Here is a 144,179-nt window from a genome sequence, read left to right on the forward strand (position 1 = left end):
CGAGAGTTCCAGCAATTCAAAGTGGATATGTCCTCCTCCCCACCTGTACAGGCCCGCATCGCAGCTATTGGGAGTAAGCATTCCTCTGCCCAAGAGAGAGGAGATAGAAAGTACAAGATCTTGGGAGGGGACATAACCAGGACAGCTGACCTAAACTAACCAAACAGATATTCCATACCATATGACGTCAGCCCAGATATAAAAGCTAAGTAAAGGGAGGCGGAAGGGAAGGCATTTTTTTGTCTTCCCGAGCAACCACCACGCGTACTGAAGCCCTGCTTCCCAGGAAGTGGCCAGACATCGCCTGCTGATGGGAAGTAGAGAATAATATCATTTGTTTTTCTTTGCTTTCGCGCACGACCTTTGCTTTCATTTTATTAAACTGTCCTTATCTTGACCCACGAGCCTTTTGTTATATTTTCTCCCCCGTGTCCAGCTAAGAAGGGGGAGTGATAGAGCGGCTTTGGTGGGCACCTGGCACCCAGCCAGGGTCAACCCACCACAACATGACGGGCTAACCTGTGGTTTTACCTGCGTGACCATGGAGAGGACATGAGGAAGTGGGATGGAAAACCTACCTCAGTCCTGGATGCACGGGTACGGGAGTTGCGAGAAAAAGCAATCAGAAAAGAGGATTCTTCTTGGAAAACTGCTGCTCCAGTTTCCTGTGAGCAGTCCCCCAGATGCAGTAGATGCGCTGATCTCATTTCTGATCCTCTTGAAGGGACTTCTGATTCACGTGTGCGAAAAGTGAGTAACGAATATTCTAACCAGGATTAGAGGGGCCCTGCCCCCAGCCAGGTGGAGGAGAGGGACAACCGAGTCTACTGGACAGTGTGGATTCGATGGCCTGGCACATCAGACCCACAGGAATATAAGGCTCTAGTGGACACTGGTGCACAATGCACCCTAATGCCATCAAGTTATAAAGGGGCAGAACCCATCTGTATCTCTGGTGTGACAGGGGGATCCCAAGAGCTAACCGTATTAGAAGCTGAAATGAGTCTAACCGGGAATGAGTGGCATAAACACCCCATTGCAACTGGCCCAGAGGCCCCGTGCATCCTTGGTATAGATTATCTCAGGAGGGGATATTTCAAGGACCCAAAAGGGTACCGTTGGGCCTTTGGTATAGCTGCCTTGGAGACGGAGGAGATTGAACAGCTGTCTACCCTGCCTGGTCTCTCTCAAGACCCTTCGGTTGTGGGGTTGCTGAAGGTTGAAGAACAACAGGTGCCAATTGCTACCACGACGGTGCACCGGCGGCAATATCGCACCAACCGAGACTCCCTGATCCCCATCCATAAGCTGATTTGCCAATTGGAGAGTCAAGGAGTGATCAGCAAGACTCACTCACCCTTTAATAGTCCCATATGGCCCGTGCGGAAATCTAATGGGGAATGGAGACTAACAGTAGATTATCGTGGGCTGAATGAAGTCACACCACCGCTGAGCGCTGCTGTGCCAGATATGTTAGAGCTTCAATATGAACTGGAATCAAAGGCAGCCAAGTGGTATGCCACAATTGACATTGCTAATGCATTTTTTTCCATTCCTTTGGCAGCGGAGTGCAGGCCACAGTTTGCTTTCACTTGGAGGGGCGTCCAGTACACCTGGAATCGACTGCCCCAGGGGTGGAAACACAGCCCCACTATTTGCCATGGACTGAACCAGGCTGCACTGGAAAAAGGTGAAGCTCCACAGCACCTGCAATACATTGATGACATCATCGTATGGCGCAACACGGCAGAAGAAGTCTTTGAGAAAGGGAAGAAAATAATCCAAATCCTTTTGAAGGCTGGTTTTGCCATAAAAGAAAGTAAGGTCAAGGGACCTGCACAGGAGATCCAGTTTTTAGGAATAAAATGGCAAGATGGGCGTCGTCAGATCCCTATGGATGCGATAAACAAAATAGCAGCTATGTCCCCACCGACTAATAAAAAGGAAACACAGGCTTTCTTAGGTGTTGTGGGCTTTTGGAGAATGCATATTCCAAATTACAGTCTGATTGTAAGCCCTCTCTACCAAGTGACCCGGAAGAAGAACGATTTTAAATGGGGCCCTGAGCAACGACAGACTTTTGAACAAATTAAGCGGGAGATTGTTCATGCAGTAGCTCTTGGACCAGTCCGGGCAGGACAAGATGTTAAAAATGTGCTCTATACTGCAGCCAGGGAGAATGGCCCTACCTGGAGCCTCTGGCAGAAAGCACCTGGGGAGACCTGAGGTCGACCCCTGGGGTTTTGGAGTCGGGGATACAGAGGATCCGAGGCTCGCTAGACTCCAACTGAAAAAGAGATATTGGCAGCATATGAAGGAGTTCGAGCTGCCTCAGAAGTGGTTGGTACTGAAACACAGCTCCTCTTAGCACCCCGACTGCCAGTGCTGGGGTGGATGTTCAAAGGGAGAGTCTCCTCTACACATCATGCAACTGATGCCACGTGGAGTAAGTGGGTCGCACTGATCACACAATGGGCTCGCATAGGAAACCCCAGTTACCCAGGAATTTTGGAAGTGATCATGGACTGGCCAGAAGGCAAAGATTTTGGAATGTCGCCAGAGGAGGAGGTGACACGGGCTGAGGAGGCCCCGCTGTATAATAAACTGCCAGAAAATGAGAGGCAATATGCTCTGTTCACTGATGGGTCCTGTCGCATTGTGGGAAAGCATCGGAGGTGGAAGGCTGCTGTATGGAGTCCTACACGACAAGTCGCAGAAACTGCTGAAGGAGAAGGTGAATCGAGCCAGTTTGCAGAGGTGAAAGCCATCCAGTTAGCGTTAGACATTGCTGAAAGAGAAAAGTGGCCAGTGCTCGCTCTCTATACTGACTCATGGATGGTGGCAAATGCCCTATGGGGGTGGCTACAGCAATGGAAGAAGAGCAATTGGCAGCGCAGAGGTAAACTCATGTGGGCTGCCGCACTGTGGCAAGATATTGCTGTTCGGATAGAGAAGCTAGTGGTAAAAGTACGCCACGTAGATGCTCATGTACCCAAGAGTCGGGCCACTGAAGAACATCAAAACAACCAGCAGGCAGATCAGGCCGCCAAGATTGAAGTGTCTCAGGTGGACCTGGACTGGCAACGTAGGGGTGAGCTATTTATGGCTCAGTGGGCCCATGATACCTCGGGCCATCAGGGAAGAGATGCAACATATAGATGGGCTCGTGATCGAGGGGTGGACTTGCACATGGATAGTATTGCACAGGTTATCCATGAATGTGAAACATGTGCTGCAATTAAGCAAGCCAAGCGGCTAAAACTGCTGTCGTATGGAGGGCGATGGCTGAAATATAAACAGTGGGAGGCCTGGCAGATTGACTATATCACACTCCCACGAACCCGCCAAGGCAAGTGCCATGTGCTTACAATGGTGGAAGCAACCACTGGGTGGCTGGAAACATATCCTGTGCCCTATGCCACCGCCTGGAAACACTATCCTGGGCCTTGAAGAGAAAGTTTTATGGCGACACGGCACCCCAGAAAGAATCGAGTCGGACAACGGGAGTCCCTTCCGAAACAACCTCATAGACACCTGGGCCAAAGAGCATGGCATTGAGTGGGTATATCACATCCCCTATCATGCACCAGCCTCCGGAAAAATCAAATGATACAATGGACTGCTGAAAACTACATTGAGAGCAATGGGGGGTGGAACTTTCAAACATTGGGATACACATTTAACAAAAGCCACCTGGTTAGTTAATACTAGAGGATCCGCCAATTGGGCTGGCCCCGCCCAACCAAGACTTCCACATACTGTAGAAGGGGATAAAGTCCCTGTAGTGCGCATGAGGAGTATGTTAGGAAAGACAGTCTGGGTTAGTCCTGCCTCAAGCAGAGACAAACCCATCCAAGGGGTTGTTTTCGCTCAGGGACCTGGGTACACCTGGTGGGTGATGCAGAAGTATGGGGAAGTTCGATGTGTACCTCAGGGAGATTTGATTTTGGGAGAGAATAGCCAGTGAATTAGGCTGTATGATATTTAACTGCTAAATAACCTGCCAATGTATGTCATTGTATCTATAGTGTCTATATGCCATATCAAGGGTATTACAGTAAGAATTACCCAAATGACTGAAGGATGGGCTTTTGAAACTGAGCCAAGTACAACAGTGATAGAACTTGAACTGGCGCCCAGCAATTTCCTCAAGATCAACATCTTTGACCTGCAGACCAAGGGTGTGGGTTGCACCAAATGTACCAGCCAGAAGTTCCAGAGACAGCATACAACAACCCAACACCTCACACCATCTCTCTTATCCTGAAGAAGTGTTACAACAGATGGAGCCCCAAAGTCATGGACTAAATAAAATTGATGGACACATTGGAGGGATAACCCATCGACTAAGGGAATACTATTTGTGTGTGTGTGGGGGGGGGTGTCCATATACATATATATATATATATATATAAGACAAGGAAAGTGGTAGTGGTTGATTGGAAAATGTAAGATCTGGGCATGATGTAGATGGTATAGAATAAGGGGTGGATAATGTCCTGGGTTCAGCTGGGATAGAGTTAATTTTTACAGGAACCTGGGAGGTGGGGGGGGGCATAGCCGGGGCAGCTGACCTGAACTAGCCAAGGAGCTATTCCATACCATGTGACATCATGCCCAGTATATATATGGGGAGTGGGCCGGGGGGAGGGGGCTCTCTCTCTCTCTCTCGACTTTCGGTGGGGGAAGTGGCGGAGCGTCGGGTCCCGGGTGGTGAGCAGTTGCACTGTGCATCACTCTTTTCTGTATACTCTTTCATTAGTACCGTCGTTGTTGTTGTAACTTTTTTTGTGTTGTCCCAGTAAACTGCCCTTATCCCAACCCTCGAGGTTCCAGTTTTTTTCTTTTCTCTCCTCCGTCTCCCCCCTATCCCACCGGAGGGGGGCGGGAGGAGTGAGCGAGCGGCTGCGTGGTCCTTTGTTACCGGCTGGGCTGAAACCACGACAGTAGCATATTTTCTTTACATTGTTGGGGCGGGCAAAGGACATACTACATTTTTTTTCTGGGATTAGTGAGTGAAAAGACATCAGTCCGGTATCTGAGATTCACTGTGCTTCATTAGAAAATGGCAGTCCCAAAATTTAGTCCAAGAAAGCTCCCATATAGTTAAACATGAGGTTCAAATATTTTGAGTGGGTAGTCATAACTATAAATCATAATCTGATCGGTCCAAAACTAATTAATTTTTCATATTCCATTTCTTGCCCATAATGCAATGGGAAACATAACTTTTTTTGCATGTGTTTGTTATTTGCAGTTGCACTGAAATTGTTTCAATGAGCTTTTTCTCAAAACACCATTAGTAATCATACATTGACTGTCTGCAGCAGAAAATGTGTGTGTTATGTGTTGTACTTTTCTTTCTCCAATTTAATAGGAAATTAGGAGGATGAATTCTGCCCCACAGTCTAATTTAGGAGAGTAAATAATGATACTTGATGCTTCAAAAGGGGAGCTGTCTTCCTGCATTAGTTTCAAGATCACTCCTTAAAGCAGTTACAACTGACTGTGTGAACAGAGACAATCAGTTTCAGCAGGGGCATGAATTACAAATTTGTGCTCATACACTGGTATTATTGTATTACTAAAACTTACTAAATTTTAGTGAACTTTATAACCTGAAATGTCTTGAATGAAGCCTTATATAAAATTTAACTATTTTCCATATCTAAAGTTTACTTGTGAATGTGAATACATGTTCTTTTTCCTAAACACCTTCATTCTTTCATCAAATATGCTTGCTTTTAAATTCATTGCTTTTTCCACTGCATAAACTAGGTGGATCTGAATACTTACGAGAAGAATCTAAAGCATTTGGTTGTTATTAGCGTGGAGATAGCTGACTCACACATGCAAAAAATTAAAGAAAGAAACTTACAAATGTTCAAGTGATTTTTTTTGTTTGTTTGTTTTTGTTTTGGGGCTATACAGCACCAAACCACATCCTGTAGTACAACAGATCTTTTCCCTTTTTATTTTTATTGTGCAGTACCATTTCAAGTTAATAAAACAAACAAGAGACAATACTCTTATTCTCCATTCCCCATGTTTTATTATTTTTATTTAAATATAACATACTATACATTATTGCTCAGTGATTTTTGTTTACTTTTTCTTTTTTAAATCCCTCCCCATGTTTTCCTTTTGCTCAGGAGTCTGTTATGCTGAGGGTGACAGAAAAAAGAGGATCTGTGATACTCTAGATAGAGTGTCTGCAGTTTGCTCCCACCACAGTGGGTATTACAGTATGCCAATCATGCAGGAATCATTGATTCCTTCAAGGATTTTTTTGTTTCACCGCTATTCATGTCACAAATGGCTTCTGACTCTCTTTGGAAAAGTGATATTTCCTGGTTTTTGGCCTCTGAGCAGCATGGTGTTTTGAATACGATGATAATGATAGAGAGAACTTTATTTGTACCCTAAATGTTCTTTAAGTGGTCATCCAATACTGCATTTGTCCAATCTCACATTGAATGTTCACTGCAGGTGGTCCATTATGTCTTGTCAGTTTTAATTATCGATTACAAATTTTAAAGAACAGAAACTCACTTTTATCACGGTAGTTAAGTTTTGCTGTGACCTCCAATTACATTTAAAATGAAATTCTTATTTCCCTTTCTAGAAAAATCTCATTTGTGAAGAAGCAAGCTGGAGATAAAGTACCATGAAATATAATGTTAGCTATCAGCTAAAATGTCTCTCAAATGACTTCCTGGTTTTAAAACAGCTTACTTCATTTAAGGACAGGAAATACAATCTGACCATTTTGTATTTTATGGGAAAGCTATTGTTTTTGCTTTTTTTAAAAAAACAGCTAATATTTAAATAATAGATTAAGATTGAAGTGCTGGTTAAGCATTGACTTAAATAAGTTATAGAAGATTCCAACACCACCTGCCTTTATAGAGGTTAAATATTCTCAAACAGACACATTAAGCAAGGCTCTCCTTTGTACCAAAATACAGTTTCCAAACAATAAAAATAAAGCCTTTTTCACAACAAGAAATATTGAAGATAAAACTGCAGCATCAATATAATCTCATACTTAAAGTATTTAGAACAAAATAATATTATACTACTTTTTTTTCTTACTACAGACACTGCAAAGGCTTATTTATTTATTTAGTGGAATACAATGTGAAGAAAGTGGTACAAATTGTTTGATGTACTGTTTTCTATTTATCTGCTCTAACAAAATGAATTTCAATATGGTTACATTGGTGAGCTATCCAGAGCTCTCTAATTTTAGAGTAAAGCAAAGCATAAAACAAACCTTATGTACCTTTAATTGAACAGACTTCATATTATGCTTAACTTTGTTATACTGCAGTTGCTCAAGTTAAGCCATGGGACTAGTAACACTTCATAAAAATGTGCTGGATATTATGTATTTTGAACCTTCGGTTACTATGATGGATATGAAAGGCATGCTAAAACTGGATACCAGTATGGCTTTTTGGTTAGCGCTCATATAATATACATGTGAGTAATAATCTCTGATAAATGCACGAGCATGATTTTGGATCTCCTATCCCTCAGTCCTTACTTAGGTATTGCTCCCACTATATGCCTGTGATTCTATGAGCTGGTAACAAGGGCAAATATGCTGAGTGGGCATATTAACTGAATAAGGAGTGCAGAACTGTGTTGCCTTCTTACTTACCTTTTAGAGGCCAAATTTTACACTTGGGAATTACATGCTGTTTAATTTTAATGTTTGCAATCTCAGTGGCTGTCCACATCTAGGTTCCAGCCCAATGCTTGCTGCAGAATATCACATTGATTGCAATGCATTAGATCTTGGTTCCAAATTGAAATCAGATGAATATACACACAGATGCATTGACACCCAAGTACAGATGTGGCCCCTTCTCTCAATTTCAAAATAGCAGAAAGACCCCTTGAACAAAGTATTCCTTGAAGTTTGTTCTTGAGTGCTGATAAGTAAAAAAAAAAATCCCAAACCTCTCCAACATAAAGACACCCAATACCATAAATCCAAGCACTGCTTGTTTGGTCTTTTTGCTTAAGTGCAAGACAGTTTAGTTAAAAAATGGATTATACACATTAAATTCTGCCTTTAAAGCCTTGTCTAATACCTCTTCTCAGAGTACTTATGAGGTTTTGACATTTTAACCTATCAACCTCTGTGTGAAGTACTGAGAAAAAGGGAAAATAAAGAAGCAAATGAGGAAAACATTTCAAATCAAAAAGATATTTAACATCCTATTAAATAAATAACTTAGAAATAAAAAGGAATGAAGTTAGAACATACAAGCAAACCACACTGTTCATTTTGTTAGAACAGTTTTACACTACTTTGCTTATACTCCTTAATCCTATCCATTCTTCCACAAGGCTTCTCCAGAAATGTCATTATTTGTGCATGTGATCCAAGTGCTTCCAGTAAATGCTAGCATGTCTAACTGTTCATTGGATCATTAGGCTTGAATGAGCAATTAAGGTCTTTGATATGAGTTAGTAATCTATAAATAACTTTCCCCACGAAGATCATTCAACAGATTGTCTCAAGTCCCTTAAGTTCTGTCTCAGAGATTAAAAAAAATTGTTCACATTGGCAATAACTTCCATCCCATTTGATCCAGCTTGTATCTTGATTATAAGATATGATACCAAACTAAATAAAAGTATTTCATGTGCCAGCAATGAGTACAAAACCTTCAAAGGCTTCCCCTGCTCTCTTTACAAACAAGCAGATGTCTGCACTATTTCCTTGCATTTACTCTTCAAGAGGATTACCAAATATTCTTGACATAAGAGCCTTTGATTCAACTGCATCAATAAAATATTTCCTTCATCTATGGCATTACTACCATTGGAAGAAAGTGAGCTGAAGTGTTTTTCCTTCTTGTTTTCTGTCCTCTCTTTGTGGCTCCCCTTCCATTCAGGGCCACGAACATTTGCCTTCCATTGTGCTTCCAATTTAAGGAAGCATATGTGTTATATCCATTTTCTTCTATTCTTTCCTTCAATTTGCAATCACTGTTAAACTCCTTCTGTTAAAAGAAGAAAATAAATGCACAAATTCAGAATAAACATAATCTTTCAGAGTTGCAGCATACTGAAGGTAAATAATTTCTAAAAATGTTTTGGAAGATTTGAGTGTTCTGTATGTGATGCCCTTTTAGGATTCTACAGTGTATTTTAAATAAAAATTTAACTGTGTCCATAGCATTTAAAGCAACATCAGTTAGACTGCAAAAAGTGAAACCAACAAAAGACATAATCAATTATTCAGTGCATAATTATAGCAGTAAAATGATATAATTCACTCACAGCCAAAATGAAACTTCCCTGTATTGGAATATGGCAACAATATTAAATCAAATTCTCAGTCATAAACTCAAAGTATGAGGTAGCAATCTTGGAATGATTCTTCATATTTCAGTTCTAACAAATATAACCCTTAAAATATCTTGAACCAGATTACTGATACCATATGTTAAACAAATATGCATGGCATAGGCCTACTTCTTATTTAAAGTAAGATCCTTTACACCACATTGACCATGAAAAAGGGCTTTTTTGGATGGGTACAAATCACTGTTATGCTGCTGTTACAATGGATGTGAGGCCTGTTTACTTTGCTGAACTGAAGAGGGGCTTAGCCTAAAAAAGAATCATATATGATCCTGTATCTTATTGACTAAGTAAACTTGAAAGCAATTTTGTGTAGGGTACCAGGGATGAAGGTTTTCCATTTTAAAAGGATAAACTGTTGTCACTTTGTTAGAAAGGATAAAAAAATACAAGCATGTGGAAGCATGCAGGGGAAGACTATTTTTTTTTCTATAATGTTAAATGCACTTTTATGCCAAGAATGCTTTTTTTTCACAAACAAGTAATTCCTACATATAAAAAACCAGTTTGATCAAGTTACTTATATTCCATTTAGAAAGCTTTTGAAAGTAGGACATTTACAACATACTTAAATAACAGCCAAAAATTAGCATTTTGTTGTTTCTGCTTTTCAGAAAACAGGATGTTATTTCACAGCTCAGGCAGAAGCATGTCAGAATCTCAGAGTATGATATACTAACTACATGTGGTATTTTTAATGTGTCTGTGAACAAGATGAGAAATATGTCTGAATAATAAAAGAATTTTCATGGTACAAATGAGAATTTCAGGGTTGTTTTATCTTTTATTATAATCAAAATCCTTAGATATTCAGCTAATAAAGTTATAAAGTATCCACATTGATAAAATGGACATAAGAATATTTAAAAAATATATTTTCCATTCCTATTAATTTAAATTAGAATTTTTAAACTAGTTAATGTTCAGTACTTTGATACAGTAAGAATTTTCAGGTCTATAATTAATGTTTTACTTAGTTGCTGCTAAGACTACAGAACACATGCTTGTTTTCCTAACAGAATTGTGCATATTCAAACTCAGTTTGGCTCCCAAAATGCACTTCAATTTTGGGATTAGTAGTTAGTTGAACAATGACTGTTGGGGAAGACACTATCAAGCGAAGACTCTCTGCAAAATGACCCTTGATACTGCCTGTAGTCACAAAGCTACATACAGATCATTTAACTTTTACTTGCTTTAATATGCCACCTCCTGCTTCAAGGTATTAAGGCGGCAGGTGACCGTCACTCACAGTTCTAAATTGCAGTAATTTCTCCTACCTGCCAGCACCTTATTTTGTTAAAGTAACCAAATAGTGAGTCTTCCTTTGCTCTCTCATTCTAACCAAAGTCAGTCAAATGGCAACCTATTTGATAAACACAGAAACAGTCTTACTTGACTTGTTTTCCCAAATGCAGAATTGTACTCGAATACAAACTTTTATCTCTATTCTTAAATAATACAGAGAACAGATGATGTGATGTGGTTAAGAAGTATTATTGGCAGGGGTCTGAGTGTTAGCCCAGGACTGCTTTGCTCATTTCAAACAAATTTCAGTATAACCCTGCACCAATGTCTATTGTGCACATGCTTAAGAGTGTTTTTACAACTTTTATTGGTTCTGTTTTTCATATCCATCTGCAAGCTGCCACACTGTAATAATACGAATCTAACTGCAGGTCTTGGGAGGATGGGAAAAAATAACAACAGAAGCATTCTTGAAATCTCTGAAGTATTATGGAATAGGTTTTGATAAGTAATTATGTTGTGATTTTATGATGTGAATATCACATCAGCTGGAATTAAAAAAAAGGCTTTCCACATTCATATCCTCCTGTCAACACTATTTCTAATACACTGCGAATTACTGAATCTTATGGCAGCAGTTTCCACTTATGGTACATGAAAGCTGCTCTGCCTTCTTTTGTGTGTGTATAGGGTTGGAATGAACTCTCACCACACTAGCTGTGGCTAACAACTTGGGTAGGAAAACTTATCTCAGGCTTTGGGATGGATCATCACAAACAACTAAGTTAAACACTGTTCACTGAGACATGTGAATTGACTATGGTGATTTATGCTAACACCTTCACATATGTCCAGAAGCATACCCATGATCAATGAATGGAGCTTAACTGACAAATGGTAACTTTGTCAGCAACTCAGTATACCCTTATACCTCTCAGTGGTGCAGGACTGAGCACTGATCATCCTGTATTTCTGACCAGTGTAATTTTAGAAATTAAAATTCACATTTATGGGAGCTTAAGAAACATTTTTCTGTCCTGGTCTTTCCTCAGTGTGATTCTTTGACACTGCCCAGGAGTTTAGAAGCTCAGAAGTAACCTTATGAACCAGGAGTGACTAGCCACAGTACAGATGAGGGAGGACAGTTTATATAGTTTGTATGAACTAAATTCACCCTGTAGAAATGCTTCCTTAAAAAAAAGAGGGCCAAATGACTTCAACCCCCTCGAGTCTCAGTTGATTCTGCTGGTAGTCTCAGACTGGCATTACTTCATCATTTTCAGCAGAGGTAGGCTTAGCTATGTTGCCTGAGGATAAACCCAGCCCCAGTACCTATCTGTGAAATGCTCTCTTTAAAGCCTATGGATGTTCTGAATACTGAGCAATCTGAAGATTGGCTCATAACCTTTGCAGATGACTTGAATAAGTTTACATTTATGTGGGCTCAAACTCACTGGAACTGGCAAAAAGCTGCAAAATTACAAACCAAACCAGATGTAATACCAGAACAATATTTGGATAGTTACTGGTTTTTGTTTGGGTTTTTTTGTTGTTTGTTTGTTTGTGTTTTTTTTTTTTTACTGAAAGTATCAGTAACCCTAAACTTACGCAAATACAAATAGAGTATATATGGACAATTTTCAAATGATATCCAAATTCTGCTCAGTTAAAGCTTATCTGTCTTCTGGTATATAAGTATCTGTCTCTCTGTGCTGCCCATAATCTTGTGTATTAAATAATACAGTCAATATAAAGCTGGCTACTCTAGAAATCTTTTTGGCAGTCATAATTTGATAATTTGGTGTGTCTCCTCCATCAGCTGAAGTTTACAAGATTTTAGGTACACTTTATCCCCCTGGAATTACTGATAAATGTGGCTGTACTGCAGAAACAACAGGGAAAACTAGTCTTAAAGATTACATTTTGTAGGACCCTCTCCATCGGCCACTACTTAATAAGAAACCTGACTCAAGCAGTAAGCATGATAAATCCCCCAGCAGCTGCTTTGGTATGATATGAGCCTTACAAACACCAGGGAGCTTGTGGAGAGGGGGGCTGCTGGTTTACCACAGGATGAAATTTTGATGAACAGCTCATTTCAGCTCTAAGTAGTAGTAATACACAGTCAAGTAGGGTTTTCAGTAGGTAAGAGAGGGAACTGTGCTGACTACTGCAATCCATTTGGAAGATAAAAAATACTTACAGAGCCGTAGACTTTTCCTTTCTTGTTCATGGCTAAATAATAGTTGCTCTTAATGGACTTAACTGCTACAACTCCGATTTCTACAGATGTTATCTCCAATATGCCTAAAAAATAAAAATTGAGCTATTTAATCACTTCATTAGAGGATTTTCTCACTATAGAAAAGACCAATAAACCTGAAAATACTAAACTTCTAATATTCAGAACCAACGACCAACAAACTTTAGCAACATTCTCCAAATCATTTAAAGAATATACACAAACATTGTTTCAATTAACATTTCCTTTTCTAACTCTGCATTTTAAACCCCATAAATACTGAAACAGCTCCATTCTCCTTAGGATAGATTTTTACTAAAATTTATCAGAAGATACATCTGAACCACAGCATTAAATTAAATCTATAGCATATGTCAATAGAATGTTAGATTTACCCCAATCTTCAAAAACAGTGGTAAACTATTTATTCCTTGTAGGACAGTTAGATAAACTAAATCCCTTGGCTGCACTGAGCTGATAAAATTCATTTTTGGCAAGTGTGTTGACATTTTGGGATATAGTAAGACTAACCCTAACGGCCACATTATCTTTGTCTTTCAGATATCGGAAACATTTTGCTGTGTTTGTAATATGATTAAGGTTTTTCCTTTAAAAGAAACTCTTTCTAGGATATTGGATGGCTCAAGGGGCCAGTAATGGGAGACAGAGCTTTTAATCTCTATATTTTCTGCCTAAGAGCATACTGATTTGGGAGTAGTAGAAGTTACTGCAACTTACATAGTGACTTTAGAGATCCCTTTTCAGCTATTACTAGAGCAACTGGATGGCTATGTTGTTTGGGCATTGTGTCTTAATATAGGAGAAATATAGCTCCAACCACATATCTTCTAAATGGTTTATCCAGGTAGTATGCCTGGCTCCAACATTTCTTCTGCTTTCTAAAGTAGTAGTAGTCAGAACAATAGTCCATCTAACTCAATGGTCACGACAGGGGAAATTACAGGAGGGGCAAAAGTGTTGAGATTTTAAAGAAAATCATCCTAGACTAAGCCAACAAATAATGTGATGAATAGATCAGATGAAAAAAACATTGATGAGTTGCCAAGCACTTAAAAAGAAAGGAATCTGCAATAACTTCCTCCTAAATCTGTTCTATGCTTTTTGTCTGAGCAGAGAAGTACTGGAAAATACATATGTTTTTTCATTTACTTAAAAATTCCTTATGGTAACCACACACCAACTGAAGCCAAGAGTGTAACTTAGTATTCAGTGCTTTTTCTGGAAATGCTGATTTTCTGTCCCTGAAAACTGAATGCAATCTGTTCAGACTGTGGAACCATGTGGACTTCAGTGTGCAGTGAGGTGAGGAGGAAGTTTTTTCACTGAATTTTTTTTTTTAAATGGCTGCTTTATATACAATGCAAAAGCCATTCTGTATGGCCATTGTACTGGTCTATGCAATTCAGGATTAACAGAGGAGTTGAGGCTTTGATGGTAGCTGGGCAGCGGCTGTGAATCAAGCATGACAAGGTAATAGCTGATTTTTATTGGGAAGCAAACTGTTTATGTGCATGAAAAAGAGAGAGAATATCAGACTAAACAATTTAACATGAAAGACCTCCTTTTATTGTCAAGAAAGGAGAGGTGGCCTTTCCTGGATGCATTTTTTTAATATATAAATTACATACATTTTGATATGAAGATATATAAATTCTAGTGCAATTATCAGAGGCTTTGTATTTACTTAGCAAGAAGCATTAGGTTGGCCACAGCTACAATGTCTAGAGTCTTTGCATATGAGAGAGACTTCAGTGAGAACTGCAAGATAAACAATAGGTCTAAGATCTAGTAAAGCCCTTCAGAAAATGGGTCATATTAAACCAGAAATAATAATAAAAAACATGTTTCTTATCCAAACCTACAAAGAGCTGAAAGAGGAGGATTATTTTGTTTTAATTTCTTTGTGAGTGCCTCAGAATAGAAATATTGATATCAAAATGCAAATATAAATGTTGATAGCCACAATTGATCATGTATTATTAAAAAACAATTATAAAGCCTTCTGCTGTAAGGTTTTTATGGTAAGATTCTTAATTGCAGCATGAAAAATCAGCATTGCTAAGGATGGAGTTGCACATATAAACTAAAAAAACTTCACATGTGCTGTGACAGATCTGAATATCCACTGAGTTTCTTACAGCTGTGTGAGAACAATTCTGCGCTAATAGCCACTCAGGCTTGAAACCCAATGGACTTGAACAAACAGAGTGAAGACACAAGTTACATATGACACTGGAAGTCTGCTACCTGTAAGGGGGTAAGAACAACAGTTCCCAAAATCAGCTCACTCCATCATCAGTGGTATCCAACTCAGTAGCAGCAAAGGCCCCTCTGATATCTGGAGCTGCCTAACTACTGCCAAGCAGAAAAAGATATAGCCAGTTAGATAAATGAAAACTCTAAACATAACTTCCATTAGTTACTTATATGTAATGTTAGCTTGAGAATTAGCACAAGGTGCTTAGGTGGAAATAAGAGGAGCTATAACTTAGGGGAACTCTGTAATCTAGGAAGACCCAGAAAATGTGAGGGAAGAGTCAGTTAAGACCTACGACCTACTTTTAAGGCTAACTTGTCTGCTGTTGCAAAGGATCCATATATCATTTTCCATATGTAAGATGAAGAGAATTATACTGTCTAATCTCAAAAAAAGTTGTGAGGGCTCATTAATTAGGTCTTGATAGCCAGCTCATATATACCAGTGTCATGGCATTGATGCAAGCAGATCAGTGAGTCCATACCAGCGAAGGCCTATTATGTTTGTATTACTCTTAAAATGTTGCTTATTTTCACAGCAAAGAAAAGCCAAAGTTGCTTTCTTGATTTTCTGCAAGAGCATTAATATAGAGCAGTGGTCTTTAATATTTCCCTCCCATGGGTCATCCCCTAAAGTATTTGTGCTCAAAATTAAACACAGTTGAGTGCCTTAAGTTATATGGGTGACAAGCTATTAGAGGGTAAGAACGTGGTGTGAATACTGCTACAATGCCCACTTCTTTTTACGAGTGACATGGGTTTTTTGGTATTTTCCATGCCAAAAAGTGATGAGAAGAATTTAGTTAAGTCTTTCTACAGAAATCAATTGCTGTAACCAAACTGTGAAACCAGTAAAACTAGGCTGGGTGCATTTCTAACAGCAGCAGTAACAAAAAAAAAACAAAACAAAAAAAAGGAGATACTGGCATAACTTGTGCCATTATTAATTTTTTTATGTTGAAATGTATTAAACTGAGTTATATTTTGTCATATAATCCTTGTAACAATAACACCATATTAGACCATTTCAATTGACTCTTACACTTGTGAAATTTTTGAGTGCAGCTGAAGGAGAACAGTGCTTAAATAAGAAACTTGCACTGAATTAACCTATTTTAACTGTTTTTCACTTGAATGTTGGAGATAGATACACTGCTCTTCAGTACAATACCCAATGGGGCAGCTGAAAGGAGGTCATGAGGACAAATGTTAGTACATTTACATTATATACCAGAGTAACTAGCTAGATTATACCTAGTTATGCTATTTAACTGGAGCCAAATGTAGCTGAATTCTTTGGAACTATGATCAGTTTGATCACCAATGATCCTGGATTTATTCTCACTGAGTGTGTTTTGTGTATTTGGAAGTTGAAAAATGTTATATAATTTTCAGTGATAATTTTGCATATTCTAACCTCTGCAGTATTTTGGGGGGAGAAGGGGGAATTTTAATAGCTGTTTTTCTTTCAAATAAATATAATACTCTTGAGCTATTACCCCTTGGATAACAGGGGTCTAATTTGGTACTTCACTGGAGTTACATGCTAGTTACAAGCACAGAACTAGCTTTTGTCTAGATTGCAAATTATTCAGCATTATTTACAGATTTTCTCAGGATGAGATTCTCTCATGAGTTTGATAGGAATCTTTTCATAGGTGTCAGTGATGTAGACAGAAATTTCAGAGGTCAGCATGAGAGCACCAACTCATATGACATGGATCTACAAGCAGAAGTCATAAGGACTTTCCAGAACTTTGAAATAGACTGGATTTAAATCAAATTACTTTGATGTAAGGGTGAAAATATGTATTTGATTATTCTTGAGTCATTATTAAATTCAGCAGGAACGTATAAGAAAAAGAAATTGAGACATACAGCATGAAGCTTAAAACTATAGTGTTTTCACCATCTAATGAAACTGACTTCTTTGAGGGCACACAAAATTTTGTATTTTCCTCAAGGTTTATATAGTAGAGTCATGGGCCGCAATTGGACTTCTATACTACTGCAATGAAAAACATCATTTCCATGGGCTCTCAAGATTAACTCTGTAAAGTTTCATATTCTTCAAGTGCTGCAGGCTTGGAGGTAAGAGCCGATGTGTAGTCATAGACAATATGGCTGAAAGGATGCCAGACCACTGAGGGTACTCCACTGGCCTTAGTTACAAAAACCATTCTTGACAGATGATTGTTCTCAGACACCTTCAAAAATGAGATTCTATGACCTCCTGGGTAACCTATTCCACTATCTACATTAGAAAGTTTTTCTAGTATCTAATTTAAATGGCCTTGTTGCAATTTGGGCCCATTAATTCTTGTTTAAACTGTAAACTAACATGAAAAAGAGATTATTTTTTTTTTCCTTGCAGAAACCTTTTACATATTCAGGAACTATTATCACATCTACCTATCTTACCTACCAACTTTTGCTCTCTAAACAAGCCCAGTTTTTCAATACTTTCCTTAAAGCTTTCAGATTTTCTAGACCTTTGAATGCTCCTGTTCCTTGTCCCCACAGCATGGCCATAATACTCTTATTGAAGTCTTATCATTGTTGATACATGAAGGAACATTTCATATTTCCTTCAAAGGATTTATGCATACTCATACATTTATGCATACTTCCCCTTTTTCACAGTAATATGATTATACTGATTCATGTTCAATTTGTGATCCACCACCCTTGGATATGTGGAATAAATGTAAGCAATCATTCCTCATTCTATAGTTGTGAATTTAATTACTCCTAATTAAATTTCATACTTTGCACATGTCCCTGTTAAGTGGCCTCTCATTTATTTTATCATTTCTCTAATTTGTCAATGTTGTTTTGAGTTCTTATTCAATCCTCCAAAATCCTTGCAACTAAGTTTCATATTGCCTTCAACTTTTGTAACCATATTTTCAATTCTTTCATTCAAGTTATTAATGATTTTTTTATTAGGAGATACCTTGAAGAGACTCTTGTGGAACTTGATGCCTCTGTTCAGATTGGCAGTGAAAAACTGCTAATTCCCGAGTATGGCTTTCCATACTGTAAGACTTTCACTTAGATTTTGCTTGCTGATCTTGGTTAAGAGAGTATCATTAGAGACATTAGTTTCAAAAATCTTTCCCAAATTTATGGTATCTACTGCTTCTCTCCTATACATGAAGATTTTTATCTCATCACAGATGAAAGTTAGGTTGGTTTGGTATTAATTCTCTGATTAATTCTCTTTGGTTAATTTCTTAGGTGCTTATAACATATATTTAAAAATTACTTTTCCCATATTTTTTCTCAGGATATGCTGACTTGTCTCTAGGTCTTTGGTTTTTTTTCCCTTTTTTAAGAGAGGTATTATATTTACTACTTCCTCAGTCATCTGGGGAGTCATTTTTCTCCTCAAGTTTTCAGAATGAATCTCTAGAGGCTTGGCTGACCTACTCAGTAGAGCAAGTAAATTTTATCAAGTAAAAACCAGATAAATCACCCAACTCATTTTCATCTTGTTCTTTTTCTATTCCAACCTATGTCAGCTTCTCCTTGGAGCTCATGTTTCTTTTCTGTGAAGATTGAAACAAAAAAAAGGCATTTCAAATACTACTTTGTATGTTTCTTGTATCTGATTTTATACCATTGCTTGGGCTCAGGCATTTTCATGGCTTAAAACTTTTCACTCCAAGAAAATGTGTAAAGTAAATAATTTCCATGGTATAATTTGACTTGTAATTAGGCTTGATAATAAGCACTACAAAAACTTAATATTTTTTGGGGGAAAATTCTCATCATAGTTAATTGTTTCTGGTTCCATGCTCTTTAGGAACGTGGAAAGGAAAACATAATAATAATAATAAAAAAAATAAAATAATTCTGTGGCCTCCATTATGGTTTTAAAACAGATAGCACACTATTATTTTACAGCTGTAACTCTGTAAACTTCAACAATTACAACTAATCCACTTTGACCACATCCACTTTAAAAGCACGGTTTTCAATACCCAAACCATTTCCAACTCATTATAATTATAAACATTTTAAATATCAACTTGAGATGTGCCCTGTAGCTATGCACGTGCTCTCTTTACAGGTCCCAAAGGCTAGAAACATATTTCCAATAGAAACCAAATATATTTAACTTAAATAAACTGTATTTTTATAGTTTGTAAGTGATCATTATATAAATGACAAGGCAACAGAAAGCTGACTGGCTGTCTTGCTCCGCACAGAGGGACTGTAAAAAATAAGTGAAAAATTTCATTTACGTAATTCTGTGCACTAATTCCAAATGTCCTATGTTCTTATAAAAATGCTGGTAATATGAAGCAAAAAAATTAAAAAATATCCTAGAACTTGTGTGAAATTATGTCAAGCAATTTGTTAGGAAACAGACAACTTGACAGAGTATCAGATATATTATCAAGGCAGTACTGCAATGGATCCAAACAATGAGAACCACTGGATTCTGGGACCAAATTCAACTTTGCAGTGTGAGGCAGTGACAATTTTTCTGTAGCTGCGTCATTTGTGTAATAAGTTCTTAAAATGCACTTCAAACATTTGCAACCCTAGTTGCAGTCCTCTTAATGTAGAGGAACAGGACCACCTTGCATCTTCCTCCCCCATTCTGAGCCTTCCCCTTTCAGAGATGATTCCATATATGTGGCAATCCACAGGCAGTCCCTCCCTCCCTTGCCTTTTCTTCTGTCTGCAGAAATACCGCAGATGAAGAGTGAGTTCAGATGGATGGAATGTGATGATGACTGAGAGCTTCTGAAACTTTCCAGTTTCCCAAATTGTGACAAGAAGCTGCTGGGCCTGTAACTGGAGAGGGGGGAACTTGGTAATGTTCCTCTAAACTGACTTTTCAGAACTTTGGTTTGGTCACCCTCCAGGGAGCTTCTCTGAAGGGGTTCCTTTGACTGGCATTGGCTTGGGTCAAACAAAGTTGATGATAAGGCATAACATTAAAGATCTGCTAGTTCAAAAAGCTGCTCCTAGTAGGTGGCTTGAAAAAAGGTGGTTTGAGGCAATGAGAAGATTGGTTGGATGTGGTTTTGAAAGAGAAGAGTGAAGTGCCACTGACTCTATTTCCATTCTGTTTCACCATTTACACCTGTGCAAAGCAAGTTGAAAACATCCCCAAATCAGAAGTTATACTGTTATTCCTATCTTTTATTTGTTTTGCATAAGAATTACTGACAACAGAAAGATGATGGTGGAGTAGAAGATGAAACAAACCTAGGAAACTGAAGATGGGCTAAGTAAGACTTGCCTTTGGAAGCTTTTCCAATGAAGCAAAGTAGTTCCACTAAAATGTAATCTTATGGACTTTGTGGTTGTCTTTGGAAGGCAGCTTAAGATACAAATCTCACAACCCACGATGGCACACTTATGGGCAGAAATCACAAATAAGAACCAACCTGAACCATAACCCGAGCTTTGACTTAAAACTAAAAATATTATTTGAAGTTAAAATCAGTTCAGTGCTTTTTATTATTATTTAATATTTGCTGAGACCTCCTCTAAATCAGAAGTAAAAGTACTGAAAGACCACAAAGCAAGCTGCTACTGTGTCATATTTAGATCAACTATAGCCAAAATGTGAATGTCCCATGAGCTTTCCAGTCCAATTCCCACATCTGATGCATTTGGATAAGCCTCAGATAAGTATCCAAATTTGTGGAAGGCTGTGGAAACAAGACCTCTGAGCCTTCCTGCATTAGCACAATATCACCACAAGATGTGAAATCTCCATGGTGTGTAAAGACCATATAAAAGACTAATTATTAGAGCCCTTTCTCAGACCCACAAGGGGATTAAAGGAAAATAAGCTGCTTCTCCTTTCCTTATCTACTGCTTTTATGACTTTAATTTCAGAGCAGAGCAAGGACCACTCAACCAATGTTCCTCTGTAGACCAGATGATAAATGAAAGGGTGGCAGCAATAGGGTACATTGGAAGAGAACCTCGTTAGTGATGCAATAGCGAGAGCAAAGAGGAGTATAAAGTCCTCCAAAGGAGGAGTTTAAGTTTAGCTACAAGAATGGCAGGAATCAATTTACGCTAGTATACATCTTGACATGCAAAAGAAATTAATTCAGGAGCACAGTTAGTCTGCATTTTCCCCTCTAGTCGGTGAAGAGAGCTAGGCAACTCCAAAGAACACCACCACTCCCTCTATTAAATGTCCAAAGTTAGATGGGTTAAACTTAAGCAAAGGAAATGCAAGAAGTGACTTTGAGGACACATCTATACTATCAGTTAAGATGAGTTCAGATCTGCCCTCACCTTGTCCATTACTTTCATCACTTACATGCAAGAACGTCAACAGATTTAGCCAAAGTGCTGGAACTATCTTGCGGGAAGGAAGTTAAATGCATTTGCTTCCTTCACGTGGATTTAATTCATGCTGTGGAGATGGGATGGCTACAGGTAGAGCCAACTGTACCTAGCTCTGTTAATCAGAGCTCAGATTTCTTGAGCTCCATGCTTTGAGCCAAGACAGGAAAAGGTACAGCCAGCTATGTGAATGTTGATGGAAAATATAAGGGTCTGAAGATCTCAGCGTGCTTGACCCCAACATCGCAAAATTTGATAACTTGTAGATTAGACACAGACAGTGTCAGAATTCATTATCTGAACTGTTTCTGGGATGGAGGAGTTAAAACTGATGACTCATACTGACCAAGGAATGATAGCAATTAACATGCCAAGAGAAAAAAAGGAAAACAAAAAAAACCCACCCCCACCTAGTATACATGGTTAGATGCAGGGTTCTAGTTGTCTGATTTGTTAGCTTTCTTGACAAAGATGGCTTAAGGAGTTTCAGCCCTCCATTCCCCTAGATACTTTTTCCTGCCTCTGTGCTAAAGTTCACTAATTCTTCAAATATAACTGTTTGTGGAGCAGCACTATAAACAAAATCATTGGAATGATCTGGCTTGGAAATAACTCTCAACAGAAAACAAATCAACCTAAAACCCTAAGGACTAAACAATCCAAGTTTTTGCAGTCATTCCTAGTAGTATATGTTTTCTAGACCTATTGCTCTCTTTACAGTCTCTTTCCAATTGGCTAAATTTTTTGAAGTGAGGTGCCCAAGAATGGACCTATGGTCTTCTAAGGCCTGATGGGTACTGAATTGAGCAGAAAGATTACTTCATGTGTTTATAAGGAAACTTGGATCCCAATCCAAATCCTAATCGAAACTTGGCAGTCCATATATGTTTCCATTTAGTAGACAGAACCAGGCACTCAGGATTTCTGCCAAATCTTAAATTTCTAGGTCTTCACAGAAACACACAGGACAGTCAAAAGCTTATAAGACTAGTATAGCTCAGTAAATTTTCTCAGGGGTGTATGGAGCTGCCTATTTCAACCTGGGTGGAATCCTGTATTATCTTTCACATTCATAATCATTGTGTTCACCTCCTGTATTTTACCATTTGTATAAGTTTCAATGTGAATAACAGCAAAGTGAAAGAAACTGGATGGAGTTAAGTCTGTTCCATTTATTGCCCATCCTAACACACAAGGAATAATACATAGGCAGTGGCACTGCAGAAGAAACAGTCAAACACATGGTGACTGCCAGGAGAAGTAGCTGTCCATCACCTGCAATCTCTGGAAAGATAGGTCTTCACTACTCAGGCAGTCAGCTGCTGCTCAGTCAGAAGCTCCTAGCAGATACAGTACATATATTCACAAATGGGGCACAAATTATAATTAAATGGAGCCAATCACTACTTAGACGCTGACAGGTATGAGCAGACAGAAGTGAGCCGGGGTGCTAAAGCAGTCAGAGTATGTACAAACAGATGAAAAAAGGTATCCCTATGAGAGATTGTATGAAAGTTGTGACACATTGTATTAGGTTTGCGTGGCAAGGTTTTGGTAGCAGGGGGGCTACAGGGGTGGCTTCTGTGAAAAGATGCTAGAAGCTTCCCCTGTATCCCATGGAGCCAGCGCCAGCAGGCTCCAAGATGGACTTGCCCCTGGCCAAAGCTGGGCAACAGCAGCTGGAAGAGAGGAGTGAGAATATGTGAGAGAAAAAACTCTGCAGACACCAAGGTCAGTGAAGGAGGGAGAGGAGGTGTTCCAGGCGCTGGAGCAGAGATTCCCCTGCAGCCCGTGGTGAAGACCATGGTGAGGCAGGCTGTCCCCCTGCAGCCCAGGGAGGTCCATGGTGGAGCAGATATCCACCTGCAGCCCGTGGAAGACCCCACGCTGGAGCAGGTGGATGCACCCAAAGGAGGCTGTGACCCTGTGGAAAGCCTGCACTGGAGCAGGCTCCTGGCCGGACCTGTGACCCCATGGAGAGAGGAGCCTATGCTGGAGCAGGTTTTCTGGCAGGACTTGTGACCCCGTGGAGGACCCGCGCTGGAGCAGTCTGTTCCTGAAGGACTGCACCCCATGGAAAGGACATGCGGAAAGGACCCATGCTGGAGCAGTTAATGAAGAACTGCAGCCCGTGGGAAGGACTCATGTTGGAGAAGTTCATGGAGGACTGTCTCCCGTGGGAGGGACCCCATGTTGGAGCAGGGGGAAGAGTGTGAGGAGGAATGAGCGGCAGAGACAATGTGTGATGAACTGACCATAACCCTCATTCCCCGTCCCCCTGCATTGCTTGGCGGGGAGGAGGTAGAGAAGTCGTGAGTGAAGTTGAGCCCAGGAAGAAGGGAGGGGTGGGGGGAAGGTGTTTTAAGATTTGGTTTTATTTCTAATTACCCTACTCTGGTTGATTGGTAATAAATTAAATTAATTGCCTGTGATAGTAATTGCTGAGTGATCTCCCTGTCCTTATCTTGACCCACGAGGCTTTCATCATATTTTTCTCCCCCTGTCCAGCTGAGGAGGGGGAGTGATAGAGTGGCTTGGTGGGCACCTGGCATCCAGCCAAGATCAACCCACCACACTTATAAAACTCAGTGTGCTGCAGATGGCCTCTGCTACTTGTCTCTCAACAATCTTTATCCAAATGACAGGTTTGTTGCCTCCTACTGAGACTGTCTGACACATACTGTAGCTGTTGTTCTAGCTAAGGCTACTCAGCTGCACATCAAAATGAGACAACAGTTTCAGTTTCATTCAACAGTTATGTTTAATTTTGGGCCTCATTTGTTCTTATGATGGATGTTGTGGTTTGACCCCAGCCAGCAACTAAGCACCACGCAGCCGCTCACTCACTCCCCCCCACCCAGTGGGATGGGGGAGAGAATCGGAAAAAAAAAAAAAAGTAAAACTCGTGGGTTGAGATAAGAATGATTTAATAACTTAAGTAAAATAAAATGTAATACCAACAATAATAATAATAAAATATAACAAAAATAATAATTGTAATAAAAGGAATATAATAAAATTTTTTAAAAAAGAAAAATAAAACCCAAGAAAAAAAACCAAACAAACAAGTGATGCACAATGCAATTGCTCACCACCCACTGACCAATGCCCGAGCAGCGATCCACCCCTCCCAATCAACTCCCCCCAGTTTATATACTGGGCATGATGTTCTATGGTATGGAAGATCCCTTTGGCTAGTTCAGGTCAGCTGTCCTGGCTATGCTCCCTCCCAGCTTCTTGTGCACCTGCTTGCTGGCAGAGCATGGGAAACTGAACAATCCTTAACTTACTTAGGATAAGCGCTAATTAGCAACAACTAAAACATCAGTGTGTTATCAACATTATTCCCACACTAAATTCAAACACACTGTACTGTAAGAAGAAAATTAACTCTATCCCAGCTGAAACCAGGACACAGGAAAAAGGAATCCATGGTATTTTAAAATATGGGTTCCACATGTTTATAATGCAAACTACCCCTGGACAGCTATAATGATAGCTCTTTTTCACATAATTAGCTTAGGTGGCAGTTACTCATCAACACTTTCAGCAGGGTTTTTTCTACAATGCCACAAATATTCCTAATATTGCTTGGTCACAATAACAACTTTTTTTTAAGGAAACTTCATAATGACTGTGGGGACAGAATGAATATATGAAAAGTGTAGATTAGGGCAGCTGCATGGTATGGGTGATCAGTATTAAGAAAATGACTGCAAACAGTATTTCAGTATATCTTAAAATTCTTAACTGTTGTTTGTCCCGTGTTGCTTTTTTTCTCCCCAAATTCTTTTCTTGACTGACCTGGATGTGGTCAAATAAAAGGCAGGTCACTGACTGTAATGCTCTTATTTATGTAGTTTGGGTCAATGTTGTGTATGATTTAAGATTACCAGTCATGGATTATGAGTAGCTCATAACCCTGGTGGGTGCTTTGCAAACAAACTACTGTCTAAACTTTTTCAGACAAAATATTTATTATTGTATATTGACAATTAATATTGGCACTTGTCATTGGACAATCTTGGAGTACATAAAGAGACAAAGTGAACGGACTAAGAAATTAATTGCAAGTTGTTACTGTTAAAGCCAATAGTTTAGCAGCTGAAAAGAACTAGATGACCTCTGATCACCAGTTCATTGCTTTGCCCATTCATTTTTTATTTTTCCTGACATAAATAATTCTGTGTACTTAATTCATCCTAAATTACAACCAATCAAAAAGACACCATTCAATAACTGCATTTATTATTGTTGTTATAATGCTATGTGATCAGCTTCTCGTTTTTTAATGCTAGATTTGTACTTTGTCTTACATATTCTGTATGCTTCCTTCACCATTGTCATGGTTTAACCCCAGCCAGCAACTAAGCACCACGCAGCCACTCACTCACTCCCCCCACCCAGTGGGATGGGGGAGAAAATCGGGAAAAAGAAGTAAAACTCGTGGGTTGAGATAAGAACGGTTTAATAGAATATAAAAAGAAGAAACTAATAATGATAACACTAATAAAATGACAACAGTAATAATAAAAGGATTGGAATGTACAAATGATGCGCAGTGCAATTGCTCACCACCCTCCGATCGACACCCAGCTAGTCCCCGAGCGGCGATCCCCCCAGCCCCACTCCCCCCAGTTCCTAAACTAGATGGGACATCACATGGTATGGAATACCCTGTTGGCCACTTTGGGTCAGCTGCCCTGGCTGTGTCCCCTCCCAACTTCTTGTGCCCCTCCAGCTTTCTTGCTGGCTGGGCATGAGAAGCTGAAAAATCCTTGACTTGAGACTAAACACTACTTAGCAACAACTGAAAACATCAGTGTTATCAACATTCTTCTCATACTGAACTCAAAACATAGCACTGTACCAGCTACTAGGAAGACAACTCTATCCCAGCTGAAACCAGGACAACCATCAAAGGTATGCTGAAACATTAAAGCAAGTAACAAGGTCTGTACTCTAGCACACAGATGTAAACTATTGCCCACTATAGTGCAAGCACCTGATATATGTCTTTCACAGTGTTTTCATCTTTAATACTTGACTGTCTCCTAACCTGGCTGGACCTGGTATCTTCAGTCTTCTAGTACAAACAGGTTTTTTTAATCTCTGATGAGCAGTGATAACTGCTGTCATCTTAAACATTCATTCAACACCTCATCAAAAAGCAGGATGACAAAATCATCAATCATGCACAGAAACTTAAAAGGCTAATCTGCAGAGCACAATCACTTCGCATCCTTCTGCTTTCATTATTTTCAAGTCTCCTTCTATATTGTGTCCCATCTTGTCTGCTGACATCCTCAGATAGCAGCTAACAAGCATGTTTTGCACACAGGATTATGTGATCTAATTGCACATGCTTGCACCTCATGCCTTGTCCTTTTATACAAACTCTTATTCCCTAGCCTGAGTTGCTGAAGTCTTTTTGTTTTTCCCTTTCCTTGAAATATGTAAGTCTTTTGAACAAATACTCACAAAACTATGCTTAGGATGGTTAGTGGACAGTACAATTCAGAAGGTTTGATACATTCTTTCCACCTTTTCTACTCAACCTTCTGTATTTAAATCGGGGTTTCTGCTTACTGGAGTCAAACAGCACAACATCCCAATCAACTTCAATCAATCACTCAACTGACAGTGACTCTGATTTCTGCTGTGATCCCAGCAGAATCCTTGTCAGGGGACATGTAGAGGGCAGGCAAAGAACCTCCCATTTTCTCTATGTACTTTTATGTCAGGCTCAGAGATACCTTCGCTTATACTACTGTCTAACATTGCAAAGAGCACCTGACCCCTAGGCCAGTTGGTGAAAACTGACTAACAATCATATTCACACCTTCTAGAGTTGTCTGGTGTATCCATGAGAGTGCTTGGTTCAATTTTCCTCAGATTATTACCTCTAGAGACTTTACCCATAGCCCTCAGATATATCTGTGTTTTTTCTGTTCTGAGTGTCTGACATTGCAAAGACAGTGTGGCAGCCCACCAGTGTGCTGTTTGTATAGTCTGATGCCAAGGTCATGTAGACATCCTCTTGCAGGGCCTGGCATGAGAGTGTATAAAACCAAAGGAACCAAGCCTGGCTTGGTTTTGTCCATATTCCCTCTCAGGAGTGGTCCCTGCAGTGAACTATGCTGAGAATTTTGTGGAGGTTCATTTTAGGAGGAATTAGTTCATGCCAAAAACAAACAAACAAACAAACAAAAAAGCTAAGAGTGAACTAACATATGTGCAGTGCGAAGGGTCAGGAGTGCTGGATCCAAAAGCCACCTGGGGAGCTAAGTTATTTGACAGTGTAGACCTAGCCTTAGACAGCTATGGAGATGAGCAGTTGAAGAACAGAGCTGCCATATTTTTGTCTGGGATTTTGCATGTGGAGTCAAATACTTCTGAGAAATGTCAGAGCTATGGTGCATGTGCTGCTTGTACAGCCTGGACACAGACAATAAATATAAAACTTTCTATGTACAGTGTCTTATTGCTTGTGCATGAACCAACTCCACAGTTATATTCCAGGAAGCATCAACTTCTCTATACACATGCTGTGTAGCTGATGTATAGATAACAATAAATAAATAATGGGTTAAAAATAGGGAATAAAAGAAATTAGTTTTCCCAGGAAAGTAATCAGCAAAGTCCTGGCGTTGTCTGTGCTCAACATATTCATTAATGATCAGCAGTAATAGGTGAATACTGCCATGACAAATCCTGCTGATTATACTAAACTATTCAGGATAGTAAATCTGAAAGGGAACTGGGAATAACTGCAGAAGAATCTCAGGATCCAAGCTGACAGGGCAATAAAATACCAGATAAAATTCAATGTAGATGAATGTTGTAATGTGATGCATACAGGGAAGAGTAATGTTAGGTTTATAAACATGGAATGTATTACAGAATGGCTTATGGCCCAGCTATCACTTCTCAGTCTTATAATAAATAACAAAACAAAAATTAGTAATGTACAGGAAAGGAGTAGGGAATGTTTAGGAAATGGAAAAATATAGCAACAAAGTTTAAATCTATCTGTGCTTGCATTTTGAACACAGATGCTGCCCTAGTCTCTCATCTCATAAGAGAGAGAGTAGAACTGGAAAAGCTACAGGAAAGGGCAACATGCATGATCAGAAATAAGGATTAACTATTGTTTGAGGAATGACTAAAACCTAGGGCTTTGCAGGGTGGAACAGAAATGGCTTGAGGAGGGGGAAATCTATAAAATTGTAGGCAACCTTGAGAAAGCAAAGAAGGAACAACTATGTACTGTCTCTCAAATGAAATTATTGGCCAGATGTTTAAAACAAAAGAAGGTATTTTTTCCACACTTGTTAGATTACAGCAGTCATTTGTGGGATGTCAGTTTATATGAACTGAAAAGCAATTGGAACACTTAATTCCAAAAATATGTTCCTTTGACAAGTAAATAGGTACCATCATTAGTCTCTGAATTGCATACTAAGGGACACTAGGAAAGTATAATAGGCAGTTATCACTATATGCTTGTTCTCCTCTTCAGGCTTCTGCTACTGCTACTGTCAGACAGGAAACCAGACTGACCTTTAGTCTGAAGAGATGGGGTTGCCCTTTAATTTTTCTTACATATACATCCCCTCATATAGGGAAATGGAAGAAAACAGATAAACAGCCAACAAAGATTTATAAAGAGCAAATTCTGTCAAATCTAATTTCATTTTATGACAATGTAACAGGTCATATCATGAGAAGAGCTACGTAGTTAGGCTTTTGACACTATCAAATTACATTATCATAAATGCACTAGGTTCATATAAAACTATTTTAAGCGGGATGAAAAACAGGCTAGAAAACCGTATTTAGAGACTCATTCTCAATGATTCACTGCCAAAATAAAATGAAGCATTGAGGAAATGCAAATACAGGATGAAGAATGAGATACCCATTTTGCAGAAAAGCCTCTGGTTGGCAAGTGGTCCACCACCTGGGCTTGAGCAAATATCTTCCTAACATGTCTAAACATGATTATAGTGCATGAAGCACAAAAGAAAATCTTTCCACTTCATCCAGCACTTGGAAGGCCTCATCTGGGCTCTATGCTCATTTTAAGATATGTCTAAAGAAGAGCAACTAGCACAGCCATAGGTCTAGAAAATATGGTTTGCAATGGAAAATTAAATAAATTCATCCTGTTTATATTAAGAGGAGGATATTTGGGAAGAGGAAGCATATCAGTAACTTCCAAATACTTAAAAAATATCTGGAAAGAGGAAGGGAATATTCCATGCAAGAGGCAACAGAAATGGACTCAACAGCACAGAAGAATAAGAGGATATTAAGAAAAGATTTTAATAAGGGTGGTGAAAACTCTGTATTCATTAAAGATGCTTTGGAGTGTGTGCAGTCTTTAAAAGCAGGTGATAAGTGTCCAGCAGAGTTGATAATAGGTATCATCCATATGCATATTGTGGGACAAGGGGATGCACCACATGATCTCCTGAGATTTCTTCCAGCCCTATAAAGCTGTGTTTCCACATACAAGAAGTCAGTCAAATGTTTCTGAAAATGTTGGACTTCCTGTGCTACGCAGCAGTATTCTGTACAGTATTTGCATACGAAGTCCAACACTTCCAGAAATGTATGGACTTACAGTGTACATGGTGTGCAGGTGAGAAATATTCAAGATTTTTGGTTACCCAGTCAGAACTACTGCACGATATTTCAAATCCATGCATTGGAATTCCAAAAGAAATGCAAAGAATCATTAAAAGCCCCATGCAGCTGAAGAGGTCAGTTCAGATATGTGGTAGCTCTAGGCGAGAGTAGGAGTGTGATCATCTAGCTTTGTCTCACAAAAACTTCAAGACCATAAATCTTTGCACAGTGCATAGCCTTTACAGATGATGTATAAACTTTGGAGATCTTGCCTCTAAATTGTGAACTTTATGCCCCTCATCCTCATGTTTTTCATTTGCAGATTTGTGCTTATTAATTGATATCTGATTAAATGCAATAATAACCATAATTCTTTTTTCATAGAATACAATCACAGAATCAGTTAGGTTGGAAAAGACCTTCAAGATCATCGAGTCCAACCATCAACCTAACACCACCATGCCCACTAAACCATGTCCTGAAGTGCCTCGTCTACACGTTTTTTGAACACCTCCAGGAATGGTGACTCCACCGCTTCCCTGGGCAGCCTGTTCCAATGCCTGACAACCCTCTCAGTAAAGAAATTTTTCCTAATATCCAATCTAAACCTCCCCTGGCGCAACTTGAGACCATTTCCTCTTGTCCTATCACTAGTTACTTGATAGAAGAGACCAGCACCCACCTTGCTACAACCTCCTTTCAGGTAGTTGTAGAGAGCGATAAGGTCTCCCCTCAGCCTCCTTTTCTCCAAACTAAACAACCCCAGTTCCCTCAGCCGCTCCTCATAAGACTTGTGCTCCAGGCCCTTCACCAGCTTGGTTGCCCTTCTCTGGACACGCTCCAGCACCTCAATGTCTTTCCTGTAGTGAGGGGCCCAAAACAGAACACAGTACTCAAGGTGCGGCCTCACCAGTGCCAAGTACAGGGGAACAATCACTTCCCTGCTCCTGCTGACCACACTATTTCTGATACAGGCCAGGATGCTATTGGCCTTCTTGGCCACCTGGGCACACTGCTGGCTCATATTCAGCCGGCTGTCAACCAGCACCCCCAGGTCTTTTTCTGCCAGGCAGCTTTCCAGCCACTCTTCCCTAAGTCTGTAGCGCTGCACAGGGTTGCTGTGACCAAAGTGCAGGACCTGGCACTTGGCCTTGTTGAACCTCATACAATTGGCCTCAGCCCATTGATCCAGCCTGTCCAGATCCCTCTGTAGAGCCTTCCTGCCCTCAAGCAGATCAACCCTCCCGCCCAACTTGGTGTCATCTGCAAACTTGCTGAGGATGCACTCGATCCCCTAGTCCAGATCATTGATAAAGATATTAAACAGAACTGGCCCCAATACTGAGCCCTGGGGAACACCACTCGTGACCTGCCACCAACTGGATTTAAGTCCATTCACCACAACCCTCTGGGCTTGGCCATCCAGCCAGTTTTTTTACCCAGTGAAGAGTATACCTGTCTAAGCCATGAGCCACCAACTTCTTAAGGAGTATGCCGTGAGAGACAGTGTCAAAGGCCTTACTAAAGTCCAGGTAGACAACATCCACAGCCTTCCCTTCATCCACTAGACGGGTCACCTGGTCATAGAAGGAGATCAGGTTGGTCAAGCAGGACCTGCCTTTCATGAACCCATGCTGGCTGGGCCTGATCCCCTGGTTGTCCTGCACATGCTGTGTGAGCGCACTCAAGATGAACTGCTCCATAATCTTCCCCAGTACCAAGGTCAGGCTGACAGGCCTGTAGTTCCCTGGATCCTCCTTCCGACCCTTCTTGTAAATGGGCATCACATTGGCAATCCTCCAGTCATCTGGGACCTCCCCTGTTGACCAGGACTGCTGATAGATGATGGAGAGTGGCTTGGCAAGCTCCTCCACCAGCTCCTTCAGTACTCTCAGATGGATCCCATCTGGTCCCATAGACTTGTGAGTGTCCAGATAGCATAGCACGTCATTAACTGCTTCCTCCTGGATTGTGGGGGGTATATTCTGCTCTCCATCCCTGTCTTCCAGCTCAGGGGGCTGAGTACCCTGAGGATAACTGGTCTCACTATTAAAGACTGGTTTTGTTTTATTAGAAACCACCCAAACACTGTAGTCAGTGGTGTTTAGAAATGAGACACCTATTTATTTCTGTAATGAAAAGCATATTTATGACAACAGTACTAGGCCTGTTATACTGAAATTTGAAGGGACCTCTACTTAAAAAAAAAAATAAACACTGAGCTTGTATACTGGTAAATCCTACAGAACTTGGGATTCAGTATCTGAAAGCTGCACTCCCAACTGTAGTTCCTACAAGACTTCAAAATTTGTGGGACTCCTTTCACAAATCAGGCTCATAGACAGCAAGTGTTCTACAAAGCAAGGCATGAAGATCACAGAACCACATCTGAAAATTTGATTCTTAATGCCCATGTTCCTCTGCCCACGTCTGGTGAAATATTTGGTTTTTTCTAGTCATCATTTTCGTGGTGCTTCTTTTTCCCCTCAAGTCCACAGTGCAACCTCCTCCTCCCTCCTTGTTGTAGCCACTAACAAAACAGCTTGACAGAAAAAGAGTAAGTTGAAACATATGACTAAGAATCACAGTGGCTGCCTTTAAACTGTCATTCTATTTATTTACTTTATTTATTTTGCTGTTTTGAAATCCGTGTGTGCCAAGACCACACTCTGGGAGCTCCTTGCTGTGTATAAACTAACACAATAATCAACAGTTACAAGACACTGCTAAATCTATTGTCATGCATCTGCACAATCATAACTCACTTCCATGCCACTACAAAGCAATTGGACTGCCTGACCCCACTCAGTCCCACCAGTTGCATTGTCAGCTGCCTATGAAAAAATGAAAGCCCTCAGAGAAACAAGATAACAAACTCAGTCTCTGGTAGAAAAGACTAAAAGAAAATTTTTTATCAGGATAGAAATTACATTGCAAATATTTCCTTCTTTATGACAATAGAGTAACATCAATATATTACTGACACTATTTCCAAGTAATTTATAATTTCCATGTCCCATATGTTTCATGTACATACTAAACAACAGCTAGTGCTCTGTAAAATCTTTACTAAGACCAAGGTGAAGAAATCCCAGTTGGCAAGCCACCTTCTTAATTCTCTAGTATCAAAGTGGAACAGTTCTGGTGCAAGGAATTCTAGCAAGCTGCCTGAAGGATCTCAGAGCTGTCAGTGCCACTGCTGCACATGTCAGCTGACAAGACCCAGTACCCACTGACCTCAGCAATCACACAGACCTTTCTAATGGATCTTAACTCTGAATATCAGTCTCTGATTTCCAACATAACAATTCCAGTGGTGTGGGACACAAAAGGGAGATCTGTGGCCACATTCCCAAATCGAGGCAGACTACCCACAGTCAGGAAGACTGTAAGTTTCCACAGGCTGACCTAAGTTTCTGCCAGATATATCCTTCCTCCCTAAATCTCATTTCAACAGGAGATGTCAGATGAATTGATAAGTGACCAGACTGGCACAGTTCTCTGCTGGTTCACCATTATTTCTTTGAAAACATCTTAAGTCCAGTGCTCAGAAATAGAAAGATTTTAACAAGCAGTATGCTCTAATTTATGAAGCCTTATCTCTTCTTCTTAGTTAATGTATGACACGTAGAGCCAGTGATCAGTACTGTCCCAAAATATACTGTAATCATCAGCTGATACTTCAGAAATTCCTTATTGCTGTGCTGCTTCTGACAAAATATAAAAAGCTCTGAAAGCTAACAAAAAAATGTTCTTGCAGATCTGTGGCCCGTGGTTGATTAAATCTACCATTTTTCTTAGCGTAGGACTGATAATTTGTTTCTTCTCTGATTGCTTGCCTATTATCTCATAAGTGCTATATCTTTGTTTACATGAAACCTCCAAGCTATTCATTAACAAACCTGAATGAAAATTTCCAGCAGATGCAAAAGTTATTAGAAGACAACTAGCATGAATGCATAAACCTTACTTCTTCAAGAAATCTGGCTTACCTCTTAGCAAGAAGTGGGCTAAAGCAAATCACTGATGAATTCGTTATAGGACCACTGTATAATGTATATGATAAGAAATATTTTATGAGGGCTGAGTAGGAAGACATTAAAAACAGGCTATTACCTGTTTACTGTTAACAGACATACCCCTGAATGCCATTTCCCCTTTATGTACATATTAGTATACATATTACAATACTCTGAAAGAGCATGACCCTCATTCCAGGATCATTAGGTATCAAGGACTCAGGTATCCAAGTTCTATTTCAGTGTTTTATCCAGTGAGGCTACAATGTTTAGTAAGAGCAAAGTTTTCTAATGATCTTAACTGATTTGAATATTAATCTCTGATTCTCAGCTTCACAATTCCAGTGTTGTGGGACATAGAAAACATTTCCAGATGCCTTTTTGATTCATACAATAATTTAGGTTGGAAAAGGAGGTAATCTGTTCCAAGCCCCCTGCTCAGAACAGGGCCAACTTCAAAGTTTCATTAAGTTGCTCTATTCCTTCTTTTTGGTATCTATGTTATCTCTCATGTGGCTGTCCTGGAAAAGAGTTAAGTGACTTCCATGACTGAGGATCCTTAGAATCCATCTCTGTCAACAATCTCTTCCAAAATTGGATCTGCCATATACAAACTGAAACCTCAGTGGAAGTCACTGTGGTAGAACTGGCATCAGATTCAGAATCTGGTCCTGATTCCACTGAAAATTAATTAGAAGCATTAAGTTTGGAGAAGATCACTGACTTCTGACAAGAAGATGGCTAATGGGGCACTGTAAAACATATGCAAGAATACAGTGACAACTGATTCTGATTTCTCTTCCAACACGTGGATTATGTTACATCCACCCAAGTGCCAAGCTTTCATCTCAAACAGTTGTGAAGGTGAAGGCTTCTGGGGGTCTTGTTCTCTAATTATGCCTGACTTAGAATTCATTTAACTTAGACTAAAATGCATAGGAAGTCAAGTTCTGTTAGCTGTTCCACCTTTCACCTTATCACACATCTGGGAAATATTCAGATCAAGATCATAACCTTGCATTTAAGTATTAGCTACTGTCGTGATTTAAGCCCAGCCGGTAGCAAAGCATCACGAAGCCGCTCGCTCGCTCACTCCTCCCCCCCGCCCCGGCCACGGTGGGATGAGGAGGAGAAAATATAAAGAAAAGCTTGTGGGTTGACACAAGGACAGGGAGGGATCACCCAGTTATGGTCACGGGCAAAAGACAGGCTCAACTTGGGGAAGAAACAAAATCAATTTCATTTACTACCAATTAAACCAAAACAAGGATAATGAGAAGTAAACCCAAACCTTAGAACACCTTCCCCCCACCCCTCCCTCCTTCCCGCCTCAACCCCACTCCCGGTTCTCTCTCCCTCCTCCCCCCGGCGGCGCAGGGGAACAGGGGGTGGGGGTTGGGGTCAGCTCGCCACACCTTGTCTCTGCCGCTCCTTCCTCCTCAGGGGGAGGACTCCTCACTCGTCCCCTGCTAAACCGTGGGGTCCCTCCCAAGGGAGACAGTCCTTCACGAACTTCTCCAACGTGAGTCCTTTCCGCGGGCTGCAGTTCTTCATGAACTTCCCTGATGTGGGTCCTTTCCGCGGGCTGATCTTCAGTCACAAACTGCTCCAGCGCGGGCTTTCCCATGGAGTCACGGCCATCTTTGGGGACCTCCGCTCCACCGTTCACCTCCATGGGCTGCAGGGGCATCCACCTCCTCAGGCGCCCCTCCTTCCTCACTGACCTCGGTATCTGCATAGGTGTTCCTCTCACATTCCAATCCCCCTACTCACTGTAGCTTCCCCTTCTTAAATCTGTTCTCCCAGAGGCGCTACCACCATCACTGATTGGGTCGGCCTGGGCCAGAGGCGGGTCTGACTTGGAGCCGGGGGAGCTTCTAGCAGCTTCTCACAGGAGCCACCCCTGCGGTCCCTCCCCCTCTACCAAAAAAACCCGCTCCACACAAACCCATAACAGCTACCTAAAAAACCATTAACATATCACCAACAATTTGCCCTTCACTGGGAAAATTAGAAGCATATTTGAGATGTAAACACTGTTGTGGCACTAATATTGCTGGTAATGATTAAAGGCTGCTACTTTAACTATAATGGAATAAACCAAAACTGACAGTCCATGCCCATTTTCAGTTAAAACAAGATAAGGAAATCCCAGTGGTATATCATATTCTGAAAGAGGAGGAAAGCTGGGAATATTTAGAGATGAGTATTTTCAATGAGGTCTGTAATGAACGGGTTAACTTTGTTCATGAAATCGCATGTGGAGGTAGGGATATTCTTCACTTATCTAAGACCATGAGTACCGATGATTAGCATATGTAGAGAAACGTTTACAGAGCATGAATGGGACTTGAGTCACCTAAAGAACAGCTGAGGAAGACTTCGGCCTTCATCCCAACAACCACCAGAAGGCAAATTACGACCACTTAACACCTGATGGCACAAGATACCGAAGATACCAACCAGCCTTCACGTATCAGGGACTAAAAAGACTGTATAAATAAAGAGGCTCTTCCCCTGTTTGGGTGCGAGCTTGTGGTGGAGCACTGTCTCCCCGGCCGCCCAGCGCTGTTTTGCTCTTTTATCACTTGCTAATAAATTCGATCTTTTATTTAATACAAATTGGCTCCTCCAATTTGTCACGAGCGTCTATAACAAACTTGGTGCCGTGACTCGGATCCAGGTTCTTTGGTGCGGACCCTTGCAAGCGGGGAGGCGCCCTATCCCCGGATAGCCCCGTCTTGAAGAGGTGCCGCCACCATACCCTGGACCCACGAACCCCTCTAAATTATGATAACTGAGCAAAAGAACCTGCAGGACCCCTTAAATTTTGTGCACGAAGACCAAACGAAGACCCCGGGAGCGGGTGAGTATATAAAGCGTGAGCCATTTGGTTGGGGTGGTTATCCCGAGGTGCGATTGTGTGAGAGGTCTCTCTGAGATCACGCGAGTGCGGACCCTCCAGTAGTGCAGTTCTCGTAGCCCGCGAGGGAGCGAGTCACGACCGAGGGGAAGTGAGTGTGTGTGTGGATAAGGGCACCTCGGAAGATGGGGCAGAGGAAAAGCAAGCCCTCTGGACCCATGGGGATGGGGAAGGGAAATAAGTTACCAGACATACCCCCGGACAGTCCCCTAAGCCTGATGTTAAGATATTGAGACAGTTCACCAAGGAGAAAGGATAGGTCTAAGGAAAAAGATGATTAGTTATTGTATTGAGATTTGGGGTGGAAAACCTCTCAGCAATCCTCATATACTCTTGCCTGTGTTCGGGTCCTCTGAGGATTGGGTGTGTCAACAATTAAATATATGGGTAAACAATAAGAGACCACCAGCCAGCCCAGAGGAAAGTGAATATGCTGCCTTATGGATTTCCCAATCCTGGGAAATGTCATTCCTCTTTGCCTTAAGAGAAAACAGACCAGATAAACCTCGAAAAGATGATGAGGACCCCCTTTGGCCCCCTCCCTATGCCCCTCAGGCCCCTCCTCCTCAGGACCCACTCCAAGGCCAGGAAATAGCCCAGGCCCAGGAAGGGTCAGATTCGGAACCTAATTCCTCAGCCCCGGCACCCCCTCCCAGAAGGTCTGCACGTAATAAAATAATACGAAGAAAGGAAAGATTGTTCCTTCTTCGGGAAATGTTGGTGCCTGGTGAGGATGAACAGGGGGGACCGGGAACGGGGTATGTGGCAGTCCCCCTTAATACAGGGGATGTAAGAAAATTTAAGAAGGAAATGGGGAATCTGTTAGATGATCCCCTGGGGGTAGCCAAAAGGTTGGATCAATTCTTGGGACTGAATTTGTACACGTGGGATGAATTACAGTCTATCCTGGGCATATTATTTACCGTAGAAGAAAGGGACAAGATTAGGGGGGCTGGGATGAGACTGTGGGACCAGCAACATCAGGCTGGCCCAGCGACGGATCAAAAATGGCCCTTAAATCGGCCAAACTGGAATAATCAGGATCCGGCTCACAGGAAAAAGATGAGACCCCAATGGAATGGCTTGATTGAACCATTTGAGGTGGTTATTAAGAACCCAGAGATTCCAGTGAGAGTTAAACAATATCCCTTATCTAATGAAGGGAGAAGGGGACTAAAACCTGAGATTAAAAGACTATTGGGAAAGGGGGTACTCGAACCCTGCATGTCCCCTTTTAATACCCCGATTTTACCAGTAAAAAAATCCGATGGTAGCTATCGGTTGGTGCATGACCTAAGGGAAATCAATAAACGGACTGTCAACCGGTTCCAGGTAGTGGCAAACCCACACACCCTGCTGAGTCAATTGGGACCCGAGAACCAATGGTATAGCGTAACAGATCTTAAGGATGCATTCTAGTCATGCCCTCTAAAGGAGGAATGTAGAGATTATTTTGCCTTCGAGTGGGAAGACCCAGACACTCATAGGAGACAGCAGTTAAGGTGGACTGTACTCCCCCAGGAGTTTACAGAATCCCCAAACTTATTTGGACAAGCCCTAGAACGGGTTCTACGGGAATACCAACTGCAGGATGGGGTCGTACTAATACAGTATGTGGATGACTTATTGTTGGCAGGAGAAAATCAAGAAACAGTCAGAAAAGAAAGCATACGGTTGTTAAATTTCTTGGGCCTTCAAGGCCTCAAGGTATCACGGCCAAAACTAGTTTGTGGAAAAGGAGGTGAAATATTTAGGACACTGGATAAGCAAGGGGACTAAGAAGTTAGACCCCGAACGAGTAAATGGAATTTTATCACTGAAAGCCCCGAGGAGTAAACAACAGATTAGACAATTGTTGGGGCTATTTGGGTATTGTAGACAGTAGATTGAAAACTTTAGTGCGAAAGCACGATTTTTGTATCAAAAGTTAACTATGGATGGGTTGCTTAAATGGACCCCGGAGGATGAAGAGAGATTAGAGAGTCTCAAGGCTGATCTAGTTAACGCCCCTGTCTTGAGTCTGCCTGATGTGAGGAGACCCTTTTATTTATTTGTGGCCACTGAGGAGGGGACAGCATACGGAGTTTTAACCCAGGAGTGGACAGGGAAAAAAGAAACCTGTAGGGTATATTTCCAAATTATTAGACCCCGTCAGTAGAGGGTGGCCCACCTGTTTACAAGCAGTTGTTGCTGTAACCCTGATAGTGGAAGAAGCAAATAAGATAACGTTTAGAAGTGAATTAAGGGTGTTCTCCCATAATATTCGAGGAGTTCTCCAACAAAAGGCTGAAAAATGGATCACCGATGCTAGGCTTTTAAAATATAAGGGGATCCTAATCCATTCCCCTAAATTGGAGATCGGAACAACGAACTTGCAAAATCCGGCGCAATTTTTGTATGGGGGTCCTGAAGAAGAATTAACACATAATTGCCTTCAGACCATTGAAGAACAAACAAAAATTAGGCTAGATCTGGAAGAGGTAAAATTGAGAGAGGGAGAAAAGTTATTCGCTGATGGGTCATCTCGAGTAATAACAGGGAAAAGGAAGTCAAGACAAGCAATAAGAGGGCCCAAGCGAATAACTGTGGTACATGTTAAGGGACACCAAAGAAAAACAACCCCTGAAATTCAGTAAAGCCAGGTGATATGGTATTAATAAGAGCCTGGAAAAAATCCTCTCTCACTCCTAGGTGGGAGGGGCCCTTTCTTGTTTTACTTACCACAGAAACTGCTGTCCGAACTACAGAACGAGGATAGACTCATGCAAGCAGGATCAAAGGACCAATTTGGAGTTCTCATTGAGAGGTGACCAAAGACCCTGACAGCTTGAAAATCAAGCTCCGAAGAAAAGTGGAGGAGTGAGACTGTCTTTTGTAAAAATCCTCACTGTATATGTTATCTTTATATGTTACAGGTGTAAACTTTGTAGAGAAAAGTGGTGGACACATTGCTCCTATGGGTATTCCCCTAGTGACATTTGCCACGAATGTTATAATTACGAACAGGAATTAATTGAGCAAGCATTATGTATGGGAATATCAACTGGAAAAATTATAAAAAGCTCCAAAGAATGGTGGGATATTTTTGCTAAAGGCATAAACCCTGAGAGGTGTTGTCTTTATGTAAATGAGTTATGCCCAACGAAGACTGAAATAGTGCAAGTATCCCGCAGACGAACAGTGGTCAGAGTGGGGTGGGGAGCTTGGGAAGTGAAGGATACAAACTGGGACGCATATAAGTCAAAACAAAGTAAATATAAAGGAGGTTCCCCTGAAGAATACGACTGCTGCTGAGAAGATAGTATACATCGCTGCTCTAAGCAACAGAGTAGGCAGAGAAGAGGGCAGAGACGTACTGCTGTGGGGATTAAGGTTGATGAACTACCTCCAGAGAAGGCTCACGGAGCCTCTTGACTTATTACTCCCAAATAAAACATCCTCAGAGCTTCCCCAAAGTCTCCCATCTCTCACCAGGGATGAAGACAAAAATCAAAATGATTATCAGCACCCTTGGAATACCTGTCGCAAGGGTAAAGGGACACCACTTTTCTCAAACTTGAGATTAAGCACTTGAATGATAGGACTGTTACTAATGCTAATGGAGACAACCCAAGACAAAGGGAACCCCCACCAACCTTACAAATAGACGCTTTATAGGTAGGAGGATCAAAAGATACTACAGCAAGTAATTGCTGCCGGGGCCCCAAGCTTCAATCAATCCTTATGTCAAATCATACCCAGGAACCCATGTCTACATAACTTAGGCTTTTAGTTTTGTCCCAGTTCTAACCCTGGAAAGGGGTATTGCAACCATCCCGACTCTTACTATTATGCTTATTGGGGTTGCAAAACTATAGCTTCTGATTGGATTCCTAGGGGAGGTCCAGATAAATTCCTATCTGTAAGGTGGGGGCCTCATGGATGTACACCTGCTTCACATGGTTGGGATGGAAGCCAAACAGGACTATGGAGTGGAAATTGCCCATATGTTTATATTAATGCAACCAACCCGAAAGATCCTGCTTGGTTAACCGAGAGAACATGGGGAGTCAGACTTTGAAAACCAGGCGCAGATTAAGGGGGAATAATTACGATAAGGAAAGAGCTGGTGCCAAATAAACCCTTTGGTGTAAGACCAAATTCAGTCGTAACAGAGGAAGATGATAATAACAATATTGTACAGACTACTACTATCTTACAAGTAACTGTAATACCTAAGCTTATTTACCATCCTGAAGATTTTATTTATAACTATCAAACTACTCAGGCCCATCACATACAAAAAACGTGAGCCCTTGACAGCCCTCACGGTAGCAACCCTCATAGCAGTCGGAGCTGCTGGAGCTGGTACAGGAATAACCTCCCTCATACAACAAAATCAAGAATTTCAATCCTTAAGAATAACAGTCGACGAGGATTTGGCTAGGATAGAAAAAGCCATGACAGCCCTAGAACAGTCTGTTAGGTCTTTATCAGAAGTAGTATTACAAAACAGACGGGGCTTAGACCTAATGTTCATGCAGCAGGGGGGGGTTATGTGCAGCCCTACGGGAAGAGTGTTGTGTATATGTTGACCATACTGGAGTAGTTAGAGATACAATGGCCAAGCTATGGGAGGGGTTAGAAAAACGGAAGAAAGACAGGGAAGCACAACAGAGCTAGTATGAGTCTATGTTTAATTATTCACCCTGGTTAACCACCCTATTGTCAACTATTACAGGACCCCTTATCTTGTTGATCTTATTTTTGACTTTTGGGCCATGCATTTTTAATAAGTTGATCGCTATTGTTAAAGGGCGCTTAGAAGCTGCACACTTAATGCTGTTACGAAAACAATATGAACAAATAGAGGATGAAGGAATTAATCCTATCCTCGGGCGGACAAAAGAAGTATTAGATCGATTTAATGAACAAAATCAGGATAAAATAGAAAAGGGGGGGATTGTAATGAACGGGTTAACTTTGTTCATGAAATCGCATGTGGAGGTAGGGATATTCTTCACTTATCTAAGACCATGAGTACCGATGATTAGCATATGTAGAGAAACGTTTACAGAGCATGAATGGGACTTGAGTCACCTAAAGAACAGCTGAGGAAGACTTCGGCCTTCATCCCAACAACCACCAGAAGGCAAATTACGACCACTTAACACCTGATGGCACGAGATACCGAAGATACCAGCCAGCCTTCACCTATCAGGGACTAAAAAGACTGTATAAATAAAGAGGCTCTTCCCCTGTTTGGGTGCGAGCTTGTGGCGGAGCACTGTCTCCCCGGCCGCCCAGCGCTGTTTTGCTCTTTTATCACTTGCTAATAAATTCGATCTTTTATTTAATACAAATTGGCTCCTCCAATTTGTCACGAGCGTCTATAACAAGGTCTACAAATGAAAAGCAGTATGTGTAAAGTACTGTAACGAATTTGTGGTTACAAAGCAGAAGTGGGGATAGGACCCAGATTTTCCTGATATAACAGGTGTCTCTATCACTTGAACTTAGGAAGAATTGTCTTTAAGTGTAAACAGGCTAGAGCTATGCATACCCTAGAGTCTATGCAGTAGAGGGCAGCATTCATTAGCCAATTTATTAGATTATCATCACCATCATTATTGTTTTACTTCAAGAAAAAATATTGGAAGTCAGATGCTGGTACATATCGGAGTTCAAGGGGGAGAGCAGCTGGGGCTATCCACATGTGGGAACAGGGAGATCCAAACTCCCTTTCCCTTTCTGTTTCCAACTCAAATTTCAGAACTCAAGTCTAAAGTCAGGCCTATGTTAGGAAAGATTTGCTGTTACAGTCATACTGGCAAACTTTCCTCACTTCTAAGATCATTTCTGTGTTGAGGTTTCTGCTCATTTTTTAAAAAAAAACAATGACTGCCTAATGTAAAATACTCAGAGACTGAGCAGAGATCAATTTGTAGAAGCTGAAGCCAGGAAAATTCATTAAGAAAGAAAGAAAGCACAACATTTTAATTAAAAATTTTGATCAGCCTTTGATACCAGCTATCAAAGAAAAATGAAGATTCTCCATATATTGATATGTCTAAACCAAGACTAATGCCCTTCTGGGATATATGATTAGCCAAAGATTAGTTATGTTCAAAGTGCAAATTACTATTCTCTTTGTGGGAAATGCAATAGGCTGGGATATATAAGTAGTCAGACTAGATGCTATGGATCTTTCCATACAATTAAGAACTCTAAAAATTTCTGTATATTAGCATTTTTTAATCTATTTATTTATTTGTTCTTTTTCTTCAAAGTTGTATTTTCAGGTTAAAATTGTAAAAAAATGAGATTTCCCTCCAGAAAAAAGTGTTTCCTACTGTATCAAATTTTCACATCAATAAGCAGCATTCATCTTCCCTTCTCATATTTCTACCTACAAGACAGATGTCAATGTTGTCTAATAGATAGATCTGGTATAAGCTATTTCCCATCTGGAGGCAGGCAAAACAAAATAAATAACAGCTAGAACCAGAGAAGGATCTCTTTCAGAAAGTATTTGAAGCTTTTCACTAATTATGAGTATCTTTTCAGCTCAGCTGTGTTTAGCCAACTTTTAGCAAACATCTATGAAAAACACGATTTGTTTTTGGCAACATCAGATAACACATATATTTACATCCATATTTCCCTAAAGATAATAATATCTACTAATAATAATCTAATTGTTTAATATTATGCTCATTAATGCAGGTGTTTGCATCACTCTCCATGCCACAGAAATTTTCTGCCACATATCCCAATGCATGATTTTTCACTAATCCTATAAGTAAGCAGAAACACCGTCAAGTGACATAAAAGAGAATAATGAAAACTGAAATTGATGGACTACATTGCAGTGTGTGCTTCAGCACGAGGCTGAAATGTATTCACGCAGTGCACTCACAGACTGACTGCAGATACATCACCAATGCATCATCAAAAAATTGGTCTGTACAGGGACACTTCATTAATAAAGAAGAGATTGCAATGAAACATTTTGCTGGCTTTGCTGAAAAGGAATTGTGAAATGTAATTATGAAATGCAGTGTCTGAAAATGGGTGTACAAAATGGCAGGATTTTATAGTTTTTCTTCCTGTGAGCCATGAGCAGGGCTGGCAAATACAGTGGTGACAGCAGTTTTAGTAGAGATGTGTCAGCTATACTTAAATGCCAAGTTTGCTCTCTGACTTCTCCACATAAAATATTTTCACTTTACAGCCTGGAAGTCTTGCCAATGCTAGAAACAATCTACTGCTTGAAAAAAAGGCTCAGATCCCTGAAAACATCATAAATAATAAAAATCAGAGTTTAGTGAATATTGCAGAATTAGTAGATATTATAGTACACAAGAACATTTACAGTTCATCATACAACTTCCAAAGCAACATTATTTTGCCTTGTTTATTGCAGTAATATTTTATTTTTGCCAGTAGGGTGGGCAAATAAGATAAACACACAGTGACATTTAAGATTGGCCTAAATCTAAAAAGTTAATTCTTGTGCTAAATCTGCTTCCATCAAAATCAATGCTGAATCTCTTTCAACACTGCATCCCTCTCTCTATAATAGCTGCCTCAGTACCTACTGATTAAGCGTTTAGCCTTGAAGGACTCACTGAGTGTATCAGGTGCAGAGTAACTTTTCAAGGGTGGTTTATAGTCACCTTGCTCCTCTAGATTAGGAGCTAAGCATGCCATCAGTAAGAACAAGCAGATGCTAGTTTTCACTGATGTAAGACAGGGACTCCTAGCTCCAGCTCACCTTGCTGCCAGCATCTTATCTCTGTGCAAGCTCAAAATGCTGGGAGCTAATGATGGGAGCAGCTGCTTCTCAAATACGGCTTTATCAAGAGATTCAAATGCCTGAAAGCTGCTTGGACATCCCTGTCATGCACTGTGGATTTCTTAGATACATAAACAGATATTTCTTTGATTGCAGTGGGTTGTACAAAAATCTGAATACAATATTGTTTTTTGTGCTGGTTTTGGCTGGGATAGAGTTAAATTTCTTCATAGTAGCTTGTATGGTGCTGTGTTTTGGATTTGTGATGAGAACAGTGTTGATAACACAGGGATGTTTTAGCTATTGCTGAACAGTGCTTACCCAGAGCCAAGGCCTTTTCTGCTTCTCACCCCACCCCACCAGCAAGGAGGCTGGGGGTGCACAAGGAGTTGGGAGGGGACACAGCTGGGACAGCTGACCCCAACTGACCAAAGGCATATTCCAGACCATATGACATCATGCTCAGCAATAAAACTGGGGGGGGGAGGGAGGTTGGCCAGGGCTGCTGTTGCTCAGGGACTGGCTGGGCATCAGTCGGTTGGTGGTGAGCAATTGGTTTTGGGGTTTTTTTGCATCACTTGTTTTTCTTGGTTTTGTTTCTTTTCCTCTTTATTGTTGTTTTGTTTTGTTTTGTTTTTAATTATTAAACTGTCTTTATCCCAGCCCATGAGTTTTGTCACTTTTACCCTCTCCAGTTCTGAGCAAGCGGCTGTGTGGTGCTTAGCTGCCTACCAGGGTTAAGCCATGACAGTTCTGAATCATTTAAGTTGCTTAAGTAATTATTATAGGCAATGTTACAACACTCCCCATTATTAAACTGTCCACCATGTCTCTCTTTTGTATAATTGGAAAAATGCAAATCTGTAGCATTAGATTTGTTTTAATTAACAAAGAATCAATATGAACATGTTATTTACTTTTAACATGATATTTACTTATCTAGTTTATTTTTCATTTAATAAATATTATTTAATGAGAATGTTCAGCTGTATGACAACATATTTAGGCTGACACTAAAATCATGATATTAAATGAAGTAGTACATTTGCTATTGAAGTTAGGTGTCAAACACTTGAGTAGTAAAGGACATGGATGAAACACCTTGCATCAAAGTTTTAGCAGAGAAAATAACTTCTTCATTATGATTTGTTCAACTTATTCATGTCAGTAAGTCATCCATTCAAAGTTAAGAAATGATTGGGATTTTGAAAGAAAGTAAATTTTGTATCAGGAAATAAATAAATGATTAAAAATAAGGTGTCAGAAGATGAGTTCTACTACTTGTGAAATCCCAGAGGAAACAGTAACCAGAAACAGCCAGTTTAGTACACTAAGTGCATATGCTTCTTTTGCTTAATAAATTAGTTCATACTAAATGCAAAGCATGTTTTGACAAATTACTCTGTTTGCAACATAATGTAATTTAATGTAATTTAACTAACAAAACAATGTTAAATTGTTGGGTTTTAATTTTTTTTAGTTACATGCTAATTTCTTTCCAAATGTGGCTCGACAAAAGCCATATGTAAATAATTATCTTGTAAATAACTAACTTATCCTCCACCATTTTCTAGCAAAACCAAAAAAGAAAAACTAAGAATCTGAATATTTGTTCATTAAGCCATATAACTATGCATATACAAATCTGCAGATACTTTGTGGTTAGCAAGAAGAGTATTAAACAGTACCAATCAGTGAGAACCAACAAAATGACTAAAACAAACAAATGCAAAATGATTGTTTTTAAATTAAATATTCCTGTTGGATGCTTTAAATCATGATAATATAGAATGGGGTAGTAAAACTGAGTTAAGTTACTTGTTATGTGAAGCAATTGCATCATATATTCAGTTCATAAACTGATAAACCTTAAGTCCTGCTTAGATTTTTGCTGAAAGTGCAGCTCAAAAATCTCCTGTATTGTACAGTTAAAAAATATAAAGTCCATCCAGCAAAATTTTTAAAGGATCATTTTTTTCCCATTTTCTTCTGTATCATTAGTCTCTTTTATTGTAAGCAGTCATCTTGTCTCTTTCCATATCTGTAGGGTTACTCCTCTTTATCTTCCTGCTTAGATATATTAACAGAGAAGTCTTACATCCTCTTTCAGCCTTTCTTTTGCTTGGTTAAACAAGTCAGGTTTTTTCAGACTCCCTGGTAAAACTGTGCCTCTCCATTGCAGAGCTATCCACAGATTCTTGTCTGCCTCAGCTCCCATTTTCATTTTTTTCTTGACTAGAGTCGTGCATTTTATTTCAGATGAGCTCTTAAACAGTGCTTTGTATAATGGACCCACAATTACTCCACCTCTACAGGAAATCTCTAATGCAGAACACTAGTCTTGCCTTTATATTTTCCACGGCTTTATATTTTCCACAGCTTTATATTTTCCACATTAGAAATTCTTATTCATTCTGTGATGAAGCTGTATGCTGAAATCCTGCGTCCTGATTAATCAATAGTTGCCTATAATATATATTCTTGTTACTAGCCCATAACGGTGTCTTGCTCTTTATACTATCGAATTTCCTCCCACCTCTCCACTCACCAGTCTCATCAAATACTTCCCATATACTATTACTGCTTTATATTTTCAAGATTTCCCAATGTCACAGTGCTGAGACTATGCTTTCTTAAGTGTTTGTACAGCACCTCGCAAAGCAGCCCTTGTAGTCCCAGAATCCAACTTCTTCAAAGAAAATAAAAAACCCCCGCCAAACAGCTAGAAACAATGAAAAAACAGCCTCACATCTTTTAGATGTACTTTCAAAAATATTCAGTACTTCTTTTTATGATAAGACTAAATCAGGTTAACATTACTATAGAGGAGAACTTATCTAATGTCTCTAGCTTGCAAACAACATACAGAATTTAGGGCAATCTTTCTTTTGATTGCAACAGCAGCAAATCAAGTTCTTTTACTGGCTGTTTTATTAGGGAAAAGGAAGTTGCGTTCACTAGATGCTTGCTTACACAAAACAACTTTGGTTTTCTAATGGTTGTGAATGTAGGGATAACTTACTGATGTGAACCAAAATAAGATTAATTATTAATTACAACTGATTGATTTGCTTTGGTGTACTTTAGTAACTGGTCCTATTTATTTGCTTTTTTTTTCTTAAACAGTATCCATCAGAGAAAGTTGAATGGCAGTATCTGAATGGCAGTGTTTAGCATTTCCATATAGAGTTTAGACTTAACCAATCTTTCCTCCTGTTTTGTTTGTACTTTCATTATGCTAGGCAGTAGCCTTTATGAAATAACAAAACATGGTGAGATGCAAATTTAGGTCCAACTAAAACATATATGATCACGTAATTTTAAGCAGTTAAAGGAGAAAAATACTTTGAAGGCAATCGTAAAATTAAAAACAAAAATCCAGACTTGAGCCAGATGATATGCATTGGTGTGCCATTGTGAGGTTTTTACATAGACACCCACACCTCTAACAGCTTATACATTTCATATAAGATTATCATATAATGTTGTTAGAAACTACTATTTTAAAAAGAATTTTGGTCTGTGGGGATGAAGCCTCCAATGAGCACCATGAAATGAAGAAAAACTCAGTGATGCCTAGTCTACTTAGGCCCCATGAGTAGGATGGGAGTGGGATAGTGGTAGTCCATGCACCTTACAAGAGAAGGAGAAGTGAGTGCCTGCTATCTCCAGCCACAACATTTGCCTTTGGACTAGGCTGCAATGGAAGGCCACAGTGTGCATTAAATGCCTCTCACACCCTAGGTATCAAGTGAGGACAGGATATATGAACCATGCCTTATTCTTTCCCTTTTCCCCCACAATATAAGAACAATATTTCCTCAAAGTAAGAGAATAAGCAGTATTTGCCAGAGAGGCATCTTCTAACTGAGCTAAGATCTGTATTTACTGGACTGGTGTATTTGGTTTCTGTGGCGGGGTTTTAGTAGTGGGGGAGGGGCTACAGAGATGGCTCCTGTGAGAAGCTGCTAGAAACTTCCCCGGCTCCAAGTCGGACCTGCCTCTGGCCAAGGCCGACCCAATCAGTGACAGTGGTAGCGCCTCTGCGATAACATATTTAAGAAGGGGAAACCTGCAGTGGAGAGGGGAGTGGAATGTGAGAGAAACACATATGCAGACAGCAAGGTCAGTGAAGAAGGAGGGGGAGGAGGTATGCCGGAGGAGGTGATCCCCCTGCAGCCCATGGAGGTTAACAGTGGAGTAGATGACCACCTGCAGCCCATGGAGGAGACCATGCTGGAGCAGGTGGATGTCCCCCAAGATGGCCGTGACTCCATGGGAAAGCCCGCACTGGAGCAGTCTGTGCCTGAAGAACTGCAGCCCATGGGAAGGACTCACGTTGGAGAAGTTTGTGAGGACTGTCTCCTGTGGAAGGGACCCCACGCTGGAGCAGGGGAAGAGTGTGAGGAGTCCTCCCCCTGAGGAGGAAGGAGCAGCAGAGACAACGTGTGATGAACTGACCCCAAACCCCATCCCCGTCCCCCTGCACCCCCGGGGAGAGGAGGTAGAGAAAATCAGGAGTGGAGTTGAGCCTGGGAGGGAGGGGTGGGGGGAAGGTGTTTTAAGATTTGGGTTTACTTCTCATCCTTGTTTTGATTTGATTGGTAGTAAATGAAATTGATTTTGGTTTTTTTCCCCAAGTTGAGCCTGTTTTTTGCCTGTGACCATAATTGGTGAGTGATCCCTCCCTGTCCTTGTGTCGACCCACAAGTGTTTCTTTATATTTTCTCCTCCCCATCCCACTGGGGGGAGGAGTGAGCGAGCAGCCTCGTGGTGCTTTGTTGCCAGCTGGGCTTAAACCACGACAACTGGGACCAAAAGACTTCTTAGCCCCTTGGAGCATATTAATAACAGGTAAACATCTCAAATTACTGGATTCAGCTCACAAGTTAACAGGGCAAGTTATGTGACAGTCTGGTTCCAGCCAATCTTTATATAATGGAAGACATTTTCAAACTGGTATTTATCAATTTCGGGGTGACCCTGTTGCTCTCATACTTTTGTGCCATTAATTTCTGAGGAGTGCTTACTTCGGAGCTGACAAAGATGCCAAAAGTTGACTGCTGTCTGCCCCCTGCTGTGTACATAGAGCACTGCAGCGCTCTCATCTACAGGAGTCAGCCAGAGGACTCCGCTTTTGTTGGTTCTTCTTTGCTTTCTGCATGGCTGAGGTTTTCAACCCTCAGAGAGTCACCAATTTGCCTCCAGGCCGGAGTTTGTAATGAAAGTCTTGGTGCCAGGATTTTGTACATTCTATTCTGCCTCTAGTCAGGATGAGGAAACTTTCAAAATAATTATCCAATTTTAAAGACAAAAAGTAACAAATGGGTATCCAAGGAGCTGTAAGGTTCAGTATAGGCTATTTCCTCATACAGTTAATACAAACACCAGGCCTAAGTTTAGCAGTGATTAAGATTGAAAATTCTGCAGAGCAAAAGAGAAATAAATCTGTATTGGGGAAAACTGCTGTGGTGGGAAAGCTGCCCTCTACACATTACCACCCACAAAGCCATATGGGGATTCCATGGATAAATATGTGACTGCTAGCAAGAGCTGAGTGGGAAACCATCTCTCTAGCCCAAGAAACATTTCAAGATTTCAAAAGTGTTCCCACTCTGCACCAAGGAGGCTGACCAAGTGACTGCTACCACTGTAATCAGATGGGTGAGTATTTGTATCCAAAGTAAAATATGTTACAAAGCAAAACAGATAGCGACAAGATATGTTTCAAAATCCACAGAGTTGAGGAAAAGAAATCACACTTTCTTACTACTAGAGTCTGAGAGCAAAATGAGGATAGGAAAAACCTAATCAGAGTCCCAGTAGCCTGGCAAAAATAATGTACAGGAGAATGGACAAAGCCTAGAAAAGCTACAGCACACTTCCCCTTTCTCTTTTCAAATGTAAATTCTTTAGTGTGATAGCATCTGGTCATTGGATAGCTTAAGACTGAGGTGAGGAAATCCCGAATATGATAGGGCACATCCAGACCACCATAATCAAGCTGGTGGCCTGCACCCTGCTACCTTCTTTCTCAATGGCCCTGTGACAGGAGCCACAAAAAAATGTGACTGTTCCTGACATATGCTCTTGATCAAATCATAAATGCAATTCCATTCCCAGGTCAAAGGGATGGTGATATGAGGTCCTTCAGTGCCTCTCTACTTTTCACTCACTCTAACCAAAAGTTTTCATCATGGATTGACAACTACATTAGCAGACTGTCCATGAAGTATTTGATACCTACAAATACCCTTGATAGACAAATTCCATTTCATACAACTTAAAAACAATTAAAATATTTCCCTAACATGAAGGCAACGTTCAGACTGACATGAGAAATAAAAATTTTCCATAAGTGCTTCACAAGGCTACTAGGTGTGAGAGGCAAATTCCCTTGACATCTGGCATAATCCTATGATTTTTCATTGATAGCAGTAGCCCGAGGAAGTCTGGGAGCAGAATAGGACATAAACTGAGAACAATGCAAACAGCAATGATGATAACAGGTGAATTTTCTGCATTTTAAACAGATATTGATGGCGAAAGCATCACATTTGGAAGACTTCATAGAGAAAAATGACTTAACTTACTACACTATTACTCCAGCTAATATTCAAGACTATTTCTCATGCAGACATGTAAGCTGATTATGTTATCCTGCTACATCACATTCAAAGCACTACAGGACTTTTATTGCTTCCTGTGCTTCCAGAACATTAATTAGCTTATGTCGCTATAGCTTTGAAAACTTGAAGTACAAACACTAAATATTATTCTGTTCAACAGGTTGATTAGTATTACGCTTAATTTCACAACTTTGATATTCAGATAATATACATGTAAAATTCAGGATGAAGAGGGTTTTTTTGGCTGGTGAAGTGTGCTTGCTCTGTATTTCTTTGGCACACCTTGTACAGAAAACAAAACAATACTTTCTCCAAAGCCTCCTGATCTATAAAAAGGAAGAACAGACTGAAGAACAGTCTTCTCTAAGGATAAAAGACACCTTGGAATGCCGTGTTTGAAGGCAACACTGCAACATCATCTCAACTAAATGTTCTTCCTGTATATATAGGAAAGAAACCATCAAAGCACATTGATGAATTTGAGTGTCTGATGTATACAATGCAAATATTTTAGTAGCAGTGAAACACTGTCCAGCTGTCTCTTCTAAGCTTTCAATCCAGTTTAGCAGGAAGCCAAATGGTCCTAGGCTGTTACATAAATTTGGTGACATCTGAAAGAAGCAGTGTGCTCAGTTGGACAGACAGGTTTTGCATGGGAATGTGTCATATTAGGAAAGTTATAAAACAGCTGGAGATTTAATACAGAATCTACGATGGATAAAATCCAGGGCTACTGGCTGGCCTGCCCTTAGTCACACCATCTCTACTCAACCAACATATGCAACATATTAACAATGCAATAATTAGTACACATTCCTGTCTGCTACTTAAAACTTCACTCCCAGATGCTGCTTTGGTCTAATCTCAATTTTATTACCTTTGATGATTCCCTGCACTTCTTAATACCAGGCTCCATTGCTATTCATTAGACTCAACAGAGGTTAGGCAGACACTAGCTGAAGCCAGGTTTCTAACAGGAATGCCCTTGTTTTCATTTCATGTGGCTAAATTCCGTAAATTACTCTAAATCCTTCCTCCAAATCCTCTACAATGTATGTTTGTGCATGTGTGTATATAGGCAAAACAACTGTAGCAATGACAACAAAACCAGGCAGCTAGATAACAAGCCAAATGATTAATTAATAAAAAAAAAAAACCACGTTATTTTGCAGTAAACCACCTTGAGTAAGATAAGATCTGTTATTTAATCTATCATTTGTAAATTCACACACACTCACACATACACACCTACTCTTTTTAATTCTCATGGTTTCACTACACCTGTAGCACTACAAGACACCTAATACTCTCCTACAGCTGGGCAGTCAGACCTGGTCATCTTATATAAATATTTCTGCTAAGAAAACACTCATGAGATGCATGTCAACAATGATATTTTTGTTTATAATTTTAAATAACCAGATCTCTCATCTCTTATCTTATTCTTCTGGGCCTTGTCTCACCTTTCTTATCTATTCCTAACTATTTTGTTACAATATATGTGAGCAGAGTGAAATTATTTGGCATATCTTTCTGGACAGCAGCTATAAACGCTTGAATGTGCAAAAAACTATGTGCATTTGGACACTATCAGTGGATACCCAAAGGCTTAGCTTCCAGCATCAAAGATTTTAAAGTTCTTTTAATTTAAAAAAAATATGAAGGGAAAGATTTCATACAAATACAAGCTGTCAAGGTTTGGCTTGAATTGATCCAAACAAAATAATACTTTAAAACAGCTTTACCTGCCTCTTCACTTATTGCTACAGCAAAATATGCTAAGTAAAAGGGGAAAAAACCCCATTACCTAGTTTACAATAACTGGAAATATTCACAGTAAAGCCAGAAATTGTGAAGCTTAGCAGACGTTGACTTTAATGAACATTTTAGGATTGAGTTGTTGCAAGTGTTTATACAAATCATTCAAAAGGGAACAGAGATGGTATTTTTGTCTACATAGAAATCTTTCTAAAACTTGAATTTTCTTTTAACATTTTTATTCAGTGAAACCCAAACTAGAAAACTAATGCTTGGAAGAATGTGTAGTATATGTCTAGGCTGACAGCACAACAGTTGCATGAGCCCTTTATAACTGCAGTTGTTGATTTTCAGACAGCTTTATTTGAAACTGGCTTAAATACACTGTATTTTCAAATTTCGTCCTGCTTTCTTTTTTCCTAGAAGAGAGTTTAATTTCACCTTCAAACTTCAGAGATATTCCTAGCTACAATTTCAATCCGTCCCTCTCTTTTTCTGATATGTAATTTAGAAGAGTCTTGTCTCTCATTGCACAATCAACATGAATTTAAGAATGGTGCAATGGTTTAACTTCTGTTACCCATAACGAGCAATTTTACAACATGGACATTTCACATCATGTTCTGTTTCAAGATACATCTTACACTGCTCTACTTATTGATGGGATGGAATAAACAAACAAAAACAACAAGCTACTCAAATTCCTCAGATTGGACAATGACTAATTAAGTGTTAGCATCCAGGAAGGGTGTCAAACCAAACAAGGGATGAATGGAGCTTGTTTGCCACACTCTTCATCAGAAAACTACTTATAAAACATATGACTCGTCATCTTGATAATGGTAAAATAAAAAATAAACATAACTCATAAAAGCTAGGGTGTGCAGATTTTGTCCAACTGAAAGTGCCTGGGCAACTTGCAAGGAGACCAAAGCTGATCCTGCAAACTCCTCCATCCAAGTGATATTTATCCCCAAGAAAATTATCCAAGTGACTACAATAGGTTTTGATATAAAGAATGAGATCTTTTAAATTGTACATGTACATGTGGGATCAAGTGCACCCTGAGCAAGTTTGCAGATGACACCAAGCTGAGTGGTATGGTTGACATGCCTGAGGGATGGGATGCCATTCAGAGGGATCTGGACAAGCTTGAGAAGTAGGCCCTTGTGAACCTCATAAAGCTCAACAAGGCCAAGTGCAAGGTCCTGCACCTGGGTTGGGGCAACCCCTGGTATCAATACAGGCTGGGGGATGAAGGGACTGAGAGCAGCCCTGTGGAGAAGGATTTGGGGGTACTGGTGGATGAAAAGCTGGACATGAGCCGGCAATGTGCGCTTGCAGCCCAGAAAGCCAGTCATATCCTGGGCTGCATCAAAAGAAGCGTGGCCAGCAGGTCAAGGGAAGTGATTCCGCCCCTCTACTCTGCTCTGGTGAGACCCCACCTGGAGTACTGCATCCAGCTCTGGAGTCCTCAGTACAAGAAAGACATGGACCTGTTGGAGTGGGTCCAGAGGAGAGCCACAAAAATGATCAGAGGGCTGGAACACCTCTCCTACGAGGTAAGGCTGAGAGAGTTGGGGTTGTTTAGCCTGGAGAAGAGAAGGCTCCAGGGAGGCCTTATTGCAGCCTTTCAATACTTAAAGGGGGCTTCTAAGAAAGATGGGGACAGACATTTAAGTAGGGCCTGTAGTGACAGGACAAGGGGTAATGGTTTTAAACTAAAAGAGGGTAGATTCAGAATAGATATAAGGAAGAAATTTTTTACAAGGAGGGTGGTGAAACACTGGAACAGGTTGCCCGGAGAGGTGGTAGATGCCCCATCCCTGGAAACATTCAAGGCCAGGTTGGACTGGGCTCTGAGCAACCTGATCTAGTTGAAGATGTCCCTGCTCATTGTAGGGGGGTTGGACTAGATGACCTTTAAATGTCCCTTCCAACCCAAACCATTCTATGATTCTAATTTACAAAAAATGGAAAAGGCCACACTTGTTTTGAGAACCAAGATCTCATTTGAAAGATGATAATAAGGTGTGCTAATTCCCATGGGCCAACTTCTACCACAGAATATTTAACTCTCATTTTTTGACTTGCACTATGAGCTAAAAGACCCTTTTCCCAGAGTATGGTTCTCCTGGGACCAGCAACATCTCACCTGTCCAAAAGGGAAGTCAGCTAAACAGACTCTTGCTTACAGGGAATAAAAGCTCCACTTCGGACTGTTACATTCTAAAGCAAACTCTTTCCAAGTTGTCTTCTTAGAAAACCCAACCATCGCATAGCAGTTAATTGCTATTTACAGGCATTATTATATCAACAACAGCTTAGGCTGTTTCAATTAATATGAAGTAGAATTCAACTCTCCTTCCACCCACTCTCCCCCCAAACAATATTAAATATAAACTCAATTTAACACCACTCTGCCAAAATTTAATAATTTCATTAACTGGACTACCTAACACTTTTATTACACAACATACTAGATGATATAAACATAATTTTTGGCATATATGTATTTTAATTCAAAACCCAAGTTGGACAGTACAATGCAACATTTGGCAAATGACAATCTTATCTTGGCTTTTGTAGTCATAATGTCTAAACAAAAGTAGACGTTTACTGGCAACAACAAACAGCAGAACTTATGTCTTTTCCTTTTCACAATTCACACTATCATGCTGGCATTTGTTAAACATTTCTAAGCACATTTTGACAGCTAAAAATGTCCTGCATCATATCTCAATGTAATGGCTGTTTTACATTATATTTTTGTATCTAATCCACTTAAAAAAAAAAAGATGATCCAATTATTTTTGGTACAAAAGAATTCCTTAGAAATTCTGGCAATTGAATCTAGCAACCTGGAGAAATCCTTGAGTGTCCTATGATTTTTTTTTTTCTGTTATCTCATATAGGCAAATTCAAGACAGCTCCTATGCAAGCAGTGTCCAAGTTGTTTCAAGCATACAAGCCATATCAAACAGATTTAAAAGATTATTGTGCTGCTGCTTTGAAGAAGCAGGAATGAGGTGAGACAGAAGTGAATTACCACTCTTTAAGCTCACTGGCTGTATTTCCAACCCTTCCTCAACTTGTTCCTGCACACTCCAAAGCATAAAGCTGCCTCTTCTCTTCAAAAAGAGTAAAGAAAATGGCGGAATGTAAGACAATATCATAACAAGAGATGGAGGGAAGCAGGTACTTGCACATTCACTTCTCTGTTTTGCACAGGAGATAACCAATTTCACTGGAGTTTGAGTTGAAATAAAATAATCTTAAATGAGACATGATTGTCCTGAGGACTGCTTTTTGTTTGAAAACCTTATGCTTTCTGTTTTTAACCTAACAACTACAAGGATTCTATTAAAAAGAGAGCAATGATTTATCAGTATGTTTACACTGTACTCTTGACAACACTTCTGTTTAATCAGTTTTACTATTTTCCCAATGAAAGTTAGCTTCTGGGTCAATATGAAATTTTCACAGGACAACAGAGAAAAAATGGTTTTTAAACTAGCAAAATGTGATCACAGAACCTCAAAAGTTCTTGACAAGTACAATATATGCAGGTGTTCTACCAAAATTACGTCAAGCTATTATTAAAAAAAGAAAGATTAGGTACTTTAAATAAAAAGAAAGCTTTTAGAAAGGTCTATTTAGGTGTTACATTTTTTGAGGATAAGTAGGAATCTTTTTCCTTGTATATATGAAAGAAATACCACACACAAGATGTGCAGCTGACCAACAAACTTGTTTGAATGCATAAATGAGTCATCCAAAATACACAGCCATGTGTGAAGTCTTTGAAATGCAAACAGATAGTGTAGGGGCTGGGCAAGCGCAGCTCTCCTGCTTTGCTAATGATAGCTTCTCCCAGATTGTTTATGTAGTGTGCTGAGAGTGTCAACTGATGTGGATAGTACTGGAAACTTTTAGGGATAATTAACCTCTTGTAGCCTCTTAATGCAGTTTCACCTATAATCCACAGGTCCATATCAGAGAAGAGCAAAGAGCTTGTTCAGGCCCAATTGCAACATTTCACAGAGAAGTCACTGATTAAAGCCAGACATACAGACAGTAAAAGGAAAACAGAAAAAAAAAATTGTCATGTGGTGACCATTATCTCCATATATCAGCTGCAATGGTCCACACTTCTTCTATGACATCTTGATGCATCAGGGGAGCGCTAAGAATAGCTTTGGTTGATATATCTATCTTAGAATGGCAGGAACGAGTGAAATTATACCTAAAGGCATCAGGAAATACTATAGTGAAAAGATCTGTCACAATATGGAAAAAAAAATAGTCAACACATTCTTTTCACCCCTCCTCAACACAGAAGCAAGAGACCAGTGTGGATTATATTAAATGCAAATACACAGTCACATAAAACACACTGTTTCCTAAAGTGTTTTTCTAAATACAAATGTGTGTTTAGCATAAAAAAAGATACAACTTCATGAATAAAAGTCCTGGTTCCTCAGCTTGCACTGTATCCAGAACAAATGGCAGTTGTCTTGCTACTCCTGAAAAAAGTCAGGGGAAGCAATGCTTTGCCTGGGAAGGAGAAAACAAGCTTATTTCCTAATGTTTACCCTAAACCCATTGATAATACTGGGGAATGAAGCCAAGGAAGTAAATGTAGAGCGCTGCCTGTTCCCTTCTACATGTGGGACAGAGAGATAATGACACGTGGGCAGGTTTCTGCATGGAAAGCAACAGTTCTGTGTGCAGTATTAAGCCATTACGGGTACGCCCCCTAATTCTCTGGTATTTCTAATTCAATAATTCAGTAACTCTTAGGGACTGAAGCTACCTAAGGACTGGCTGGAACTGTATTCCTTCAGTTGTACAGACATCAGTGCCTTGAGCCTCAAGTATTAACAGACATTTTACAGACAGTCAAACTGCTTGCCTGGACCAAGGACTTGGACACAGGCCTGTGCAAAACATAACATAGTTGTTCTCTGTGTTTAGCATCATGTCAGTGAAGAGCCTGATTATTTTGGCAAAGAATACTACAACTCTCTTCTGAGCATTTATTTGCTCACTCTCCAATTCCTTTCTTATTTTGAAATTAGTAAGCTATATATAGAACTTTTAAGACCAAACATTATTTTATTTGAAAATATCACTAAATTTCATTTTCCTATAGAAATAATGGGTTTCAACCAAATTTTCAATTTAACTTTCTAAAAATTATAATAAAATTTAATTTTTATACTTTTAAAAGAAAAATAGAAACATCTTGTTAAGCTTCATATAGTAAAGAAATATTTCAATTTTGACAGTTTTCATTATATATTTCTAACTAATTCCCACAAAATGCCCTGCTTAATCTAAACTGACATTATTTTGGACTTTGATTTTGTAGGAAAGTCTGTTTCAGTATTTCATATTCACTCTGGAAAATGCTTTGACATTTCAACATCTCTCAGAAAGTGGGAAAAATGAGTTCCTTCCCCAAAATGCCTATAAACCAATACTCTCCTTTCAAATTTAAAGAGAAGCCTCATATGCAAATCAATGAGAGCAAAACATTATGTGATAAATTGTTTCAATTCACCTTTGTCTACATCAGCTATATTCTGACCATCACTCTTAACAGAGTACTTCAACCTTTCCAACACTCTGCCCTGTCAAACACTGTAAACCAGGCACATTTCTATAGTCCATGTTTCTTTTACTTACTGGGCAAAGGGCAGCCTTTGCCAAGTGGCACATGTAAGGTTTGTCTGGGGGATTTGTTAGTTTGGGCAATCTTAGAATTCTTCTTATTAGGCCTGGGACATGGTGTGCAATTCTGGTTTAAGACCAGGCACCTAGAAGCAGTTCTAGAAAGGCAGGAGAATGAAAGCATTATCTTACAAGAAAAGGGCATGTCTACACAGAACCAACCAGAAACCCCCCCAAAAATACTTCAAATTAAACTACCCCCAAAAGATATTAAACTTGGGTTTGTAAAGCAAGACAGCTATGTTTCTAGGGTGTCACACAGGAATTAATATGTTCCACCAAGATACATAGCTTATTAGCCTTATTAGCTACACTGCTTCGTGTCCAGAACCAGCAGGAAGATGGTGGGCTACATCTCCCCAAGCTGTTCTCTGTTTAGCAATGAACTTGGCATATTAAGTTTAGCAAAAGAAAAAAAAAAGGAAGAGAATATAACTGTTCCCCACATGTATGTTGTGGTGGTGAACTCTAAAGAAGAAAAGCTGTGGGGCAGTGAAGGACACTACTGGCAAAAGAGCGGGAAGAGTAGCACTGACTATGAATGCATTTTGACTGAAAATAAGAATTATTTGTAGCCCTTAGAGGAGTGAGATTGTGGAACAGCCTTCGGCTAAGTAGCATGGTGAGCAGAACTTACCTGGTCTTAATTGGACTTGATAAAACTTCTGAACAAATTTATATGACGATGTTGTGGTTTAAGCCCAGCTGGTAACAAAGCACCACGAAGCTGCTCACTCACTCCTCCCCCCCCGCCCCGGCCACGGTGGGATGAGGAGGAGAAAATATAAAGAAAAGCTCATGGGTCGAGACAAGGACAGGGAGGGATCACTCACCAATTATGGTCATGGGCAAAAACCAGACTCAACTAGGGAACAAAACAAAATCAATTTAATTTACTACCAATCAAATCAAAACAAGGATAATGACAAGTAAAACCCAAATCTTAAAACACCTTCCCCCCACCCCTCCCTCCTTCCCAGCTCAACTCCACTCCCGTTTTTTTCTACCTCCTCCCCCCAGGAGCACAGGGGGATGGGGAATGGGGGTTGCAGTCAGTTTGTCACACATTGTCTCTGCTGCTCCTTCCTCCTCAGGGAGAGGACTCCTCATGCTCTTCCCCTACTCCACCGTGGGGTCCCTCCCACAGGAGACAGTCCATCATGAACATGGGTCCTTTCCGTGGGCCAATCTTCAGGCACAGGCTGCTCCAGCGCAGGCTTTCCCATGGAGTCACGGCCATCTTGGGGGCATCCACCTGCTCTGGCGTGGGGTCCTCCATGGGCTGCAGGTGGGCATCTGCTCCACCATTCACCTCCATGGGCTGTAGGGGGACAGCCTGCCATCTCACCACCGGCTGCAGGGGCATCCCCTCCTCCGGTGCACCTCCTCCCCCTCCTTCTTCACTGACCTTGGTAATCTGCATAGGTGTTTCTCTCACATTCCAATCTCCTCCCCCAGAGTAGGTTCCCCTTCTTAAATCTGTTATCGCAGAGGCACTACCACTGTCGCTGATTGGGTCGGCCTTGGCCAGAGGTGGGTCCCACCTGGAGCCGGGGAAGCTTCTAGCAGCTTCTCACAGGAGCCACCCCTGCAGCCCCTCCCCCGCTGCCAAAACCCCACCACACAAACCCAAAACAGACGAGCACTGGTGATAACAGGGGCTATATTAGGATTCCCAGAAGGTTTTCTTTGGTCCTGCTTTCCCGTGCCTTGACACATTTTAAATTAATGGACACACACCAACCAAGTGTAACAAATGCCCATGGCGAGGCTGTGAACACAGCAGAGCTCCCCAGTCGTAAGCCACAGCAATGCTGGCTGCTTCCTGATCCTGGACACATGGCCTGCTGAACCACTTTGAAGTGATCCACAAAAAGTTGATGTTAAAAGAAGAAGCCAGAGAAAGACGAGTAGAGACTTTTTTTTTGGTAACATAAGTTCACTGGTTACATATGACATGGCTTTGTAGGACTTCCCTGTTCTAGGCCAAGAGCCACAAACCACTCCCCGCCTACCTACAGCTCTTAAACTGCCACAGACAGGATGTCTGTAGGTGAGAGAAGCTGTCTGGAAGTGCCCATCTTGTGGAAGAGGGAGCATTCTGGAAGTGTAGTAAAGATGCCACTGATACCATGCATAGACTGCTGTTCCACAGAAACTGTCTGCTGAAGCTATCCAGTAGGAATGGTTCCAATACTAGTGTTTTAGCTTTGAAGTTTATGCAGATAAAGAGAAGACAGAGTTTATAAGGCAGTTGCAGGGCACAAAAGATCGTATGAATTCAGAGTGCTCCTGCCTCCCCACTGCAGCTTGCAGTACAAAGAATTCTTTTTTAATTTTCTTTTCCTCTTTATCCCACAACTGACTTTTTCTTTTGGCTATTTCAGCCTTCTGTAAAGCTGACATCTTCAACTTTTTCCAGGATTGGCACAACCCATAAAATCAACTGGTATTTTCTCCTGGACTAGGTTATAAGGTGGTATTATTACTTTTATAAGGTGCTGAAATGATACTCTTGTTAGAAATTGAAATCACCGTGTGAATAAATTGGCTACTTTACATTGTCAATTTGAGAGAAATACAAGGAATATATAACCGAGATCCTGGACTGCTGCACTTAGGTACGGGGTCAAAACTCCATACTCTCTGTTCAAAGTCTAAATGATTTTGGTGATTTTATATCAAATGTCACTCCTTTTAACACTCCCTTTACTTTTTTCCTTCTAAAACATCCTGGATCTGTTATGAATCATGACTAAAGGGAAAAAATCTATACCAACCAGTCTTTACGTGATTTCATGTCCTACCACTCTCAGTGGCAGTACCAGGTATTTCAAAGGACTGAAAAATTCTGCTGTAAAATTCTTCCTGGCTACACCTTGATGAAGTCTGATCTCAGTGTCCCTAGAAACTTTCAGATCTCAACTGCTGAGAAATCCAGATATTCAAATATCCCTGATTTCAGTAGGAATGAAGATGTTCTTTCCTGCACTGGCAGAAAAGCCTCCTGTCTCCAGCTGCTTGTCACTGTCCCCAGATGGAGCTTAGCTGCTCTCCAAACACTCCAGTGTACACTTGCTTTAGATAATATCAACCAGGATGGCTGAAATCTTGTATTTAAGCTGAGTGATTTTGCATGGAACGCTCACATGAGCTGGTGAGATTTAGTAACCTCCAGCAGAGGTATTGGTAGAGGCATAACTTCTGGTAGAGGCATCCACAGCCTTAGATTTCTCAGTGTCTTTGCAAATAACTACTCGAATCCCTGAATCCCCAATTGCAACAGTCTCTTCATTTTTTTCAATGTCAGACCTGTTTCTCCTGCCTTTCTGTAGGCAATTTTCTTTTGTTCCTGAGTGAATACCTTTTCTTCAGTTAAAACTCTCCTAAGCACTAACTCCTCCATAAAAGCTTAACAATGTGAGAAGGAAGCAATTAAAATTATGAATTTAGAATCCATATGCAAAATCTGCTGGCTTTCAGACTGTGCACTCCCTAAAGGACAGACTCTCTCCAGCTGGTATCAGTGGCGAATACATTAACAGCACTTAAAACATTTATCTTTCATGATAAAACAAACTCAGTTCCCAAACTCTTCCAAAGGATAGCTTAAGGGTTACCAGCAGCTCCTAGCTTTGCTCATTAAGAACAATTAATTTTCAAACATTGTTAATTTTCTTGACTCCATTGGCTGAAGGGCATCTTACCAAGAGGAGCCACATTCCAATACCTCTGTATTTAGACAGAATTGCATATTGTCTTTTTTCAATCACTTCTGTAAACTTTTCTTCAACTTTCTGTATCTTTAACTAGTGTTAAAGTCGTCATTTAATCTATCATACATATACATCTATGTTGGAGACATACTCTGCTATACAAAATAAACAGAATTACACTTTACCCTTCAATTCCCATTTCTATTACGAACATGAATGTCACCCTTTGTGTTGTGAACACAAAATAAGGAACAGAGTAGAATCATCAATCCAGGGATTTATGGTGGAATAAGCTTGAATAAAGATAAAAGAGAGAAAATCCAGGTCTTTAAACTCTCTGCCTCAGTCCCTGTCTCTGAAAAAGGGGAAAATAACCCAGCCATATTTCAAGGTTTGGTTAGCTAATGTCTGTAGAGATGAAAAAGTCTAACGCTGAACAGCAAACCTAAGATCTGTAGCATGGTATTTCTATATTTTCTTGAACAAGTGAGAATTTTGACTACTTGTTACTTTCATTTTTGCTGCAACTCAACAAACTTTGTGCCACTACTTACCAAAAGTAAACATGGAGTTACTGCTCTAAGTATAGATGTATCACTACAGTAAAACAGTCTGTTGGCCTAACACAGGACTCTCTAATACTGTCTTTTTATAAAGAGCTCTTATCCAGTTGAAAAGTTCACCTTACCATATTGGTTATTTTTGTTTAGAGCATTTTAAATTTTTGTTCCTAATGAAAGCAAGGGGCAAGAAGTTAGACATACATCTGGTCTCCCTATTTAACAGAGGTGTATCTTTTGCATGTTGCTGATGAGAATTTAGAAGGGGGCCTGCCCTAACACTTTTTTCTGTTATGAAAATGGCAGCCTCCATTTCTCATTTGACATATGAAATAGCTCTGCCATAAACCCCTGTATTTTTCAGCTTTGTGTTTAATTGTTGGAGCCATGAAAAGGAGGTGAAGAAATAAGACAGATCTTACTTGAGCTGACACTGTTTAAAAAGTAGGCTATGGCAGGCATGGCTCTCATTATATTTAAGTGAATTAGTCTGTTTCCTTTAAGAAAGGAGGGGAAAAAAAGGAGAGATTAACAAGCCACCAAGGGCCTGCTGTAAGATTTTGACCCTTTTAGTGGCTTGTGACATATGACTTATGAATATCAGCTCTCCTTCAAAATCAGAATACAAATCTATCATTTGGATGAGGAATGCAAAAAAAGTAACAAGAAAAAACTCTGCTACAAGGTCATGTTAACTAGAATTCATTAGCAAGGTATTTATTGGAACAGGAAAATGAGATAAATTCTTTAACTGACTAAACTCTGAGATTATTATTAGATATCTAGAAGTCTCTAACATTTGTCATACTTTGCTGGATAAAGCATATGGTCCTCCTGAAGGCATTAATCTAATGTGTCCAAATACTGCAATAATGATACAGATTTCTACTTATTCTCAAGATGTTTCACATCATGAGAGGTTTTACATCATACACTTGATAGAGAGAGCTCTCAAAGGTGCTCACAGCAATACCTACACAAGGATTACACCTGAAAATATAAATGTGCTCTTTAGTTGTTAGGGCCCTTACATATTCTTTGGAAACTTCATCTTACGTGGTACATTAGTTGCATCGTCATGCAATCTACTCTTGCATTATCAGTACATCTGTAAGTGTGTAACAGGAGTTTTGCAGTTAAGACTTCCATAGCTTGGCACACAAAACACATCTCTAAATGAAGAGGTTATATATATTTATGACTGACTACTGTGAAAAGCAGAAAGCGTGATCTGGCTGGTGGTCTTCCAATGAAATATTTCTGAAAATTATTAGATCTCATGCACTGGGAGAAAGAAAGATTCTGAAACTACCATTACAAAATATTTAGTTGAAAAGCCAACAATACAAATATTAGAAAATGCCAGACTGCAGTTTACTCAAACACCAAAAATATGTTCCCATCCCCATTATGGACTTAATGAGAAGAGTCTGGTAAGCTCAGCTATAACTTCTTGTATTAAGCACAAGGTAACAGAAAATAGTTAGATGTTTTTATGTACTGATTTTTCTGCTCATCATTACAGATATTTCCTGAGTCTGCATTGGTGTGCGAGCACATATATTTGTACCCCTCACATCTGTGGCTCCCTTTTTAAGGATTTTAAACTCTCATTAAGGTTTGGAGGTCCCTGGATAAAAGCACTGATTAACACTTCCTCCATCTGCACAGCGGCAATTTTTTTGTAGCATTATTGAATTTAATAGTTCAGACAGCACTAAAGATCTTCCTGAATATAAGCACTGTGATTTGCTTTTTTTATTTATTTCATTTTGGACACAGGAGTTACTATAATTCAGTCTGTACTGAAAAGCTAGATCAGGCTTTGTTATGCCCTGAGTACAGTTGAAAACAAAAAGGTTACATCTTGCTGACCTTTATGGTCTACTGTGTACATTTACAAAATCAGCAAAACCAAAAAGGGAAGAGTCCCACAGAAAAATTATTATAGATATTTTACAACAGTGTTTGCTTCCAAATCCTCATCTTTGCAAAATGTTTCCTGTTTCATAAGCAGAATCAGTTGCAAGCAGAGTCCACAAATGCATGTGTGGCAGAACTGAAAGAATTGTAGTAGCTGGTACAGTGCTATGTTTTTGAGTTAGGTATGAGAAGAATGTTGATAACACTGATGTTTTCAGTTGTTGCTAAGTAGTGTTTAGTCTAAAGTCAAGGATTTTTCAGCTTCTGATGCCCAGCCAGTGAGAAAGCTGGAGGGGCACAAGAAGTTGGCACAGGACACAGCCAGGACAGCTGACCCAAAGTGGCCAAAGGGGTATTCCATACCATGTGATGTCATGCCCAGTATATAAACTGGGGGGAGTGGGGGCGGGGGGAATCGCCTCTGAGGGACTAACTGGGTGTTGATCGGCAGGTGGTGAGCAATTGCACTGTGCATCACTTATACATTCCAATCCTTTTATTATTGCTGTTGTCATTTATTAGTTTCTTCTTTTCTGTTCTATTAAACCGTTCTTATCTCAACCCACGAGTTTTACTTCTTTTTCCCGATTTTCTCCCCCATCCCACTGGGTGGGGGGAGTGAGTGAGCGGCTGCGTGGTGCTTAGTTGCTGGCTGGGGTTAAACCACGACATTGCCTCAAGCCTTCAAAAGACTGATTAACAAATAAGAAGGCGGTGATAGCTTAAAGAAAAAAACCTAAGACATGAGAAGTGTGATATGCTTCCTATTCAAGGACTGTTTAGATTATGTGTACTCAAGGTAAAGCTTATCTAGTTTAAGATTCTGCTTACAATAGAGGATGCTTAAGGAGTGTTTGGATAATAGTCAAGGCACCAGATAACGGACATTTCGGAGTCACAGACTTGCTAATTAAGGACATACATCCTCCTTGGGCACTGAGAAACGAGGGGTTGGCAAGAGAAACAAAGACCCTGGTGTCCTCAGATGACGCATGACCATGAAAAGACAAAAGGAGTGGGGTATTCTTCCCCAAACGACCACCGGAGACCCCCGCGCAGGCGTAGAACACTCTGGGATGATTGCTCAAGAGAACAACACGTCATGCTTGCTCAACATAATGAATATGTAATAGTTAGTCGGAACATATGTGTATTGGTTTTGTGTGGCAAGGTTTTGGTGGGGGGGGGGGTTACAGGGGTGGCTTCTGTAAGAAGTTGCTGGAAGCTTCCCCTGCGTTCGAGAGAGAGCCAATACCAGCCGGCTCTAAGACGGACCCGCCGCCGGCCAAGGCCGAGCCAATCAGTGATAGTAGTAACGCCTCTGTGATAACATTTTTAAGAAGGAAAAAGTTGCGACGGGCGGTATTCGGCAGCCGGAGAGAGGAGTGAGAACATGTAAGAGAAACAACCCTGCGGACACCAAGGTCAGTGAAGAAGGAGGAGGAGGAGATGCTCCAGGCGCCGGAGCAGAGATTCCCCTGTGGCCTGTGGTGAAGACCATGGTGAGGCAGGCTGTCCCCCTGCAGTCCATGGAGGTCCACGATGGAGCAGATATCCACCTGCAGCCCGGGGAGGACCCCACGCCGGAGCAGGTGGGTTTCCCGAAGGAGGCTGTGACCCTGTGGGAAGCCCGGGCTGGAGCAGGTTCCTGGCAGGACCTGCGGATCTGTGGAGAGAGGAACCCATGGAGCAGGTTTTCTGGCAGGACTTGTGACCCCGTGGGGGACCCACGCTGGAGCAGTGTGCTCCTGAAGGACTGCACACTGTGGAAAGGACCCATGCTGGAGCAGTTCATGAAGAACTGCAGCCCGTGGGAAGGGCCCACGTTGGAGAAGTTCGTGGAGGACTGTCTCCTGTGGGTGGGACCCCACGCTGGAGCAGGGAAGAGTGTGATGAGTCCTCCCCCTGAGGAGGATGAAGCGGCAGAAAACAACGTGTGATGAACTGACCGTAAACCCCATTCCCCGTCCCCCTGTGCTGCTGGGGGGGTTGGTAGAGAATCAGGGAGTGAAGTTGTGCCCGGGAAGAAGGGAGGGGTGGAGGGAAGGTGTTCTGAGATTTGGTTTTATTTCTCATTACTCTGCTCTGGTTGATTTGTAATAAAGTGAGTTAATTTTCCCCAAGTTGAGTCTGTTTTGCCCGTGACGGTAATTGGTGAGTGATCTCTCCTGTCCTTATCTCGACCCACAAGCTCTTTGTTATATTTTCTCCCCCCTGTCCAGCTGAGGAGGGGGAGTGATAGAACGGCTTTGGTGGGCACCTGGCAACCAGCCAGGGTCAACCCATCACAATATGTATTAGGCGTGGTGTTTTAACTGTAGTGTATAAGTATGGACTGAAAACCTCAGTAGGAGTGCTCAATTTGTGGAAATCTTCCACCTTGCACCCTGCGCAGAATAAAGCAATGTCTCCTCTCTAAACATGCTTTGTGTGTTTTGGGAGTTACTTTCTGATCAGGTAACAGAATGAACCAAGCATGGTGAATTTTGAGCAAATCTGGATAATGCTTTGAGGAATTATTTGGTGTGTGGTCCGAGGCAAGATGCCACAGAGAGGCAGAAGTTAATCTTATGTACTCCCCAGCTGCAGATATGTCTTTTTCAGAGCAGACTGCAGCAGGAGACACAGAAATGACCAAGAGACCTGATTAATACCACATGAGCCAAGTGTCAGCCTCATTATATGTGTTCTCACTAAAGTTGAAAAGACTAACTTGGATGGCTGTCATTTAAAAGAGAAGTTGTGACATGTAAAAGTAAATGTAATAAACCAAACTGAAAGAATAATGTCTGTGACACTGTATTGGCTTTGTGTGGCAAGGTTTTGGTAGCAGGGGGGTTACAGGGGTGGCTTCTGTAAGAAGCTGCTGGAAGCTTCCCCTGTGTTTGAGAGAGAGCCAATACCAGCCGGCTCTAAGACGGACCCACAGCCAGCCAAGGCCGAGCCAATCAGCGATAGTGGTAACGCCTCTGTGATAACATTTTTAAGAAGAAAAAAAGGTGTTGGGATGGAAACGGCAGCCGGAGAGAGGAGTGAGAACATGTAAGAGAAACAACCCTGTGGACACCAAGGTCAGTGAAGAAGGAGGAGGAGGAGGTGCTCCAGGCGCCGGAGCAGAGATTCCCCTGCAGCCCATGGTGAAGACCATGGTGAGGCAGGCTGTCCCCCTGCAGCCCATGGAGGTCCATGGTGGAGCAGATATCCACCTGCAGCCCGGGGAGGACCCCACGCCGGAGCAGGTGGGTTCCCGAAGGAGGCTGTGACCCCGTGGGAACCCCGTGCTGGAGCAGGCTCCTGGCAGGACCTGCGGATCTGTGGAGAGAGGAGCCCACGGAGCAGGTTTTCTGGCAGGACTTGTGACCCCGTGGGGGACCCACGCTGGAGCAGTGTGTTCATGAAGGACTGCACACCGTGGAAAGGACCCATGCTGGAGCAGTTCGTAAAGAACTGCAGCCCGTGGGAAGGACCCACGTTGGAGAAGTTCGTGGAGGACTGTCTCCTGTGGGTGGGACCCCACGCTGGAGCAGGGGAAGAGTGTGAGGAGTCCTGCCCCTGAGGAGGATGAAGCGGCAGAAAATAACGTGTGATGAACTGATCGTAAACCCCATTCCCTGTCCCCCTGTGCCTCTGGGGGGGGTTGGTAGAGAATCCGGGAGTGAAGTTGTGCCCGGGAAGAAGGGAGGGGTGGAGGGAAGGTGTTCTGAGATTCAGTTTTCTTTCTCATTACTCTGCTCTGGTTGATTTGTAATAAAGTGAGTTAATTTTCCCCAAGTTGAGTCTGTTTTGCCCGTGACAGTAATTGGTGAGTGCTCTCTCTCCTGTCCTTATCTCGACCCACAAGCTCTTTGTTATATTTTCTCTCCCCTGTCCAGCTGAGGAGGGGGAGTGATAGAACGGCTTTGGTGGGCACCTGGCAACCAGCCAGGGTCAACCCATCACAGACACTAAAGGGAAGTATCAATAATAATAAAAAATGATAGGAAAAGAAATAAAACCCAAACAAATAATTCCAGTAGCTTAACTCCAACACAGATAACATTTCAGAGAAATTAAGGCAGTCCCAAAAATGTATAACAGGGCCAAATACTATAAATATTAGGCAGGGATCATGCTCAAATTTCTTTGACTGATAGGCCTGACAGTAAAGAGAAAAGAGTGAAATTGCAATTATATTTTAACTGTTTAATCATGGAAATTATATAGATCCTTGAGCTGAAACATTCTAATGTTCAGACCTTCAAAGCAAAGTCAATTTTGACATCTCTCAACTATAATGGTCAAGCAGCACAACCAGATCTAGAGCTCAAGCTTGACAGAAGGACAGATTCAATTTGCACCTACACCCATGCTGTTTGGTTAGAAGCTATTTTGCCATTAACTTTTGTATTATGCTGTGCAACAAATTTGTTGAGTAATCTTGACAGAGTGCTTGCAAGAGAAGCTATAGAATACTTTGGGGGGGGAATCTTAAGGTGCTTGTCCTTTGACTAGAAAAAACACTCTGCTAGAGTTAAGAAGTAGCTTACTCTTTCCCATTTTATGAAGAGGACAAAGCTACCCTTGCTATTCCTTATATCCAAACCTTTCTGTAAAAAGAGAATTATTACTCTCCTGGTGGGCTTTTTTTCTGGCACTCATCACAGTGTTACTGGTGTGTTTCACAAATAATTTGTTTTCATAACACCCGTGCTCATGTAGGAAGTATTACTATCCTCATTTTATAAGCAGCAAGGAGTCAAAGAGAAATTAGAGTCAAATACATTTATAAATTTTGTGTTACAACAGACAACAAACATATATAGGACCTGATATTTCATAATACCTAACACTTTATGGCACTTCCTATACTCAAAGTTTAGTTCCCACAGACTATCCTTGTGCCAAATTGTTCAGTCTTCTCTTTAAGTAGATTCCTCCTCTGTATTGCTTGACCATCAGCAGGAGGAGCATGGAGAACTTAGAAGAGTCCCCCAGCTCCCTTTATGCCCATGATATCTTCACAGCTCGTGGTGAAGGACATGAGCCTTTCGTTTCCCACAGTCCCAGGTCATTATTCCAGCCCTTATGTGTTTCAGTCTTGTTTTGATAAAAAATTCCATCATGGTCATTAAGAACCTTTCTCAAGTTCAAAAAAACCCCAAACTCTTCTACAAAGAATGCTGGTGTTGGACCTTTTCTTTCCCAACCAATTTAGTTGCAGCTTTGAAGGAGTAGCTGTTCTGTAAGGTATACCATCCAGCTGAAATGCATTTCCTCATCCAAAGCCCTATAGCAAGGTATTTTACACACTGCATTTACTAATAGTAATCTTTCTGTCTTCCATACAGTGATCTTAAAATGTTTTTAGCAATGTCAGTGCGTTCAGTCTTGTAGCTCCTTAATACACAATTATCAGCTTTGAAGCAATCAGCAGTCACTGTTCTTGACTGGTTTATGCCATGAGAAAAGGAAGTACCAAGGAATAACTAAGTAATATATAGCTGTTACATAGTCTAAATGCCATGGGATGTACAGATAAGGTTCCAAGTACCACTCCTCAGGTTATTCGGGCACATGAAGCTGTGAGAGAAATGGTCCATTTCTTTACATAGTACTTGGAGCAGAGATTTTTGTTAGTATTGTCCCCCTTCCCCTGCCCTGCAGCATCTCCCACAGTATGTTGGCAATAGGAAACATTGTCATTTCCAGGATGGATAGAATTGCCAGTCTGCATGATCTCAGCATCTTCCTCCATCCTTCTTGGCCTAGGACTAGGGCTGCCCACAAAGCAAAACCAAAGGGAAGCAACAAAACCCAAGGGAAGCGGCAAAACTGCTTGAATTGAATTCACTTCTGGGGCTCAGAAAGGGCATCATTTGCACCTCCCACTGCTAACTTTAGTAAATTTTGTTTTGGCTGCTTAAGTGGTTTAATCTATGCATTGCCCTAAGAAGTGAGTCATTGCCTGTGTGGGCTCATGGGTCTTTGGAAGCAGAGGTGATGCTGGTCTGTGAATAAAAGCTAACAGACATGACAGTAAATGTTACTGTTCGTAATAATCAGCATACTTGCACAACATGTGCCTTCACCTACTATCTTCACCTGTAAGTAAAAAAGCTGAAACAATCACAGTTTCCTTCCATTTCTTACATGCTACTCACTTTCCAAGGTATTTCTGTCAGAAACAGGTAAACTGTTAATTTAAAGTACTTGCAATGGTTTGGATGTCTGGTTGTACCATCTGGTGAAACTCAGCTCGTACTAACTTTCTGCTCCAGTTTACACATGGTGGTGCCTTAGCATAGCCCTTTGGCCAAATTATCTACTGCTGACCCAGATACCTGGTAAGGGTAGCACCAAAACCACACATGTATCTCTTACGGGAGGAGATTATCCTTTCAGCATCTAAAGAGCTAGCTGAGCAACCAGGACTAGACCTTGAAGCAGACTAGCAAAAAGCAGTCACAGCTCAGCTCACGTGGTTAGTTCTAGACTCTTTCTGCTGCTTCTTTTCATGTTACCGTTTAATTTTGCAGCTATGGATCCTCAGTGAGCATGCAATTTCTGTATTGCAGTTATTAGCACTAGCGTTTTGACAAAGAAAAGGTGTCCTGTCATCAGAATGTGGTCCACGTGCACTGCTCTGCTTCCTCTGAGGCAGGGGAGAAGGACACAGTGAAGTCAGCTAAGGTTAAAGTTCAGGGAAAGGTTTTTGTTACCTTCCTTGCCTCCAAGGGACAGGTGCCACAGGTACTAAGATACTTCATGTGCATGGGAGAAGTACTTCCAGATCAACATGGTTTATACTTTTAATGTTTACCTCCAGGAAAACCATAGGGAAAAAATAAGTATCTGGAAAATACACAGAGAACAAACTTTGTTCTGTTGAAGTCAAAAGACTGTTTCAGTGAACATCAGGAGCTTTAGCATCTCCTAAAATGTCATAAAAATGTATGAAAAGGCAGCACTAAAACTGCAGTCTTATAAAATCCACTTCATATTAAATAGTCATCCTGCATCCTATCCTAGAGCATATATTCCCTTGCTCACTGTAGTAATAGTTACTGAATACATGAGCTTGTAACTATGTAACTACTTCAAATCTTAAAGATAAGCTTACAAAATACGACGTACTGGATAACACTAAACATATCAGTCATAAAAATTCCCTATTCCATCCCCAAAAGATTAAAACACTTAGAAGTCTAGGATATCTTGATGTCCTTCAGGTGTATGTTTCTCATAACAAATACAGTAGATAATACTAGCATAGTAAAAAATTGAAGAAAAACCAAACAAACCAACCCCCCAACTTTTTTCTTCTTTAACACAGGTTTGCTTGTGGCTGCTTTAAATAGCTTATTACTTCCAAGGGCAAGTTTGCCCACCTTTCTGCTTGCAAGTAGTCCGTACTGACTTTGACATTAGGAATAAAGCAGGTTATTAATCCTTTTGAAGAGGATAATCTGAAGAGAATCCCAGAGCACCTACCAAATAGTATCTCTAGAATAGAGTCAGAGAAGATACAATGAAGTTGGGGGTGGGAGTAGGAAGAGTTTATATCCCAACACCAATTACATACTTTTAAACAAATTCAACAGGCACCTTAATGGCTTCATAAATTCAGGCTGTGAGCAAACTGATGATGCAGTGAGATGAGACAGGACAATTCAATATCACTGACAGTTCACTGTTGCCAAAATGGGTAGGCCACGCTCCCCCTCTCCCTACTTCTCTCCCACTCATGACACATGCTGCCCCTATTTCTTTCTTATCATCCTTTCTAGTGTTGCTCTGGCACTTGTCACACTTCCCATCCCCTTCCTCTAATGCGGGCACAATATCATTGATTTATACCCAGCCTCCACTTAGCACCATGCCTTAATTCCAATTAAACAACATCTTGAATGCTTCCAAAATGCTTCAGCGTTCCCTCCCCAACTCCCACACACACTGACTACAGCTGCACAGATGTACATCAGGAACCTGAAAGAAAACTTATATTTCCTTAATTTCTAGGCAATGTTTTAAACCTCTAATATCAATGGCAGAAGATGGAAGAGCAACTAGACTCCTCAGGCCCCCCATTTTCACCTCTGCTCCCCATGTAGGAGGAGGAGTCAGGAACTGCAAAACTCAACTAAGTTTATTGTCCTTCACATATGTTTTTCACCATGAAAGGAGTAGGCATCATATTGCTTTACTAAATCAAGGTTTATGAAAGATCTGATCTTTGTTTTTATATAAAATTCATGAGCATTCATGTTTCTAGAATCCGTAGCCTTTTCCTCTCTTGCACAACATTAGAAATTGCGAAAGGGGGGAGGAAGAAAAGGAATTAAACTTTTTGGTGTAGTTTCAACATTTCCTTTTTTTTGAAAGTCAGCTTCAATGCGTGTGAAAATTCCTCTTTAACTGTAGAAGATATACACTACTGACAGATTATTTAGAGGTAAATGTGAAAGGGGACAGGCTAATAATTCTTTAGGCTAACTATAAAATAGGGGAATGCTTTACAGCTGACACTGAGTATATCAACCCAGTAATTGGATACACGTGTTAGTAGCAGTAAAAAGGCACTGTCCAGTTGTCTGCTTTACATGGGAACCTACTTTGAATATATTCTTTGATTTACTGTTGCAATTAGAACTGAATGTTCAAAGAAAGAACACGAGTGACCTAATTTAAAAGCAAAGTGTCTTTAAAGCCATTATTTAGCATGTGACCTGGCTCACTTGTAATCATTTCTTTCCCCTGCAACTTCCATTTGTTGCACTGTACTCATGAAGTAGCATAATCAGTTTTATTAATCCACTTGGCTAATGAATTAAGTTTTAATATCCATTCAGTGATTAAAGTGTAAGTCACTTCCTCCTCACTCCTCCCCTTGAATATTCTCATTTTCTTCATAAACACAGAGAGCTTTCCCAGGCTGACTTTTCAAAACTTCATGTAACAGCGTTTCCTGTCTCCTTTTTACTATGTTGTAACTAACAGAGACGTTTTACAACAAATTGGCACTAGCAACAAAAGCAATTAATATTGCTAGGAAAAGATCTTTCCAGTTAACAGAACTAATGGTTGCAAGTACCATTGGCTACTTTTTTGTGTTCAAAGTATCTGAACAATGAAAGGCTGCAAGATATTAAAATTTGCTTCAACAACTTATTTTGATGCAGTAAGAAGGAAAATTTGTTTGATAAGTACATAGTTAGACTAGTGGTACTTGTATATCTACCAACCAAGAAACATACACGTGCTCACGTTAACTAAATGCATCCTCCATTTCTGATCTGATAATTTGGTTTTCATAGCCCAAAGCAAGCAAAGCTTACTTCTTCATGCAGTCTCAAGCTGATGTTGGTTGGTAATGCTGATTCAAACTCTTTGTGCTGTTCAAAGTGTCAAAGAGGTCATTAGATGATAAACCCCAGAATATTAGGATAAGGTAGTTCAGTGTCTTATGGTGACTGCAAGCAATGGTAGCAAGTGTTCAAAATGTACAAACTGAAATTTCAACTCAGTGCTATTTTGGGGAAGAAGGGACTGTAAGAGCTTGATTCAGAAAGCTCTTCAGAAAACTGAGAAAACAAACAAAAGCAGGCCATGAAGGGAGCATTATAACAAATCCCAAGTTGACCGAATCATTTCTCTGCTTTGCTGACACTATTTCTATCATCCCAAATATTAAGCTTAAGAATAAAAATACAATATTGTTTGCAAAGATGTTTTTTCCCTATTTAGAACCTTCCTTCTGCGATTATATTACTCGCTCAAAGGAAAAGTCAGGAATCCTCCATGAGAGGAGATGATGTCCTATGTTCATACAGGTACCTGCTATTTTTAACTTAAGACACACAGGTTAACAAGATTTGCTCATAGAAGGGTTTTTCCTTTTCCAAAATGAAAGGCTCTGTGGAAGAAAACTCCCCTATTGCAGGATCTGATCTGACTCCCATTCTAAGTGAAAAGGCACCTATTCACACACACAACTCAAAGACATCTGAAAGTCATCTTAAAATGCCTTATTTCAAAACAGAGAATCTTATCCTATGACTGAATGCATCCAAGATGTTTCAAAAGTGTAAGCACATTCTATAGTGCTCACTCAGCTAACACCATCTTCAAGGGAAGCTTTGACCAAGCCACTACCTGAGAACCCTCCCATTAAAACAGCAGCATGGCATCTATAAGCCTGTATGCCCCTTGGTCTCATTCTTCTGAGGTTTTAAGAAGAACAAACTTCCAATTGCCCCTAACTCTTTCTTTTTTGCAAGTGGCTATAAGTTAGATTTATGAAGACAAAAAGACTTCTTATAACTGTATATTTTGAACAGATTTATGACAGGGCTACAGTATCAGCATGGAGGGTCCACAAGGCAGGAATGCAGGAAGGGTAACAGGAGAGTGTCATGTAGACATTAAATAGTACAATTCTTTCCACATTCATAAATCCTAAGTGCCTAAAGTTGTATACTGCTGGTTATAAAGTATGTAACTGAGTTCTGCAGGGGAAAGAAAAAAAACAAAAGACTTAAAGTGAGAAATCATCTCCATAAGAACATAGAAATTTCATATTAAAGAACCTAAGATTCAAATTACTTCACTAAGACAGTATTATTTCCTATTTTAAGTCTTTTTAATCGGTAAAAAATAAACCAGATCTCTATGGAGAGTAAAATAACAAAACACATATGCCCACTAATCAGTCTTTAGAAAAATGGAGAAAAGTTCTCACATTAATTTACAAACACCAGCTTGTGAAGAGTCGATAACTCCAAACAGCTAGCTTAAAAAAATGTTCAGTAGCAAAAGAACATATTTTATCAAGTATTCTAATCTGGTTTGAGCTGTACATCTGAGGTTAATGTACCTATCAAGTTTTATGATTTTATTACACCTGAGGTATAATCAAAAAACTGAGTATCAAACTGAGTATACTTAATCAAAACACTTTTAATGCTATTTTTATGTATATAACCCAATATATTTGTATTTGTATATCTGTATTTATATGTCATGTATATATGCACACACTTAAAACCCTCAGTAGTAATGTTCAGCATTTCTAGCAGAGTGGTTGTTTTCAATCTTTTGGGCTACAGAATGAGGCTCAAAACTTTCTTGCTATTAGTCACTACGTTGCTAATCTGATCCCACACTAACTAAAGCAAAACCAAAGACTATCAGGACTTCAGCAGATCCTAAAGCTATGTATAAAAGATAATTGCATACTCAGGGGAAAAGCTTGGAATAGGTTAGCTTGTGAGAAGTAGCTAATTATTTCATGCTAGCCCCCCCAGTAAACACTCTCACTCTGCAATTGCAGTGCCTTTGCACTGTTTGGATTAATCCACTGTGGATGCTCAGAAGGCCGATTAATAGCCTCTCAGCTGGTGTAAGCCCTTTTAGCTTTGCTCGAGCTAAATTAGCTCATACAGCTGAGGATCCAGCCCCTTCTTGTCCACCTACTTCAAGCAGAGGTGACACCAGACAGTGGCTGTGCCGCTATCTACTGTAGGTTTTGCATAGCACTGGTTGGTCCAAAGCCCGCAGGAATCGCTCCAGCAATTCTTCCCACTAATATCTAGGCTCAATGACATAGACTCCACTCCCTAAACACGTACCTAAATAATGGCCTGATCCTGCAATCCTTGCTCAGGCAGAACTCCCCCTACAGATTGCAGGTTAGCTGCTGCTAATTAAGCATTGCATATTGTGTTACCATTCTTCAGCTACTAAGATCTGTCCTGTAAATTTGAAGTGTGTGCTTCATAACCCTTAACAATTGCCTTAAAAGTCAATTAAAAATAGCATAACACTCGAAAATATGTTCAAGTTTTCCTGAACCAGCTTATCATATATCATGTAGCCCAATGCATGCTCTTCATTAAACCAAAAGTGTCACTATCTTCAAGAAAGCTTTCTGGATGCAAGTCAAGTCAGAATCTGCACATATGCAGTTTTCTCTCCATTTTATATATGGCTTAAGCTCCTCTTGGTCAGCACAGATCTCAAGTTATAGCAAAAGCTTTTGTAATTACTCTTTGGAGGTTTTTTGGTTTTGTTTTATCCCCACAAGTACTTAAGTCACCAGAAAGCAGTACAGCTGTGCTTATTCATGCATGCAAATGGACCTATCAAGAACAGGGGCAAGGGACTTCACAGTTGTGGTGCTGAGGGATGAGATAGTATTGAGTAGTTGCATTTTGAGGACAAAACTCCAGATGTAAGGAACAATAAAACAACACCTAAAAAGTGTCCTACTTCTATCTAGTGACAGACACCCTCCATCTGTGCCAAATGCTGCAAGTTCCCCCAGCCTCCTGACAGAGCAGTCAGAAGCCACCTCTGTTCCCATTACCCTATAGGTAGAGAAAGTTCCAAGCAATCACGTTGGAAAACATCTGCCAAAGTAAACTTATTTAGTGCTGTCCTGGTTTCGGCTGGGATAGAGTTAATTGTCTTCCTAGTAGCTGGTACAGTGTTATGTTTTGGATTCAGTATGAGAAGAATGTTGATAACACTGATGTTTTCAGTTGTTGCTAAGCAGTGTTTAGTCTCAAGTCAAGGATTTTTCAGCTTCTGATGCCCAGCCAGCAAGAAGGCTGGAGGGGCACAAGAAGTTGGGAGGGGACACAGCCAGGGCAGCTGACCCAAAGTGGCCAAAGGAATATTTCATACCATGTGACGTCATGCCTAGTATATAAACTGGGGGGAGTTGGCTGGGAGGGGTGGATCGCTGCTCAGGGACTGGCTGAGCATCGGTCAGCGGGTGGTAAGCAATTGCATTATGCATCACTTTTCTTGGGTTTTATTTCACTCTCTTTTTGTTATCTTCCTTTTCATTACAATTATTATTATATTTTATTTTTTATTTCAATTATTAAACTGTTCTTATCTCAACCCACAAGTTTTACTCATTTTTGATTCTCCTCCCCATCCCACTGGGTGGGGGAGGAATGAGTGAGCAGCTGTGTGGTGCTTAGTTGCTGGCTGGGGTTAAACCACGACAAGTGCACTCAACATTTTTAGAGCAAATCTATGAATGCTACTTGAGCCATTTTAAAGGCTGGGGACTAAATTCTGTTTTCTGAATGTTTATTCTGACTTTCTCCAACTGTTCTTCTTACTTGACATTGGCAGCCAGCCATGAAAGCTATTGTCCAATTAAACAACATATCATGATCTTATAGCTCTACAGATAAGGCTTTACTACAGCATAAATGGATTTTAAACATTAGCATAAGAGAAAAAGAAAATTAGCTTCCAAATTAGAATATTTCAAACAAAGTCTTGTGTGTCAATAGTCACTATTATTTGTTTAGGAAAGCGTGGTTTTGAAAGAGGAATTTATATTAGAAATTAAATAGCCTTTAATGTTAAACAGGCTACAATTTAGTGGGCTGGCTGACTAACCCTTTATGCATGGCAGAAATTTGTTCGCATGTAATTACATATTTTAGACTACCTTAATGATATCACATATTTGCATGGAATCAGTCCAGCTGGGGATTACAGCAGCATTCTGATTGCACAGCTACATGTGAGGTTATGAAAAGCATAGATTTTGTGAATCACTTGCAACATTTTGCTACACAGACACCCTTGAAATTAAGGCACAGTAAATATTTACTTAAATGGTCTCAGCCTATGTGCTTTTACAGAAAACACCATTTCCCACTGCAAATTATAATGACTGTTAAAGAGGAGCATACAACTGTTTGACCTATCTTCTGCTAGCAAGATCCTAATTGTTTTGTATTTAAAGATGTACACTACATCTGACTTTGTGATGTAAGTGTGGTTAGCAAGCTGCAAGTTTTAAGACAATGGGAGTCTTTTCTTCACTGGACATAAACCTGAGGGATGGGATACAGCTATGTATAATGACATTAGTTTGCATTTATATGAAAAAATTACATTCTTCTCTCTTTCAGTAGATACTCTGCAGATGTGACAATAACCATGACATCACCAAGAATGACAATTCTCTTTCTGATGTGCTGCCTGGAAAAGTAGAAAAAAAAAATTAAAAAAATATCACACCCTATGGTTACAGGGGGTTGTTCTTGCACATAGAATTAAAGAGTAGAAAGATTTATATGTGCATTTCAGTGTATTCTACCTCTTCTTGGCAAGATCTCGCAGAAGCTCATGCATGTGTGCAACTTTACTCACTGAACAGTTCTGCTGGCTAAGTGGGACTGCTCAGATGAGTAGTTACTTCTCTGAATACACTGTTGTCAGATTGGGCCCCTTATAGCCTTTTTGGCAGTGATATTCTACACAGAATGGCTTGGTGTTTGCAGAGATGCACACAAAGCTTTCAGAATCCCATTTTAGGGGAATGACGCTGTCCTCCTCCACAAATAAAAGTAATCTAAGAAATACAGTGCTAGGACCTAGTTCCACACAAATTCATCAAAGTGAAGCCTTCATCATAGCTCTGTTTTTCAAGAATTTGGCTTTCTATGAAATATAGAAAGGGAGGGGGTAAGATTCAGCTGCTTTGACATCTAAAGCTTTTACAAACATTAAGTGCATGATAAAGTATGAAGTTGCAAGGTGGAGCAAGTGAAGTAGTGACAATACAATACAGCAGCCCTCTCCTCCCTGTTTGCAAGCCTATATTATGGGTATTTAATAAAAATACAGTGGAATTAACAGCAATGTCTATCATACAGCATGGCACCTGCTGAAGTACTCCATACGTTACCTAATGTGTAAAGAGGGATCTACTTAAGTTACTTTAAGTTGTTTTAATTTAACAGAAGAGTTATCCCCAGATTTATCTGGATTTATGTAAGACAGTCCAAGAACCAAAAAGCAGTTCTCCACCAGTGAAGCAAGTTAGAGAGTTTCCTCCAACACTTGCATAACAGAGATTACTTTTTCAGCATGCTCCTATAGTGGGATGCAGTCACTTAATGCAATATATTCCGATTTACTACAGTTACTTCAATTTGAGATTGCGCAGGCAGGAAAATCGAAAAAAGGATATATGTTTCTAGCACTGACAGCCAAAAATACATTACCAGAAGCATGCTATTACTAAAAGCCTAATTAGTACTACAGAAAAACTTGAAACTACAGCCATGGAAACGGCCATATGACTTTTAATTTGAAATAATTTCTTTTAAAAAAAAGACAATGAAACGCGCGTGAGATCTGTGCGAATCCAGCCCCAGATGTTTACAATGGAGCGAATAGTAAGTAGTATAGCGGCGCCGCAGCCCGGGAGCGGCGCGGCGGCGGGGCGCAGCAAGCACGAGCATCGCCTCACCGCGGGCGGCTGCGCGGCCGCGCACCGCCTCCTAGCGCCCGCCGGGCACCCGCACGGCGGAGAGCAAACCCAGGCAAAATCCCAGCCCGAAGGAAAACCCCCTTTTCCGGGCTCTGGGAGGAGGGAGCGCGGAGCAGACAGCTCTTGTGCGGCTCGGGGAGAAGAGTGTGTGCGTGCGTGGGGGAAATCGATGCATTGTTTCAATATAGCGTTCTCGTCAAGGCACTTTAATGACAGGGGATAATGATTTTCAGATTCGGGAGACAATGCCCCCCCCCCCCCGCCACATCCTTACACATCTTTCTAATTTGCTCTTTCTTCTGCCAGGCAAAGAAATAAACTGTGCTCGGCGAAGCCATTTACGAAACAAATGTAACCGGAGAGATTTGCAGATACGGGCTGGCAGGGAGCGGCGTCCCAGAGGAGCCAAGCCCACCCGACCTCACTTCTGCTCCGCGCCCCCTCCCCGCCGAGGCGTCACCTTCCCCTTCCCTCCCCAGCGAGAGGGCTCGGGCGCTCCGGGGCCAGGGCTGCCGCGCTCTGGGCGGCCGGGGCGCTCGGGGCGGCCGGCAGCGCGGCGGCAGAGCGGTACTTACTGAAGGGGCAGTTCTCCTTCTTGGTGCCGCTGACCTTGCCGTTCTTCTCGATCTTGAGAAAGTACTTGTTGTAAGAGTAGAGCTTCCTCTTGCGCACATCACCTTGGAGGTGATTGTAGCTCCGCACGTGTCTCCCCGCACTGGAAGGAGAGGAGAAGGACGAGGGGAAGGAGGAGGACGATGAAGAAGAAGAGTTGGTGGCTTCCGGGGACAGCATGTCCTGGCCGAGGTCATGGCAGGTGACAGGCACAGAAGATGCCGAGAAGAGCAGCAGCAAGCAGCAACAAAGCAGGTGGGAAAAGGCTGAGGCACCATTTGTCAGTATCCATTTGCACATTGTACTGAAACTCTGGGCGCTGGAAAATGTCTAATCAAATGAAACATACTGGAAGGGTAAAACCTGGTAAAAGGCAAGTGGAGAGCCGGTGGTTGCTGCTTCTGGTTAGATCCCTCCGAGCTCTGATCTGGCCTGAAGTAAGTGCACCAACATCCATAACTCAGGGGACAAATCGCCTCAGAAGTTGCTGCCTTTTAATCCTTCGAGTCCTCCTTCAGAAAAAAAAGAGCTGTTTGGTTTTTTGGGGGGGTTGCTGTGGTTAATCCTCCTTCCTTTTTCCTTACCCCACCCCCCCCACATACACACACACTCCCCAACCTGGTTTGAGACTTCCCAGTAGTTATTTTGTTCTCTTCCTCACTCCTTTCTTCACCATCTTAGATGCAGAAAGGTCTGAAAAAGATGACAGCAAAGTCAACAACAACAAAAATAAAAAATAACCAGCAGAAAAGGGTACTGGAAGGGATTTTTTTTACACCCCCCACTTTACCCACATGCACTCACACTTTGTGGTTTTGCACCTTCTTCTGATCCCCACCCCCTTGCCTTTTTGCAAATTCCAAACCAGTTGCACAGCTTGTCCTTTCTCACTGACAACCCTAGAGGAGACAGTTTCTTTGTTTTGCTTTGAATTCTCCAAACAGTATTAAAAAAAAAAAATTAAAAGAGAGAAATAGAAATTCCAACTTGTGTCTCCCCCTTTGGTTGTAAACAGATTGGAAGCTATAGCCTAAATGTCAGTGATTACAAGTCAGAGGTGGGATGTGGCTCTAGTGGTCAACCCTTATTTGCAGGGGGTCAAGCAGGGGTGGGACATCTGAAATCCTTTTACAGTTGGAGCAAGCAGTGCCTGTTGCTGCTGCAGAGGGAGTTTTGGGAGTTGCTCTCCCTCTCCTCCTCAGCAGCAGCCGGCTTGCTGCTAATTGCTCCTAAAGCATTCTTCTCCTTGGAGCGCTGGCCACCAGTATGGCTTGGAGACTCATGCTTTACTAATTTCCCTTTCTTCCAGGCTGAACCCATCTCCTCTAAGGAGGCTTCCCTCCTCCCCCCCCCCCAAAAAAAAAAACCCCCAACAACCAAACCCCTTTTTTTTCTAGCAGAGGATCTTATTTTATTTTATTTTTTTTGGCAGTGAAGTTCTTGAGAAAGCCACCTGGAGCTTGTTGCCTGCTAGATCTCCCCCTCCTGCCCGGCTGGAGGAGGGGTTGGGTGGAGAGGTTGGAAAGAAGTGTATACTACAGGCAGACCCTGGAAAGGCAGATTATATGCTGGTCAGAGAGAGAGTAAAAAGGGAAGAGATGTAATTAGCTCCTTTTCCTTCTTTGCCAGCCTCCATGGAGGTCTTTCTCCCTCCTTTAATGAATCACTGATTTCTCACTTCCGTTGCTGAAATAAAAAGTTCATACTTTAGCCTGCTCTTCCTTTTAAGCCTCTCAAGATTTATTGTGTCTCTTTCCCCACCCTCACCCTCCTTGTCTCAAAAGAAATCAGGGTCCTAAATGACCATTTTCTAATTGCTAACATGAGTCATTTACTGAATCACACATCTGACTTCAAAGCAAAAGGGGCTTTATTGGGATTGCAAAGGTTTCCCCATAAAATCTGTCTGAATCCTTTGCTGTTTTGGGGTTGTTTTTTTTAACTAATGCAGTTTCCTTTGCCAGAAAGAAACAAATTTTCCATTTTTAAGGCTATTTTAAAGCAATTTTCCAAGCTATTATTTTCCTGGAGGGGCATATGTTGGTTTTTTCCTTTGATTCCATCTCTCCTAATGGATTTGTCATTTCACATACTGAATGTTATGACAGATTCATATTTCTAGCCCATCACTGAACTGTCAACTTTCCCAGTAATTAACAGGCATCTTCCATATGATGTACTATCTTTTAACACCAGGGTAAAGGGTTCAGGGACTGACAGGATATGGGCAGCATGCAAGACATTAAATTTTGGTTCAGTATTTAGTATTGTAAAATAACTGGTTTGGAATGCAAGTAGGTGGAACATTCGCTAAGAGAATGGAGTAGAGAAGTGAAGCGGTACAGAAACACAGGGAGTTACTCAATATGTAAACCCAGAACTTTTTTGAAGTAGATGCAGTTTAATAACACAGATCGGTGGAATGCAATGGAAAACCGCCTATGCAATTACATTTGGCATTTGGAGTCAATCTTATTTTGAACAACAGAAAATGCAGAAGAGAACAAATAGTTCTAAAATTAGACTGATTCATTAGATTAGGGTGTTAAATATATTGTTAACTTCACAACAGAAATTAGAAATTATTTTCTCCAATTATGGTGTTTATTCCGGAGAGAGTCGGCTCCTAAATTTATGTGTTCAGCTTCTGGGGGGGTGACATTTAAACAGCCTTAAATATGAAACCATTTAATGTTAGAATCAATATGTTTTATGATGTTGTTTATGGTACTTCAGAGTATTTATTCTGCATGTATTTGCACTGAGTGCAAAGCATTTCAGAAAATTTTTGGTGAATCTGATTTAGGCTTTCCTTTTGTGGCAACTAATAAAACCAGAAATAAAACCAAAATGAAAAGCAAAAGCCTACTCTTCAATGAATGCCTGACAGCTTACATGTACGTCTACAAAGCTGATGCCAGTGTTCACTTGCTGTCTAGGTCAGGAAAGGTACAACACGTTATTTCTAAAATTGAAGTTCTTTTGATTCCAACAGCTTAAATCATAAATAATTACCATAATGTCTTAAAACTATACATTTGAAGAAACCTTTCATTTTTTCTCTTTTTCCTGTCAAATACTGGAAAATACAATAAATTGGCATTTTAGGATCTCTGGTGGCAGGAGAAAATAGCAGTGTGGGGGTCAAACAGATGTATTTAACCCCTAATAATTTAAAAAAATAGGTACCATCTTGAATTTACTCTTCTCAAGAAGAGTTCTGCTTAGACCTATTTCTAGCTTGTGATTGGCTGTATGTTTGTTGTAAGATCTTGTGGTTAAGAACAAAACCCACGTATCCAGAATTTCATATTAAATCTGCTTCTGGCAGGTGCAATATTCAGTGCAGTACTTAAAACTACTACAACGCATAGAGTCCTTTTCAATCCCATGTGATGACAGGGAGGGCATTTAGAAAACAGAGTCCGAATGAAAAGCTGACATAGCTTTTTAGATTATATCTCATTCTTTTTTCTACTTTCTGTATAGCCTTTCTTTTATAGCACAGTTGAATCCCTAAATACCCCACTACTTTGTATTGTCAGGTCACCTCTTAGATTAGCCTGAGAAAGCCTGAGAAAAGTTCCACAGGAAAGATGCACTATTTAATGGAATTAAATCTGTCCCAATAGATTTGAATCACTAACAAATGTATGAATGTAGATTATATCTCTGTAATGAGGCCTGAATCATTCTCAGTTACTTCAAAGGACTGAAATTCAACCTTCCTTTTTAGCAGCAACAATCAGACCTTAATGGGTTCCTTTATTAATTGTTCCATTGCGAAGTTTTGACCTTCAGTACAGGTCCTAGATTAGAAATGGTACCTGCTGCTTCTAAAACAGTGTTTCTGTTTTGCCTCTTACTGCTCTAAGATTTTGTGAAAAGTTTCCTGCACTATAGTTTTATAAATGCTGAATTACATTGAGTCATACAGAATGAAATAAAGAAAACCCCTTCTAAAAAATGTACAAAAAGTAAAAAATATATTTTAAGGATTTTCTTTTGGGGGTGTTTTCTTTCCAAAGAATGTTCAGGGAAATGAATTGCACAGGTGGATTTTAATGAAAAATAGTCTAAAAATATTTTTTTATACTTTTAGCAATCACTTATGTCATGTTTTTGTCTTTTGATCAGCAAGGAGGGATGTTTTCAAGTTGCTTTTTTTTTTTTTCCCCTATGGTAAGTAGATGACTTGAATCAGAGAAGGAATGTTTTAAGGTAGGTAGAATAGATTTTGCCTTGTATGATTTCGCTTAGGCAAGGTGTTATCTTTTCTGGTGTTGTAAATAAGTTCTGTCTATGCCTTTGAGTGTTAATATAATCAACTCACTCTCAGATGTCACCAGCCCCTCAGTTTGGATTGCTAGATAGCAATCATGACCATTTGCTGCTTACAGTATGACGAGAGATGCACATGCATCTTCTGGTCATAGGACCCAATTCTGTTCTTATTCAAGGTGTTGGGAAATTTGCCAGTGATTTCGTTGAGAGAGATTTGGGCCAGGAATGTCACTGCCAGAGAGGCAGCTCTGCCAGAAATGAGGCGAGGAATGCCAAATGTCAGTGATGGCTCAGATGCCTCTGTCTATATGTCAGTTCTGAACTGCAGAACTTGGCAGTGTTGTAAAACACTAATCAGTTATAAAGAAAAGGCAGTGGCACATAATGTCCACAATCACCAACCAGCAATGAGATAAGCCATTTGATTAGAGATGCAATGCTACTTGCTGAAATCTTTACACTGTGGAGTTCATGCCCACCAACAACAGGGACTGAAGGCCATTGCATTTTATCTGAATTAAGTGCGTCTTAAAGCCTGAAAAAAAATAATCATCATTACAGTTGTTTTCTTCTGAGAAATCTGCAAAATCACCATCGTTGTATTTGTCTATTTTTCACCTTTTCATGTACCTCCATGTCATTTAAAAAGTGTCCAAATACTAATATTATTCTAATTTTATGTATAGAATGAGGTATAAAATAAGCCCTTAAGTTGTCAAAGATCAAGACTGAAGGAGGTGTAACTCATCTGTGTACCATATGTAGCTGGAATAAGACATATAAAGCCAGAATACTATTTTAGCTGCCTGTAGTAGAATTTGGTAGTGTGTGGAACATACTCCTCAGCTCCTCTGTGCATACTTGTTTCCAACTAAGCATCCAAAACTGGAAAAGAACTCAAGCAGAGTTTAGCAGAGGTTAATAAAATGCTTGTTTCAGCATTTCTTTTTTATTTCAAAACCACTTGCATTTCTAGGTCAGATATAACAACAGACATGTGCAAAATGAGTCCAAGATAACCAAAATTTAGTTCAGCCAGACCTGGTTCCACACAGCCTACAGAATCACTAATGAGAACCAGGCAGGATTTGGTCATTGGGATTTGCCCATTGGGATTTGCCCTGTTACTTAGATTAGTAGGATGTGTTTCTCTCTCATGGATGTACTGGCAAAGCTGTCTGAATGCTGTGCTTCAAGCAGACAATTAAGAAAATTGTTTATTCTTCTTAAAATGCTAATTACAGCTATTCTCTTAGAATATGTTTATGGTTATGCTATGTCTGGCCAAGAAATCACAGAGAGATTTGTGAATAATGTATGTATGAAAAATTTGAAAATATCTGTGATTTTTGTTTGATAAATACAGCTATTAAAAAAAGAAGAAGAAATAAGTAAAAAAAAATGCATTCTACAGAGGTCAGCTAGAGGAGACTACAGACCCCCAGACATTGAGCTGCAGTGCCATAAATAGCTATGTGCATGGGTTGGACACCAACCATGTTTAGTAATGGTCTGCTGGCAGCCAGTTTTGCATACTCTGTGGCACAAAAATAATTAAAAAGGCAATATTTTCAAGGAGTTACTTTAATATTAGAGAATTTGTTTTTCTTTCTCATTTCATGCAGAACTACCATGAATGCAGGCCACTTAAATACTCCTATAAATATGAATGATTGAGAACAAAACTGTCAGAAACTGCCAGGAAGAGTCAAATGTTAGTCAGGTCTATGCAGAATTCTTTCTTTTTTTCCCCACTCAATCTCATCTAGGCCTACATTTTCCATGGGGAAACCTACCAGGGCTCTGAGGAAATACTTTGTGCATTCTGATATATGCTCCCTCCACATAAACTAATACACCTGTGGGTTTTCCTTGTAATGGATAATGCTGATGGTAATGAATTCTTTTTTTTTTTTTTCCCCCCATACTGGTTATTCTAACTGTTTATACAACTTCTTCTCTTCTTCTGAAGATACACTATAAACAGTTTCACTAATCATTCCCAGGATCCAAACCTTCAGCCGAAACAAGGTGTTGGCTTATTTGTGACATTGAAGCTCCTGTTCCCTGGAGGAAGCTTTCCAGAAATAGAGATAATTTGGTACTTAAATATGTAAGAAAGATCATCTTTGTACCTTTGAATTGTATCTATTAATTTGCTGGAAAAGGTCTTTGTATGGGATGTAACTGAGACAAAACCAAAAAAAGTTATACAAGCTTTTTTATGAACAGGGGTGTGTACTCTGAAAGGTGCTAATTATCTTGTACCCTTTCTGGATCCAACTAAGATCCCTTTTACAAAGGTAACAAAACCAAACCAAAACTCTGCAGCTCTGCTAGGCTCCATCCTTCTTGAATGCTACTGGAAGGGAGTGAAGAAGTCACTTCTAGGCATTGCTTGTGGAGCTATTTGAAACAGAGCTGATAACTAGGAACATCAGCCCAACAGCTGAACATGCTTGCCTCACCACAGGCAACCAGGGTAGCCAGCTGGGCTCCCTCTGAGCTAGTTAATAGCTCACACATTGCTGCTGCTTTGTTAGTTAAGTTGTAGCAGTCACTGGAACTATTTCTGTGAGTAAGCACCTCTTAGTGTGAGGAGGGGTGATGGAAGTGAGCCCTTTGCTAGCTGAGAAGTGTAGGGCAGGGCTGGGAAGCAAGGGATAGCTCCCCATGCCTCCTGCTGAGCGGGCAGCGCCAGAGCTGCTGCAAGCCAGGCTGGGCACCTGTCAGCCTTCCTATGTATGGCATAATTTAGGAAATATGAAGCACAGTATCTCTTATAGGGTACATTCCACCTGTGTTTCCACAGAAGTGCTGTGCAGAGTTGGATACTACCTTTCCTAAGACTTTAACCATACCTCTTCGCATGTATGCGACAAATATGTCTCATTGAAGATACCATGAAGACAAAAAATAAATGTGGAGTCAGCTGAAATATGTGGGATTTTTTCCTAAGCTACTTCATAGCTCAGGGCATACTAGTACCCTTAATGTTATTAGTAAGAGCACTGTGACTCAGATATAATTGCCCAGCTAGATACAGCCGCCTTATTATTTAGTCCTGGATTTCAGAAAGAACAGCCAGGCTCTACTGCTGTGCTAGGCTCTGTATCAAAGAACAAGTCCCTCAAAGTCAGCTTATTGTTGAATTGTGATCTTTTTAAAGATGATTTTCTTTTGTTAGAAGATACTCTCCAGCTGCTGATTATGGTTTTGGAAATGCAGCTTAATTAGTTCTATATTTATTAGCAGATTGTTTAGCTTTTTATTAAGATCAAAACACAGAGACAAAGAATAACAATACGATGTCTTCTTTCTAGCATTATTTAAAATGTTTACAGCATGTTAAAGATTTAAGCAGCTCTCTGAAGAGCAGTCATCCATTCTGCTAGGTTTAAAGAGATTATTTTTCTTTACAGCATGTGGGTAACAACTGGCCACACAGATCCAAATTATTGCAGATTTTAACCATGTTGCCAGTTACTGATGATAGTAATTAGCTCCTAAATGCCAGATTCCCTAAACTTGACATCATGTTTCATGTACCCTACATGCAGTTAAAAGCAAGGAACTTTGAAAATGACACATGTCATTTTTTGCATGCCAATAATTGGTAAAATACCTTCCTTGGATATTTCTAAATATTAAAAAAAACCTGCTGCAGTTTTTTTCAGGGCAGCTCAGGAATATGTAGCCCCTAAACCAGGCTGGAATCTGCCATTCCAAGAGATGTTACTGATCATAACAAGCAGTAGAAGCCTGTATATATGATATAAGCTCATTCTGAGAAGTTTTCAAAAGCATACAAGAGCATCTTGCACCCAAAGAATGGAGGGAGGAGGCAAAAAAAGGAGAGGCACCTCCATTTCTTTCTCTCCTACTCTGCTTGTGATGCTGCCTTACCTCTGTTATTCCTTCCAGCCCTGAATCACCAAGTTATCCTATTCATGTGATTACCAGGAAAAGAATATAATCTTGGAGCCTTTTTTGTGTATCTGAACAATAGAAATATAAACAGCAAAGAGCAAGTTACTTAGTTGTGGCAAATGTTGACTATTATCTGTGGAAAAGCACTACTTAATACAAAATGTCATCTAAGCAGAGGAGAGCATATGGAAGGGCTGAATAGATAGGCCAACCTAAAATTTCCACAGATGATACAGGGATAAAAATATTTGCTTAATTTCTGAGGCATTCAACACTAGTGCTTTTAATGTTTTCTGAAGTTCTGTGAGTCTGTTGTACAAATGATTTAACAAAACAGTAGTGACCCTTGCTTCAGCCTGCCCCACGTCAGCTTGGCTTGTTGGTGCTTGTGTCAAGCATACACCAAAAGGCAGCAAAACTCTTCAATTAATTAATGATTTTATTATTTAGTTAGTTAGTTTGTTTGTTTTTAAAGTGGCAAGAAAATGCCCCCTACAAAAAACTCTAGGCATGAGAGTCAGCTAGTTAGATTCATGGTAACTGAATGGCAATTACTCAGAAAAATTAAAAAAGCATTTACAAATAATATATTAACTCAGACCATACAATTTAATTACCAAACAGTCTTTTTGGTCCTGGTTCCCTATGGACATGCATTCAAATTTGTCAACAAATCACATCATCAGATAAGCCACCAGAAGTCAGCTCTCTTTTCTCTCACTGCTGAAAGGAAAAACATTAGGCTCTGAGCTCTGTGTGAGGGAAATAAAGCTCTTTTTTCTCTACAGTTTGCAGTAAAAGGTGCTCCTCCAGAAATCTAAAACTGGGACAGCACTTATGCACAGCTCCATTGGACAAGTTGCTCCCTGGTGGCTTTCAGAAGTATCCTTCCATTCTCTTGCAATTGCTTAGTATCCTCAAATGTGAGCTAGGGAAAAGCCATACCTCCTCCAAAATGGAAACTTGTCCTTGAAGGTCTGTTCAGAAATGCACAGTTCTGTGCACCCTGAAAACAGCCTATCCTATTCCCGACATGGAGCATCTGCAGAGAAGTGATGGCTGGGATGTCCTCTCCTCAGTTTTTTGATTGATGGCTGACACATATAGATCTCCTTTCTGAACACTGAACAGATTTGGGGGTAGGGAGTGGCCTGGCACCAAGAATGACTATGTCCAGCCTGGATTTCTGACAAAAGCAAATCAATGAATATCAGCTAATGTGTAAAAAGTGTTGTCCTCTACAAGAAGAGCAAATGTGCAAGTCATATCTATGGAGAGATAATTATTGAGGTTAATGTCAGGGAAATAAATGTAAGTCAACTCACCAAAACATAATGTGTTCTGCTAAGTAAAATGACATAGAAAACACTATCCATAAATAAGACCCTCTAATCTATTAGAAGTCTTCAAGAAAAACTGGGCTTGGCCCTACAAAGCATTGAGCCCTTTGCCAGCCAACCAGACAATTTCTTATGCATGTGTTTAAGCATCTGAATATTCCAATAAATTTCAATATCACCGTACATATATTTAAAGCTATGTGTGTGTTTAAGTACTCTTAGGGCAGGATAATTCAGCTTTTCCTACTTAGACTTTCAGCTGGCTTATAAAAAGTTCCTCAGGTGTGGAAGTCCTCTTCTAGAAATCTGGGTATCAGGAGTGAGATTATCAAGATTTTTAAGGGATGAAAAACTATGCAAAATGTGAGAAGAAAAACAATTTTTGCATGGCACTTTTTCAAGTCTGAAAGATACCAACATTTTCATAACTGGAAAGAATGGTACCAAAGTAGCTGTTATATATCCTCCCAGGAGAAGATCATTATTACAGATGCAATGTTAGGTGCTGTCATGGTTTAAGCCCAGCCAGTAACAAAGCACCACGCAGGCGCTTGCTCCTTCCTCCTCAGGGGGAGGACTCTTCACTCGTCCCTTGCTCCACCGTGGGGTCCCTCCCACAGGAGACAGTCCTTCAAGAACTACTCCAATGTGAGTCCTTTCCACAGGCTGCAGTTCCTCACAAACTTCCCTGGCGTGGGTCTTTTCCGCGGGCCGATCTTCAGTCACAAACTGCTCCAGTGCAGGCTTTCCCATGGAGTCACGGCCATCTTCGGGGGCGTCCGCTCCACCGTTCACCTCCATGGGCTGCAGGGGCATCCACCTCCTCAGGCGCCCCTCCTCCCCCTCCTTCTTCACTGACCTTGGTATCTGCATAGGTGTTCCTCTCACATTCCAATTCCCAACTACTCACTACTGGTTCCCCTTCTTAAATATGTTACCCCACAGGCGCTACCACTGTCACTGATTGGGTTGGCCTGGGCCAGAGGCGGGTCCGACTTGGAGCCGGGGAAGCTTCTAGCAGCTTCTCACAGGAGCCACCCCTGCAGCACCTCCCCTGCTACCAAAAAAACCCATGCCACATTAAACCCATAACAAGTGCTTTTGATGAGAATTACAAGGAACCGGTAGGTTGTATAATCTTTTTCAAGGGAAGTTTCAAAAGCAAGTGTCCTGGGTTCAGCTGGGATAGAGTTAATTTTTACAGGAACCTGGGAGGTGGGGGGGGGCATAGCCGGGGCAGCTGACCTGAACTAGCCAAGGAGCTATTCCATACCATGTACCATCATGCGCAGTATATACATGGGGAGTGGGCCGGGGGGAGGGGGCTCCTGCTCTCGACTTTCGGTGGGGGAAGTGGTGGAGCGTCGGGTCCCGGGTGGTGAGCAGTTGCACTGTGCATCACTCTTTTCTGTATACTCTTTCATTAGTACCGTCGTTGTTGTTGTAACTTTTTTGCGTTGTCCCAGTAAACTGCCCTTATCCCAACCCTCGAGGTTCCAGTTTTTTTTCTTTTCTCTCCTCCGTCTCCCCCCTATCCCACCGGAGGGGGGCGGGAGGAGTGAGCGAGCGGCTGCGTGGTCCTTTGTTACCGGCTGGGCTGAAACCACGACAGCAAGTTAGAAAGACATTAGTTGGTGTCCTGGTTTCGGCTGGGATAGAGTTAATTGTCTTCCTAGTAGCCGGTATAGTGTTATGTCTTGGATTCAGTATGAGAAGAATGTTGATAACACACTGATGTTTTCAGTTGTTGCTAAGTAGTGTTTAGACTAAGTCAAGGATTTTTCAGCTTCTGATGCCCAGCCAGCAAGAAGGCTGAAGGGGCACAAGAAGTTGGGAGGGGACACAGCCAGGACAGCTGACCCAAAGTGGCCAACGGGGTATTCCATACCATGTGACGTCATGTCTAGTATATAAACTGGGGGGAGTTGGCCTGGGGGGATCGCTGCTCGGAACTAACTGGGCATCGGTTGGTGAGTGGTGAGCAATTGCGTTGTGCATCACTTGTTTTGTATATTCCAATCCTTTTATTATTACTGTTGTCATTTTATTATTGCTATTATTATCATTATTAGTTTCTTCCATTCTGTTCTATTAAACCGTCCTTATATCAACCCACGAGTTCTACCTTTTTCCTTCAGATTCTGTCCCCCATCCCACTGGGTTGGGGGGGAGTAAGTGAGTGGCTGCGTGGTACTTAGTTGCTGGCTGGGGTTAAACCACAACAGTCTATTTTGGCACCCAATGTGGGGCCCGAAGGGTTGAGATAACAACAGATCTGACCAGAGCGTGTTTAAAACGAATTTGTTACAAGCATTCATTGTATGAGTTTAATAGTCACTGGTCAAAATATCGATTTATGAACTCTTAGAGTTGTGGCGCTCGTTTTTAGAGTTCTGTTATGTATCACCTCACTTGCTGTATGTAGTCCCTGTGCTGCTGCTTATCATCTGCGGGAGGTGGATTAAGGTTTTCGCTTTGATGTATTGTGTAACACTGGCTTATGGTATGATAAAGTTATCGGTTGTGGGGTTAATCCGGTATTTGCACTCAGCATTGTCGTCACCTCTATACTTTGGGAGCCATCTGTGGGAAACTATTAATAATTACGCCATTTACCTTTCCTCCTCAGAGAGCCAATCTATGGGTGAGACACCTTTCTTCCCCTTTTCCTTCTCCTTCAGTCCAGTTACAATGGCGTTTGAGAATTTTGAAAAATTTGAATACCCTTGGGATGTTGAGACCAGCATGGTCCTAGTCCTACTGCTAGGAACTAGCATGTTCCTGAATGTGGTTCAGCTCTTGTTTAAGGTTAAACAACTATTTAAGAAGATCACCCAGAGATCTGCCCCGAGGCTGGATAATTATGAGTGGCAGGGTGTGTGGGGTAGTATGGGCAAGTACCTAGAACAGTGGGCACCTCCAGTGTTTTGGAACTTCACCCCTGAACAAGTGCAGAATCCGGAAGAGCTAGTAAAATATTTGGAAAAGGTATGCTGTCACCCCGGCAGCTCCAGAGAGATACAAATCACTGCAACGTGCTGGGGCCTGGCCCATGCCTATCGAGCCCTGTTCAACACCACTCAGTACCCTCAAGGGGAAGAGAAGGTCTCTGGATCTAACAATAAGACAACAGGCACTGTGGCTACCCAAACCCTGGTGATGAGCACTGCGGCTACCCAAACCCTGGTGACAGGCACTGCGGTCCCTCCAGCCCCAGTGACGAGCACTGCGGCTACCCAAACCCCAGCGAGCGGTACTGCAACTGAACCAGTGGACCAACCCGCACCAGTATCAGTTGCCCCCATAGACAAGAAGAAATGTACAAAAAATTCAGTTAGCTTAGCGAAGGATGAAGATGAGCCAGGGTCATCACAGGAACAGGAGGAAGAGGCAGAACCAGAAGTAATCACCTGATCCCTATCCCTGAGTGGCCTGCGGGATATGCGAAAAGATTTTGGCCGTCGTCCAGGTGAGCACATTATCACCTGGCTTCTCCGATCCTGTGACAATGGGGCTAATAGCCTGGAATTAGAGGGTAGGGAAGCCAAGCAGCTGGGACCACTTTCCAGGGAAGGTGGCATTGACAAGGCAATTGGAAAAGGGACACAAGCCCTCAGCCTCTGGAGGCGACTCTTGTCAAGCGTGAAAGAAAGGTACCCCTTCAAGGAAGATGTTATATATCAATCAAGCAAGTGGACCACCATGGAGACAGGTATCCAATATCTGAGGGAATTAGCCATGCTAGAGACGTTTCATTATGACCCGGACAATGCACAATTACCCAAAGATCCAGACGAAGTCCCATGCACACGACCCATGTAGCAAAAGTTTGTACGGAGCACATCATCGTCCTATGCCAACTCACTGGCAATAATGACCTGGAAAGACAAAGAGGCACCGACGGTGGATTAAATGGCTTGCCAACTCCGTCAATACGAAGAAAATCTCTCCTCCTCCCTACAAGCCTGCATTGCAGCTGTGGAGAAGCTGTCCCAGGATGTCCAGCAAATCAAAGAGAATATTTCCTACTCCCCATCTGTAAGGACCAATGTCTCAGCTATTAGGAGTGAGTGACCCGGAAGAAGAATGATTTTAAATGGGGCCCTGAGCAACAAGAAGCCTTTGAACAAATTAAATGGGAGATTGTTCATGCAGTAGCCCTTGGGCCATTCCGGGCAGGACAAGATGTTAAAAAGTGCTCTACACTGCAGCCGGGGAGAATGGCTCTACCTGGAGCCTCTGGCAGAAAGCACCTGGGGAGACCCGAGGCCAACCCCTGGGGTTTTGGAGTTGAGGGTATCAAGGATCTGAGGCTCGCTATACTCCAGCTGAAAAAGAGATATTGGCAGCATATGAAGGAGTTTGAGCTGCCTCAGAAGTGGTTGGTACTGAAACACAGCTCCTCTTAGCACCCCTGCTGCCGGTGCTGGGCTGGATGTTCAAAGGGAGGGTCTCCTCTACACATCACGCGACTGATGCCATGTGGACTAAGTGGGTCACACTGATCACACAACGGGCTCGCACAGGAAACCCCAGTCGCCCAGGGATTTTGGAAGTGGTCACGGACTGGCTAGAAGGCAAAGATTTTGGAATGTCGCCAGAAGAGCAGGTGACGCGTGCTGAAGAGGCCCCACTGTATAATAAACTGCCAGAAAATGAGAGGCAATATGCCCTGTTCACTGACGAATCCTGTCGCATTGTGGGAAAGCATCGGAGGTGGAAGGCTGCTGTATGGAGTCCTACACGACAAGTCGCAGAAACTGCTGAAGGAGAAGGTGAATCGAGTCAGTTTGCAGAGGTGAAAGCCATCCAGCTAGCGTTAGACATTGCTGAAAGAGAGAAGTGGCCAGTGCTCTATCTCTATACTGACTCATGGATGGTGGCAAATGCCCTGTGGGGGTGGCTACAGCAATGGAAGCAGAGCAAGTGGCAGCGCAGAGGTAAACCCGTCTGGGCTGCCGCACTGTGGCAAGATATTGCGTCCCGGCTAGAGAATCTGGTTGTGAAAGTACATCACGTAGATGCCCATGCACCCAAGATTTGGGCCACTGAAGAACATCCAAACAACCAGCTGGTGGATCAGGCTGCCAAGAGTGAAGTGGCTCAGGTGGATCTGGACTGGCAACAGAAGGGTGAGCTATTTATGGCTCGGTGGGCCCATGACACCTCAGGCCATCAGGGAAGAGATGCAACATATAGATGGGCTCGTGATCGAGGGGTGGACTTGCACATGGATAGTATTGCACAGGTTATCCATGAATGTGAAACATGTGCTGCAATTAAGCAAGCCAAGCGGTTGAAGCCCCTGTGGTATAGAGGGCGATGGCTGAAATATAAATATGGGGAGGCCTGGCAGATTGACTATATCACACTCCCACAAACCTGCCAAGGCAAGCGCCATGTGCTTACAATGGTGGAAGCAACCACCGGGTGGCTGGAAACATATCCCGTGCCCCATGCCACTGCCTGGAACACTATCCTGGGCCTTCAAAAGCAGGTCTTGTGGCAACACGGCACCCCAGAGAGAATTGAGTCAGACAATGGGACTCATTTCCAAAACAACCTCATAGACACCTGGGCCAAAGAGCATGGCATTGAGTGGGTGTATCACATCCCCTAATCATGCACCAGCCTCTGGGAAAATCGAACGACACAATGGACTGTTAAAGACTACATTGAGAGCAATGGGGGGTGGGACCTTCAAACATTGGGATACACATTTAGCAAAAGCCACCTGGTTAGTCAACACCAGAGGATCTGTCAATTGGGGTGGCCCTGCCCAGTCAAATGTTCCACATACTGTAGCAGGGGATAAAGTCCCTGTAGTGCACATAAAAAACATGTTAGGGAAGACAGCCTGGGTTACTCCTGCCTCAGGCAAAGGCAAACCCATTCGTGGGATTGCTTTTGCTCAAGGACCTGGGTGCAATTGGTGGGTGATGCGAAAAGATGGGGAAGTCCGATGTGTGCCTCAAGGGGATTTGATTTTAGGTGAGAATAGCCAATGAATTAAACTGTATGATGTTAGTTGCTATATAACCCTGCCACTGTCATTACTATAAATGTTATATGCTATATCCATAGTATTACAGTAAGAATGACTTAGATCAAGCAAGAAAGAACTGTGATAAAACTGAGCGAAGCGCAGTAGTGATGGAACCAGAACTGACTCCAGCATGCAACAATCCAATGGTGCACACCATCCTCCTGCTGCGTCCAATGTCACCTGCTCACCACACCGCACTGAAGCCCAGTCCTGCTCTGCCGACTGAGGGGACTTTGCACCATCCCTCCTGCCCAGAAAGACTGGTATGACAGATGGAGCCCAAAGTCGGGGACTAAATGAACTCAACGAACATTTTACAGAGATAGCCCATGGACTAAGGGAATGATATCTCTGTGTGTATATACATCTCTCTCTCTCTCAAAGGACGGAAAAGGTGATGGTGATTGATTAGGATATATTGGAAAGTATGGGACCTGAGCATGACATAAATGGTATAGAATAAGGGATGGATACTGTCCTGGTTTCAGCTGGGATAGAGTTAATTTTCTTCCTAGTAGCTGGTATAGTGTTATGTCTTGGATTCAGTATGAGAAGAATGTTGATAACACACGGATGTTTTCAGTTGTTGCTAAGTAGTGTTTAAAGTCAAGGATTTTTCAGCTTCTCACGCCCAGCCAGCAAGAAGGCTGAAGGGGCACAAGAAGTTGGGAGGGGACACAGCCAGGGCAGCTGACCCAAAGTGGCCAACAGGGTATTCCATACCATGTGACGTCACATCTAGTATATAAACTGGGGGGGAGTGGGGGTGGGGGGATCTCTGCTTGGGAACTAACTGGGTGTTGGTTGGTGAGTGGTGAGCAATTGCGTTGTGCATCACTTGTTTTGTATATTCCAATCCTGTTATTATTACTATTGTTATTTTTTTATTGTTATTATTATTATCAATATTTGTTTCTTCTTTTCTGTTCTATTAAACTGTTCTCATCTCAACCCATGAGTTTTACCTTTTTCCGTCCAGTTCTCTCCCCCATCCCACTGGTTTGGGGGGGAGTGAGTGAGCGGCTGCGTGGTGCTTAGTTGCTGGCTGGGGTTAAACCACGACAGTTGGGTTGTTCTAGGTGGACCTTAGCTGATGCAGGGATCAGTTTAGATGATTACTGGATTCTTTTTTAGAGTTTTCATTATTTTGAATAAACAAAATAAATCTCGATTAAAAGCTTAACAAAATGCTTGCATTACTAAGTGACATCTCCTGTGAAACTACATCATAAGCAAGAACAGAGCAAACTCTCTTGTCCTTTCACAGTAATTTATTTTCCATTTTCTCTTATGAGGATCCTTTCTCTCTAAAGCTCTAATTGTTCAAAAATTGGAGAATAAACAGGACTCAAATTTCAGTTGAATCTGGGCAGATGACTTCAGATTCTATGTGGGTTTCCTGTGCTGCCCAAATTGCAGAAAATACATTAGGGCGTGGCAATTCTAGACATTCCCTGGAAATTCCCATTGTAGACTAAGGAAGACAGTAATTAATTCTCATTCAGTCTTTGCTGATTTTTTTCATTCTGCCTATAGTTTTTCCAGTGTAGTATAATTGTGTCACATGTGCACATCCACTAGGAGCTTGACTTAGCAGTTTGTTTTACAGAGTGCACTGAATGCCTGTCAGACAGTACAGTTATTTGATCACAACTGAGTGAAAAAATCAATAGCATAGCAGCAAAAGGCTTCTACTTTTATTTCTAATCCTTGATTTTTTTAGCTATGCTGTGCATTCATATAGAGGGTTTGCTCTCTGGTAAAAAAAAAAAAAAAAAAAAAAGAATGCTAACTCCATTAAATTCTGTGATACTAATTTCCCCTAGATTAAAATGACATTTGCTTTAAATACTGGATGGGTTTTTTTCATAATAATTGCTGGATGATTTTGATTTAGAAAGACAAGTGAACAACTTTTAAAGTCTTCAAGACTCACTAGTGCATTACTGTAACATATGAATAACTTTGCTTATTAAGTGAACATTTGTAAGCAATTAGTCTAAAGAATGCATCCTTGCAGCTGAGAAAAAGAGGACCTCTTCAGCTATCCTTATTCTGTTATCTTGGACATTGGTCTGCTATGGCAGTGGTAAGCAGGACCTATGTGTGCATGTGCTTAGCTCACCAAGGTATTTAGCTGGGGATGGTGGTAACTGAATAGGTAGACATAAGTTCCTCTTATTCCTCTGGTGCCGAGTTAGAGGAAGGGATCTTTTTCTGGTGATATTATCAATCTTTATAGAAAAGGCAGGGAAAAAAAGTCAGGAGAGGCTCTGTGACTCAAAAGGGCTTCTTCTGTCATGATGCTGTTTATTTGTCACTCAAGGCTAAGTTAACAATCCATGTCCTCTAAATGGTCCTAGACCCATTCTGCAGCCTGTTTACTTGTAGAACTCCTGCTGGCTTTAAATTGTGTCAAAAAGTTAAATACTCCATCAATTTCAAGTAGTCTTGTCTTTGTCTTTTATTGAGCCAGATTTTCTTGTATTTTGTGTATAGATAAATGTTGTGGTTTAACCCCAGCCAGCAACTAAGCACCACACAGCTGCTCACTCACTTCCCCCCACCCAGTGGGATGGGGGAGAGAACCGGGAAAAAAGGTAAAGCTCGTGGGTTGGGATAAGAACAGTTTAATAGGACAGAAAGGAAGAAACTAATAATGATAATGATAACACTAATAAAATGACAGCAGTAATAATAAAAGGATTGGAATATACAAAACAAGTGATGCACAATGCAATTGCTCACCACTTGCCAACCGATGCCCAGTTAGTTCCCGAGCAGCGATCCCCCCACCCCCACTCCCCCCCAGTTTATATACTAGATGGGACGTCACATGGTATGGAATACCCCGTTGGCCACTTTGGGTCAGCTGTCCTGGCTGTGTCCCCTCCCAACTTCTTGTGCCCCTCCAGCTTTCTCGCTGGCTGGGCATGAGAAGCTGAAAAATCCTTGACTTAGTATAAACATTACTTAGCAACAACTGAAAACATCAGTGTGTTATCACCATTCTTCTCATACTGAATCCAAGACATAACACTATACCGGCTACTAGGAAGAAAATTAACTCTATTCCAGCCAAAACCAGGACAATAAAAAATGTGAAAACCAGGGAACTCTACCAAGAATCATATCCTCAGATAGTTAGCATTCAAAGAAATAATTGAATAATAAAAACTCAGGAAGTTTTAATTTATACTGCCACAAATCCTGACTGAATCAATCTCTTCAGAAATCTATGTGCGTACGATCCCTCCCCCCCCCCCCCCCCTTCACTGATGGCTTTTTGCAACATTCTTGAAATTACCTGTAATAAATATGACAGCAGGTTAAAGTACTAAGGACCTGAAATAGACATGGACAGTGTTTTACTCATGTCAGAATAGTTACTGATTATGCCTTTATGTAACTGTCAGAATGTTGTTTCTTACTGGTAAGTGCAAGATGTCTAAAACATTCTTCCTACATATTTTTATGAGAAAATGTATGTGTTACAAAGTTGGAAACAGAACTGAATCACTGTCAGAACTGCCAGAAATTGCTGAGTGTCTGTAGACATCATCATGTCTACCTGTTTCTGTGCAGTATAACTACCATGAGAATCTGTTCATAATAAAGGATTTTGGCACTGTGATGTTCATCTTCACGGTCCCTAAGATGCTTGGCTCCTCTAGAAGAAGCTACAGCCTGTTGCAGCTAGATTGTTGTCTGTATATTTAAGAGAAAACATTCTGACCTGGTTATCACTCTGTTGGAGACCTAAGTGCTGTTTCCTTACTAGAGGAAGATGCCTTCTTCTCCTCCTTTGAATTTATAGACACTTAAGGTAAATCTTCTTCATTCAAATGAAGTAGGAATCAGTACTGTGAAACAGAGGTGAAAGTACAAGTGGAGATTGCCTTTCATCCACAGGTTCTTACTAACATGATAGGACTTTTTGGTTCAAGTCGAAGAGGCCTGAAGAGGATTTGGGTCCACATCTCCAGTCCAACAAAGTGCTTGAGCCATGTTAGGTGAAATAATCTCTCTTTTTCTTCTTACTCAGTTCTAATGTTGCTTCTCTACTTTGCATGGACTAGTGTCCAGAAAAACACCAACTGTAACATAGTAGCTTAGGGTTAAAGCATTCCTCTTAAAATAAAGATGTGGGTTCCAGTCACTGCTCCATGGTCTGTTTATGCATTTTATGACTGCCTAATGCAAAATAAATAAGCAGCAGTTCAAACAGGCACTGAAATTCAAGTGTCTCTTCTCACAGGTATGATTGTTAATGCTCACTGGATTGAATTCCTCATGGAAATAAGCAGATTTAGTTTCAGGATTCCAGCAGGAAATATGCTCACACCATGATATATGGAATGCACTGGGGTACTGACTTGCTTGATCCTGTCCAGTTTTAGGTGCTTTTGTACACACTAGAAGTTGATCTGTAGGTACCAATGCACCTTTGTTGAAGCCTGAGGCCCCTATGAACTTTAAACAATCTCTGAGCAAATGGTTTCAAAAGCTCAGTTGATTAGATGCATAAATCTGCCTTAAATCCCATTTTGGATACTGCAAATAACCCTGGGTTAATATTATTTGCCCAAGGGTAGTGCTGTGGGATAAATTATATCCCACATGCCCGAACTACTTTTTGCCTTCAAAAAGGATAAGATCACAGTAAAGGCTCAATTTTAGGGCCACTGCTCTTTAATGTTTTTATAAATGATCTGGATGCAGGAATCAAATGTACATTAAGTAAGTTTGCCGATAAGACTAAACTAGGAGGTGCTGTGGACTCCCTTGATGGTAGAGAGGCCTTAAAGAGACATCTGTATAGGCTAGAGAGCTGGGCAATCACCAACCATATGAAATTTAACAAGAGCAAGTGAAGGATTCTCCACCTGGGACAGGATAATCTGATTATACATACAAATTGGGGGATGAGAGGCTGGAGAGCAGCCCCATGGAAAGAGATCTGGGGGTTTGGGTTGATGGCAAGTTGAATATGAGTCAACAGTGTGCCCTGGCAGCCAAAAGGGCCAACTGTGTCCTGGGGTGCATCGAGCACAGCACAGCTAGCTGGTTGAGGGAGGTGATTGTCCTACTCTACGCTGCATGGATGAGGCCCCACCTCGAGTGCAGTTTTGGGTGCCTCAATATAAGAAGGCCATCAAACTATTAGAGTGTGTCCAGTGAAGGGCGACCAAGATGGTGAAAGGCCTCGAGGGCAATGCTTATGAGGAGCTGCTGAGGTCACTTGGTTTGTTCAGCTTGGAGAAGAGAAGGCTGAGGGGTGACCTCATTGCAGTCCACAACTTCCTCAGGAGGGGCAGCAGAAGGGGGAGGTGCTGATGTCCTCTCTCTGATGACCAGCAATAGAACACAAGGAAATGGAATGAAGCTGTGTCAGGGGAAGTTCCGACTGGACATTAGGAAAAAGTTCTCACTGAGAGGGTGGTCGGTCACTGGAACAGGCTCCCCAGGGAAGTGGCCATGGCACCAAGCCTGTCAGAGTTCAAGGAGCATCTGGATGACACTCTTAGTCTTATGGTTTAGTTTTAGTTAGTCCTGTGAGGAGCAGGGAATTGGAGTCGATGATCCTTATGGGTCCCTTTCAGCTTGAGATATTCTATGATTCTAAAATATGAAAACAATACAATTTAACTATGAGAGCATTACCAAGAGATCGTAGAATGCTTTACAGAGGAAATTCACATTACATACTAGGAAATAGAGGTACAAACTATGGAAGTGGCTTGCTGAAGGCAACCCAGAAGGCCAGTAGAAGAGGTAAGAGCCAAATCTCCAGAATCCTAGTCTGCTACTCCATCTATGCAGCAAATTCTTTCTTCCCATGTGGTGTCCACTTACCTTGGATTGTAAAATAGCTGAAAAAATAAGATTTTTCTCATCTGCTTATTTGTTCATTTGCTATTTTGCTCATCTGATGTTGTTTAAAATTTTAAGAAATAAATGATTGAATTTGCTTCCCTATTTATTTCTCAATTACATCTTGCCTTTCTTTTTAAATTACTACCAGCTTTGTAGCTCTGTAGCTCTGTACATGATAGGCTTTCTTTAAAATATAGAATAAAATTTACATCCATTACTGATATTCCTTTTTCCCCACAAACGTTAGAGCCAGGAATAACTATTATGGCTATCAGAACCAACTTGCTTTCTTATATATGCTATAGAAAGCTCCTCTTTCCCATATCTATCTTCCACACAATTCCTGCAGGTAGTACAATAACTTGTGGTTAAAAGTAACTTTCCAGAAGCCTCCAACATTGGATGCTAGTCAGCAGTGTGAGGAGGAACAAGCCCTGAGTATATCATCCATTGGCTTAGGGACTAGAAATTCATGAATCTATAAAATAGCCTTACCCCCCAAAAATCAAAACTGAAACATTGAAAAGATGTTCCAGTTTTATAAAAGTGAAGCAATTAGTGTTTAAGTTCAGGACATTTATTTTTGGATGACATATTGAAGAAACTGCCATATTTTATTTTCTGCTCTTACTGTATTTTTGAGATTTAAAACTTTTCCATCTGTTAAAAAGAACAAAAACTCAGCTTAATTTGTGCTCATAACCAACAGATGCATTCAGAAATAAATTTTCTCTCTCTTTCCTGTTTGTGCCATGGCAAATTAGCTTTTAGCTCTGATGAAAGAAAAAAGTTTTGTGAATCTTACAGAATGCTGAAGTTTTTCTTCATTAAACCTAAAGTTAGCAGAACTGATTCTGTTGTAATTTTTGTCTTAGAGTATCAAAGCTGTGGAAAATATTAATGTCATATAAAATGAGGGCTTACATTTCTACATCACTGGTCTTCGTGTTAGTCAGAATGGAATAGAAGAAGGAGACGTTGCAGTGAATCAGATCTTACAGTGCCAAATTTTTCATATGCCATTTCCTTCAGAAAAACATACTTGCTTCATTTTCATGGAAAAAAAAAAGAAAGAAAAGAAATGGACATGCTTGGCTTATGGGTTGTTCTAGAAGTTTGAGATGTTAGATTTGTTTTTTTATTTTCTTCCCATGAAAACCTTAGCAAGAAAATTTCTGAATAGTGAAGACAAGACCAAACAGCCAGTTTGTCTTTATTTAAAGTTTCTTGTTAATGTAAGAATAAATGTCAGCAAACATTAGAAATTAAGAGAATATTTCAAGAAAAAAAAGCACCCTGTATTAATTCCTTGGTAATGCTTTTGGCTGCCATATCCCAACATGTCCCAGGTAGGTGCTGCTGTCATAACCTTCATGATTTAAGTTCACACAGTGAAAGAAACCCTACTCACACAAACAAGGCTGTTCACAATTCCTGAGCCAAAGGTCTGTGACATCAGCTGGAAAAAGGTCTCTGTTAATATCAGTCTTTTCTGGATCAGGCTAATAGTGTGTTAATTTGAGGTTGTATACAAGTCTTTGCAAGAGTAGTGACCAGATTGTGGTATCCCAGCCTGTTGTTAGTCATTGCAGTAATGTAACTGTTGGCAAGTTTTGACATATTTCTGTGCCGATCTCAAGATTGCACAGAGTTTCCACTGTATGGCTGGCCTGCCATCCTGTTGGCCAAGGTCCGCTGTAGCTGCAAGAACAGTAGCCACAGAAAAGGCATTGACAGGGAATCTGAAAGATTTGGAAAGGAGTTTGTTGTGAAGAATGGCTATTTTTACCCTCCTTCTCTCTTGAGGGTAGTTGATGACAGATCAACTACCAAGCTGTTTAGTAGAGGGGAAGAATCTCTTGCTTGAAGATTGTCCAAGACCTTACAATATGCTAAAAGTTGCATATCCATATAATAAATAATAGGTCTTGTCCCACAGAGGGACCTCCATTTCCTGGGTGGATGACACAAGCAATCATTCTTTAAATACTATCTTCCACCTCCATTAAAAAAAAAAACCAACTGACAAACTGTTACAGTCAGACTTTATCCTTGATCCAAAATCATGGCCAAAGGGTCTACTGTGTACACCTTCTATGGTTTAGAACTGTTTTAAACAAACCTGAGACCACACTAACAGGCAGTGCTGTTAGGACAGCACCTATAAATCTTTGGAGAGATTCAAGATACCAGAGGTTGGGAACACCACAGCATATTCTGTTTCTCTCGCTGTTGTGCTGACAGCCTGAGAAATATTTTTTTTTATTGCTTGTTTGAAATACTGCCCAACTTTCTTTGCCACGCTGGCACAGTTTGGGTCAGAAGAGCCATGCAAGCTTGACTCCTTCATTCTAGGAAAGACGCAGAGGTAATTATGCAACTTTGGCTGTGACATTGGTGTCACTATTGTCCAGAAGAGTCCCTTAAAGCACCTGTTGTAATTGATGGCTTATATGTTTTCTTTTATACTTCTCTTTAGATAGCAAGCAGAATTGTTCTAGCCTCTGAAGCCTGTTACAAAATATTGTCCTGGTTTCAGCTGGGATAGAGTTAATTGTCTTTCTAGTAGCTGGTACAGTGTTATGTCTTGGGTTCAGTATGAGAAGAATGTTGATAACACACTGATGTTTTCAGTTGTTGCTAAGTAATGTTTAGTCTAAAGTACAAGGATTTTTCAGCTTCTTATGCCCAGCCAGCAAGAAGGCTGGAGGGGCACAAGAAGTTGGCACAGGACACAGCCAGGGCAGCTGACCCAAACTGGCCAATGGGGTATTCCATACCATGTGACATCATGTCTAGTATATAAACTGGGGGGGAGTGGGGGTGGGGGGATCGCTGCTCGGGGACTAACTGGGCATCAGTCGGTGGGTGGTGAGCAATTGCATTGTGCATCACCTGTATATTCCAATCCTTTTATTATTACTATTGTCATTTTATTAGTGTTATCATTATCATTATTAGTTTCTTCCTTTCTGTTCTATTAAACTGTTCTTATCTCAACCCACGATTTTTACTTTTTTTTTTCTGATTCTCTCCCTCATCCCACTGGGCGGGGGGGAAAGTGAGTGAGCGGCTGCGTGGTGCTTAGTTGCTGGCTGGGGTTAAACCACAACAAATATACTAAATCAATCTCTTTGCTAAGTTTGTTTATAATAATATACCTTAAGTCACAAAGTATTCAGTAAAAGCAGATTCATCTAGAAAGGATTGGCTGTATCAGTTTTAAGAATACACCTTTAACTGAATGGCTGCTGCTCACTGTACAGGCACAGATTTCTTTTCAAGTTTCTTTTCCTTTAAAACCCAACTTTAACATGAAGGGGCAATTTGCCTTGTTGTAGCAGACTAACTCAAGTGGATTTTCCTAATTAAAGAGACTGTTTTTTCTTTCCAAACAAACAAATAACTACACAGTACCAACACAAAAGCCAGTTGAAAAGCATCACATGCATAGAGCTTACTGAGTGACTATAAAACTTTTTTGATCTTTCAGCATGGACCTCTGAACCCAACAAAATAAACAACCCAGATTATGTCCTAATTGCTCCTTGTGAGCAGAGCTGCAACACCTGGGTGTGTGGTTTCCCTTTATAAATTAAAAGGTCAAAGTAACTCCTCCGTCTCCCTTTAAAAAAACATCCCATGTCTATGCTCTCAGTGGCCTTAGGCAGCTAATCTGTTTTGTGCCAGCGGGTTAGTTGTGGGAGTGTGGGATGTCTAGTTTGAATGTATTTTTTTTCTCTGCCTTTTGGTTGGGAATTTTATTCTCTGCTGCTGTTCTCCTTTGGAAACGTTCTTACTTTTTAAGCAGTAAAAGGTTGATGCTTAACAAATGGGAGCACTGTCATATCAAGCCATGAACTTCTGCAGGGATATGATGAGTCTTCTGAATAAATTGATGTGATCTGCATAAATAGCTATACTAGTGTAAATAAGGTACCTCACCTCCCTAGGTCTGTAAGCAGAGACTTACCCAGTGGGGATGAATTCCCAATCACACCAGCCTGCCATAACAGAAGAAAAAATAAGAAGGGAAAATAAAAGTTTCTTAGTTAGACCACAACAAAAAGATAAGATACAAACTTGCATTTAAACAGAAAGTTGAAAAGAAAACATAATCTGGGCAACCACCTCATAGTGTTTCTTTTCTAGCAAGCTTGAAATAAGCAACTGAAGGCAGAAAGGAGCTCTGTAAAACATCTGCCATGTCTCCATTCACACATTTCCTTTAGATTCTCTTTCAAAGTGCATGTTGTACTGATTGTACTGGAAAACACATGGCATGCTGCCACCATTTGTGTATTTTTTTTTAATTTTTTTTTTACAAGGGTGAAAACATTTTATCTGACTAAAGTGTTTACACTTTGCTTTTCCAGTTCTCTATGCTAGTCTCTTTGAAAGTACTGCAGATATGTTATATTTTTAAAATAACTATTCTTACAGGGAAGTAGCATTTCACACTAGGGAAAAAAAGTGTTTTGGAGAAATACACAATTAATTACTGTATTAGCAACACACAGTTCAAGTCCTGACATGGAAAATGAGAATGTCATGGATATGTACTTAGTGCTTGTATCTAACTCAGCTGAATGCTGTGCCATAGTTGAAGCTCACAAAACCTTATGTAATACCAGTTGTAATAAGTAGGTAATAGTAAAGTGGGGCTTTTGATTGGTAAAAGGCACTTGTTCCCTGAAAGAGAAACACCTAAATAAATATCTAGGTATAGTACTTTTCTACTGAGGCTGCTAACAGAACAATGATTTTGAGATAGTTACAGGTGATTTTACAGTGGCTGCCAAACAGTTATATTGACATAAATTAGTTTATTTTTTTTCATGTAAGCCAGATGCAGAATGTTATATTAAACTTTTGATTGGTTTGTTTTGTGCATGTTTCTGTGGAAACAAACTTTGCTGGTGGTGTGTCATAGACTGGTCACATTGGTTATCTGAACTGGGTGACTGGGCACCTAGACTCAATAGGGTTAATTTTGCTCCAGAGGTATTTGTTTAAATCTTTGCACACTATTTCTGTTTCTATCCCAAGAAAACTTTCTTTTCTGGTGAAAAAAAATAATGCTTCAGGTATGGAATAATCTAGAGTATTGCAAGCTGTATCTTAAATTTACAGTTCTAATTGGTGAAACTTTTCTCAGGGAACATCCACAGAAAAATGCACAGGAACAGGGGAAAACAGTGGAAGATAAAATCTGTTTGAAAGTCACCAAGGCATTCATAATTTTTCACAGTGTAACAGTTCTTCGGGGGCTTTCAACTGAAAGATTCATAATCTAATTTCCATGCCTATGATATAATTAATTTCTCTGTTTTATGCAATATAGAAATGATTCTTAGCTATGGGGTAAAGGTGTGTGCCTATATCTATATCTCTACACTGTTGTATCAAGGGGCTGCTATGGCTGAGGTTGTAATAATAACTCATCTCACTTCTCTTTCTCTGCAGCTCCTTATGCTACAGTGTCTTCCCATCCTTGTTTGCACTCAAGTTCTTCCTAAAGGCTCGCTCCTAACAATGACGATAATTAATGACTGTGTTTCAAGGCTTCCCAGTATGTCCTGTCACTTCAGAGCCCGTCTTCTATACTGTAGGCTCTGAGAGGCAGTATTTGTTTTCATGTTTTGTCTTATGCAATGCCAAGCAATTCATTCTGTTCAACAAACAATAAAAGTGGGTGAAATTTTGCTCACTGTCATACTTTTGCAAATCTTAAGCCTTTTAACTCCATATAGAGAGGAGCAAATAAATATATTTCATATGCATTGTTACATGTCAATATATACCTGTGCAAAGCAGATGTTTCTCTCTACTGCCATAAGCAAATATTTTCTCTGGTCATCTAAAGCATTCTATGTATTCTATATTGCTTAAGGAAGAAAACCTCTTGCTTTTCCTTCTTCCCATCTTTATCACAGCTTTATGTTATCCATGTATTATAGCCCAACACTGCATGAGTAAATGCAGCCCTCTTCTCCCCAGTCTCAGTTCAGCTCTTTCAAAGGCTAAAGAGTTTTGTCTGACATTTTTATTGTCCAGATGGTTTGTGATGTGTACAGATGTAATATTTAGTAATACACTGATTATCAAAACGTGTCCTGTTGCTCACTTGATGCATAGATCTATTACAAACATTGATGGTCTTAATAAATGCTAACCTACCAATTCTGTAAGTGCACAGGGATTTTGTTGTGCTAGATGGCACTGCTAGTCCAGGCTTTATTTTAAACAGCTGGGTTTCATAAAGCTAATTCTGCAAGTTATGAAAAGGGCATGTAAGGTATTACTTAAACTTGACAGCTAACGCATTCTGAGAAATATACACCATGATGCATACAATAATGTTTCCACTGTAAGAGATTTCAGGTTTAATTCTATAAACTCTAGTTAACTGCACTTAAAATTGTTGTACAAATGTCATTGTGTTTGCATTTTGTCCTCTGTGTTTCTTCTTCACGTGCCACCTCATTTCATAGTTGTTGAGTTATGATAGCATGGAACTTGTTACATATTTTAATTTTTTATTCAAAATGTTGGCCGTGGTATTTTAAGTGCTTTTTTAAATTTAAGAATTAGAGATCCAACAATGGAAAAAGGATACATTATTTTACCGGAATCTTTTATTTCATAAACATTATGCCACCTGTGTTGAAAGTAATAAAATAATTATTTTGCAGTTCTGCAGAATATTTAAGTATCTCTGTAATCATAGTGCACTCAGTTTCCTTCATTTACTTTAATGTCTATTTAATCTATGGATTACCTTTCTTTTATAGAAGTTAGGGATTTGATGCCGTTATCTGCCAACAGGTGAGGGTTTCATTTTAGAAAAATACATTTTACACCTAAAAAATGAGGGAGCAAAAAAAGCAATCTTTGCAGGAAAAGACTCCAGTAACATGCAAAGTTTTTCCTGGTGCATAAAGATTTGTGACTTGAAAAAGCTTATACAATGTTATGGACTATTCATTCTCTGTTTAGTTAGTATCAAATTCCCTTCTTTTGTTTATTGTGCAGTAATCTTACAAAGAAACTGCAAATTCTCAGCCTTTTGGGCAGACAGTTGGATACCATGTCTAAGCGTTCTGAGCTGTTCTGACCACTGGCTGGGTCACTGGCTGGGGTGTAAAAGCTCACCTGAGTAACTTGAGAAATCCCTTCAATCTCCCCTTTTGATTTGCCTTTCACAGGCCAATACTTTTTATTTCTTCTCATCTGTCCGCTATCATGTTAACAAGCAAAGGAGAATCTCAGCAATTCATTTACAGCATAATAAAATGGGATTTAGATTTCAGTATTTGAAGAATGGCTTGCTTTTAGGTTTTTAAGCTTTCGTCTCATAGTTGTATTGCCCCAGTGATCAAAAAAGCCCCAAACCCCACAATGTATGTAATTGGCCCTATGAATTGTTCACCTAAGTTGTCCAGTCATAACTGGCAGAACATACAGTGTTACATATCTGTAATACTATAATATTAAACAATGAATATTCTGTGGGGCTTTTCTCACGTAATTACTTCCATCTAAATAAAACTGAATATGCAAAGTCTAATTCAACACAGTTGAATAGAGAATAGCCCAAATTCATTCCAGACATGAATTAAGTGAACTGATGAGGTGAATTTGGCCTTGTGTATCTGCATAGGAAAACTCATACTTCCTCTTGGAAACCCAATGAAAATGTAACCTAAGATTATTGCTTTGAAAATCTATGCTAGGTGATGCTCTCAGGTGAATATCATGCTAAACACTTCATGACTATTGAGAGATGTTGCTTGACAATGTTGAGTTTAGTTCCTGGATGAAAATAAACACTCACAGGAGTGAGCATTGGTAGAAGATTATTTATCGTTGATGGAACAACTATAGTGTAATGCAGTATTGAAACATCTGCAAATTAATATACTCTAAAATACTGCAAAACTTTTGATTTTTATAAGGCTGACTAAAAGCACTAAACTGCATTATTGCTTTCAAAAGATGCTTCTGTATATATTTAAGTCAATTCTAATAGGTTTTATCTGAGCAAGAGAGTAATAAGAATGGTATTGATCTGAATGCCAAACATTGTTGTGGCATCTATGGAAAAAAGTCCACCTATATAGGTTTTACTCAAAACTTCAGTTCACCAAGTATGCTGGCAACAAATACAGTGATATCTACTAGGATAAACAGTTATGTGTATTAGTTTGTCAGCTATTCCTAATTCTGTATAATTTAGATGCTGTGAACTGGAGAGGAGTGCATTATTTATCAATAATGTATATGTGGATTAGTTTCATGTGAGAGAAAGCTGAGTAAATAAAACCACTCTAATATGCTCTATTTATTATTAATCAGTGCAACAGAATAACTCTTAAAATATCTCAGTGCACAATAGACATCAGTAAAAATTTTAAAGACTTCTGACCTATTCTGCACTAAGTTTTTGAGATCCTTGTTTAAATCATTATGATGCTATGTCTGAAGATACTCTAATGTAGGATTTGATGTGATTTTTTTAAATAGAACTATTTATTCATTTTGCCTATTCTAATTTTAATCCATGTCAGCAAGGGAGAATTTCAAATTAGGGCCTCCGTTCTTCAGAAACTCCCATAACATATTAAGACACTTGCTGAGAATTTAATTGGCTTCCAATATAGATATAGGGTCTAGCCAGGAGGCTTTCAGTGCAAGGTCAGGACTGAAATCGGCAGAGACTGAGCACATCTTAAGGAAGCTGCATTCTTCTTATCAGTCTGGTGCCTGGAAAATAACCCAGAATGAATATAAATTCCATACAGAGAAAAGCCTCAAGATAGAATCCAAACCAGCTGATTAGAGTCACCCAAGCTAGTCTGGGTGAAATGCAGTGAACAAAGGTGGGTTTTGTTCTGCTCTTGGATGTTTTATATATTTTATTCAGGATTTCAGAGAGGGATCTCAATTTGGAAACCTCGTGGGGTGCCAAGTGGGTGGGACATTCAAGCATGGCCATCTCATGAGAGGTGGGAACGTGGGCTCGTGCTGAGAGGCTTCAGAAAAGAAAGGATGCATTTGCTCGCTTCTGGAGTCTGTTCCAGGAGACTGGGGTTTTGTGCACCATGCTGCAAAAAGCCTTGCTCCTTCTTGCTGTCTTCTTCCACATCAATAAATTTTGATTTTTTTGTTGTTGTTGTTTAGTGGATCAGCTTCATCACAAGGGTCTGAAAGCATCTATTCCTTACCTGACATAGTCATCAGACTAGCCAATACCTAGAGGGCTTAGGCACACCTGGGGGCATGAACTCAAATGTCCTTGGGTAGAAAATGATTCTTTCATAATCTGCACGTCTGCTCTGATCTCCTGGTGTAAAAGGGAAGGCAGTTCTTCCAGGCATCTTCTAAATGAAAGGAATTGCTACTGCATTTTATGCAGATCCTGTTTCAGCTGGTGTTCAGTAGATGTGCTCAGAGAATGAGTGCTTGATAAGAGAAATAGGAGTGACTCCAAAAGCAGAGCTGCTCTTACCTAACTCTGTCAATGTCTGAGGTACTTGTCCTGTTGATGATAAAGTGAATGGAATCTATACCATAGTTCTGAGCAAATCTTGGGAGAAGGTGAGTTGTACCCCAAACTCCATTAACTACAGTGGCTCGATCTCCCTTGACTATAGAAAGATTCTTGCTGACAATATCAGAATGGGGCACCTACATTGTAGACCCCTGCAGTTTGATGGAAGGGTCTTGGTCCCAGAGCTTTGGGTCTACATCTGACCATGGGTAAGTGGTATGTTAAGTGTTATAGTGCTCCCTACTTAAGAAAGAAGTTGTTTAGTCTGTGCCAAACTGGAAATAGATATTTATGATAATAGAGGCATCTCCAAAGTTTAGGAAGCTTTTGAAGAAGAATTTTCAGGGCTATTATTTTGGAATTAAGTGCCTAAATTGCTCTTAAACTAGCATCAGGCACCTAAAGCCTATTTTTTTAAAACCTGAGCCACTATATAGTTCTGAAACTGAGATGTCCTAGAATTGGGATTTTGAGGTTCAAGATCCATAGAGTATATCGAATTTGTTTGACCTAATATATAAGTACATAAAAGGCTATCCTATTTCTTTCAAGATTTAAGTCTAATGTTACAGGCCTGATCTGCCTGCACTAGAGTTGGACTTTTGCCATTACCTTCAACAGAAGCAAAATTGGCTTTCATTTGTGTGCACACATAGTAAATCTGAGGTATGAACAAGCCCTTCCTGACACTACAGTACTTTTTAAAAAAACTCTTTCATTTTTAACCAAGTTAATTAGTTTCCAGGTGAGTAGGATGCTTTTATACCCTTTTAATATTCTCTTTGCAGTGTGTTGGTTGCCTGGGGTTGAAGTGGTTTTGATTAACTATACGTGATAATGAAAACCATGAGAATGACCTTATGCATAAGTTCTCTCTTTCTGATGTTACATATAAAACAGCGGAAGTCTTACAATATTTAACACACAGCTTTTTCTTTCCTCCTGCTCCTTCCCCAACCCCCTCCAAGTCAGAGCTCAAGCTAATTATGGAAGTGTTAGAAATGGTTGTATACCAAGACTTCAGTGTTTTGTAAGGTGTGCCCAAGTGGAGAATTTGACTATTTTTACCGGGATGAAGAGACAGCACAGTCCCATAAGGACACAAAGCAACTACAGAGAGAGCTGCTTACATTACTATAATGCCCTACAGCGTGATTGAGCGTGACACTCAGCTGAGCACATGTATGCTTAGGGCTTGTTAATGAAGCAAATGAGATGCCCTGCTCCACTTGCACATTTCTTATTTTTTCAGCTAAATACTGTTGGATCTTTCCTGCACCCTGAAGCCTATGAAATGGATTATAACTAGCCTGTTGGGACTGATGTCCTGGTTTTGGCTGGGATAGAGTTAATTGTCTTTCTAGTAGCTGGTATAGTGTTATGTCTTGGGTTCAGTATGAGAAGAATGGTGATAACACACTGATGTTTTCAGTTGTTGCCAAGTAATGTTTATCCTAAGTAAGTCAAGGATTTTTCAGCTTCTCATGCCCAGCCAGCAAGAAGACTGGAGGGGCACAAGAAGTTGGGAGGGGACACAGCCAGGGCAGCTGACCCAAAGTGGCCAACGGGGTATTCCATACCATGTGACATCATGTCTAGTATATAAACTGGGGGGGGGGGGGGGGTGGGGGGATCTCTGCTTGGGAACTAACTGGGTGTTGGTTGGCGAGTGGTGAGCAATTGCATTGTGCAGCACTTGTTTTGTATATTCCAATCCTTTTATTATTATTGTCATTTTATTATTGCTATTATTAGTTTCTTCCTTTCTGTTCTGTTAAACTGTTCTTATTTCAACCCACGAGCTTTACCTTTTTTTTTTCCCGATTCTCTCCCCCATCCCACTGGGTGGGGGGGAGTGAGTGAGCGGCTGCATGGTACTTAGTTACCAGCTGGGGTTAAACCACGACAACTGAATAAGAAAGCAAGATGCTAGGGGTTGAGAAAACAGTACTGACTGTCTACTCTGAATTCTGTGTTATGGGCCTCATTTTTCACATTAAAAGTCCCATTGCAAAAATACTTTTGGATGATATGGATTTATTTTCATGTAAAAACATGCATAGCAGGGTGTAGTCCCTGGTAAAGATCTGAAAGGATCTGATTCTTCTCCCAGTGAAATGGGCAGGAGTTTTGCAATTTCCTTTAATTAGGGAAGGACTGAAATCCTTGAAAGAAGGAAACAACCTTAACTGGCAGCCATATTTTGCTGTCTCACATGGATTTAAATTTGTATTAAATAGGTGCATTACAATGGCATTCAAATTCACCTTTACAAATATTTTAAGGCTATTAAGTTTGTATCAAACTGAAGATCTCAGCCTCTTTCTGCGTGTCACTAGTAGGAGGAACTCTGTAGACTGTTGGGGTTGATGGCAATCTCTCAGTCTGCTCTCTAACAAGTTCTGAGCTCTTGACAGATATTATTCCAGCTTACTTAGGGTGGGGAACAAATGTGATGACCAAAGTGTCCTTACAATAACACAGAAAGGCTTAGAGAATTAGATGTCTAACAATAATTGTGGCTCAGATGTTGAAATATATTATGTAGAGTATTAAGCTTGCTGGATATTGTTATATATTGTGTCAAGAGGATATGACACAATGTGGTTTTGTACTCATGGGAATTTTGCTGCAGACTATCATTGAAGCAGGAACTGGAACCCATATATTACTATTTGGCATATGCTACCGAAAAATATTTGGGCATATGTTGTATTTCCTTGTAATTTAATTTTTTCAGGAGCAGAGCTATCATAGAATCATAGAATCACAGAATCATTTAGGTTGGAAAAGACCTTCAAGATCATTGAGTCCAACCATCATCCATGCTCACTAAACCATGTCTTGAAGTACCCTGTCTACGTGCTTTTTGAATACCTCCAGGGATGGTGACTCAACCACTTCCCTGGGCAGCCTGTTCCAATGCCTGACAACCCTCTCAGTAAAGAAATTTTTCCTAATATCTAACCTAAATCTCCCTTGCCGCAACTTGAGGCCATTTCCTCTCGTCCTATCTCCAGCCACCTGACAGAAGAGACCAGCACCCACCTCACTACAACCCCCCTTCAGGTAGTTGTAGAGAGCGATAAGGTCTCCCCTCAGCCTCCTCTTCTCTAAACTAAACAGCCCCAGCTCCCTCAGCTGCTCCTCATAAGACTTGTGCTCCAGGCCCCTCACCAACTTGGTTGCCCTTCTCTGGACATGCTCCAGCAACTCAATGTCTTTCTTGTAGTGAGGGGCCCAAAACTGAACACAGGACTCAAGGCGCGGCCTCACCAGTGCCAAGTACAGGGGAACATTCACCTCTCTGCTCCTGCTGGCCACATTATTTCTGATACAGGCCAGGATGCTGTTGGCCTTCTTGGCCACCTGGGCACACTGCTGACTCATATCCAGCCAGCTGTCAATCAGCACCCCCAGGTCTTTTTCTGCCAGGCAGCTTTCCAGCCACTCTTCCCCAAGCCTGTAGCGCTGCATGGGGTTGTTATGACCCAAGTGCAGGACCCGGCACTTGGCCTTGTTGAACCTCATACAATTGGCCTCAGCCCATCGATCCAGCCTGTCCAGATCCCTCTGTAGAGCCTCCCTACCCTTGAGCAGATCAACCCTCCCTCCCAACTTGGTGTCATCTGCAAACCTGCTGAGGGTGCACTCAATCCCCTCATCCAAATCATTGATAAAGATATTAAACAGAACGGGGCCCAACACCGAGCCCTGGGGAACACCACTTGTGACCTGCCGCCAACTGGATTTCACCCCATTCACCACAACCCTCTGGGCTCGGCCATCCAGCCAGTTTTTCACCCAGCGAAGAGTACACTTGTCTAAGCCATGAGCCACCAGCTTCTCAAGGAGGATGCCGTGAGAGACAGTGTCAAAGGCCTTGCTGAAGTCAAGGTAGACAACATCCACAGCCTTCCCCTCATCCACTAGGCGGGTCAGCTGGTCATAGAAGGAGATCAGGTTGGTCAAGCAGGACCTGCCTTTCATGAACCCATGCTGACTGGGCCCGATCCCCTGCTTGTCCTGCACATGCCATGTGAGTGCTCTCAAGACGAACTGTTCCATAATCTTCCCTGGTACCGTGGTCAGGCTGACAGGCCTGTAGTTCCCTGGATCCTCCGTCCAACCCTTCTTGTAAATGGGAGTCACATTGGCAAGCCTCCAGTCCTCTGGGACCTCCCCTGTTGACCAGGATCACTGATAGATGATGGAGAGTGGCTTGGCAAGGACCTCCGCCAGTTCCCTCAGTACTCTTGGATGGATCCCATCTGGTCCCATAGACTTGTGAGTGTCCAGATGGCGTAGTAGGTCCCTAACTATTTCCTCCTGGATTAAGGGGGGGTATGTTATGCTCTTCATCCTCACCTTCCAGCTCAGGGGGAGGAGTACCCTGGGGATAACTGGTCTCACTATTAAAGACTGAGGCAAAGAAGGCATTAAGTACCTCGGCCTTTTCCTCATCTCTGGTGGCTATGTTCCCTTCTGTATCCATTAAAGGATAGATATTCTCCTTGGGATTCTTTATACTGTTAACATATTTGTAAAAACATTTTTTGTTGTCCCTTACAATAGTGGCCAGATTTAGTTCTAGCTGAGCTTTTGCTTTTCTAATTTTCTCTCTGTATGATCTAACCAGATCCCTGTACTCCTCCCAAGTTGCCCGCCCTTTCTTCCAGAGATGATAAACTCTCCTTTTTTTCTTGAGTCCCAGCAAAAGCTCCCTGTTCAGCCAGGCCGGTCGTTTTCCTCGGCGGTTCGACTTGCGGCACATGGGAATAGCCTGGTCCTGAGCCATTAAGATTTCCTTCTTAAAGAATGTCCATCCCTCCTGGACCCCTTTTCCCTTCAGGACCATCTCCCAAGGGACTCTCTCAACCAGTGCCTTGAAGAGGCCAAAGTTAGCCCTCCGGAAGTCCATAGTGGTGGTTTTGCTGACCACCTTCCTTGCCTCACCAAGAATTGAGAATTCTATCATTTCATGGTCGCTAAGTCCAAGACGGCCTCTGACCATCACACCTCCCACCAGTCCTTCCCTGTTTGTAAACAGTAGATCTAGCAAGGCTCCTCCCCTGGTTGGCTCACCCACCAGCTGTGTCAGGAAGTTATCTTCCACACACTCCAGGAACCTCCTAGATTGTTTACTCTCTGCTGTGTTGTATTTCCAGCGGACATCTGGAAAGTTGAAGTCCCCCACGAGGACAAGGGCACATGATTCTGAGACTACTGCCAGCTGCTTGTAGAATGATTCATCTGTCTCTTCAACCTGGTTGGGTGGTCTATAACAGACTCCCAGCACAATATCTGCCTTATTGGCTTTCCCTCTCATCCTCAACCATAAGCACTCCACCTTGTCATCAGAATCGTGTAGCTCTGTACAATCAAAACATTCCCTAACATAGAGAGCCACCCCACCACCTCTCCTTCCTTGCCTATCCCTTCTGAAGAGCTTATAGCCATCCATTGCAGCACTCCAGTCATGGGAGTCATCCCACCATGTTTCTGTGATGGCGACTAAGTCATAGCTATCCTGCTGCACGATGGCTTCCAGCTCCTCCTGTTTATTGCCCATGCTGCGTACATTGGCATAGATGCATTTGAGCTGGCCTGTCGAATCCACCCCTAACATCGGCATGCTGCCCCCAGGCTCACCTCTGGTGCACCTAGTTTTATCCCTTACCCCCTTGAAACCCAGTTTAAAGCCCTCTCTCTGAGTCCTGCCATCTCATGAGCGAGGATTCTTTCCCCCCTTTGAGATAGCTGGATACCATCTGTTGCTAGCAAGCCTGGTGCCGTGTAAACCTCCCCACGATCAAAAAACCCAACATTCCACCGATGGCACCAGCCTCTGAGCTACGTATTAACCAGGTGTGTTGTCCTGTTCCTTTCAGTGTATTTCCCTGCCACTGAAGGGATTGAGGAAAGCACTACCTGTGCTCCCGATCCTTCCACTAATCGCCCCAGTGCCCTGAAGTCCCTTTTGATTGCCTTTGGATTTCTCTCTGCAATCTCATCACTGCCAACCTGCACAACCAGCAATGGGTAATAATCAGAGGTCCGAACCAGACCAGGGAGTTCCCTGGTAATATGTCTTTTACCCGGGCCCCAGGGAGGCAGCAGACTTCCCTGTGGGATGGGTCAGGTCTGCATATTGGGCCCTCTGTCCCCCTCAGAAGGGAGTCGCCTACGACAATTACCCTCCTTTTTCTTTTTTCAGAGGATGTGAGAATGCATGGGGCTGCCTGACTGAGCCTAGGCATCTCCCTAGATAGGGCTTCATCTACATCCTGATCTTCATTGGCCTGGTCCTCAAGTTCCAGAGCCCCATACCTGTTGTGTAGGGACAACTGGGAAGGTGAGGGAGACCGGGAGCAGATTCGCCTGCCTCCCCGAGCAGGGACCTGTATCCATTCCCCTCCATGTCCAAATGGAAAAGAAGAATCAAGTATAACTGAAATTTCGTTGATTCTGTTTTATGCTAACAAAATGACCTCCGAACTGAAGCCAGTTTAGATCAAAACAAACCCTGTTGTAGATGGATAGTAGATTTGAGCATTGCAAACTAAAACTGAATGTATTCCGGGCATAAAGTGTTCTGAAGTGAAAATAATTCTACAGCAATTGAAACTGGTGTGTATAATCCTGCCAGGGCCATGCTATTAGGGCTTTATAAAATGTTGCTGTATCGGGCTAAGAACTTCTTATAGCTTGTCGGCTTGTTATAGTTAAGGGGAGCACTTTTGTTGGTATATATTTCTTAATTAATTTCGCATCATTTGGCAAATAGGCAAACATTTCAGTGCAGGACCATATGTAATCACCCTTTCTGTAGCAAATATCAAGAAGGTATTAAATAAAGCAGAAACAACCATTCTTAACACCAATAAAAGAATAGTGGGTACTACAATGATTAGATACAACTGGTGCCGTCCTTTAAAAAAAAAAAAAAAGCCACCCGCGGCTCACTAAAATCCTTCCTCTAAACCCACTGTTATCTGTTCCTTTACAAATGCTGTACTACAAAGGTGCTAAATCAAAGGTGCAGGGATCAAATTAACTCTCCATACATTCAGATTAGTGTTTCTCTGAAGTAAACACTGCCTTAAAGGTTCAAAGTTAGAGCAGTGGATTTGAAAAGGTGTTTGGGATAACTGTAATATTAGTTTTTACCACAGCAGTATCCTGATGGCAAACAGACACATCACAGCATGTCATCTTTTGGCAGATAGCTGCTGGGCCATAGTTTGCATCCCTACTGGCCTTGCTTGGGATTCCAGAATGTAAATCTGGGTAAAATTAGTCCGGTTGTGTCCAAAGAACATTTCTGTGAAAGTTAATGGGAAATTCAGCAATAATTTTTACCATTGTGAGGAAAAGTAGGAGATCATGCCAAATATGACTCAAAACCAATTCTCAATTCCCATTTAAATATTAGTAGCCTGATACAACTTAAAACCTTCTATTGCTTTAAAAGTAACACTTTGTCACATGTGAGAAGTATGAGTCAACTTTCTACTGGCTAACTGTAAATGGCTGTCCTGGTTTCAGCTGGGATAGAGTTAATTGTCTTCCTAGTAGCCGGTATAGTGTTATGTCTTGGATTCAGTATGAGAAGAATGGTGATAACACACGGATGTTTTCAGTTGTTGCTAAGTAGTGTTTAGTCTAAAGTACAAGGATTTTTCAGCTTCTCATGCCCAGCCAGCAAGAAGGCTGAAGGGGCACAAGAAGTTGGGAGGGGACACAGCCAGGACAGCTGACCCAAAGTGGCCAACGGGGTATTCCATACCATGTGACGTCATGTCTAGTATATAAACTGGGGGGAGTTGGCCTGGGGGGATCGCTGCTCGGAACTAACTGGGCATCGGTTGGTGAGTGGTGAGCAATTGCGTTGTGCATCACTTGTTTTGTATATTCCAATCCTTTTATTATTACTGTTGTCATTTTATTATTGCTATTATTATCATTATTAGTTTCTTCCATTCTGTTCTATTAAACCGTCCTTATATCAACCCACGAGTTCTACCTTTTTCCTTCAGATTCTGTCCCCCATCCCACTGGGTTGGGGGGGAGTAAGTGAGTGGCTGCGTGGTACTTAGTTGCTGGCTGGGGTTAAACCACAACAGTCTATTTTGGCACCCAATGTGGGGCCCGAAGGGTTGAGATAACAACAGATCTGACCAGAGCGTGTTAAAACGAATTTGTTACAAGCATTCATTGTATGAGTTTAATAGTCACTGGTCAAAATATCGATTTATGAACTCTTAGAGTTGTGGCGCTCGTTTTTAGAGTTCTGTTATGTATCACCTCACTTGCTGTATGTAGTCCCTGTGCTGCTGCTTATCATCTGCGGGAGGTGGATTAAGGTTTTCGCTTTGATGTATTGTGTAACACTGGCTTATGGTATGATAAAGTTATCGGTTGTGGGGTTAATCCGGTATTTGCACTCAGCATTGTCGTCACCTCTATACTTTGGGAGCCATCTGTGGGAAACTATTAATAATTATGCCATTTACCTTTCCTCCTCAGAGAGCCAATCTATGGGTGAGACACCTTTCTTCCCCTTTTCCTTCTCCTTCAGTCCAGTTACAATGGCGTTTGAGAATTTTGAAAAATTTGAATACCCTTGGGATGTTGAGACCAGCATGGTCCTAGTCCTACTGCTAGGAACTAGCATGTTCCTGAATGTGGTTCAGCTCTTGTTTAAGGTTAAACAACTATTTAAGAAGATCACCCAGAGATCTGCCCCGAGGCTGGATAATTATGAGTGGCAGGGTGTGTGGGGTAGTATGGGCAAGTACCTAGAACAGTGGGCACCTCCAGTGTTTTGGAACTTCACCCCTGAACAAGTGCAGAATCCGGAAGAGCTAGTAAAATATTTGGAAAAGGTATGCTGTCACCCCGGCAGCTCCAGAGAGATACAAATCACTGCAACGTGCTGGGGCCTGGCCCATGCCTATCGAGCCCTGTTCAACACCACTCAGTACCCTCAAGGGGAAGAGAAGGTCTCTGGATCTAACAATAAGACAACAGGCACTGTGGCTACCCAAACCCTGGTGATGAGCACTGCGGCTACCCAAACCCTGGTGACAGGCACTGCGGTCCCTCCAGCCCCAGTGACGAGCACTGCGGCTACCCAAACCCCAGCGAGCGGTACTGCAACTGAACCAGTGGACCAACCCGCACCAGTATCAGTTGCCCCCATAGACAAGAAGAAATGTACAAAAAATTCAGTTAGCTTAGCGAAGGATGAAGATGAGCCAGGGTCATCACAGGAACAGGAGGAAGAGGCAGAACCAGAAGTAATCACCTGATCCCTATCCCTGAGTGGCCTGCGGGATATGCGAAAAGATTTTGGCCGTCGTCCAGGTGAGCACATTATCACCTGGCTTCTCCGATCCTGTGACAATGGGGCTAATAGCCTGGAATTAGAGGGTAGGGAAGCCAAGCAGCTGGGACCACTTTCCAGGGAAGGTGGCATTGACAAGGCAATTGGAAAAGGGACACAAGCCCTCAGCCTCTGGAGGCGACTCTTGTCAAGCGTGAAAGAAAGGTACCCCTTCAAGGAAGATGTTATATATCAATCAAGCAAGTGGACCACCATGGAGACAGGTATCCAATATCTGAGGGAATTAGCCATGCTAGAGACGTTTCATTATGACCCGGACAATGCACAATTACCCAAAGATCCAGACGAAGTCCCATGCACACGACCCATGTAGCAAAAGTTTGTACGGAGCACATCATCGTCCTATGCCAACTCACTGGCAATAATGACCTGGAAAGACAAAGAGGCACCGACGGTGGATTAAATGGCTTGCCAACTCCGTCAATACGAAGAAAATCTCTCCTCCTCCCTACAAGCCTGCATTGCAGCTGTGGAGAAGCTGTCCCAGGATGTCCAGCAAATCAAAGAGAATATTTCCTACTCCCCATCTGTAAGGACCAATGTCTCAGCTATTAGGAGTGAGTGACCCGGAAGAAGAATGATTTTAAATGGGGCCCTGAGCAACAAGAAGCCTTTGAACAAATTAAATGGGAGATTGTTCATGCAGTAGCCCTTGGGCCATTCCGGGCAGGACAAGATGTTAAAAAAGTGCTCTACACTGCAGCCGGGGAGAATGGCTCTACCTGGAGCCTCTGGCAGAAAGCACCTGGGGAGACCCGAGGCCAACCCCTGGGGTTTTGGAGTTGAGGGTATCAAGGATCTGAGGCTCGCTATACTCCAGCTGAAAAAGAGATATTGGCAGCATATGAAGGAGTTTGAGCTGCCTCAGAAGTGGTTGGTACTGAAACACAGCTCCTCTTAGCACCCCTGCTGCCGGTGCTGGGCTGGATGTTCAAAGGGAGGGTCTCCTCTACACATCACGCGACTGATGCCATGTGGACTAAGTGGGTCACACTGATCACACAACGGGCTCGCACAGGAAACCCCAGTCGCCCAGGGATTTTGGAAGTGGTCACGGACTGGCTAGAAGGCAAAGATTTTGGAATGTCGCCAGAAGAGCAGGTGACGCGTGCTGAAGAGGCCCCACTGTATAATAAACTGCCAGAAAATGAGAGGCAATATGCCCTGTTCACTGACGAATCCTGTCGCATTGTGGGAAAGCATCGGAGGTGGAAGGCTGCTGTATGGAGTCCTACACGACAAGTCGCAGAAACTGCTGAAGGAGAAGGTGAATCGAGTCAGTTTGCAGAGGTGAAAGCCATCCAGCTAGCGTTAGACATTGCTGAAAGAGAGAAGTGGCCAGTGCTCTATCTCTATACTGACTCATGGATGGTGGCAAATGCCCTGTGGGGGTGGCTACAGCAATGGAAGCAGAGCAAGTGGCAGCGCAGAGGTAAACCCGTCTGGGCTGCCGCACTGTGGCAAGATATTGCGTCCCGGCTAGAGAATCTGGTTGTGAAAGTACATCACGTAGATGCCCATGCACCCAAGATTTGGGCCACTGAAGAACATCCAAACAACCAGCTGGTGGATCAGGCTGCCAAGAGTGAAGTGGCTCAGGTGGATCTGGACTGGCAACAGAAGGGTGAGCTATTTATGGCTCGGTGGGCCCATGACACCTCAGGCCATCAGGGAAGAGATGCAACATATAGATGGGCTCGTGATCGAGGGGTGGACTTGCACATGGATAGTATTGCACAGGTTATCCATGAATGTGAAACATGTGCTGCAATTAAGCAAGCCAAGCGGTTGAAGCCCCTGTGGTATAGAGGGCGATGGCTGAAATATAAATATGGGGAGGCCTGGCAGATTGACTATATCACACTCCCACAAACCTGCCAAGGCAAGCGCCATGTGCTTACAATGGTGGAAGCAACCACCGGGTGGCTGGAAACATATCCCGTGCCCCATGCCACTGCCCGGAACACTATCCTGGGCCTTCAAAAGCAGGTCTTGTGGCAACACGGCACCCCAGAGAGAATTGAGTCAGACAATGGGACTCATTTCCAAAACAACCTCATAGACACCTGGGCCAAAGAGCATGGCATTGAGTGGGTGTATCACATCCCCTAATCATGCACCAGCCTCTGGGAAAATCGAACGACACAATGGACTGTTAAAGACTACATTGAGAGCAATGGGGGGTGGGACCTTCAAACATTGGGATACACATTTAGCAAAAGCCACCTGGTTAGTCAACACCAGAGGATCTGTCAATTGGGGTGGCCCTGCCCAGTCAAATGTTCCACATACTGTAGCAGGGGATAAAGTCCCTGTAGTGCACATAAAAAACATGTTAGGGAAGACAGCCTGGGTTACTCCTGCCTCAGGCAAAGGCAAACCCATTCGTGGGATTGCTTTTGCTCAAGGACCTGGGTGCAATTGGTGGGTGATGCGAAAAGATGGGGAAGTCCGATGTGTGCCTCAAGGGGATTTGATTTTAGGTGAGAATAGCCAATGAATTAAACTGTATGATGTTAGTTGCTATATAACCCTGCCACTGTCATTACTATAAATGTTATATGCTATATCCATAGTATTACAGTAAGAATGACTTAGATCAAGCAAGAAAGAACTGTGATAAAACTGAGCGAAGCGCAGTAGTGATGGAACCAGAACTGACTCCAGCATGCAACAATCCAATGGTGCACACCATCCTCCTGCTGCGTCCAATGTCACCTGCTCACCACACCGCACTGAAGCCCAGTCCTGCTCTGCCGACTGAGGGGACTTTGCACCATCCCTCCTGCCCAGAAAGACTGGTATGACAGATGGAGCCCAAAGTCGGGGACTAAATGAACTCAACGAACATTTTACAGAGATAGCCCATGGACTAAGGGAATGATATCTCTGTGTGTATATACATCTCTCTCTCTCTCAAAGGACGGAAAAGGTGATGGTGATTGATTAGGATATATTGGAAAGTATGGGACCTGAGCATGACATAAATGGTATAGAATAAGGGATGGATACTGTCCTGGTTTCAGCTGGGATAGAGTTAATTTTCTTCCTAGTAGCTGGTATAGTGTTATGTCTTGGATTCAGTATGAGAAGAATGTTGATAACACACGGATGTTTTCAGTTGTTGCTAAGTAGTGTTTAAAGTCAAGGATTTTTCAGCTTCTCACGCCCAGCCAGCAAGAAGGCTGGAGGGGCACAAGAAGTTGGGAGGGGACACAGCCAGGGCAGCTGACCCAAAGTGGCCAACAGGGTATTCCATACCATGTGACGTCACATCTAGTATATAAACTGGGGGGGGAGTGGGGGTGGGGGGATCTCTGCTTGGGAACTAACTGGGTGTTGGTTGGTGAGAGGTGAGCAATTGCGTTGTGCATCACTTGTTTTGTATATTCCAATCCTGTTATTATTACTATTGTTATTTTTTTATTGTTATTATTATTATCAATATTTGTTTCTTCTTTTCTGTTCTATTAAACTGTTCTCATCTCAACCCATGAGTTTTACCTTTTTCCGTCCAGTTCTCTCCCCCATCCCACTGGTTTGGGGGGGAGTGAGTGAGCGGCTGCGTGGTGCTTAGTTGCTGGCTGGGGTTAAACCACGACAGTGGCACAAACCAGTATTTTAAGAACATTTGTGAGTTATTTAATATGTTATTTATTTGTTTAATTAGATGGCCTTTAAATACAAGCCCAAATTATTTTGTAAATATTTAGCTTTCCAATAAAGCTATATCCAGATATCACCCTTTTGATAGGAACCATCTTCTACATTTGAACTTTCTGCATGTTCAAATCCTTTTTTATTCTTTTGCTTTCTTTCTGAAAGCAATGCTTTTTTTACCAATGTTAACGATGCAACACCTAAATGAGATCCGAACTCTGTGGCATGATACAGGCACACAACAAATGTTAATGGTTCACTGCTCACATGATTAAAGTCAAGGCCAAACATGGATAGCAACTTTGAATTAGACAACTGCTAAAATTCCTTGTAGGTCATGCACATTTTGGAAATGCAAGTACTGTAGAAATGAGACAATCAGACGATATAGTGATTTAGATTATAATAATTATTCCTTCTGAACTTAAGTTTTTTACAGTAAAATCTGTATTCCATGAAAGTTATTTTGAAACCAGATAAACAGGAACAGGATAGTAAACCAACCTGTGACTAGAAAGGTTCTAGTGATAATAGTTTTGTATCTATCAATAACTAAAAAACATTTTGCTGGAAGCTACTGATCTAAAGCAGTAACAAATATATCTTTCAGTCAGTTACAACATCATTCATTTTATCTTTTGCTCCTTCTGTTGATATTCACTTTAACTATAGCAATGTCATCTGAAATTAAAAGATAAGCTATTAACTGAACTATTTCTTACTATTTCATCTGTTCAAGTTAGAGTTAATAAACCAAAATATTCCATTATGTGAGATGAAAAGTATATATTTCCTGACAATAATAAATACAGTTCAAAAGGGCTCCTGTGTTTTTCAGAATTGGGCCCTCTCTGTTTTCTGACTAGAGAATGTCAATTGTTTAGTCTGAATAGTTTGTGGCATACAGTTGTTTCATATATATCTCATATGTAAATGATACTTGACACTAAGCAAACTTGCCCTTAATGTAATTGCTCACATTAGAAATGGAAGAATTTTTTGAAAAGACAAAGTTAAGAAAGCTGAAGAGGCACATTGCTTTTTCTCCCTCAGATACTTTTGTTATATTTTTCAGCTGTGATAACTTCCTGACACAATTGGTGAGTGAGCCAACTAAGTAAGGCACCCTGCTGGACCTGTTGTTTGCAAACAGAGAAGGACTTGTGGATGATGTGATGGTAGGAGGCCGTCTTGGGCACAGTGATCATGAAATGACAGAGTTTTTGATTCTTGGAGAAGTAAGGAACATGGTTAGCAGAACTGCTACCTTGGATGTCTGGAGGGCGGACTTTGGCCTGTTTAGGGACCTGGTTGACAGAGTCCCTTGGGAGGCAGTCCTGAAGGGCAAAGGAGTCCAGGAAGGCTGGACATTCTTCAAGAAGGAAATCTTAAAGGCTGTCCTAGTTTCAGCTGGGATAGAGTTAACTGTCTTCCTAGTAGCTGGTACAGTGCTATGTTTTGAGTTCAGTATGTGAAGAATGTTGATAACACTGATGTTTTCAGTTGTTGCTAGTAGTGTTTAGACTAATGTCAAGGATTTTTCAGCTTCTCATGCCCAGCCAGCGAGAAAGCTGGAGGGGCACAAGAAGTTGGCACAGGACACAGCCAGGGCAGCTGACCCAAAGTGGCCAACAGGGTATTCCATACCATGTGACGTCCCATCTAGTATAGGAACTGGGAAGTGGGGGCGGGGAATCGCCGCTCGGGGACTAGCTGGGTGCCGGTCGGTGGGTGGTGAGCAATTGCACTGCGCATCATTTGTACATTCCAATCTTTTCATTATTGCTGTTGTCATTTTATTAGTGTTATCGTTATCATTATTAGTTTCTTCTTTTCTGTTCTATTAAACTGTTCTTATCTCAACCCGTGGGTTTTGTTTCTTTTTCCCGATTTTCTCCCCCATCCCACTGGGTGGGGGGGGAGTGAGTGAGCGGCTGCGTGGTGCTTAGTTGCTGGCTGGGGTTAAACCACGACAAAGGCACAGGAGCAGGCTGTCCCTATGTGCTGAAAGACAAGCCGGCGGGGAAGAAGACTGGCCTGGCTGAAGAGAGAGCTTTGGCTGGAACTTGGGGAAAAAAAAGAGAGTTTATGACCTTTGGAAGAAGGGGCAGGCAACTCAGGAAGACTACAAGGATATCGTGAGGTTATGCAGGAAGAAAATCAGAAGGGCCAAAGCCCAACTAGAACTTAATCTGGCTACTGCAGTAAAAGACAATACATTTTTTTTTTCTATAAATACATTCACAACAAAAGGAGGGCAAAGGAGAATCTCCATCCTTTATCGGATGCAGGGGGAAACAGTGACAAAGGGTAAGGAAAAGGGTGAGGTACTTAATGCCTTCTTTGCCTCAGTCTTTAATAGTAAGACCAATTGTTCTCAGGGTACCCAGCCCCCTGAGCTGGAAGACAGGGAGCAGAATGAAGCCCCCATAATCCAAGGGGAAATGGTTAGCGACCTGCTACACCACTTAGACACACACAAGTCTATGGGGCCGGATGGGATCCAACCAAGGGTACCGAGGGAGCTGGTGGAAGTGCTCACCAAGCCATTTTCAATCATTTATCAGCAGTCCTGGCTAACCGGGGAGGTCCCAGTTGACTGGAGGTTAGCAAATGTGATGCCCATCTACAGGAAGAGCCAGAAGGAGGATCTGGGGAACTACAGGCCTGTCAGTGTGACCTCGGTGCTGGGGACAATTATGGAGCAGATTATCTTGAGTGACATCACATGGCACATAAAAGACAACCAGGCAATCAGGCCCAGTCAGCATGGGTTAATGAAAGGCAGGTCCTGCTTGACTAGCCTGATCTCCTTCTATGGCAAGGTGACCTGCTTAGTGGATGACGGAAAGACTGTGGATGTTGTTGACCTGGACTTTAGTAAAGCCTTTGACACCATTTCCCACAGCATTCTCCTGGAGAAATTGGCTGTTCATGGCTTGGACAGGCACACTGTTTGCTAGGTAAAAAACTGTCTGGATGGCTGGGCCCAAAGAGTTGTGGTGAATGGAGTTAAACCCAGTTGGCGGCCAGTCACAAGTGGTGTTCCCCAGGGCTCAGTATTGGGGCCAGTTCTGTTTAATATCTTTATCAATGATCTGGATGAGGGGATCGAGTGCACCCTCAGGAAGTTTGCAGATGGCACCAAGTTGGGCGGGAGTGTTGATCTGCTTGAGGGAAGGAGGGCTCTACAGAGGGATCTGGACAGGCTGGATCGATGGGCCGAGGCCAATTGTATGAGGTTCAACAAGGCTATGTGCCGGGTCCTGCACTTGGGTCATAAGAACCCCATGCAACACTATAGGCTTGGGGAAGAGTGGCTGGAAAGCTGCCTGGCAGAAAAGGACCTGGGAGTGTTGGTCAACAGCCGGCTGAATATGAGTCAGCAGTGTGCCCAGGTGGCCAAGAAAGCCAATAACATCCTGGCTTGTATCCGAAATAATGTGGCCAGCAGGACTAGGGAAGTGATCATCCCTTTGTACTCAGCACTGGTGAGGCCGTGTCTCGAGTACTGTGTTCGGTTTTGGGCCCCTCACTACAAGAAAGGCACTGAGGTGCTGGAGCGTGTCCAGAGAAGGGCAACCAAGTTGGTGAGGGGCCTGGAGCACAAGTCTTATGAGGAGCGGTGTGGACACATATTTAGCTAACATCGGTCGCAAGAGCATTCCAGACACCTTTAGAAGACCTTGAACAGAATAAACAAGAAGACAAAAAAAGAAAGATGCCAATTAGAAGAACACAGGTGCGCATTCCACGATAAAGGGAACTTGGCACAAAGAACCTCAATTCGACAGTTTATCTTGACCAATTAGACTGAGACAAGTTTCACGTGTTTTAATTGGTATAACCAATTATGTCCTGTGTTTATGCGCATGTACAGAGTTAGTATAACCAATTATATCTTATGTTTATGCGCGTGTACAGTGTTGATATAACCAATCATATTTTATGCTTGTGCGCGTGTACAGTGACTTTGCAGAATATGTGACTATAAGTATGTGTGTGTTTTAGCAATAAAGCGTCGTCTGTTGTCTGCTCTCAAGATTACAGGCGTCCGTCTACTTCAATCTCCTCAAATGGTGACCCCGACGTGATTGCGGGCCGAGAAAACGCTGGAATTGCTGGAAGTGCGTCCGGAGGAGACTCTAGCCGAACGATCGTCTAGCCAGCTGGACTGAGCGGACAACCTTCTCCCGGGAGATCAATCACCCTGCTCGTTTGGAAGTAAGGTGAGCAGCTAGAAGGATTAAAATGGGTGCCCAGATGTCTGTGGAAGAAGGGGCAATTGTACAAATGCTTTCGCATATCCTCTCCGTGAGAGGGGTTAAGTATGATTCAAATACTTTACGTCTGATGCTGAAGTGGCTTAAGGACCATGGTGCCCCCACTTCGAATGTAGAAGTCTTTGAAATTAAAAATTGAGAAGAAATGGGAAAAGTAATTTGGGACTTTATATCGCGTGGGGACGTGAAGGCTCAGAAAATCTCCGCTACGTGGAGATTGGTGCTGGAAATGTTGAAAGCCCTTAAGGCAGAAAAGGAGGTGGCTGCTGCTGTAAAAATTTCAATTGAAGATACCCCAGAAAAAAAGAAAAGTGTGTGTGGCCAGGTGGTAAATAATTCGGACAGTGATGAGCAATTAAACACCGAGGGAGACGTCATTAATGGAGGCAACGATCAACCTTTAAGTAACCTGCCTCTCGAGCAGAGACCTATCCCCTCTGCACCTCCCTATGAGGCAGATACATCCCCAGGAGAAGCTATAAAAAAGCGATGGAAGGACATAAATGATAAAATGTTAACTGAAGGTCTAAATCCTGTGGCTTTTCCAGTTACAGTCAGGCAGAATGCCCCAAACGTGTGGCAACCTTTCAATTGGGATTTAATAAAAGAAGTACGGAAAACAGTAATGGCTAATGGACTGTCTGCTCCGTTTAGTCAGGCGTTATTGGAGAATATATTTTCTGGTCAAATTTTAACGGGCTTTGACTGTACACAATTGGCTACAATGATTTTAACCCCGACTCAGCGTCTATTATGGAAGGTGAAATGGGCAGAATTATGTGATTTAGCGGCACTAAGAAATTTGGACCGCCCAGAAGGAGATCCGCGGTATATGATCACTTCTGCACAAATGATGGGGACTGGTGACTTTGCAGATGTTAATAGGCAAGCAAGGCTACCGGTGGAAGTATTACAAGAATCAGCTTCCTTAGCTCTGAAGGCAATGGTAACCTTGCCTGAAGCTGGAAAGCCACAACAATCATTTACAAGTATAAGGCAGGGTAATACGGAACCTTATATGTCCTTTATTGATCGTCTGCGAGATGCTATTGAAAAGCAAATAGATAATGCTGATGCCAAAGAAGCATTGATAATAAAATTGGCCGTGGAAAATGCAAATGCAGACTGTAAAAAAATACTACAATCGATGCCAGGAAGAGTGACGCTAGTAGATATGATAGAGGCCTGTAACAAAGTTGGGTCTTTGGAGCATAAAACTACATTAATGGCCAATGCTTTTGCTGTAGCCATGCGAATGGATGCAAAAAATGTTAAGAAATGCTATAAATGTGGACAACCGGGACATTTGCAATTTCAGTGTAAAGAGGGGCAAAACAAACTGGAAGTTGAGCCTAATATATGCCCTCGTTGTCATAAAGGGAGACATTATGCTAACCAATGTAGATCTCATTTCACAAAGAAAGGTGTAGCTCTGCCACCTCGAGGTACCCCATCGCCGGGAAACTACAAGAAGAGTGCGAGGAGCGGTGCGATGACCCCAACAGCTCCGAAAGGATTCCAGAACGGCACCAAGAAGGATGTCTGGCAGAATTGCCAGCCCAAACAGCTGGAAGTGCCGGAGTGGATGTCTCAACAATAGAAACCATCTCCCTATGGAACTCTCAGGTACACCGTGTGCCAGTAAACGCACAAGGACCATTAGGTAATGGGCTTAGTGCCCTGTTGTTGGGACGGTCTAATATAACATTACAAGGAATTTTTGTGCTTCCCGGGGTGATTGATGTGGACTACACAGGTCGCATTTATGCTATGATTTGGACGCCATCTCCACCAGTATCGATACAGGAAGGAAGCAGAATTGCACAGCTAGTCCCTTTTAAAGCAAATGTACCATGTAAGGTTAATCAACAGCATGGCAATGCAGGGTTTGGATCTACGGGATTAGAAGCTCAAATTATGTGGTCAATAGAGATCAATAAAACAAAACCTAGTGTATCAGTAGAGTTACAAAATACAAAAAACAGGCCAGAAAAAATAAAATTACAAGCATTAGTGGATACTGGAGCAGATGTAATGGTTCTGTCGTGGGAGGACTGGCCTGTTACTTGGGAGCTTTCTGAGATGGATTCGAAACTGTTCGGTATGGGAGGATTATCAAAAACTCGACAAAGCAAATATATGATTCAATTGATTTGTCAAAATTCAGTTTCTTATATCAAGCCTTATGTAACCAATATCCCTATGAACCTGATAGGCAGGGATGCATTAAGTCAAATGGGATGTGTGCTTAGTACAGGAGACAATTTTGTGGTGCGGCCATTGACGGGCGACCATGCCTAAAACTAAAATGGAAAACAGAGGAACCGATTTGGGTAGATCAGTGGCCGCTGACTGAATCTAAGGTCGCCATCTTGAAACAGTTAGTACAGGAGCAATTGGAACAAGGGCACTTGGTGAATACCACGAGCCCTTGGAATACACCAGTTTTTGTCATTCCAAAAAAATCTGGGAAATGGAGACTGTTGCATGATTTAAGAAAAATAAATGAAGTAATGGAAAATATGGGAGCCCTTCAATTAGGGTTACCCACGCCTACTATGATTCCACAAGGATGGAACATTTTGATTATTGATTCAAAGGATTGGTTTTTTACAATATATTTAGACCCGAAAGATGCGGAAAAATTTGCCTTTTCTATCCCCACCATAAACAGACAGGAACCCATGGAACGTTATCATTGGGTAGTTCTGCCACAAGGAATGAAAAATTCTCCAACCATATGCCAATCCTATGTATCCCAAGCTCTAAAAGGGTTTAGACAACAAAATCCAGACTTGATTATTTATCACTATATGGATGATATCTTGATAGCAGGGAAAAGAGAGTTATCCGAAAAGCTCAAAGAATTGACTACACAATTGTCTGATTTTGGTTTAAAATAGCACCAGAAAAGGTACAAAAAATGCAACCATGGAAATATTTAGGCTGAAAGATTTTAGAAAAAACTATAGTTCCACAAAAACTGGAAATTACAGACAAGATTGAAACATTGAATGATGTACAAAAATTACTGGGGACAATCAATTGGGTTCGAACGCTGTTGGGAATAGATAATGAGCTTCTGACCCCTTTATTTGAAATGTTACGAGGCGACACTACCTTAACGGCACCTCGACAATTGACCCCTCAAGGTAAACAAGCATTACAACAGGTAGCAGATATAATATCCCAGAGTCAAACTTTTAGGATTAAAGAAAATCTTGACATTAATCTTAGCATTTTAAACCGAGAAAAACAACCCCTCGGGATCATATATCAATGGGAGGGGAGTCACAAAGACTTGTTAATAATAGAATGGATCTTTTTAGCTCATCAGGCCCGAAAAACCATATTTTCTCGAATTGAAATGATTTCAGAATTAATTATAAAGGGGGGACGTCGGATTATTGAGATTTGTGGACAAGAACCACACACGATTGTTGTTCCTTTGACTCAAGGATATTTACAATGGTGTCTACAGAATAGTCTAACTTTACAAATTGCTTTTGCAGATTTCGAAGGAAAGATAGATATTCATCTTCCTGCACACAAAATGTTTACCTTGCTACAAAATATACAACTAGAAGAAAAAGAATTGTGTGCAGAGTTACCTACTGATGGTCCTACAGTATTTACGGATGACAGTAGAAAAACAAGAAAGGCAGTAGTAGTTTGGAAAGAAGGTCAGGTATGGAAAAATCACATTGTCACATGTGAAGGCTCCCCCCAAGTGGTGGAACTTCAAGCTGTAATAGAAGTATTTAAAAAGTGGCAGGATGTTGAGGTCAATATTATTGCTGATTCTTTATACGTGGTAGGTGTAGTAAAACGCTTGAGACGGGCTTATTTGAAAGAAATTGATAACATTACATTGTTTGAAAAATTTAAGATGTTGCTATTTCTGTTAAACCAACGGACAAAGTGTTATTATATAATGCATGTGCGAAGTCACACCAGTTTGCCTGGATGGATCACAGAAGGGAATAAACGAGCTGATTTACTAGCTAATCCTGTATGGACTGGGCCACCCCCCAATAAACTTCTACAGGCATGTGGAGCTCATAGTTTTTTCCACCAACCAGCAAAAGTATTAGCCAAACAGTTTCAAATTTCTATAGCAGATGCCAAAGCCATCATTCAATCCTGTACTGAGTGCCAGAAATTATCTGGGCACGGAGATGGCACTGTAAATCCTAGGGGTCTGCAATCCTTGCAATTGTGACAGACTGATGTGACTCATGTACCAGCTTTTGGAAAATTGTGTTATGTTCATGTTTCTGTTGATACATATTCCTTGATGATATGGGCCACAGCACTTGCGGGTGAAACAAGTCGACATCTACAAACACACTTACGACAAGCATTTGCAGTAATGGGTGTCCCGGCCCAGATAAAAACAGATAATGGACCGTGTTCTATAGCACAACGGACTCAGGAATTTTTTCAGCAATGGGGAGTTACTCATATTACCGGCATTCCTCATTCTCCCACAGGTCAAGCTATAATTGAACGTACTCATAAAGTATTAAAAGATTTTTTGGAAAAACAAAAAACAGGGGAATTAGGGGAACCTCCTTCAAATAGACTCATGAAAGCAGTATATGTGATGAATTTTTTGACCCTGCGTGGAGAGTCAGTTGTTCCCCCTGTAGTTTGGCATTTTCAAACAATGAATAGTGGGATTCAAAATATTGATAATGGGTGGAAAGTCTGGGTTAAAAATATTGAGCGTCAGCAATGGGAAGGACCTTTTAAAGTAATAACGTGGGGCCGAGGTTATGCTTGTGTCATTACAGAAAATGGGCCAAAGTGGATTCCAACTAAATGGACGAAACCTTATGCTGAGATTGATATGGAACACACTGACTGTAGTAAGCAGCATGACAGTGACACCGGTGTTTGATCCACATCATTTAACACCGTGGGACAGTAAGAATGTTTGGGTGACACTGGCTAAAGTTATTAATCAAACCTCTTTTTGTGTCTTCTATTCTTATGTATTTTATTAGGTATAATGTTGCTTTTGCCGTGTTTAATTAACTGTGTTCATAGGTTTTTGCAAAGGGCAATACAGCATGTTGTTAATTGTCAAAAAACAAAAAAGGGGGAATTGTGGACACATATTTAGCTAACATCGGTCGCAAGAGCATTCCAGACACCTTTAGAAGACCTTGAACAGAATAAACAAGAAGACAAAAAAAGAAAGATGCCAATTAGAAGAACACAGGTGCACATTCCACGATAAAGGGAACTTGGCACAAAGAACCTCAATTCGGCAGTTTATCTTGACCAATTAGACTGAGACAAGTTTCGCATGTTTTAATTGGTATAACCAATTATGTCCTGTGTTTATGCGCGTGTACAGAGTTAGTATAACCAATTATATCTTATGTTTATGCGCGTGTACAGTGTTGATATAACCAATCATATTTTATGCTTGTGCGCGTGTACAGTGACTTTGCAGAATATGTGACTATAAGTATGTGTGTGTTTTAGCAATAAAGCGTCGTCTGTTGTCTGCTCTCAAGATTACAGGCGTCCGTCTACTTCAATCTCCTCAGAGCGGCTGAGGGAACTGGGGTTGTTTAGTCTGGAGAAAAGGAGGCTGAGGGGGGACTTTATCGCTCTCTACAACTACCTGAAAGGAGGTTGTAGCGAGGTGGGTGTTGGTCTCTTCTCCCTAGTAACAAGTGATAGGACAAGAGGAAACAGCCTCAAGTTGCACCAGGGGAGGTTTAGATTGGATATTAGGAAAAAATTTCTTCACTGAAAGGGTTGTCAGGCATTGGAACAGGCTGCCCAGGGAAGTGGTGGAGTCACCATCCCTGGAGGTATTTAAAAGATGTGTAGATGTGGCACTTAGGGACACGGTTTAGTGGTGGACTTGGTTGGTTTAGGTTTATGGTTGGACTCGATGATCTTAAAGGTCTTTTCCAACCTAAATAAGTCTATGATGCTATGATTCTATCCAGCAGCCCTATGTGCCACAGAATCCTAGGTTGGAAGTCTTCCACCCAGGAGTTGGCTAGACTTAGCTCTAACATCCTTATGAAATGTCAATCTAAAATGGGAGTAGTTTGTGAGTGTTTTTTAATTCCTCCCAGAAAAGGTCTCTATTTGAAGTCTGACTTAGCAAAACAGTGGTCAAGGGAAAGAAAAAAATTGGCCTTTGTAATGCAATAGCCTGTTCAAGGTTTCAGTGGTGTTTTTTGTGGGATGTAGTATTTTGGTACAGACTGGTTTTTGAGACAGAATTTCTATAAGAAAATTAAATAGGGTTTGGAAGTCTGAGTTAAGTTCTGATTTGTTATTCCTCAAATCAACCTCAGATACTTCAGTACTTTAATTTTACTTAGCTAATTTATGATGATGGTGACTTTTAAGTGCTCTTGGAGTGTTCTGGATCATGAACTTGGAAGTCTTTTAGCCACTAAGTAAAAAAATTTCTCCTGGAACTGAATGCTGCTTTCATAGAGGGTCTTACTGGAATTGGAAGCCAGTTTACTACAGTTTTCCAGATATCCCAGCTGTAAGAAAAAATGAGTTAGAGAAAAAAAAAAAAAGTTGTCAAGTAAGTTTTTAAAAGAACTATGTTGCACATCTTTTTATTTTAAAAGTCTAATTTTTGTCACATAGAGAAATATATTGCTTGTTTTCCATGATGTTTTCTGTATCTATTTCCTGGTACTTGTTGGAGTGAAAAGGGCAGGAAAAAGTATATCTGCCACCTATCAGAAAATAAATCTAAAAAGTTTATTCAGCAGCAGTTGAACAGTTCTTGTGAAGAATCTAATTCTGATGTCATTGCAACGAGATGAAGTAAGTTTATGTACGTATAACAATATTACATGCCGTTGGCTGAGTAGATTATTTGAAAGATGTCTAAATCAATTGTGAGATCAGAACCTTTTTCTTCTAGAATATCTTGGAAAACATTGAATGGAATGTATTCCTAATTACAATTTAAAATCCCAAATCAGGAGCCTGTAGAGCAGTAAGTCAAGATGGTCAAAACTGGGTTAATGAAGATAGACTTTTAATTTCACTTTTTGCTTTTGGGAAAGTTCCCGATAAAGCCTCAGCTTCCATTCATGTTTTTCATAATTGCTCCTTAGTAGTCTAGCTAGATGACCAAAGAGTTGCTTTTGCTCACTTCACATTGGTACTGCCTGCTTTGGGTTTACTTCAGTTTTTCAGTTTGCTTTGTAGATTTGGTCTGCAGGTTGAGGTAGTATGGGAGCCATACAGCTGCAAAACAAACATTGCTATAATATCTAATTTGGACAGATCAGACAACTCTGGAAGGAAGAATTAAACTGGTGATAAAAACTGCTAAGAGAGTGGAGGAAAAGGTTGTGAGGAACAAATTATCTTTCACTTTTTTATGTGAGAAGAGAACAAGTACTACTGCAGGTTATTTCTTCAGCTATTCTGTGGCCCTGGGGTATTATCCTTGTGATTTCTTTCAGGGAAGTTTCTTTGGTGACAGTACAGATTGGAAGAGTACAAATGAGATGAACAAAGTGTCCTGGTTTTGGCTGGGATAGAGTTTTCTTTCTAGTGGCTGGTATAGTATAATGTTTTGGATTTAGTATGAGAAGAATGTTGATAACATACCGATGTTTTCAGTTGTTACCAAGTAGTGTTTATACCAAGTCAAGGATTTTTCAGCTTCTCATGCCCAGCCAGCAAGAAGGCTGGAGGGGCACAAGAAGTTGGCACAGGACACAGCCAGGGCAGCTGACCCAAAGTGGCCAAAGGAATATTCCATACTATGTGATGTCATGCCCAGTATATAAACTGGGGGGAGTTGGCCTGGGGGGTGGATCGCTGCTCGGGAACTAACTGGGCATTGGTCGGCCAGTGGTGAGCAATTGCATTGTGCATCACTTGTTTTATATATTACAATTATTTTATTATTATTATTGTCATTTTATTATTGCTATTATTATCATTATTAGTTTCTTCCTTTCTGTTCTGTTAAACTGTTCTTATCTCAACCCACGAGCTTTACCTTTTTTTTTTTCCCGATTCTCTCCCCCATCCCACTGGGTGGGGGGGGAAGTGAGTGAGCAGCTGCGTGGTGCTTAGTTGCTGGCTGGGGTTAAACCATGACAAAAGAGATGGACAAAAGAGATAAACAAAAGTTCTTATGAAATACCAGCAAAAACAGAAGACTTGCATCTTCTTCCTCTATTTATTGAATATTGAACTTGATAGATGCCAATCTCCCCCCAGTATTAAAAATGAGGAATTTTTTCCCCAGACATGATATTTTTGTGCCTTTTTCTATGGAAAGCTGTGGTGGGTTGACCCTGGCTGGACGCCAGGTGCCCACCAAAGCCGTTCTATCACTTCCCCTCCTCAGATGGACAGGGGAGAGAAAATATAACAAAGAGCTTGTGGGTCGAGATAAGGACAGGAGAGATCACTCACCAATTACCGTCACAGGCAAAACAGACTCAACTTGGGGAAAATTAACTCAATTTATTACAAATCAACCAGAGTAGGGTAATGAGAAATAAAACCAAATCTCAGAACACCTTCCCTCCACCCCTCCCTTCTTCCCGGGCACAACTTCACTCCCGGATTCTCTACCAACCCCCCCCAGAGGCACAGGGGGACGGGGAATGGGGTTTACGGTCAGTTCATCACACGTTGTTTTCTGCCGCTTCATCCTCCTCAGGGGGAGGACTCCTCACACTCTTCCCCTGCTCCAGCGTGGGGTCCCTCCCATGGGAGACAGTTGTCCTAGTTTCAGCTGGGATAGAGTTAACTGTCTTCCTAGTAGCTGATACGGTGCTATGTTTTGAGTTCAGTATGTGAAGAATGTTGATAACACTGATGTTTTCAGTTGTTGCTAAGTAGTGTTTAGTCTCAAGTCAAGGATTTCTCAGCTTCTCATGCCCAGCCAGCGAGAAAGCTGGAGGGGCACAAGAAGTTGGCACAGGACACAGCCAGGGCAGCTGACCCAAAGTGGCCAACAGGGTATTCCATACCATGTGACGTCCCATCTAGTATAGGAACTGGGAAGTGGGGGCGGGGAATCGCCGCTCGGGGACTAGCTGGGTGTCGGTCGGTGGGTGGTGAGCAATTGCACTGTGCATCATTTGTACATTCCAATCCTTTCATTATTGCTGTTGTCATTTTATTAGTGTTATCATTATCATTATTCGTTTCTTCTTTTCTGTTCTATTAAACTGTTCTTATCTCAACCCGTGGGTTTTGTTTCTTTTTCCCGATTTTCTCCCCCATCCCACTGGGTGGGGGGGGGAGTGAGTGAGCGGCTGCATGGTGCTTAGTTGCTGGCTGGGGTTAAACCACGATAACAGTCGTCCACAAACTTCTCCAACGTGGGTCCTTCCCACAGGCTGCAGTTCTTCACAAACTGCTCTAGCATGGGTCCTTTCCACAGCGTGCAGTCCTTCAGGAGCACACTGCTCCAGCGTGGGTCCCCCACGGGGTCACAAGTCCTGCCAGAAAACCTGCTCCGTGGGCTCCTCTCTCCACAGATCCGCAGGTCCTGCCAGGAGCCTGCTCCAGCGCGGGCTTCCCACAGGGTCACAGCCTCCTTCAGGAACCCACCTGCTCCGGCGTGGGGTCCTCCACGGTCTGCAGGTGGATATCTGCTCCACCATGGACCTCCATGGGCTGCAGGGGGACAGCCTGCCTCACCATGGTCTTCCCCACGGGCTGCAGGGGAATCTCTGCTCCGGCACCTGGAGCATCTCCTCCCCCTCCTTCTTCACTGACCTTGGTGTCTGCAGGGTTGTTTCTCTTACATGTTCTCACTCCTCTCTCCGGCTGCCGTTTCCCATCTGTCCCAACTTTTTTTCCCTTCTTAAAAATGTTATCACAGAGGCATTACCACTATCGCTGATTGGCTCGGCATTGGCCGGCGGCGGGTCCATCTTAGAGCCGGCTGGTATTGGCTCTTTCTCAAACACAGGGGAAGCTTCCAGCAGCTTCTTACAGAAGCCACCCCTGTAACCCCCCCGCTACCAAAACGTTGCCACACAAAGCCAATACAAAAGCTTTCTGCTTTTTCTAATTACTCTCAAGAGAGAAAAGGTAAATAGGAAAAGCAGGAATCAGGGGACAGTGCTAAATTTACTTAACACCCTTATATAAGGCAGTGAGAAGACACAAGTTTGAGGTAGAATTTTGAGCCCTTCTTGACCACATTCATATTATCTAGTTTCTGGATCTGATGATCCAGGCAGCCTTTTTGCAGGCTATATAGAATTGGGTTTTTTTCAGTTGTTACCTGTCTTGTGCTTATTTTTGCTAATTAAAGATGTTGCCACTGACTTGAAGGGGAACTTAAAGGCTTGGGTTTATATCTTGAATTAGGTCCCTGGAGGCATAGGGTGAATATAGTTCTCAAGGAAGCTAATAAAATTTCCTTATGCTTAGTAATTCTGGAAGCCAAAGTCTAAATATGAAAATATGAACAGCTAACAAGTACATGTATTAAAAATACTGTTCCCATTTATCACTGTCTTCTATAAACTTGCCTTCAGAAAGACCCTTGACATCTTTGAAGGTAAAACATTACACAGGCCAAGTGTTAATAGTCACACTAAGACAAATTCAGTTTGTAGTTCTATCAGCATAAATACCAAGTTATAGAGTTGCCTTTTAGTAGGCCCTGGGGAGGAACAATGCACATCCACTGAGACTCCAAAATAATTCAAATTGCTGTTGTTGTTCTTGAAACGTTAAAGTGAATGATGAAAACGAGGAAATGAGTACTGGCAAGAGATTAGCAAGAGGCAAACATTGTGCAGCCATGTCCATGCAGCTATCCTGCTTTGCCTCCTTCACTCATGACCTGCAACGCCCTGAACACTCTAGTCCTGGATCTTTGCGGAAAAGCAGTTACAAGCTGTGCCAAACTGTGTGATGCTTTTGTGCTCTGAATACATGTCCTCCAGGGGCTAGGATGAAACCACCGCATTCATTTGCACTTGAGTAAAAACTACATTGTTTTTGCAGTCATTTGGCATCATGTTCAAAAAATGTAAGGTCAAATTCAGCTCTAGTGTTGCAACTCAAATTATTTCAATGGCATTTTGCCCACCTACAACAGAGCTGGATTTGGCCCGTCATCTGGAGCTACTTAGTGAACACTGTGCTAAATGTTCAATGCCTTGCACAGGGTTTTAGTTATGTGCTTACCATTGAATTAAATAGGAATTGTATTCTTAGGATCTTATCCAAATTATGAAACCATAGGACTGTGAAGGGAACTGTATTTTTGTTGAAGTTTGTGCAGCAACAAGCACACTAGAACTTAAATTGCAGTTGTGGTGCTGGGTACACCTATAATACAGCTATTAAACACAATAAAATACCTTGTTAGTGCTTCAATGAAGAGAACATAACAATAGCAAATAGTGAAGAGATTAAACTTTCTGACATGGGATTACTTTGCTTCTGTTTCTGTATAAGTGATGAATTCATACATTAAACAGAGTGAGTGTACAGTTTTCTTAGGTGTGATCCTTCTAATTACTTCAGAGAATGAGATTTTTTCCTCTTGCAGGGCAATGCCCAGAAAAAAGTCTTGCTTTCTTCATGCTTGAGAATTCAATATTATCCTGTTTATATTTCTACATCTTTTAAATTTTTTTAAAAGAAATGTATTTTTAAATTTTGCATAGATTTATTAGTTAATGGATATCTGCAAAGTTTTGATGATCAAGGGAGCAACACAGTAAGTCAGAAGCCTTCAGAAATAATTCATTACATATATAACCATGTGTCCAGCCAGAAGTGATCAAGTGGTTTTGGTCATATTTGTTTTTCACAGAAAATTAAATTTTCAAATACAGGATATTTTTTGCAAAAGCATTTCATTTTCTAGGAAAAAAAATTGACTTCCTGTAAATCTGTTAGGACTTTGGAAATGCTTTCATTTCTGATGGTCAAAATGTCTTCCTTTGACAGAGAACACTCTCGCTGGCTCTAGCCTACCTAAACCAAGTGCTTGACATATACACCTCCAAGATATTTTTTAAAACAGTACCCCAATGGAGTCTTGGAACAAGATTTTTCTTTCCATTTCTAAGAATCTGATTTCTCTGAGTATGAAAGCTTTCTAGAAGAGAAATTAGCAAAAAAATTTAATAAAGGAATCTAAATTTCTTCTTGTCCTCCCACTCTTGGCTGATATTGTTTCAGATTTGATTAAACCAAATAAAAGCAATGATGCGAAATTACCTAATTAAGGCACTTAGTTTTAGATTTATCTAGTGGTTGCTTTCATGTAGTTGCAATTTGTCTGTCCTGTCTAGTTCTAAATTAATCAATGGTGTCCATAAATCTTATCATTTGGGATATTGTTTCAGCATGTTGTAATCTTTTTGAAGCTCTAAGTATACATGAAATATTTGTGTTCAGTGCTGACTTTTTTCTCCCCTGGCTGGTAGCTCAGTAGCTTACAGGGAGTGTGAGGAGTAAAAGAAAACTCAGGGCAGTGGGGAACGATGTGGTGATCATGTCAGGGGTGAATTCTGCAGCAATTACACATACAGAACACTGCTTAAATGTGGCAAAATGATTGATCCTCTAAGGTCAGTGGGACAAAATATGGAAAAGGCCAACTCAACATGAGAAGGTTTCTCAAACCAAAGTAAATGAAGTAGAAATGCAAGTGCATAAAACTAGCATTGGATTGTGGCAGTGAATGCACTGGCATTTTAAATGAAAATATTTTCTCTGTAGAGGAGAGCTGTACTCCCGAGTGACATATGGTTAAGAATGCTGAGGCTGACCAAGAATCAGTCAGTCAGAAGCCAGACCAAGGATACCGGGTTCACTGCAGCTTATGCTTCAGTGTTAATTGCAGAGAACGAGCTGTGAAGCAGCCGTGAGTCAGAGATCTAGAGGATGCCTTGGAGGAGAGGAACCGAAAAAGCAAGCAGCAGCAATTGTAACTACAGTTCTCAACATATGCTATTCTGTTTTCCAAAACAACAGAAAACTTGGGAGATTTGATCTGGTGCATTATTAGGACAAGCTTAAACAAGGCCATGTTATTGACAGAAAGTCACCATGTAGGATTTTTATGGTGTATCACCCAAAGATAAAAGAAACTAAATAACGAGCTGATTAGACATCCTTTATGGTAATAATTTTAAAAGTATGACAGAAACTGGAGGACATGTGTTGACCCTGATCCCTAATGCACAGGTAGTTCAAGATAACAACTTTCTCCTGTAACAGACAATGTAAAACATTCGGAGCAAAATATGTAATATATTTTGGTTTGGGCTATAATTAAACTGAGGAAAAACTCACTGTGGAATGCTTTTTGGATTCACTGGTGAGCAGTAAGTGATCTAACCCAAGTTTTTTGGGAATGGAAGATGTTCTCAAGTACTTAGACTATTTCAATTGTTTATATGGGATAGAGGAGAGCTATTTGATAGGAACTGAAAGGATCCTAAAACTATCCAAATGGGTGTTACCAATTTAGAGTTCACACCTTAACACACAGGAACGGAATGCAAGTTTAAAGTAATGTCATGTGTATCCATGCTCCTGCAGGTCCAGTTACAGAACTGACCATTAGAAAGGGCTAGGAAATTTCTTCAAGACTGGAAGAAATTCATTGGTTTGAAAGTACAGAAGACTTGTATACAGTTTTGATGAGTGGGCAATGCCATTGTAGTACCAAATAATTGAGTGACTTTTGACAGAGGACCAGAAAAAAGGATTTGAATTGGTGAAAAAAGAATTTTTATGAACTAGATTGTATTTAAATTTCCAAATTGATCCTAGTCACTTGGAGCTTCTGTATGGGAAATTATTTTTATGCAATGCTAAAAGTTGCTGTGGGATTTGCACTTGAATAAAATGAGCTTGATTGGTGCAGAGTTTGGAGGCTGCAAATTAAACGCTTAAAGTCTTGGTGAAGACTATAAATGCTAGAATATAAAAATAACATTTGTTGTCTTTGCTAGTGCTCTATTATCCGTTACTTTCCCAGAGCTTTTTTTTGCACTTCTGCTTTCCTGTGCTTTAACAAAAAGGTACTGATAATTATCAGAGTCCTCTCTAGGTAGCTGTCATCACAGTGTTGTTATATCTCTGCCTTCAGCACAGTCTTCCTGAATATAAGGCAGTTCTGAGCTGCAAGTAAAGACAGTAGAAGCCCCAAACTTGATTCCAAAGCCCCTTCTTGTTGATTCCAAAACCAAGAGCTCATTCCTTTGTTGAGGACCTGGTGCAGGGATTTAAGAAACATCCCAGAGGGATGAAGAGGGAATTTGGAACTATCCCAGCAAGTTTTATGCCTAATAGGAGATGGCTTGTGGAGGAGAAATTGCTCAGGACTTGAGAGATCTCCTTGCAGCTGATCTGGCTAAAGATTGCTGATAATCTCAAAGAGCAAGCAATGCTCTCTGGCAGAAATTTAGCAGCAAACTAATGCAAAACCTAGTTGGGAGACACACTATTTGAATTTCAAGAGTTTGGACAAAAATAAAACTTCTGTAGGTAATTCTCATTAAATGAAAGGGAAGGGTGGTAGAAAATGGGTTGTAATCAGAAGTCCAGGTATCAAACTCTAGCAGTATTTGCACTGCCATCTTTTATAGTAGGTCTTTTTTTTCTGTTCAGATTGGGTAGAAGGAGATTAAAATCTGCTTGTGCTAATGGGATGCTTACTTGTAATGTCCTAATGAATAATTTCATTTCAATAAGCAAGCACTATAGTATGGGGCTGTAATAGTAGAGC

General features: G+C 41.2%; 1 protein-coding gene across 2 annotated transcripts; it reads right to left on the reverse strand.

Moving 5' to 3' along the window:
- Positions 1 to 8,266: 8,266 nt before the first annotated feature.
- LOC121232827 (fibroblast growth factor 10-like) lies at positions 8,267 to 82,069 on the reverse strand. 2 transcript variants are annotated; one of them, XM_041121272.1, is made up of 5 exons: positions 81,856 to 82,069; positions 81,670 to 81,744; positions 81,015 to 81,560; positions 12,836 to 12,939; positions 8,267 to 9,020 (listed from the first exon to the last, which is right to left on the reverse strand). In XM_041121272.1, exons 3-5 carry the CDS (start codon positions 81,349 to 81,351, stop codon positions 8,823 to 8,825), a joined length of 639 nt encoding a protein of 212 aa, XP_040977206.1. In that variant the 5' UTR covers positions 81,352 to 81,560; positions 81,670 to 81,744; positions 81,856 to 82,069; the 3' UTR covers positions 8,267 to 8,822. The 2 variants fall into 2 exon arrangements, with proteins under 2 accessions (XP_040977206.1, XP_040977205.1); XM_041121271.1 differs by having other exon boundaries at positions 81,015 to 81,563; positions 81,846 to 82,048.
- Between the last annotated feature and the right edge of the window lie 62,110 nt (positions 82,070 to 144,179).

This window comes from Aquila chrysaetos, chromosome W (genome assembly GCF_900496995.4).
Source record: "Aquila chrysaetos chrysaetos chromosome W, bAquChr1.4, whole genome shotgun sequence".
NCBI lineage: Eukaryota > Metazoa > Chordata > Aves > Accipitriformes > Accipitridae > Aquila > Aquila chrysaetos.

What these genes read in the sequence shown, in the direction of transcription:
- LOC121232827 (XM_041121272.1), bottom strand. Translation starts at nt 81,351, where the DNA reads ATGTGCAAATGGATACTGACAAATGGTGCCTCAGCCTTTTCCCACCTG. An exon ending in GAAGGAGAACTGCCCCTTCA is followed by an intron (nt 12,940 to 81,014) that starts GTAAGTACCGCT and finishes TTTATTTTTTAG; the next exon opens with GCATATTGGAGATAACATCT. An exon ending in AAGGAAAAGTCTACGGCTCT is followed by an intron (nt 9,021 to 12,835) that starts GTAAGTATTTTT and finishes TTCTTTTAACAG; the next exon opens with AAGGAGTTTAACAGTGATTG.